This window comes from Halichoeres trimaculatus, unplaced genomic scaffold (assembly GCF_033239565.1).
Source record: "Halichoeres trimaculatus isolate MK-OKI-2021-1 unplaced genomic scaffold, fHalTri1.1 fHalTri1_scaffold_13, whole genome shotgun sequence".
NCBI classification, from domain to species: Eukaryota; Metazoa; Chordata; class Actinopteri; order Labriformes; family Labridae; genus Halichoeres; species Halichoeres trimaculatus.
Window position 1 is genome coordinate 6,133,409 of NW_027437191.1, and position 131,694 is coordinate 6,265,102.

Here is a 131,694-nt window from a genome sequence, read left to right on the forward strand (position 1 = left end):
TGGCATGAAGGTAAGTGTCTGGAGTGTGTTGGGAGCAGTGGGTGCAAGTGTCAGATTGTGCTAACCCCATTTTAAACATCCTGTGCCCTTTAAAGTGAACCCTGTGGATGATTTTGTACTGGATTTGTTGGATATTACTGTTGGTGGTCATAGAAAAGGTGTTTTCACAGATTTGGTTCCAGAAGTCAGCATTGGGGGTGAGGGCCAGGTCATGTTCCCACTTTATTGATGGTAGTGATATTGATTTGTCTAAGTTAGCAATTATCTTATATATTTTGGACAATGTTTTTTTCTTTATAGGGTTGATTTTAATTAGGTCCAAAGTTGAGGTGGGTAAGTTTAAGTTCGTACAAGTGATTTGGAATTTAGAGGTAATGGCAGATTTAAGTTGTAGGTATTCAAGAAAATGGTTTCCCCCAATGCTGAATTCCTAGACCAGATCAGAGAATGGCAGCATAGTGTTATTTGTGAAAATGTGTCTAATATGAGTGATTCCCTTTCTGGCCCATGCATGGAAGTTAATTGATTTTGTGTTGATTTTGATGTCCGGATTGTTCCAAATTGGTGTGTAGTCTGACAGAGCAAAAGAGGTGTTTGTGATTTTGTGGAATTTCCACCAAGCTTTCAGAGCTGTCGATATGGTTAGACTTTTAAAACATGGGTGGAGTTTAACTGATTGATTTAAGAACGGTAGGTCTGAAATTTTTATTTCTTTACAAAATGTTTTTTCTATGTCTAGCCAAGTGTCGCACTGTTGACTATTGTGGATCCATTTTGTGATATACTGCAGTTGGTTTGCTAAGAAGTAGTGGAAGAATTGTGGGGATTCTAAGCCTCCTAGATGTTTGGGTTTCTGTAGTGTGGATAATTTAACCCTTGCTGGTTTATTTTTCCAGTAGTAATCTAAAATGATGGAATCTAGAGATTTAAACCAAGTGAGTGTAGGTTGAATTGGAATCAATGAAAATAAGTAATTTATTTTTGGTAATATTGACATGATGATATTGACTATTCTGCCTGTGAGAGATATTGGTAAATTTATCGATCGTTCAAGGTCATCCGTAATTTTTTTAACAGTGGTGTAAAATTTAGGTTAAACAGCTCTGACAACCTGGAGGGGATGTGAATACCCAAGTATGTCAGGTGACTGGTGCATATAGGGATAGGTGATGGATGGGCTGCCACATCCCAACCGCTGGTTTTAATGGGAAGAATACTTGATATAGACCAGTTTATTAAGTAGTCTGATATATGGGAGAATGATCTAATTAAATTAATTGTTTCTTTTAGTGACCTAGATTGGGATTTCTGATATAACAATATGTCATCTGCATATAAACTGATTTTGTGATGAGATGTTGGAGTCTTGATACCTATAATGTTACTATTCTGGCGAATGGCTGCTGCTAGGGGTTCAATAAATATAGTAAATAGTGAGGTGGAGAGTGGGCACCCTTGCATAGTTCCCCTGTGCAATGTAAAGTTTTGGTATATTTGCCCATTAGTGATGACTGTGACTGAGGGTGAGGTGGAGAGAGTCCTAATCCAGTGAATAAATAATGGTCCAAAACAAAATCTCTCCAATGCAGGAAACAGGAAGTCCCAGCTTACCCTGTCAAAAGCTTTCTCTGCATCTAATGAGACATGCACATACAAATACATGTGAGGTAAAAAGTCGTGGTGCACATGGAAAAAAACAGAGCTCCCCCAGAGGCCACTGGGTAATTCCAACCCTGGGAAAAGGTGACACCATGACTCATCAGGAACACCTGGTTTATCTCAGAATAAATAAACTCAGAGTCATCTGACGTCTACAGAAGAATGACATATTTGCATTCAAGTGTGTTGTTGATGTTGGACTCATGTTGGAGTCATATGGATCACTGAAGTCTAACAAAGAGCTGGTTGTCTTTTGGTTCAGCTCATCCACTGGATCACGTGGTCCATCATGAGAAAAATATAAATCTATTTTTCTTTGTCTTTAAGAATCTTGTAATTTGACCGTGGATTAGATCTTTGCTTTTGATTAACTGAACGAGGGATTTTATGGTCGTATCGTTTCTCAGATGTATCAGATATTTATATATTAATGGTTTTTTTAATGATTTTTCTGTCATTTTATCACCTTTTTCATTGCAATGAGTCAAAAACAATGAGAGAGACCTGTCCTTGCATTGTACTAACATCATCCACCTACGTTTGTGAAAAAGTAATGACCCATAAGCTGCTTCTTTGGTTTCTGTAGTTTTCTGTAGTCTACCCAACTCCCCTATTAAGAATTTAACTACTTAAAGTTGGCCATTTGCCTCCTGGCAAGGACTAAAAGTCCATCTGATGTTCTGACGAATGGGTCTTTTGATTTTGTAACTCAAAGATCTAATGATTTCCTGAATAATAGGCCTTTTTACGTAAGTCAGCCCTTAATATCTGACTGAAGGTCCTTCTGCTTTTCTGACAAAGGGTCTTGTGGTTTTCTGACTTCAGGGCCTTTTGGTTTTATCACTAATGGGCTTTATGAGTTGCAGTCCTCTTGAGTTTATGACTGAGAGCCTACTGATTTTCTGACTGACAGGCTTTCTGATCTTCGGACTGACAGGGCCTTCTGAGTAATAGGCCTTCTGATTTCCTGTCTCAAGAGACTTCTGATAATATGACTAAGGGCCTTCTGATTTTCTGATTAATATGACTCCTGACTAAAGGTCCTTCTGATTATTTGACTGATGCATCTTCTGATCCTCTGACAAATAGGCCTCCTGATTTTCAGACTGATAGGCCTTGTGATTTTCTGACGAACAGATCATTGGATTTTTGAACCAACAGGCCTTAATTTTACACACTTACATGCCTTCTGATTCTTAAACCAATGGGCTTTCTGTTTTTTGGACTAATTGGCCTTATGAATTTCTGACTAATGGGCCTTGTGATTTCCTGACTAATGGGCCTTATGACTAAAAGGCCCTCAGATCTACAGACTGATTAGGCTTATGGTTTCCTGGCTAAAGGGCCAATGAATAAAGTCTAAGTTGGGCGTACCCTGAAACTGAGATGAGTGCTTGGGTCAGAGTCTCTTTGAATGAGCTGATTCAAACAACAGACTGGACCCCGTCTGCAGAGAACTGCAGCCAGACCTGCTCACTGTTCCTCCATCAGTTTCTCCTTTAAGGCCTGAAGTGATCACCTGAAATGAGCATCAGTGGTTTTTAGAGAGGAACAGGTGACACCATGACTCATCAGGAACACCTGGTTTATCTCAGAATAAATAAACTCAGAGTCATCTGACGTCTACAGAAGGATGGCATATTTCAATCAGGTGTGTTGCTGTTGTTGGACATGAGTCCAACAACAGCAACACACCTGGAGTTGTATGGATCACTGAAGTCTAACAAAGAGCTGCTTGTCTTTTGGTTCAGCTCGTCACCTGGATCACGTGGTCCATCATGAGAAAAATATAAATCTATTTTTCTTTGTTTTTACAAATCTTGTAATTGGACCCTGGATTAGATATTTGCTTTTGATCAACTGAACGAGTGATTTTATGGTCTTATCATTTCTCAGATCTCAGTTCTATTAAATATGTATCCACTAATATATGTTTTATGTATTTTCTGTCATTTTATCACCTTTTTTTATTGCAATAAGTGAAAAACAATGAAAAAGAATCTGCGCTGGGATTGTCGTAGCGATATCCACATAGTTTGTGAAAAAGTAAAGACTCTTACCTGCTGCCTCTTTGGTTACTGTAGTTTTTTGCAATCTACATGCCTCTATTAAGATTTACAGCCCTCATTTATTTGATTATTTATCTTAACCATGGCACATGTTTATTTTTATTTGACCAAAACTTACCAAAATATGTACATATAAATAAGCTGTTTTTTCATGCAGACTCTTATTTTGTCCTGCTTCAGGTAAACTAGATTTAAAAGCTTTTTTTTTTTTTTTTTTTTTTGAAGTCTGATCGACTTTCTTTCTTTTCCTTTTTTTTTTTACATGAGTTAATATTTGATCAGAACAAAATCAATGCATAAACAGAAAAAAAAAACAAACAAAAAAAACACCAACAATAACCATGGAGCCAAATAAAATTGTTATATGCATGGTCAAAAAGGATTAAGAGGAGGTCCTTTTGATTTTCTGAAGAAGAGCCTCCTGATTTTCTGATTGAAAGGTCTTTGACTAACTGGCCTTCTGATTTTCTGAATAAAAGGCTTTCTAAATAACAGACCTTCTGATTTTCTGACTAAGGACCACCTGTTTTCCTGACTGACAGGTCTTCTACTAAGGAGCTTCTGATCATTTGACTGATCATTTTACTCTGATTGTTGGACTAACAGACCTTGTGATTTCCTGATTTCCAGGACCTTCTGCTTTTTAGACTAATATGCCTTCTGACTTAAGTATCTCTCTTATTTTCTCATTTTCTTAGCCACGGTTACATGAAGAGTTTTTCATCTTTCCGAATGGAATCTTTCTGAATGACTTTTTCGAAAACAATAGTAAACATGGAAAAGAATATTTCAATCTCTGGTCTACATGCACCGCTATAATCAAACATAATAGTCAATGGGGCATGCGCAGAAAAACTTGACCCTTGTGAAACCGACTGGCACTTTTCTTTTGGATTGAGGCGTATATAAAGGTTAAATTCTTTCCATTTGAGCAAATTAACCGAATGCAAGCGGAATATTTGGGTCCATATACACTTGGCTATTGAAGGGCCCTCTGACTAACTAGCCTTCTAGTTTTCTAAACAATAGGCTTTCTAACTAAAAGGACTCACGATTTTCTGACTAACAGGGCTACTGACTAACTGAACTCCTGGTTTCCTGACTAAAGGGAAAAGTTTTCCCTGCTACAACCCTCACCTGAGTGTGTCAGCATCTCTTACCGCTGTATTATCTAGAGCAGGGATCTCAAACTCGTGCCATGGAGGGCCAAGAGGCTGCAGGTTTTCCTTCCAACAAAGATCTCCACCAGCTGATTTCACTGATTAGTCCCTGCTCTCTGCTTGACGGTGAGGTAATCAGTGGAATCAGCTGGTGGAGTTCTTGGTTGAGAGGAAAACCTGCAGCCTCTTGGCCCTCCGTGGCACGAGTTTGAGATCTCTGATCTAGAGGGTTGTTATAGCCTCACCTCTGCCTGTCCCTTTGTGGTTGGCCATGGCTGGACAGGACGCTAGTGTCAAGAATTTAGCCACTGCTGAAGGCACTTAATAAAAGGATTTCTTACTAACAGACCTAATTTTCTGACTAAGGGCCTCCTGATTTCCTGACTGACCGGCCTTCTGTCTAAACGACCTTCTGATTACGTGACTGATAGTTACTCTGATTGTCAGACTAACAGACCTTGTGATTTCCTGACTGACGCAGGGCCTCCAGATTTATCTCAGAATAAATAAACTCAGAGTCATCTGACCTCTCCAGAAGAATGACATTTTTCACCTATAGGTGTGTTGTTTATGTTGGAGCCCTGTTGGAGTCATGTGGATCGCTGAAGTGTATAAAAGAACTGGGTTCCTTTGGTTCAGCACTTCACCTGGATCATGTGGTCCATCATGAAGCTGCTGACTGTCTCTCTGTTGATCTGTGCTCTGATGGTTGTTTCTCCAGCTGGTGGTGAGTGTTAATTCTGTGTGTGTGGAGGAAATGATGGGGATATGATTTGATTTCTTTCCCTGGTCTTGTTAGTGTTTGTTTCATGATGTGGTTCCATTGTTTGAATCAGCGATGAAAAGGTGAAAAGGGGATATTTAAGCAGCTAATCTGTCTGATTTTAATCTGTTCATGTAAAAGCTGAACACGTCCTCTTAATGTGACTTCTTCCTGCTCTGATTGTCCTTTCAGCTGCTCCAGATGGAGAAAACAAAGAAGATGAGCTGGCTCCTAACTTTGGTGAGTGTCTTATTAGATTGTCTGATTTAAGTAAATCTCATATAGAAATTTAAATCAGAAAAAAAGATGTACAGTTAAAGAAAGATTTTTTGCAGCATCTCAAACCTCAAATATCACATTTCACATTTGATCTCTTATCTCTTATCTTTTTTACATGTTTTCTCACATCTCCTTTTTACATCTGTAATTTCCTATCTTATCCTTAAACTTTGCAGTATCTTGCATCTCACATCTTGTCTCACATCTAATCTCTTATATATCATCTTACCCCCCATCTCTTATTTCCCATCTCATTTATTACATTCCTTATCTCAACTATGATCTTTTTTACATGTTGTCTCAAATCTTATCGTACATTTCCTAAACTATCCCATCACCCATATTTCATCTCATAATCTCATATCATTAGGCATTGTGAAACATGTTTATTCCCTCATGCTTAAGTGGGATAAGGAGCAAAGCTGAGTGAGATGTGAAATTGGACATATCACATCAAAGCCAAACTCCAGTACCAATTTCTGTATGAGTTCACTTTTTTTTTTTTAATCAGCTGTGAAATGGGGAAAAGGGGATATTTAAGTAGCTACCTTGTCTGGTTTTAATCTGTTCATGTTAAAGCTGAACACTTCCTCTTAATGTGACTTCTTCCTGCTCTGATTGTCCTTTCAGATGCTCCAGATGGAGAAAACGAAGAAGATGAGCTGGCTCCTAACTTTGGTGAGTGTCTTTTTTAATTGTCTGATTTAAGTAAATGTCATTAAGAAATTTAAATCAGCAAAAAAAGATGAACAGTAAAAAAAAAAAGAATTATTTGCAGCATCTTTCCATCAGTGCTGCAAGTCTGCCTTAAAGGCTCTGTTAAAGTCAAATGTTTGGTCTGTCTTTGTTCTGTAGTATTTTTTATAGTGGAGATCAATAAACACTCATTTCTCATCTCTAGTCTCTCATATCACCCTACATCTCCTTTTTGATCTCAAATATCACATTTCTAATCTTATCTCTTATCTTTTTTTACTTGTTGTCTCACATCTCCTTTTCACATCTCAAATTTCCTATCTCATCTCTAAACTTTGTAATATCATCTTGCATTTCACAAATTGTCTCACATCTAATCTCTTTTGTCTCATCTCATCCCACATCTCTTATTTCCCATCTCATATATCACATTTCTTATCTCAACTATTATCTTTTTTACATGTTGTCTCAAATCTTATCATACATTCCCAAACTATCCCATCACCCATATTTCATCCCATAATCTCATATCATTAGGCATTGTGAAACATGTTTATTCCCTCATGCTTTAGTTGAATAAGGAGCAAAGCTGAGTGAGATGTGAAATTGGACATATCACTCCAAAGCCAAGCTCCAGTACCAATTTGTGTATGAGTTCACTTTTTTGAATCAGCTGTGAAATGAGGAAAAGGGGATATCTAGGCAGTTAATCTGTCTGATTTTAATCTGTTCATGTTAAAGCTGAACACATCCTCTTAATGTGACTTCTTCCTGCTCTGATTGTCCTTTCAGATGCTCCAGATGAAGAAAACAAAGATGATGAGCTGGCTACTAACTTTGGTGAGTGTCTTTTAGATTTTCTGATTTAATTAAATTCCATTGCCTTAAAGGCTCTGTTGAAGTGAAATGTTTGGTCTGTCTTTGATCTGTAGTATTTTTTATAGTGGAGATCAATAAACTCTCATTTCTCATCTCTAGTCTCTCATATCACCCAACATCTCCTTTTTGATCTCAAATATTACATTTCTCATCTTATCTCTCATCTCTTTTTACATGTTGTCTCATATCTCCTTTTTGCATCTCAAATTTCCTATCCTATCTCAAATTTCCTATCTTATCTCTAAACTTTGTAATATCATCTTGCATCTAACATCTTGTCTCACATCTTATCCTTTCAGATGCTCCAGATGGAGAAAATGAAGAAGATGAGCTGGCTCCTACCTCTGGTGAGTGTCTTTTTAGATTGTCTGATTTAAATAAACTAGAGAGGCACCCATTGCTCTATTTCTTCTCAGGGGACTTTTAGATGCACTGAACTTTAATGAATAGGGGAAAAGAAAGACCTCTCTCAGCTGACCATGGGTCTTGAAGTAAATAAAATACCTGAGCATGAGATCTTTCTATGAATGTAATGCTTCATCACAACGTAATGTTTTGTTGACTGAATTTGATCTAATAAAAGTTCAAAGAAAGAAATAAAGAAAGAAAGTGTTAATAAAAGTGTAATTGATTCTTTAATTGAGACTTCTGACTGAGCTCTCTCTGTCTGTCCAGGTGTCCACCAACCTGAAACCAGAGGCCCTCCAGATGATGTCCGCCCATGTGAGTTATATGGGCCAGCTCTTTTTTTCTTTCATCCTCGCAGCGTTTCAGCGCTTTAACACAGTCATACGCTGGGCGCCTTCTGACTTCAGCAGGGAAGTATAGAGTGGGTTGTTCCACTGTGGAAACTTGACGGTCATTGGATAAACGCTGGGCTTTGTCCCGCCCATCAGCCGCTTAGCGTCTCTGGGGGTCTATGAGGCAGTAGGCTGGCCTAGACGCTGGGCTTCTGCATGATGATTGGATGATCTGTCTGAGGCCGAATCCCTTTTTGATTGACAGTGAAATGAGCCAGTCAGCGATCTTGAAGTATAATCCTCCACCAGAGCATCTTCTGAGTTGTTCTGGACTGATCCAGAGGCTTTATAGATCCCCAGCGAGTTTACCTTTCTTAAAAATGACGAGCGCTGTGTTTAAAGATTCTCTCTCTTTTCACCAATAAGCAGCTACAGCTCCAGCTGTGGAGCTTCTCCCCCTGTCACTCACACTTACAGCCTGTCATAGTCTCACGTAGCAGCTCCAGCTGCTAACAAGCTGACAGAGGGTAGAATTTATCTTTCAATAAATAAACAAATTAATGATGGAGGCCGGAAAAAAATGAGCTTCCCCATGTATATGTGTATGTGTATGTATGTGTGTGTGTGTGTGTGTGTGTGTGTGTGTGTATACATATATACATTTATAGTTTGTTTATATGTGTATATCATGCTGAAAAAGCATGAAATGCTTATATGTCAGTGTTTGAGAAGTAACCAGAAGTGATGATGACGTCCTTAAAGAAACAAAGTGTTAAATAGGAGTTTCTGGTGTAACTGGTAGGTTCATGGTAGGAGGCATCAGTTTTTCTTGGTGCTTAAAAAGAAAGAAAGAAAGAAAGAAAGAAAGAAAGAAAGAAAGAAAGAAAGAAAGAAAGAAAGAAAGAAAGAAAGAAAGAAAGAGAGAAAAAAAAGAAGAGAGAAAAAAGTGAAATTGTTCCTTTAATTGAGACTGCTTACTGAGTTCTTTCTGTCTCTCCAGGTGGCCAAGGAGTTGAAAAGAAAGGTAAGTCATATAAGCTTGTTCTTTTTTCTTTCTTTCCTCTTTGGCACAGATCTTTAGTTCTTTCAACAACTTGACCACAAGGGGGTGACTACCCCCCCTATCCCCCCTCTGTGCACACCACTGCTTCAGAGGTAACACTTCCTCAAAGTTTAAGAATGAATTACTTGATAAGTATAAATGTAGCTTAATGTCATAAACTACAAAGTACATTTAAAAAAAAAAAAAGTTTTAATATTAACCTAATAGTTGTAACGATGACGAGGAGGTGCCTGGAAAAATGTCTAACCTGAAAGTGGTCCATGATCTAAAAGGACTGAGAAACCCTGCTGTAAAGACAGAAAGTTTTAAAAAGGAGTTGCTGGTGAAATTGGGTGGTTAATAATAGGTTTGTGTAACTTCTTTACCCTGGTTAGAAAAAAAGAAGAAGAAAGCAGCTGGAAAGAGAGGCCCTCCAGGATTCCTCCTCCGTCGACGTGAGTCATATGAGCACTTTTTTTTCCTTTACTTAAAAACCATTGGTACTCATTATATATATATATATATATATAAATTTATATATATATATATATATATATATATATATATATATATATATATATATATATATATATATATATATATATATATATATAATTGTCATTATTTTTGGGGGGATGTGTACCTTTCACATTTAAAAAATACAGTACCTGCACCTGGCAATCAGTACCAGTACTCAATGGTACCAATTTTTGGTACCTTTTTGTGATTATATGGCAAAAAAAATAATTTGTTTAGGGAATAAAGAATACATGACTTTCTATTAAACATATTTGTCTCAATATATAACCTTGTAATGCTTTGTTCATGTCTGGCATGGAAAATCACCTCCTCTTACACTCTTGATTCTTATTAGAAAGAAAGGAGGGAACAATGCATTTTAACTGAGACTGTTGACTGAGCTCTCTTTGCCTTTCCAGGTTTCCAACGAGTTGGAAAGAGAGTTCTTCCAGGGTTCTTCCGTCGACGTGAGTTATATGAGCCTGTTTTTTTTTTCTTTACCTTAAGGCCCTCACTTCTTTTTTAAGTGCACACACACACACACACACACACACACACACACACACACACACACACACACACACACACACACACACACACACACAAAAAACAATAAGCAAACGGGACTTTTGTCATTACTCACGCTGTCATGTCAGAATCGTCCACTTTTACCTGTGACATGATATCAGGAGTAAAGCTATAATACAAACAGTACATGTAGGCCTACATTTTCTCTAGGACTTACCAAATATCACAGTTTTTTTTGCTTGTCAGAGCCCCTGTGGTGAGAGTTTATTAGACTCTGATCCAGACTACAACCCAGAGCCAAGTACCCCATCAGGTCAGAGGGGACACGCTCGAGGTGGAGCGAGAGGGGCAGTAGTTAGAGGCAGGAGAACAGAGCAAGAAAAGAAAGCCTCCATCTTTCTTTTCTTGCTCTGTTTAGCTGGAGGAGCGGCAACGGGCAGTGTGTAGGTAGCTTCTCCGCCGTTCTGCAGCACTGGTCCTTCCTTCTCAGCTCGGCCACGTGCACTAAATCATGTGCACGCCAGTGAAATGTACGCGCAGGAGGGGGGCAGAACGTCGACAGGATTTTATTGGTTTACAAAAAAGGTGTCCCTGGATGACGATTGGTTGGTGTTTCCCCTGTTTTACTCCTGCTGTAGATAGCGGATATTTTCCGCTCTACTTTAAGAACACATAGTGTATTTCTTGCCATCGGTACATATAGATCATTTTAACCAGCATAACAAAAAGAGTATCTAAATCAAACTACCAATTATACCTTTAAACGATACAGTGCTGATGCCCTGTACCTAGCATTAGGTACTGGCACTCAACTTAGTTTTGGTGTTTTTTTGTGTTTATGTGGTTAGAAATATCAATTTTGATTTATTATATAGTAAAAAATGTTTTAATTTCCACATATTTATTCTTCAATACATTACCTTGCAATGTTGTGTTCATGTCCAGTATGGGAAATCCCCTACTCTTTCACTCCCTTACAGTCACAAGGATGCATTAAGGTACCTAAACATGGTACTTTTGATTTTACATGAATCGGTTTTCAGTACTTTTGATAGAAATCAGTAAGTACCCAAAGTATTACCTAATTCAGTACCCATCCCTATTTTTCATGCTGAAAAAGACATTAAATGCATATTTGTCGGTGTATGAGATCAGAGCTGTGGAAATAAGCAGAATTGATGATATTGTCCTTCAGAGAAAGAAAGTGTTGAATAAGAGTTTCTGGTGTAATCATGTGACTTCCTGGTTAATGGTAGGAGGCATCAGTTGTTCTCATAGCTAATTAGAAAGAAAGAAGAAAAAAGTGTAATTGTTCCTTTAAGTCAGACTACTGACTGAGCTCTTTGTCTGTCCAGGTGTCTATCGAGTTGTGAGGAAAGGCCTTCGAGGATTCCTCCGTCCACGTAAGTTATATAATCCTGCTTTTTTTCAAGTCTGAGTGTTGACAGCCCTGCACAATCCCTCAATGACAGGCAGCTTGTTGATTGCCAAAACTGCAGCCTGCGTCTTCCAAAGTTCGCAATGAATCAGGAAACTGCCAGCTGCAGACAGCAGAATGCCTGTTATTATAAATCCAGATATGTAGACATCTTAGACAGTCATACAGTCCTCCAAGTCTCCCAGGAGTTCATCGTATACCCTGCTGCAAACGTTCCGCCTAGGCAGGCGGGCTCTCCTTTGCCCAGTTTCCTCGTGAAAAAATTTGATCAATTTAACTGAAAGACCATACGATGAATCCATGGTTTAGGTTTTGGATAGGATACAAAAAGAGGCTCTGATAGTTCAGACAGAGACAGACCAAGAGCAAGCAGGACAGTTAGGGAGGAGGGAGCTACAAAAAAAAGTGTCCGTCTTCATTGAAAGCAGAAAAGAAATGATAACATCCTTCAGAGAAACAAAGTGTTAAATAGGAGTTTCTGGTGAAACTGGTTGGTTCATGGTAGGAGGCGTCAGTTGTTCTTAAAGCTTATTAAAAAAAAAAAGAAAGAAAGGCAAGGCTAGCCAAGTTTATTTATATAGCACATTTCAGCAAGGCAATTCAAAGTGCTTTGCAGGCAGAACAAATTAAAAGAAAAAAATCAAACTCAATTAAAAAGCAGATTACAAATGAATAAGACAGGCTTAAAAAAATAAGAATTAAAGAGAGAAAAAGAAGTTAAAGAAAAGTTTTAAAACAGATTTCAAGATAAGAATTGCAGTACAGTTGCAAGATTGTGTTTTTTTTTTTTTTTTGTTTGTTTTTTTATCTAAAAGGGAAGTTGGGCTGCACTGTGGCGCAACGGTTAGCGCTGCAGCCTCACAGCAATAAGGTCATCGGTTCAAATTCCCACCTCGGCCAGTGGGCCTTTCTGTGTGGAGTTTGCATATTCTCCCCGTGCATGCGTGGGTTCTCTCTGGGTACTTCGGCTTCCTCCTACAGTCTAAAAACATGCTCGGGAGGTTAATTGGTAACTCTAAATTGTCCCAAGGTGTGAGTGTGTGAGTGAATAGTTGTCTGTCTCTGTGTCAGCCCTGAGATTGACTGGCGACCAGTCCAGGGTGTACCCCGCCTCTCGCCCAGTAGGATAGGCTCCAGCAACCAGGGACCCTGAATAGGACAAGTGGTTAAAAATTGAATGAATGAATGAATGAAAGAAAGGAAAGTTATTAAAAAGAAAGTTATTAAATGAACCGTTAAAACGGTCTGATAAAAGGCAGCTGTAAAAAGGTGAGACAAAAGAAGAAGAAAGAGGAGAGAAAAAAGTGTAATTGTTCCTTTAATTGAGACTGCTGACTGAGCTCTCTCTGTTTGTCTAGGTGTCCAACGAGTTTGGAAGAGAGGCCCTCGAGGATCCCGTGAGTTTTATGTGCTCCTGCTTTTTTTGCCTTAACTGTACAGACAATATATATATATATATATATATATATATATATATATATATATATATATATATATATATATATATATATATATATATATATATATATATATATATATATATATATATATATATTTATATATATATATATATATATTTATTTATTTATGGTAGAAGGCATCGGTTGTTCTTGATGCTTATTAGAAAGAAGTAGAAGAAGGGAGAGAGAAAAAGTGTAAATGTTCCTTCACATCAGACTGGAGACTGAGTTTCCTCTGTCTGTCCAGGTGGTCGTAGATCTGGACGCAGACACACTTCATGAGCGTCCAGCAGCAAAGGAGGTGAGTTTTTGAGCCTGCTGTCTTTTCTTTGTTTTACCATACAGATCTTCCGTTATTATTAAAAAAAAAAAAAAATCATGCTGAAACACATTAAATGCATATTAGTCAGTGTATGAGATCAGAGCTGTAGAAATAACCAGGACTGATGATGACGTCCTTTAAAGAAAGAAAGTGTTAAATAGGAGTTTCTGGTGTAACTGGATGGTTCATGGTAGGAGGCGTCAGTTGTTTTTCACACTGGTTCCAGCCCGACAAAGAATGAAGGACTGACATAGAGATAGCAGCAGGAGCCAGTTCTGATCATGTACCAGCCCTGGATCAGATATTATCCTCATCCGTGTTTGTCTCCACAGCTGGCTGAGCTGGACGTAGATTTTACCACACCCTGAATGTTGGAGTGTCTCAGTCTTGATGTTCTCAAACGGAGAGGAAATTCAGGAGAAAGAAATATCACATCCAGCGCTCCACCATCCAGAAGACCACAAACCTTCAAATGAAAAACACTGTGCAGACAGGTTTCTAATAAAAGAGATGCTGAAAGCCGTCTGAACATTGTTGTCAGCATCTGTTCTCTTCTTTATCTACTATCTACTTGGTGTTTATTCATTTCCAGAACATTTGTGGGTAAGTCCACATACACTGAAAAAAAAAAAAACTCAGTCCAACTTACACCAAAAATAGCTCAATTTTTTTTAAAAAATGTTTTAAGCTGGACTAATAAAAATAAATAAAAGTCATCTGTACTTAAAATTTGATTCATTTCAAATATTACCTTGTACAAACCCAACTCAAAATAGTCAAACAAACCTAAAGTTTTTATACTTTTCATTGAATTATTCTTTGTAATTAAACTTAAAAACCTGCTCCTTTACATTGTAAGAAAATGGTTTAAGGAAAGCAATTTGTTCCTATGACTGCATTTTGTAACCGTTAGTGAAGAGGGGACACAAGGGACCGTTTGTCTGTGCTTCACAGCATGGACCGCATGTCTATGCTCCACATGGTTTGGACTGGCTGGATGTGCATAAAATATTATTATTATCTTAGTGATAATTAAAAGTTAACTGAAGGAAAAAAAAAAATCATTTTACACTAAATTTAAAAACCGCTTGACCAGCATAGCCCAGTCAGACATTTCATTTATTAATATACAAATCATTCAATCAAATCAAACTTTATTTATGACACGCTTTTCATGCAAAAGACGTAACTCAAAGTGCTCTACAGTGCAATTAAAAAAAATCAAACATTCCACCCACACACACGCACACACGTTGATGAAGCTGATGAAGCTGAGTATAGATGAACCAAAGGAGGAAGCACCTTTAGAGGAGCTGTCTGCACAAGGAGCCACAGGAGCCTGAGCACAGGCCTCAGAGGAGGGGTGTAGTTGACACCACCCTCCACCAGGGACCAGTATGACAGGCCCCTGTAACCACAGTTTTCATTAAACTGTAATGAATAGAAAACAGAGGTTATGGTGTTTGGACCAAGTGGCCCCTGTAAGTCCACCTCTGTTGATCTGAGGCACCTGACAGTGTATTCTAAAACAACCGGTACCAATCTGGGTTTTAAGTTGGACATGATTTTAAATTGGACAGCCAAATTTAGGTCAAATAGGCAAAGGTCAAATCGTCTCTGTCATATTTGTCCGTTGTAATAAAAAGGATTTAAACAGGTTGACAATGTTAAGGAGAGTCACAATTAAATCAAACTTTAGAAGAAAGGAAGTGAAATAAGCGGAAATTAAAATTAAAGGACTGATCTAGACTGATAGTCCTTCTGATTTTCTGAGTAATGGGCCGTCTGATTTTACGACTAACAGGCCTTTTGATTTTCTGACAAATGCTCCTTATGATTTCCTGAATAATAGGCCTTTAAACTTAACTCTCCTCTATTGTTCTGACGTAAGGTCCTTCTGATTTTCTGACTGGCAGGACCTCAAACTAAGGGTCTTCTAATTTTCTGAATATCAGGCCTTCTGGTTTTGTCACTAATGGGCTTTCCAAGTAAAAGGCCTTTAGATTTTCTGGCTAATGAGATTTCTGATTTTCTGACATACATGCCTTTTGATTTTCAAAACCAACAGGCCTTCAGATTTTCTGACTAAAAAGCCTTTCTCATTTTCAAATAGACAGACCTTCTGATTTCTTGACCAATGAGCCTTATGATTTCCTGGCTAAAGGGCCTACTGATTTACTGACTAACAGTCCTTCTGAGAACAGGGCGACTCACTCAAACTGAGAGCATGTCTTCCTGTAGCAGAGCACAGTGGGGTTGTGTCCACAGTCAGTGGTAAAAAAGTCTTTGTAAGGACAAAGTAAAGTGCTGAATAAAGTCTCAGTAGAGCGTACCCTGAAACTGAGATGAGTGCTTGGGTCAGAGTCTCTTTGCATGAGCTGATTCAAACAACAGACCGGACCCCGTCTGCAGAGAACTGCAGCCAGACCTGCTCACTGTTCCTCCATCAGTTTCTCCTTTAAGGCCTGAAGTGATCACCTGAAATGAGCATCAGTGGTTTTTAGAGAGGAACAGGTGACACCATGACTCATCAAACACCTGGTGTATCTCAGAATAAATAAACTCAGAGTCATCTGACCTCTCCAGAAGAATGACATATTTGGATCAGGTGTGTTGTTGATGTTGGACTCATGTTGGAGTCATATGGATCACTGAAGTCTAACAAAGAGCTGGTTGTCTTTTGGCTCAGCTCATCACCTGGATCACATGGTCCATCATGAGAAAAGCATAAATCTATTTTTCTTCATCTTTAAAAACCTTGTAATTTGACCCTGGATTAGATATTTGCTTTTGATCAACTGAAGGAGTGATTTTTATGGTTGTATCATTTCTCAGACCTCAGATCAGAAATATGTATCCATTAATAAATATTGTACGTATTTTCTATCATTTTATCACCTTTTTTTATTGCAATAAGTGAAAAACAATGAAAAAGAACCTGTGCTAGCATTGTCGTAACATCATCCACCTACTTTTGTGAAAAAGTAGACTCTCACCAGCTGCCTCGATTTGGTTTCTGTAGTTTTCTGCAGTCTACACAACTCCACTATTAAGATTTTCAGTCCTCCTTTAGTTGATTATTTATCTAAACAATGGCACATGTTTATTTTTGTTTGACCAAAACTTACCAAAATAAAAAAGCACATAAATAAGCTGTTTTTTCCATGCAGACTCTAATTAAGTCCTGCTTCAGTTAAACTAGATTCAAAGGCTATCTTTAAGTCTTTGTTTTCTTTTTTTTCTTTTTCATTTCAACATGAGTTAATATTTACACAGAACAAAAACAATGCAAAAACAAAAGTACACAAACAAAATAAAACCGTCATATCCATGTTCAAAAAGGAGCAACCCTCTACCATACATGTTTAATTAATGATTTAACAGAGACATTTCCAAATAGTAAATCAATAATAAAAATAATAACTAAATTAGAAAAATATATCAAATACTAAAAGAATAAAAGAACAAATAGTAATAAATAGAAGACTCGATAAATAAATAAATTAAAAAAAAGAAAAAGAAAGAAAGAAACTGTATCACCCTTTGGTAACCTTTGTACGGTCATATCATATCTTTAAAGAATTATGTTTGTATAGTTTTTCAATTCCTCTTTGAACTAAAACTTTACTTGACAATCATATTTTTTCTGTAATTATAATAATAATAATAATAATAATTATTATTATTATTATTATTATTATTATTATTATTATCATTATTATTATTATTATTATTATTATTATTATTATTATTTTTATTTTATTTTTTTTCTGACTAAGGACCCTCTGATTATTTGACTGATCGTTACTCTGATTGTCAGACTAACAGACTTAAGATTTATCCCAGATTAAATAAACTCAGAGTCATCTGACGTCTCCAGAAGAATGACATATTTGCACATGTAGGTGTGTTGTTGATGTTGGACTCATGTTGGAGCCCTGTTGGAGTCATGCCGATTACTGAAGTGTATAAAAGAGCTGGTTTTCCTTTGGTTCAGCACTTCACCTGGATCATGTGGTCCATCATGAAGCTGTTGACTGTCTCTCTGTTGATCTGTGCTCTGATGGTTGTTTCTCCAGCTGATGGTAAGTGTTAACTCTGTGGGTGTCTGCATCATAATGTTGTGTTGGCTGAATTTTAATAAATATAACTTTGAAGAAAGAAAGAAAGAAAGAAAGAAAGAAAGAAAGAAAGAAAGAAAGAAAGAAAGCAAGAAAGAAAGAAAGAAAGAAAGAAAGAAAGAAAGAAAGAAAGAAAAAGAGAAAAAGTGTAATTGTTCCTTTAATTGAGACTGCTGACTGAGCTCTCTCTGTCTGTCCAGGTGTCCAACAACCTGAAAACAGACGCCCTCCAAGCGCATTCAGTCTACGTGAGTAATATGAGCCTCCCCTTTTTTTTTTTAACATAGAGATCTTCAGTTTTTACTAAACGAACTATTTTTCGTGCTGAAAGATCATTAAATGCATATTTGTCAGAGTATGAGATCAGAGCTGTGGAAATAACCAGAAGCGATGATGACGTCCTTAAAGAAACTAAGTGTTAAATAGGAGTTTCTGGTATAACTGGTTGGTGCATGGCAGTAGGCGCCAGTTGTTCTTCACACTGGTTAGAAAGAAAGAAAGAAAGAGAGAAAGAAAGAAATAAATAAAGAAAGAAAGAAAGAAAGAAACAGTGTAATTAATCCTATTAGTAAGACTGCTGACTGAGCTCTTTCTGTCTGTCCAGATGGTGATAGATCTGGACATGGAGACCAACACACTGGAGTAGCCGTCAAGGACGAAAGTGGTAAGTTATATGAGCCAGCTTTCTTCTCTTCGTTTTCGAGTTCAGATCTTCAGTTCTTATTCATATATATATATATATATATATATGTAACTGAAAAAGCACTTCATGCCTATTTGTCAGTGTATGACAGTGAACCAGAACTGATAAAAACATCCTTAAAGAAACAAAGTGTTGAAGAAATTTCTGGTGACTGCTGACCGAGCTCTCTTTGTCCGTCCAGGTGTCCGACAACCTAAAAACAGACGCCGTCCAGGATTCATCCCTCCATGTGAGTTATATGAGCCTACTTTTCTTTTTTTCACTGTGATTGTTCAGTTCACTTCAGTTCAGTCCAGTTGTTACATACATACATACATACATATATATATATATATATGTATATATATATATATATATATATATATATATATATATATATATACATACATATATATATATATATATATATATATATATATATATATATATATATATATATATATATGAAAAAAATCATTTCATTCATATTAGTCAGTGTATGAGATCAGAGCTGTGGAAATCACCAGAACTGATGATGATGTCCTTTAAAGAAACTAAGTGTTAAATAGGAGTTTCTGGTGTAACTGGTTAGTTCATGGTAGGAGGCGTCAGTTGTTCTTCACCCTGGTTCTAGCCCGACAAAGAAAGATGGACTGATAGAAAGAAAGCAGCAGGAGCCAGTTGTGATCATGTGACAGCCCTGGATCAGATATTATCCTCTTGTCTGTGTTTGTCTCCACAGCTGGCTGAGCTGGACGTTAGATTTCACCACACCCTGAATGTTGGAGAGTTTCTCAGTCTTGATGCTCTCAAACAGAGAGGAGATTCAGGAGAAAGAAATATCACATCCAGCGCTCCACCATCCAGAAGACCACAAACCTTCAAATGAAAAACACTGTGCAGACAGGTTTCTAATAAAAGAGATGCTGAAAGCCGTCTGAACATTGTTGTCAGCATCTGTTCCTTAAATATAAACCTTATATAAGTTAAGTCATGTTAGTGTGAAGAGGGGGGAGCACAGAACAACACAAAACAGACTTCTACCTCCACCTGAAGGTAACAAACCAAGAGATTAGTTCAGCCAGTTTGTACAGTGCAGGGTGAACTCTGACCTCTGCTGGTTAAGGAGCACAAAATACTGACACTAAGTCAGACACAGTGAGGTCAGACACAGTGAGGTCAGATAGCTGTTTCCAAAATGGCATACTAAAGTACTACATACTGCATGGTCGTTGTGTATATACTGTATACTACATTCTTTAATTATTATTAGAGTGCCATTTGTTTACACTGTAGTATACTACTAAGTCTCCCATGATGCATTTCAAAACCTCCGAAGACAAAAATTGGAAGCACACACAAGTCTATGGAAGCACACCAGGCTATCAAATAGTTGATTCGCCACATTTGAAAGTTCAGGGAGCATTTTAGGCGAGAAATTCACCACGTAGAATACCAAAATGTGGTCATTTGAGCCACAAAGGGCACGGATAAAAATTTAATTTTGGCATTTCGGATATTCCATTATCTGTGCCATTATGCTTCCGGTCGACTCCAAAACAAGAGTCCAAAACAAGAGTCCAAAACATCTGCATTTACATGTAAACGCAGAGGGACTGAAAACGCTGTAGTAAGCATCCCAGGCCTGTAGTCGGCGCTATAACTGTCTTGTCCAGAAGCAGCTTTTGGTAGATCTCCACTGAAGTAGATTTGGGCTGATCATATGGGGTGCGTCTCAAAGCTCCAAAGTTCCATCCTTCCTTCCTCCACATGCGTCTTAGTCCCTCCCACCAGAGATGATGGAGAGACACGAGGAAATGAAGAGAGGATGGAAGAGATTGGTTTTTAGAGCAATGGGACATCCTCTCCTTAGCAGCGTCACATGAAGCAACATCACCTCTGGATCATCTGTTGGTCAGCTCTAACAGCTGTTAGTGTGTCTGTGCGCTGTAATAACTCTGATCAAACATAAACAGTAACAGAGATTTATCTGTTCCTTTAACCAGTTAAACACGTTAACATGAAGAAAACCTGCTCTCTGTTTATTCTGTGTGCAGTTTAGAAGCTCGAGGATCACTTTTACGGTGAAATGCGTAATTGTGACATTATTTATGAATTATTTAGCCTTTATCTAGAGCCCATCTGATCATGAACTCTGAAGCTTATTAATATAACCCGGTTTATTGTGTCTCAGGAAGATATTATTTATCAGTCAGTTTTCTGTATTAATCCTCTGTTGTATTGATTTGATGATGGTTGTGTTCAGTGTTTTGTGCTTTAAACTTACAACAAACACTTTATTACCAGATTTATGATCAGTTTCTGAACGATCCTCTGTGCCTGTTTTCAGCTCGTCTTTTCCCTCATTAAACTTCGTTGTGTTTTTGTGAAGTTTCATGTAAAGTCTGAGCCGCTGCAGCGTCCAATCAGAGAGTGATATTCCATATGGGGGCGTGTCGGTCAGTGAAAAGACTTCTGCAAAGCCGGCTCTCGTGTCTCCTCGATCATCACTCTTCCGATCAGTCTCCTCCATCCTCTCTCCTCTCTCCTCTGAGCGCAATTATCACTTTGGGACAGTCTTCAAAATGGCGACTGGGAAAGTACTTCCGATGTCGTGGAGGAGATAGGAAAGAGGAAGCACTAAGTTAACGCATTGAGACGCACCCCTGGTGTATTGGTGAATACTAAGATCAGAAGAGGATCAACAGATGCGCATTTTGTTGAAAGACAGTCAGCAGATTCAGCAGATTGAGCAGCACAAGCCCAACACGGTAGTTTGCGACAGCTGAAACAACAGTACTCTTGTCCTGTCATATGTGCTCATGAGGAGGAGAGTGTGACATCAGTGTTTCCACTGAAAACGCCGGCTTACTGTTTACACGGCAACGGTTTCGGCAGCGTTTCAGAAAAATTCCACTCCAATAAAGCTTGCATTTTAGGTAAATGTAGTTTCCATGTTAACGCAAGGCTGAAACGCAACAAAACTTCTGCCCCTAAAACCGTTGTTGTGTAAATGGCCCCTCAGAAAAATCCCACTCTGGAGGCTGTTTTCAAAAGTTTGCGCTTTAGGTCAGCTGAAACGTCGTTTCCATGTATACGCGAGGCTAAAATGCATCAAAACTTTTGCTTTTCACCTGCAAGATTTTTCTAGAGGGATAAGTGGTCCTTGGTCTGAAAAAAATCGAGAAACACCGTCCTGAACCATTGTTTTCACAGAAGTTGGGATTGCTTTTAAAATAGAAATATAAAACTTAAAGTACATGTCAGTTGAAATTTTCTTGCAAAATTTAAACTCCAAAACTTAATAAACTCCCTTCATCATCCATACAATGAGCAATCGCCTAAACTCCTTTGTAACACCACCCTTCTAAATATATTGACTTTTTTTAGAAGCATATATTTGTTATTCCATATAGGGGTGTTGTGTAAAGTGAAATTATGCTTATAAATCAACCTCCAGTAGAGCAGGACCTGTTGATGGAAGGCAGAAAGTTTAATATGAAGCCTGTTGCAATCAAAATCACAACGTAATAAAAAGTCTACTCCTCCCACTTTATGGAAAATTAGATTGGGAATGATTTACCATTTAGAGTGTTTGTTTTGAGTGTTGGGATTTTAACCATTTCAATTTTAAAACACCATTCATAGTTTAGAGAAAAAAAATCAATTTCATTTCAGCCACCATCCTCATAATTTTTGACCATGTCATCTTTCCTTATAAACTGATATTTGTTTCTCCAACTTGAAATTGATACTATAAATATGTTTTATCATTTTCTCTTGTAGAGGTAAAGAAAATGCTTGGTTAGTAGACAGGAAGTGTTTTAGCCTTATTGCAGAAACAGAAATAACCCTTGAGGTGCATTAATTTCAGCAGCTGATCAACTAACAATGGCAACCGGCCTTTCTTCCTCCAGCTGGTCCAAAATTTGTACAAGGTCTCATCCAGTGGTGTTGGAGGAAAAAATCAGGAACAGTGTTAGCCGTCAGAATAAAAATGTTTGAGATGCGTTTTTTTATCGATCAGCAGAGTTATTTACAACAAAGAAAACTTAAAAGTGGAAAAAGAAACAGTTTTTGCCGTAAAAAATGAAAAACTTTACCGGCTTGATTAATGAAATAATGGATTCAACACACATAATGGTAAAAGTAGCTAAATTGTAAGACTAATATATTGAAAACACCTGTCAAATCCACAAATGCATCCGGGCATTTTTTTGTTTGTGTGTTTGCTTTTCTTTGAAAAAAAAAAAATATATATATTTTTTATTCTAATTTTAATTTACCTCTTTATTGAGGGGGCTGTCACTGTTAGTTGGTCAGCTGCTTGGGTGTGTGTGGGTGTGTGTGTGTGAGACACACACACACACACACACACACACACACACACACACACACACACACACACACACACACCCACTCACTTGAACACACACACACACAGAAACACACAGTCCGTAGTTCGGCGCCGTGGCGATGGTCAAGGTGAAACTTATGGGTCCAAGACAGCAGGCGGTCCACAGCAACAATCCAAAGCCGTGGCAGCTGGAGTCTGACAGGTCCACAGCAGCAGGCCGTCCACATCACTGATCCAGAGGAACCTACAGGACAAACTCAGAGCCTCCCAGAGAGGTGTATGGTCAGTAACTATAACAGGACATTAAGACTAGAAGTTAAACCAACAGATAAAGGAGGGAGGGTAACAGGAGCCCTGTGGGTTAGTTTCCCTTAGACGGTCTAAACCTATAGCAGCAGAACTCAGAGCTGGTTCTGACCTGATCCAGCTCTAACTAAAAGCTTTATCAAAAAGGGAAGTTCTAAGTCTACTCTAAAAGTAGGGACTGTGTGCCCCCGGACCTCAACTGGTAGCTGATTCAAAAGAAAAGGAGCCTGATAACTAAAGGCTCCACCTCCCAGACTACTTTTTATGTTTAAGACCCGAGGTATGACGAGCAGACCTGTGTGCTGAGAACGCAGTGACCTAGACAGATAATACGGAACAATGAGCTCTTTAAGATAGGTTGACCCGATGCCATTAAGCGCTTTGTAAGTCAGAAGAAGAATTTCAAACTCTTTTCTAGATTTTAAAGGTAACCAGTGTAGAGACGCATACACTGGAGAGATGTGCTCTCTCCTCCTGGTCCCTGTCAGTACCCGAGCTTCAGCGTTCTGAACCAGCTGTAGAGTCTGAATAGACTTATTAGGACGGCCGGTATAAAGAGAGTGCAGTAGTCCAGCCTGGAAGAAACCAAAGCATGGGCTAGTTTCCCAGCATCGCTCTCAGACAAAATGTGTCTAATTTTCCTGATATTATAAAGATGAAACAATGATGTCCTTGAAACCTGTTGGATGTGTAGAGGAAAAAGTGCAATTTTTTCCTTTATATAAAAATAAAAAAACAACCCTCCTCCTTTATCCGGGCTTGGGACCGGCAAAGTGACCAATTAGGCACGATGGCGGAGTTATTGTTTTTTTTGTTTTGTTTTTGTTTTGTTTGTTTTTTTTTTTTTGTTTTTGTTTTTTTTTAATTTTTTTAATTTTTTTAATTTTTTAATTTTTTTTTTTTTTTTTTTTTGGGGGGGGGGGGACTCAAGTATTTTTTACATCAAACTTGTCTTTGTCTCTTTATTACCGTCTTTGTCCCCCCCCTCCTCCCTCTTTTTGTCCTCTTTTTTTTCTCTTGCTCCTTTTTTAGGCCCCCTTTCTCTTCGTTCTACGTTTTTGTCTTCCTCAGATGTGCATGCCCTCTCAGTCTACTCTCATTCCTTCTACTCATCTTCTCAATGAAAAGTTGTCAGTGTTTCTCCTCCTGCTCTTTCTCTCAGTCTTCTCTTCCTCCTGTCTCAGTTTTTTTTCATTTCTTCCTGTCCTTGTCTCTCTTCTTCCTCCTGTCTTTGTCTCTCTTCTTCCTCCTGTCTTTGTCTCTCCTCTTCTCTCTCTCTTTTTGTCTCCTTTCTTCCTGTCTTTGTCTTTTCTCTTCCTCTCATCTTTGTCTTTGTCTCTTCTCCTCCTGTCTCTGTCTCTCTACTTCCTCCCGCCTTTTTCCCCTCCTCTTCCAACTCCTCATTTCTTTGTCTTTTCTTCTCCTTTCTCTCCTGATTTTTCCTCTCCTCTTCTTCCTGTCTCTTTTTCTTCTCCTCCTCCTGTTTTTGAATTCTTTTTCTTCTCCTCCTTCTCCCATCCATGGTTTCTGGTCTCTGTCTCTCATCTTCGTACTATCTCCTTCTCCTTTCCACATTTTCCTGTCTTTGTCTCTCCTTTTTCTCCTGATTTTGTCTCTCCCTCTTGTGTTGGATCCTTTCCTCCAAGTCCTGCTGCTTCTTCTCCAGTTTATTCCTGTTCCTCTGTTGCTTCCATATCAGTCTTTCCTTCCACTCTGGAGTATCCTCTGAAAGAAAGAGAATATTCAAGGTAAGTTTGGAGTGCAGTTGAAAAAGTCTCTCTTCTTTGACTTGACTTGGGCAGATTTTTGCTGAAATTGTGTCAGTGTTTGATAAAAGACTTAGAAAATCTTCTCTACCATCTCAGTAAGACATTAAAAATCACAAAGTGATCACAGAATGTGGAAATCCTTTTTCATGACAGAGACAAAGAGTTTAAGCTGGTTTCTTACCTCCAGCCTTGATCTTGGCCTCCTTCCAGTTTATGTCTCTCCTCTTCTCCCTGTCTCTCCTCTTCCTCCTGTCCTTGTCTTTCCTCTTCTTCCTGTCTTTGTCTCTCCTCTTCTTTCTCTCTTCCTATCTGCTCTGCCTCCACTAAAAGTCTCGCCAAGTCCTCATCCTCCTCTCTGAGTCTCTCTATCTCCTCCTGTCTTCTCTCTTTTCTGATTCTTTCTTCCTCTTTCATCTCCTGTCTTTCTGCTTCTAATCTTTCCTGTCTTTGTCCCTCCTCTCCCTCCTGTCTTTGTCTTCCTTCCCTTCTCCCTAATCTCCTCTCTGTGTTTTCCTGTCTCTGTCTCTCCTCCTCATCCTGTCTCTGTCTCTCCTCTTTATCCTGTCTCTGTCTCTCCTCCTCATCCTATCTCTGTCTCTCCTCTTTATCCTGTCTCTGTCTCTCCTCTTTATCCTGTCTCTGTCTCTCCTCTTTCTCCTGTCTCAGTCTCTCCTCCTCATCCTGTCTCTGTCTCTCCTCTTTATCCTGTCTCTGTCTCTCCTCCTCATCTTGTCTCTGTCTCTCCTCTTTATCCTGTCTCTGTCTCTCCTCTTTATCCTGTCTCTGTCTCTCCTCTTTATCCTGTCTCTGTCTCTCCTCTTTTTCCTGTCTCTGTCTCTCCTCTTTATCCTGTCTCTGTCTCTCCTCTTTTTCCTGTCTCTGTCTCTCCTCTTTTTCCTGTCTCTGTCCCTCCTCTTTATCCTGTCTCTGTCTCTCCTCTTTTTCCTGTCTCTGTCTCTCCTCTTTATCCTGTCTCTGTCTCTCCTCTTTATCCTGTCTCTGTCTCTCCTCCTCATCCTGTCTCTGTCTCCTCCTTGTCCTGTCTTTGTCTCTTCTCCTCATCCTGTCTCTGTCTCTACTCTTCTTCCTGTCTTTGCCTTTCATCTTCCTCCTGTCTCTGTCTCTCCTCTTCCTCCTGTCTTTGTGTTCCCTTTTGCTCCTGTCTCAATTTTTTCTCCATCTCTCACCTCTCTCTTTTTTTTCTTACTCCTGTCTTTGTCTCTTCTTCCTCCATCTTATCCTTGCTAAATCTGCTGGGTTCTTCATCTCTAGTCCTGTTGTCTTCTCCTCTTCCTGTCTTTGTCTCTTCTTTATTTTTTCCTCCTTCTCCTCTCCTCCTTCTCCTGTCTTTCTTTCTCTCCTCTGCCCTGTCTTAGCCCCACTTCTTCGTCTTGTCTTTTTCTGTCCTCTACTTCTTTTTGTCCTCATTTTTCTTGTTCTGTCTCTGTCTCTCCTCAGGCTCCTGCCTTTGTCTTTTCTTTTCCTTCTCCTCCTGTCCCTGTCTCTCCATTTCTATCTGTCTTTGTCTATCCTCCTCCTCCTCCTGTCTTTGTCTTTTCTACTTCTCCTCCTGTCCTTGCATCTACTCTTCCACTTGTCTTTGTCTCTTCTCCTCATCCTGTCTTTGTCTCTTCTTTATCTCCTCCTTCTCCTGTCTTTCTTTCTCTCCTCTGCCCTATCTCAGCCCCTCTTCTTCGTCCTGTCTTTGTCTGTACTCTTCTTCTTTTTGTCCTTGTTTTTTTCTCTTCCTCCTTTTTCAGGCTCTCCTTTCTCTCCTGTCTACATCTTTTGTCTTCCTCCTGCTGTTAGTCCCTTCTTTAGCTCCTGTATCATTGTCTCCTCCATCTCCTGTCTATCTCTGTCCTCCTCCTCCTCCAGTCTCAGATGTTCATGTCCTCCAGTCTCTTATTTGTTGAGGAGACTGGTCGTAAAGTCCTGTCTGGTAATCTACAGAGACCTTGGAGGAAGCTTCTCTTGCTGGGGACTTCCTGTCTGTGTCTCATCCTCATGCGAAATAACATCTGAATCTTTTTCCAGCATCACAATCGTTTGCTGACTAACATTGTCCTGATGTGTCAAACAGGTCTGAACCTGGCTCTGTTCAAACCACCTACATCGGAGGTGCCCAGATTAAAAGTTCCCTATGCTGGATAGCATATTGTCTTCTTTCTTCTTCCTTTCTTTCTTTTCTCCTCAGTCTTTTCTCCCTCTTGTGTTGGATCCTTTTCTCCAAGTCCTGCTGCTTCTTCTCCAGTTTATTCCTGTTCCTCTGTTGCTTCCATATCAGCCTTTGCTTCCACTCTGGAGTGTCCTCTGAAAGAAAGAGAATATTCAAGGTAAGTTTGGAGTGCAGTTGAAAAAGTCTCTCTTCTTTGACTTGACTTGGGCAGATTTTTTCTGAAATTGTGTCAGTGTTTGATAAAAGACTTAGAAAATCTTCTCTACCATGTCAGTAAGACATGAGAAATCACCAAGTGATCACAGAATGTGGAAATCCTTTTTCATGACAAAGACAAAGAGTTTAAGTTGGTTTCTTACCTCCAGCCTTGATCTTGGCCTCCTTCTTGTGGGTCTTGGAGATGGCTTTGACCGTCTTGTCCCTCCGGTATTCCAGGAAGCGCAGTTTGAGGTTAGATAATAAGCCTTTATTTTGAGAAGTTGGATCTCTTCCCCTTTCCTCTTCCTTCTCTCCTTCAGCCTCCAGCTCCTCAACTTCTTGCTCCTGTTTCTCATCCTGCTCCTCCTGTTCTTGTCTCAGCCTCTCCTCTTCTCCCTGTCTTTTTCTCTCCTCTTCCTCCTGTCTTTTTTTCTCCTCTTCTCGCTTTCTTTGTCTCTCCTTTTCCTCCTGTCTTTTTCTCTCCTCTTCCTCCTGTCTTTTTCTCTCCTCTTCTTCCTGTCTTTTTCTCTCCTCTTCCTCCTTTCTTTTTCTCTCCTCTTCCTCCTGTCTTTTTCTCTCCTCTTCTTCCTGTCTTTTTCTCTCCTCTTCGTCCTTTCTTTTTCTCTCCTCTTCCACCTGTCTTTTTCTCTCCTCTTCCTCCTGTCTTTTTCTCTCCTCTTCTTCTTGTCTTTTTCTCTCCTCTTCTCTTTTTCTATGTCTCTCCTTTTCCTCCTGCCTCTGTCTCTCCTCTTCTTCCTGTCTTTGTTTCCCCTTGTCCTTCTTATTTACTATCTGCTCTGCCTCCACTAGAAGTCTTGCTAACTCCTCATCCTCCTCTCTAAGTCTGTCCAACTCCTCCTGTCTTCTCTGTTGTCTTATTCTTCTCTTTTCTATCATCTCCTGTCTTTCTGCTTTTTCCCTCTCCCGTCTTTGTTTCTCCTCTTCCTCCTGTCTTTGTCTTTTCTTTTCCTCCTCCTCCTGTCTTTGTTTCTCCTCTACATCCTGTCTCAATGTCCCCTCCTTCTCCTGTCTTTGACTTCTTTCCCCTCTTCTTCTTCTCCCATCAATGTTTTTCTGTCTCTGTCTCTCCTCTTCCTCCTGTCTCAGTCTGTCCTCTTCCTCCTGTCTCTGTCTCTCCTCTTCCTCTTGTCTTTGTCTCTTTTCTCTTCTCCTTCTTCTCCTTTCCATTTTTTCCTGTCTCTGTCTCTCCTCTTCCTCCTGTCTTTGTCTCTCCTCCTCTTCTTTCTGTCTTTGTTTCTCCTCTTCCTCCTGTCTCTGTCTCTCCTCTTCCTCTTGTCTTTGTCTCTTTTCTCTTCTCCTTCTTCTCCTTTCCATTTTTTCCTGTCTCTGTCTCTCCTCTTCCTCCTGTCTTTGTCTCTCCTCCTCTTCTTTCTGTCTTTGTTTCTCCTCTTCCTCCTGTCTCTGTCTCTCCTCTTCCTCTTGTCTTTGTCTCTTTTCTCTTCTCCTTCTTCTCCTTTCCATTTTTTCCTGTCTCTGTCTCTCCTCTTCCTCCTGTCTTTGTCTCTCCTCCTCTTCTTCCTGTCTCTGTTTCTCCTCTGCCTCCTGTCTCAGTCTCTCCTCTTCCTCCTGTCTTTGTTTTCTTTTCCTTCTCCTTTTTCTCATCTCAATGTTTTCCTGTCTTTGTCTCTCCTCCTCTTCCACTTGTCTTAATCTCTTCTCCTCTTCTTTCTGTCTTCTTCTCTCCTCTTCCTCCTGTCTTTTTCTCTCCTCTTCTTCCTGTCTTTGTTTCCCCTTGTCCTTCTTTTTTACTATCTGCTCTGCCTCCACTAGAAGTCTCGCTAACTCCTCATCCTCCTCTCTAAGTCTGTCCATCTCCTCCTGTCTTCTCTGTTGTCTTATTCTTCTTTTTTCTATCATCTCCTGTCTTTCTGCTTTTTCCCTCTCCTGTCTTTGTTTCTCCTCTTCCTCCTGTCTTTGTCTTTTCTTTTCCTCCTCCTCCTGTCTTTGTTTCACCTCTTCCTCCTGTCTCTGTTTCTCCTCTTCCTCCTGTCTCTGTCTCTCCTCTTCCTCTTGTCTCAGCCTGTCCTCTTCCTCCCGTCTCTGTCTCTCCTCCTCCTCCCGTCTTTGTCTCTCCTCTTCCTCCTGTCTTTGTCTCTCCTCTTCCTCCTGTCTTTGTCTCTCCTCTTCCTCCTGTCTTTGTCTCTCCTCTTCTTTCTGTCTTTGTCTCTCCTCTTCTTTCTGTCTTTGTCTCTCCTCTTCTTTCTGTCTTTGTCTCTCCTCTTCTTTCTGTCTTTGTCTCTCCTCTTCTTTCTCTCTTCCTATCTGCTCTGCCTTCTCTAAAAGTCTTGCCAAGTCCTCATCATCCTCTCTGAGTCTCTCTATCTCATCCTGTCTTCTCTCATTTCTGATCCTTTCTTTCTCCATCATCTCCTGTCTTTCTGCCTCTTCCCTCTGCTGTCTCTGTCTCTCCTCTTCCTCCTGTCTTTGTCTTTCCTCTTCCTCTTGTCTCAGTCTCTCCTCTTCCTCCTGTCTCTGTCTCTCCTCTTCCTCCTGTCTCATTCTTTTCTTTTGCTTCTGTCTCAATTTTTCCTCTGTCTCTCGTCCCTCTCTTTCTTCTTGCTCCCGTCTTTGTCTCTTCTCCCTCCATCTTATCCTTGCTAAACTGACTGGTCTCTCCATCTCTAGTCTCATTGCCTCCTCCTCCTCCTTCTTTCTTTGTCTTCTCTCCTGTCTCATTCTTCGTCTCCCCATCTTCTCCTGTCTAAGTCTCTCCTCTTCCTCCTGTCTTCTTCTCTCCTCATCCTCTTGTCTTTGTCTCATCTCCCTTCTCCTTCTTCTCCTCTCCATCTTTTGCTGTCTTTGTCTGTCCTCATCCTCCTGTCTTTGTCTCTCCTCTTCCTGTCTTTCTTTCTTCTCTTCCTCCTGTCTCTGTCTCTCCTCTTCCCCCTGTCTTTGTCTCTCCTCTTTCTCCTGTCTTTGTCTCTCCTCTTCCTGTCTCTGTCTCTCCTCTTCCTCCTGTCTTTCTTTCTCCTCTTCCTCCTGTCTCTGTCTGTCCTCTTCCTGTCTTTGTCTCCCCTCTTCCTCCTGTCTCATTCTTTTTTTTTGGTCCTGTCTCAATTTTTCCTCTGTCTCTCGTCCCTCTCTTTCTTCTTGCTCCCGTCTTTGTCTCTTCTCCCTCCATCTTATCCTTGCTAAACTGACTGGTCTCTCCATCTCTAGTCTCATTGCCTCCTCCTCCTCCTTCTTTCTTTGTCTTCTCTCCTGTCTCATTCTTCGTCTCTCCATCTTCTCCTGTCTAAGTCTCTCCTCTTCCTCCTGTCTTCTTCTCTCCTCATCCTCCTGTCTTTGTCTTATGTCCCTTCTCCTTCTTCTCCTCTCCATCTTTTCCTGTCTATTTTCTTCCTCCCTGTCCTGTCTAAGCCCTTTGTCTTTCTCCTGTTTTGGTTTTTCGTCTGTCTCCTGTGTTAGTCCCTTCTTTTGCTCCTCTATCAGTGTCTCCTTTATCTCCTGTCCCTCTCTGTCCTCCTCCTCCAGTTTCAGTTGTCTATCCTCTACTCCTTTCATCTGCCTGTCCTCCTCTTCCCTGTCCTGTGTCAGTCCTTTCTCTTGTTCCTGTCTCTGTCTTTTCACACCCCCCTGCCTGTCCTTTTGATCCTGTCTCAATGTCTCCTCCATCCCCAGTCTGTCCTTCTCCTCTTGCTCTAATCTCTGTCCCCTGACCCCTCTCCTTGTCTCCTCCATACTTACCTGTCTTTCCTCCGTCCCCCGCTCCTGTCTTGGTCTCTCCATACTTCTAGTGTCTCTCTTAAAGTCTCTCCTGCCTCTCTCCTCTCCTCTTTCTGTCCTTTTCTCTCCTTCCATACTTACCTGTCTTTCTTCTGTCCCCTGCTCCTGTCTTGGTCTCTCCATACTTCTAGTGTCTCTCCTAAAGTCTCTCCTGCCTCTCTCCTCTCCTCTTTCTGTCCTTTTCTCTCCTTCCATACTTACCTGTCTTTCTTCTGTCTTTTGCTCCTGAATTGGTCTCTCCTTCCCCTTTTCCTCCAGTATCCAGACATATTTCCTTGTGTCCTCCATACTTCCTGGTCCTTCTTCTGTCCTCTGCTCCCAGCCGGGTTTCTCTTTCTCCTCTTGCTCTAGTCTCATGTCTTCTCTCCTTGTCTTCTCCATACTTGCCTGTCGTTCTTCTGTCCCCTGCTCCTGTTGTGGACTCTCCATACTTTCAATTTCTCTCCTCAAGCCCTTCCTGCCTCTCTCCTCTCCTCCTTCTTTCCTTTCCTCTCCTTTTACACTCACCTGTCTTTCTATTGTCACCTGCTCCTGTCCTGGTTTCTTCTTCTCCTCTTGGTCGAGTCTCATGTCTTCTCTCCTTGTCTCCTCCATACATACCTGTCTTTCTTCTGTCCCCTGCTCCTGTCTTGGTGTCTCCTTCTCCTCTTGGCCTTGTCTCCGTCTCATGTCTTCTCTCCTAGACTCCTCCATACTTACCTGTCTTACTTCTGTCCCCTGCTCCTGTCTAGATGTCTCCTTACTTTCAATGTCTCTCCTCAAGCCTCTCCTGCCTCTCTCCTCTCCTCTTTCTGTCCTCCTCTCTCCTTCCGGTGGTGTTTTTGAATCAGTTAGGTTTTGAGTTTTGCTCGCTTGCTCAGTGTTCTGAAAAATGAATCAACATAACATTTGTTTTATTGAAATGAAAAAAATTTAACTTTCCAATATAGCACGTCTCCATCTAGTTTCATTCATCTCTTCAAACTTATTTACAGTTTACTAAAGGACACTTTGTCCTGACATTAATCATTATGAAGAAGGTTCAACTTAAGGACTGTGTATTTTAAGTTCTGGCTGATTAACACAAAGTTGTGATGAATTAAAATGGTAGTTAGAGTCATAATAATAACACCAAAATTCACTTCACTTTGACACCTCTGTAAAACGTGATACTTTAATCTCTTGGCAAACGACAAGAAAAAAAAGTAATTTTATTCAAGTGTTACAGAAACAGTCCCTGAAGACATGTCAACACGTTGGTATCAGTCATGAAGGCTTAACAAGGAGGCTGTAGACCAACTGTAGTCATCACAAGAATAGAAATTCACTTTTCATAAAATGAAGTCAGCATTTTTAAATCACCATCACTGTCATATGTCAAATTTATCCACGGAATTGCTGTAACACATTTTAAGTAGGAGTTTAAAAAGCAGGATGTTTGAATGTGAAGAAAATTAATCCTGTATCCATCGTGTTGTTTTTAGAGTTATTCTGCTTTCATGGTTATCTAGTTAGTCTGTCAACAGTAAAACAGAATCTATGCTAGCTAGCCCCTGGCATTAATTAAGAGCCGTGTGTGAGCTTTTGTGGTATGAGACAATCTCGGCTGACAATATTAACTGGTCAGACTTATTTAACTCTCTGGCCTGTAAAATAACACCACACTTTCTTCATGATTGTCCAAAAAAGGCTCACCTACAGAGTGATCCAGATTTTTTTTATTATTATTATTATTATGTATGTTTTTTGCTACTTTTACTGCATAAAGTTATCAAACATCTGTGCTTGTCATTAAGTATGAAATATTCACAACTTTTTGTTTTTAACCCTTCAAATGCCAATTTGTTTACACAATGCACCTGTTGGAAAAAGAAACCCTCAAAGTTTACATTTTTTTTAATTCTCAGTGCAATCAACAATTCTTGCGTAATAATAATACAGTCTAGGATTTTAAATAGATTAACAGCAACACTGATTAAAATTCATTTCTATTTTTTTGTGCAGTGATTGATTTAGAATTTTAACCATTGAAATCCCCGCTAGATGTGTATGAGTGTGCGTTTTGCATGTGTGTGTATGTGTGTGTGCGCTCAGGAGCAGCAGGTATTGCAGACCACTTCATAGTGGGCCTTGCAGGCAGGCTTTTTACATTTGGAGCAAATTATTTACATTTGTCTTTTTGAGGTGCACACCTCACACCTTCTCCTTATTTTATTGGCAGGTTAAGGTTAGGGTTAGTGCCTGATACAGTGAATACAACCTTCTTTCCATCTCAGGAGAGAAAAATGACCTGGGAGCAGCCAGGCCTCTTTATAACCTAAGCCCTGGCTGCACCTGAATAAGCATGTTTATAAACAGTGCCAGAGATGTTTTCTCTTTCCTCAGTTGCTTTATCTTTGACAAAAGAACATGTTCTTTTAACATGTACATCAAAGCCAATTTGTCTCAGAAACTGAAAAACAATCAAAAGACCTGCACGTTTTAAAAGATACAAGTCACTCTGCATTATAATACACATCTGTGCTGTAATTTCACATAAAAAAAAAATCATGCACAAACACATATCATTTCTTGGCATCCATCAGATCACACCTGGGTCAAAATTGTGTCATTGATTTTCTCCAGTAAGTGCAGCAAGCCACTAACACCCCCTACTGGAAGCTAACAATATTACATGAACTTGCTCCTTCGACCAAAAATGAATTAATGAAATTAACTGATATAAAATACATTAGAAAGTACAATTTTCAAATGTTGAGTTTAACATAAAAGCTAGTTCATCTTAATTTTATGATTTTGTACTGCAAATAACAAGGAATGAAAACATGTGGTTTGAATGGGCGAAGATGGAGCTATTCATGAAGGAAGGTGGTGTTTGAAATAAACAGTTTATTTTCGATAAATTTGGGCGCTGAAGCTGAAGAATTTAAATTAGGGCGATAACACGAATCCTGGGAAAGTTTCAGCTCAGCAGCATTAACTCAGCTAAAATGGTGGCTGAAAAATAAAGTGTCGTAAGCACAAAATGCCAGGTTCAGTGCCAGAGGGGAAACTGTTGTAAATGTATCTCCGAGGTCCATAACTGTACACACCACTCACACGTTGTCCTCCATCTCTGTTTAGGACTGTAGTGCAGCAAAGTATAGCTAATAAACGTGCAAATATATCGGAAACTATCTTTTGTTGCCGTGCCAACGGTTTTGCGACAGCCAAGTTTGTGTTGGAGAAGTTGTTTGTGTGTGAAATGTCGTATGACATGCTGCGGACGTCTCGGCTGACAATATTACCCGGGCAGACTTCATTAACTGTTGTAAATGTATCACCGAGGTCCATATTTATACACACCACTCACACGTTGTCCTTAATCTATGTATAGCATTGAAGTGCAGCGAGTTATTGCTAAAATATTAGCCAAAAACACTTCCAAATATATCAATAAGTAGCTTGTGTTGCCGCAGCAACGGTTTTGCGACAACCAAGTTTATGTTGTGAAGTTGTTTTTCCTTAAAAGTCCCGTTTTCAAATAATTTCGTATTAACATATTATTTTATTATTAATAATATAACAAATACCTCCCTGAATTTATTAATTTTAGCACAAAAAGCGTCTTTATTTCAACACAAATCTGTACGATTTAAGCTGTATCTTGTTATGTTGACACTTCAACACGATCAGAAACACGGCCTTCTCACAAAACCTTACCAACACTGTCATTTGTCAAATTTATCCACACAATTGCTGAAACACATCAACTAAGAGTTCAAGAAGCACGATGCTCAAGAGGGAAGAAAGTGATCCTGTCGTGTTGTTGTAAGAGTAACACTACTTAAGTGTTTTTAATTAATTCGCCAATAGTTAAACAGAATCAATGCTAGCTAGCACTTGGCATTAATTACAAAAACATGCAGCTGTGTGTGAGCTCTTGTGGTATGAAATGCTGCGGACGCCTCGGCTGACAATATTTCTCGGGAAGACTTATCAAACTGTTGTGAATGTCTCTCCGAGGTTCATAATTGTACACACCACTCACACGTTGTCCTTAATCTATGTATAACACCGACGTGCAGCGAGTTAAAGCTAAAATATTAGCCAAAAACGTGCAAATATATCAGAAACTAGCTTGAGTTGCCGCGGCAACAGTTTTGCGACAACTGAGTTAATGCTGCAAAAGTTGTCCTTTTCCGATTAAATTCATGTTAAAGGGAGAAAATATAACAACACCTTATTGATTTTATTAAATTCATTGATTTTTTTCTTCAAATCTGTAGACTTTAGAAGCTGTATCTTACTTTGTTCATATGTCCCAATATGATCTGAGACAAATCAGTGTGGAAAATGTCAAAAACTGAAACTATCACAGCTAAAACACTCAAAACTGCATTTTAATACTAAATGTTCACTCATTTTCACATTATGTAGTTAAACTAAGCACCCATTTCATAAAAATCATGGATTGACTAAGGTCCGTATCATCGCTGATAACTAAAACTCCGTCAAACCTTGAAAACGAACCACAATCCACAACAAGATACACAGAAAAACATTTATTTGACACCCAACAACAAGATTATTACGACTAAAACAATGCATATTTTAAGACAGTGCATTAGCCTAGCTTGACTCTCAAAAAGTGCGACATACCTCTCCAATTGCATTGGTGAAAAAGGCGGAAGGAACGCTCGGCGTGCATTTATACCCCGATGGAATTACCAGATTCTAGAATTGATTTGCACCAATCAAATTCAAACGCAACCTGTGCGTGTTCTGTGCGTCCATGGCGTAGCCGAATTAAAAGAAAAATAATTATTAAAAATGCAAAAACAAGTCAAAATCATCAAATTAATACATAAAAACACGTCTAAATCATGGGGCATAAATTCTATTACAGTAAGAGGGCAGAAGTGACAACGAGCCGTTTCTTGCTATGTGCGGACTACGCGAAAGCACAGGGCACCCCGGGCCACTAGGGGGCCCCAGAGCTGCATGTTCAGCCTCATCTAAAGAACCACGAATTAAAACGACTTATCTTATTATCTTTAGCGGCTATCTCATGTGTTTATTATTTCCATAAATGCTAAAATTCTTAAAAGTTAAATATAGGATACGGATAAAAATATCTGTGACTGTGTGACAGTTTGTGTTAGTGCGTAGTGTTCTTGTGGCATAAATTGAGTCACCTTCGTCGGATGCACTGTCGCACTGTGAGTAACATGCAATCCTGGACATCATTCCAGTCAGTGACAGCGAACAGCGTTTATTTCAACGGAGGAAGAAAAACGGTTTCAGGACAAAGGTAAGCCATTGTCCGCGATTATTTGTGTAACGTGTTTTTAGCAAGTTTGCGCACTATTTGTCCTGCTCGGTGGCTCAGCTAGCCCTAAGTAAAGTTGGTTGGTAAGGATTTGCATGCATTAGCTGCAGTGTTTATGGACTGATTGACTGACTGACTGAAATGAGTGAGACCAGACCCGTTTGACAGATAACAGAAGCAGCGTGATGTTGTTATCATGCTTGTCATATCCAGTGACAGCTGTTTGGCAGATATTTGCCACTAAATTTGACTTAATAATTACTCAGTATTGCTTAATTAAATTGAATTTACAGTGTATTTTACAGGCCCGTAACTACAAGTAATGATGCTTTATAAATAATTCTAAGTATTGGTTATTATCTAAGTGACTTATGTATGTTAAAGGTTTTGGACTTTTGCGACTGGTTGAATTATCTTTTTTATTACTTTGACTACATGATGTGAATAAATGCCAAAACCTTGACAACTTTGCAACTAGGTATATGCTTTAAAGGTACACTGTAAACTTCAATATTTAATCAGTATTTGATATAAAGCAGACTACTTCTATAAAGTGCAACATCACTAAAATTAATGTAATAGGAATGTCTTCATATAATCTAGTTTGCCTGGTAACCTCAGGAGCTTTGTCTTTGCAGGAGCAATTTTAAAATACTTTGGAGGTATAGAAGCAGAGGAGTCTTCAAAGCATCCTGACCAGGAAACTCCAGGAACTTCATATTCTTCAGGAGCTCCGCCTGACCAGGAAGAAGCAGGGCTGCCTTCATCTGCAGACTTGCATGTTCAGCTGCCTATTTTTTTATTTTGGCCCAACCAGTGTGATGAGCTCTGTAGGACATTTACCTCTGCAGATGAAAGTGACATTGATGGAAAAGAGCTGGCTGTGGAGATAAAACAAAAATCCTGCCAACCCTGCTCTCTGATGACATGACTGCTCTAGAGCTTCACACTTTCATCCACAAAAACATTTGAAGGAACTGTATCCCAATCTGTGGATTGTCCTGAGAATCACCTGTGTTCTGTCTGTGGCCTCAGCAAAGAGGAGTTTTCTCAAAGCTGAAGCTCATCAAGAAGACCCACCTTAGGTCACCCATGGGACAGGATCCCCTCACTGGTCTTGCCACTATGGTCTCTCTGTGGCTTTTTGTGATAAACATTGTTAACACAAAGTACATTAATAAGTGTAATAGCATCTGTTTGTTTCTCTTAAATACAAATAGACCTAGCTTTATTATATTGTTAGATTAGTTGGAAATGCATATCACATTAACCATTCATACAGCCAACACTACATAAAAAAATATAAAACAAAGTAAAATCTAAAAAAAAAAAAACATACATGTATGTATATAGTTGCCATGTACAGTTTGTGTGTAGAGGGGCAGTAAGTTAGTGGATTTTACCATTTTATAAACATTTTTAAATATTTATTTCAACAGATGATGAATATGAACCACTACAGCCCTCTAGCTCTGCTGGGGTGATGATGGTTTTGAAGGAGAACAGTGGCTCAATGGAGAGTTTCAAGTTTTTATGCCCTTTGTTGTCCTTGTTCATTACTGTTTATCAGTTAATTGAAATATTAACAATTGCTGAAAATAAATTTGCCTCCATTGGAGTCAAACAGAATCCCTTTGTATGGATTTCTATGAACTGGGTAATGTCAACATCTTGGAGTATTATTTATTTCTTTAATCTTTTCACTACTTTTAGACGTATCTTTTCTCAAACCTCTGTTTACCCTGCTTTACTCAAGCCCCATTTCCACCAAGTGGTTTGGTTTGGATCAAACAGTTTGGTACGGGTTGGATCAGTAAAGCCTGATCCTGTTTGCGTCTCCACAGCCAACCATGCCCCCTTCTTGGTAGGCGGCGTGTAAGCTGGATGCCAATAGCTGAGTCAGCTGCATAATAGCATGACGCAATAGAAGTGTGACACAGTGTACCATGCTAATAAATCCAAGGAAGAAGAGAAACATGACACGGTAAACAAAGAGCAACAATGAAGACATCCAGCAATTCATCTTCTTTGTGATCAGCATGTGACTCTTTGTTACAAAGCGCAACCAAGCTTTGTTTCACAGAAGGCTGTGGGATGCCAGGAGAAATACAGAAGCTGTTGTTACACGCTAAATGACGATTCTTTCAACCAATCAACAAACACTGCGGTCTTTCTAGTTTTAGAAACAGAGCTAGAAAGTTTCAGGCTCCACCTTCTGGGGTTGGATCGGTTTGTCTCGCACCCAAACAGAAGGGTCCCAAAAAGTGGAACGGTACGGGTACCGGTAATGTGGTTCATTTGTCATGGTCTTAGTCAAAAGATCAGTTTCCATTGACAAAAATCAGAGCCGGGATCACAAAAAGGCAAATTGCTGGATATCTTCTATTGTTGCTCTTTGTTTACTGTGTCGTGTTTTTCTTATTTGTTGGATTTATTAGCAAGGTACACTGTGTCTTGCTGCTAATGGTGTCATGCTACGTACCGAGACGAAGCAAACTGTGCAGCTTGGTGGAAATGGGGCTTTTAACAGCCTTACACTTGTCACAAGTGACATCTGGGTGTTGTTCCACGGTTTGATTGAATCTTTAGGCTTCTGTTGTATATTTTAAAAGGGAACATTTACAATAAAGTGATTTTTTTTTTAGCAAGAATAAAAATTCTTAATTTCTGCTGTGTTTCATCAGCATTAACTCCAACATACCTTCTTTCGTTACCTTTATTGTGATACCAAGATGATGCACACAGAGCTTATCATATCTGAGATACCTGATTTCTTTATAGAACGTCATTTGTGCCTCAAAGAAGGGCTCTGGAAAGAAAAGGCAAGGGAAGCAACATAGAGGCAATGTAGGTGAACTTCTTTGAAGAAAGTGATTAAAAATAATCTCTTGAATTTTCTGTTGTTATTCAATGAGATAAGTTTTGTCTAATTCAATGTCAGACGATGAGTTTTATACAGCATTAGTAAACTTCTGGTGTCCTCTCTGCACACAGAACAGCTGATGACCACAAGGTGGCACAACAGCTCAACTTTCTACAACCAGAGCCAAAGAGCACCATTTCTCAAACCTCCTTTTACTTTTCTGTTATTTATGTCACAACATGCTCTTTCTTACTGTGATACATACAGTTTATTAAAATTTCAAATAAAAATATGACGCTTTAAAATGAGAGAAAGGTGGAGACCATATTTTGGAGACCACTGAAGATTCATAAGCAGATCTATGAACATGACTTCTCGCCATCTGAAAACTAGTTTGGGGTTTACACAGACATGGGCAGAGTGAAACCGTTAGGTTGTCAGCCCCTTTTTATGGATACAAACAACTGCTCCATGCCCAATAGTCTGGCTGAAGCAGACAGGAAACTTCAAACGTCTGTGATTTATGAGGAGAGATGATGGAGACAGTCTTTGGATGGGCTTGTCCTTTGACAGTAGTCATGCTTGATGAAGACCCCAGAGGAAGCAGACTCAGGGCATTGGGAGTTACAGATCATTTTAATCCTCTTTCCAAAGCCGAAGTAACACCACCAGAAAGTTTCTGTAGTGGCCCCAGCCTGCTGTTTTATTTTAAACAGAAGTAAATCTATTTTAGGGGGTTGTCAGTAGTGTTGAGTGTGTGTCAGAGTGAAAGTGCTGAATAAAACAGGAGAAGACAGTCGTCAGGGCATACACACTATGCCAGGAAGAGCCACAACCAGAGTCAGAGTCAGAGAGGGAGGGAGACATGAAGAGAAGCAGGGGAGCTCCTGCAGTCAGAGCGTCACATCCAGGTGCAGCTGAGGACCCCAAGCCAGGACACGCCCCCTGCAACACACACACACACACACACACACACACACACACACACACACACACACACACACACACACACACACACACACACACAGAGGCTGGTTTTGAAATCCCCTCTGCACCAGCAGTGGCGTGCACAGACTTTTTCAAGGGCAGGGGCAACAAGAATAAGAAAACGCACAAACAATGTGTTCTCGCCACTGAAGAGGGCTCCAAGTTCAGCGAGGACACTTAATATCATCCGTTGCTAGGCGCTGCCCAAGTAGCTGCCTGTTGCAGCTCTCTCTCTCTCTCGTCTTTGTCCGTTTCTCGTAATTTTTTTCGTCTTTTTTTCGTCATCTTTGTATTTGGAGTGGATCATCACTTTGTATGGTTCATTGTTGGTCACGGACACCAAACTTATTGTGGCTTCAGTGATATTTTTACTACTTTTCTCCTGTGTTTGTCTGGAGATCCTACATGTAACCATGGCTGCATTGTTTACATGCGAAATTAGCTGTTAGCAGCCTGTAGCATGTCAATGCTAACTAATGTAGGGCTTGATGATTTCCCTCGAGCTGAGGAGGAGGAGGTGAGGACGACGTGCTGGTTCTCAGATGTGAGCTGGGAGGTGACGACGTGGACCTGTCCTTCCATCCATCGTTGTTGGGATCGTGGGATCTCGCTCCGGGGGATGGACGAGCTAGCTGTGCTAACCCAGCGGCATCGTGCTGTTCGTGGATGTGGCTGACGGAGCTGACATCGGACGCCGGCGCCACATTGGAGGAGCTTCGCCTGCTGTGGGCAGACAGGATCCAGGAGACAGAGACTGAACAGACTGCTGAAGAAGCTCAGTCCTGGACCCTGTGGAGGTGGAGACTGGCTGGGCTGGAGAGTGGTGGACGAGTGGTGGACGGGATGTCGTCATCTATTTTCTTGTGGACCTTTTTACACTTTCTATACTCTTTCTTACTTTTGTTTTCTTAAATGCTGCTGTGACTCCTGAATTTCCCCTCTGTGATAAATAAAGTATTTTCTATTCTATTCTATTCTATTCTATTCTAATATATGATATGGCAACAGACAGCGTCAAAAAGTCTTATAAAAAATGTCTTGAACAACAGGAACTGTGTGGAGTAAAAACTACTGGAATTCTGTTGCTTTCCACCTGTTCAGATCAGATAGAATTTGTGGCTGTCGGGCAAATTCCCATGGCAGCTTTCCATGCTTTCCAGCCTTCACTCTCTAGGTCCCTGCTTTAGAAAGTTTAGCAATTGTCTGACAACTCCAAGGTAGACAACTTGCATATAGTCCAGCACAAACGGTTTTATGCACTGCAACCCTGCGCTGATGAGGGGTGAGCATCCAGTTTGGTGGCTGGGATATGCCTGTTGGCTGAACTCCTCTTCTGTTCCAGCACTGACCTCTTCTTGAGACTAGTTGTAGACCACTCTGTCACTTACATACTGTCCTTCAGTGCTGCACCTCTTGCTGCTGTTGTATACATTGTGGGTCTTGATGCATTCTAGGAATGCTCTAGCTGGGGCATCACAAGTAAAAGCATTTACTTTTACATTTAATGTTTCATTTTGGAACTCCAACTCATGTTATCCGAGTGCCTTCAGTTCTGTTAGAAAGCTTCTTGTGTAATCAGCAACACTGTTTGGTTTTGCAGTTCCACAAAATGGCACTACAATAAATGGATCAAGCTTTTTTTTACCCCACAAAGTACAGGCCAAATTTTAACGTTTGAAGATTTAAACAATGGCACACCATCCATGTTGAAATTAAGCAGTATCTTAGAGTCCGTTGGAAAAAAAAAAAAGGCCAGAATGCTCAGAGCACTATTTCAGAAATCCTGTCGCCACACTAAAATAGAGGAAGTCATGGGACCATAGATCCATGACTTCAGCTTGAGGTGGAGTTCCCAGAACCTTTTGGCAGTAGATGCCCATGTTTCCGCAAAACAGATAGCAGCTCATCAATGGATGTGCACGTTTCCCTACTTTTACAACTCAATTTGCCAAATCAGTTTTAAGGTTACTCGATTCTTCCTCAGACAAATGTCCCATTTCATAGTCACTTTCACCATCACTGTCAGGTGGGTGATGATCATCTTGATAGTCAGTGGCGTAGCAAGGGTCCCCTGAGGCCTCAAACAAGATTGGATTGGGGGCCCATTAAAAAAAAGTTACTACCTATATTTTTTTAACATAATATACACCCGCATCAAAAACAATCAACACTAATTGTGCAAAACAATAAAATCTCTTTTATTAAAACAAAACACTGTAATAAAATTGCAGACAGATTACTTGGAAATATATAAGTAAAATAAATATCTCAAATTGTAATCAAAATTGCACAACTGAAAAGTATAAAAAGTTATGAAAACTGAAAAATAGTGACCTTTGAAGGTTTGTGTCCGTTGTAGGCAAATCAAAAGTGCACATCTACATTTCTTAAAACAAATAAATCCAATATTAAAGCTCTACTAACCAATAAAATTGCTTATAAAAACGTATATAAAAAAAAGTGCTATGACTACAGCTGTCCTTAATTCTTTGCAAAAGTCAAAACTTTGGGTCCCATACAGTCTATGGGTTTTACTAACATCTTCTTAATAAAAACAACAAGGTAAAAATGTTCTTGACAAAGTCCATCTTTGGTGCTGATACAGGGTCTATAAACAACAACAATATAAATACAAATCTGTGTATACATCGTGAAAGTCTTATTCCAATAACAATTCTACTAAGACGTTGAGCATTATTCTCCTGAATGCATTAGAGTGATTTTACAAACAATTATAGTTCATTTTTTCCATTCATCAGTATGAGGTTTGATCTTTATATATTTGCACCTGTAAATAAAATGATATCCAAACAACATAAAGTTATTTACCAAAAATTCTACATTTTAATTCTTCTGAAACACTCCTGCTTTAATTGACGTGACTGTTAAATGTTGCAAAACAACATCTCTAGAGCTAAGCCACTCCTGAAATGCAAACCAGAAAGGTACAATTTTAAACTGAAAGAAAAGATGCTCAACAGTTTCAAAAGTTAGAGAAATTATTGTTTTAATAGAAGCTTGTATCATTTTTTCGTATTCTTTCATTGCAGATTGTATTTGTTGCTAAATTCCCTATGGTTTAGAAATTCACCTGTTTCATTTATTAGATGTGTAATGGTCCATTTTCCATCCAAGTTTCCTAACATAATGACTTGCAATTGACCAAAACCTGTCTGTTATTCCACAGCGGAGTACTATGAGTTGTGAATTGTGCTTTTACAACAAGTTCCAGTAAAGAAGTGTTTGCTGGTGAAAATCTGAGAGTTTTAGGAAATTCGTTTAAGTCATGGTCACATCTAAATAAGAATTCTTCAAAAAATATACATCTTTTCTTTGTCTATATCTGTATCCATCTATCTATCAATTTTATATATATATATATACATACATATATATATATATATATATATATATATATATATATATATATATATATATATATATATATATATATATATATATATATATATATATATATATATATATCCAGCTCTACCTGCATGTGTCCTGCTCACAACTTCACTATGCATGAGCCTGCTGATGGCTTGGTCAACAGCCTCTTCTGCCTTCCATTTGCATCCTGTTCGCACTGGTGCCTTGGTGTTTCTCACAAAGGGGTCAGTCGCCTTCTCCTGTCTGTAGCCCAGGTTGATGGACTTTAGTGGCAACTGTAGTGTGGTCTTCCCAATCAGGCCTATGTTGGAAAGGCGATTGAGTTGAGGTGATTTCGCACAGCTTTAGGGGCCACATGAGGCGCTGATAGAGGGTGAATTGACAGCACCACACTTTAAGCTTCCCTGGGGTGGCACGTGTCAATCCTCCCCAGCCCGTCTGTAAGCTGCTGCATGATGGTGGTCGGCATGTGAGTGTCAGACCGCCCAGCTGTATACAGCCTTCCCAAACTTCGGACAGGTTGTTCTGCCAGCAGTGGAATTTTTTCTCCGCTCACTGTGAACGAGATGAGGTAATTTCTGTCTCCCTTCCGGATCGACAGACTGCGGGACTGTGATGGTTTGATCCTCCTTCTAGCCCAACTGAGGAGTTCCTCAAACCTGTTCAAGAGCCTGGCAGTACATGGCGCTGTTTGTAGCAGGCTTGTTACATCATCCATGTAACTCCGCAGGGCTGGTAGTCGCTGGCCTGCCTGTGTCCTTACTCCTCGCCCTATCTGCCTAGTGTCTATCAGGGTTACCTCGAAGGCTGCCGTGAAGATGATGGGAGAGACTGAGCAGCCCATTGCAATGCCTTTCTCCAGTTGGTACCAGTTAGTGGTGGTATCCTGAGTGGTGTAGCAGACTTGAAGGCTGTTGAAGTAGTTGGAAACCAGAGTCTGGATGCAGGTTGGGATGTGGAGGAATTCCAAGGCAAAGGTTATGAGCTGTTGAGGGACAGAACCATAGGCATTTTCCAAATCCAGCCAGACAACATGCAGATCGGACTTCTCACGCTTAGCTACCTGAATTTGCTCCCAAATCATGGCTGAATGTTCCACACAACCTGGGAATCCTGGGGTGCCTGCCTTTTGGCAGCTGGTATCGATGTAATTATTTACCAGGTCGTAGATGGTAAGCCTCTTTGCCACCACTGAGAAGAAAATCTTCCCTTCCACATTCAGTAAGGCGATTCCTCTGAACTGATTGATGTTTCGGGATTAAGTTGATTAAGTGATTAAGTTAAGTGCTGTTTAAATTTCATTTCAGTTTTAAAAATAATGTTGGCGAATTAACTTATTAGAATTTTGGGTCTCATTTTGTTGTATTTGCTGCAATGACAAATAAAGTTCTATCTATCTTTAATGTTAATACCAACTACTTCACTGCTTTTTTTTTTCTTTCTAAATGGATAGTATTTATACTGGTTGCAAAAATACAATATCCATTTAGGAAACAACAAACAGTGAAGTAGATGGTACCAATGCCTCTTCTGACTGTGAATCTTGGACAGGTACCATGTTCCAAAGCTACACAACCATTGGTATCCTTGTGTAAAATTTGAATTAAATCAATTTTTGACCAAATCCAAAGTTCTTTAAAGTTTCTACAATGAAAGGATGCTCCACTGAATCAAACACTTTCTAAAAACCCAGGAATGCAATAAACCCAGTGTATGGATGGATGAGTGTAATCTATCAAATCCAATAATAGTCTTATGTTGTTGTGTATAGCTCTTCCACCCAGGAAACCAGATTGCACATCATCAATCATTTGAGGTAAGCCTATTTTCATTCTTGCTGCGATGCACTCAAATAATATTTCAAAGTCACTACTCAGTAAAGTTATTGGTCTTAAATTGTCAAGTATATGTTTGTCTTTAAATTGTTTATGAGTTAAAGTTATAACACCTAGCTTCATGCTTGACATCGACTCTTTCTTTCTTTACATTCTTGTGTTGCTTTAAATAGAAAACTTCTTCTACCTTTCCAGAAGTATTTGTAAAAATTATCTGTGAGCCCATCAGAGCCAGAAGATTTGTTGGATGCCAGTTTTGAGATGATGGTATCCAATTCTTTGATTGTTATAAATCTGTCTCACAGATTTATCTGAAAGCGTGTATCATTTTTTAAATTATTTTTAAAAAGTTATCTGATTCAGCAGTAGAATATTCAGAGTAAAAAGCTTATGGTAAAACATATAAACTCCCTTCTCAATTATCTTTTGGTTACTGGATTCTGTTTCATTTATCAATAAACTTGCCTTGTTTTCTTACCTTCTTTTTTTCAAATAATTGAAGTATGAGGTATTTTTTTCTCCAGTCTCTATGCACTTAGCTTTTGATCTTATAAATGCACCATGGACCTTTTTGAGATGCCAGCCATCTGGCTTGTTTTGCAATTCCATTAATTTTTCTTTTTCTTCATTGTTCAACTCCATTTTACAGTACTGACTTGTTACCTGAAATAGGTTGGTTTCTCCCTTTTGTTTGCCTTTTAATATCCCTTTGCTAGATTAAATAAACATTTCTCTTATCTTGAACTTTTCAAACTCAAATTTCTTGAGGAAAGAGTCTTTTGTGTTGGTGTTTCCATCTCTTTTAAAATTCCTTTTATCTTTGACCAATGTTTTTTTATTTTTCAAGATGCAATTAAACTTCCAATAACCTTTATTTTTCCTTTTCTTTTCTTGTGGTGCCTGGGATAGTGTTCTTTGCAAGATTGAAACAGTGGGGAGCCAGTTATTCTAGATCTAGATGTGCTATTAGATTTGAACCAGGAGTACTGTTTTTCTTTTGGGTTTAAGTATCTCCATACTTCTGTTCAACTGTTATCCCTACTGAAATCTTTAATTGCTGAATTACAGTGATGACAATCAAATGTAGACGGCTAACTATCTGGAGCCATCAGTGTCCTCCCATTTGAACCAGATCAGAAGGGTGAAGCTTGTGTTTTATGTTGCTTTGGACTAAAGCATCTGCTAAGTTAAATAGTAGAATTTTAGAATTGTAGAATATGCTTGTTTTGGGAAGCAGTTGTCGTTCTATGACATTAGACATAACCAATAGGTGACAACTTCCCACTGTCAACACTGCTATCAACCTGTGGCCTTCAGTGTCTGAGCTGTATGTTATAATATCTCCAGGGAACTTGTTGAAACGTGATGACCAGCAGATCTATTGGATTCATTACTATATTGTATTCATGGACTGAATAGATATGATGACTCTATTTCCAAAAGTTAGTATTTAACTCTGACGAGTTCACTATTGGCAGAAACAGAATCCGGTGCTGTGAAGTTAAGGGAGGTCTGAGCCTCTGCATCGTCCAATCAGAGAGTGAAATTCCAAAAGGGGGCGTATCTGTCAGTCTGCTCTCATGTCTCCTTCCGACCCTTACAAGACGCTGAAGGGCGGCGGTGACTTGTGACCGTTAGGATGAGTTAGTTTGGATTAATGTTCACGTCAATGTGAAGAAATCCACACCTGGACTAGTTCCTGTCGTTTTCCTGGATTGTGAAAGTTTGACCACTCAGATATTATCTGTAGTGAAGCGGCAGGGTGGGTGACAGAGGGTTCATGTTTGTTGGGGAAAAAGTTACAGAGGTAAGTGAAAATGAAACTACATGTCGATAACTTTAGTTTGTTGAACAGCTTTTAGGTCTCAGTAAACATCTTAATCTCCGATGGTATGTTCTGAACGGTTAAATTTATTGTACAGCATGGTTTGTGTTAAACTAACGGTACTCTGGGGCAGGATGGCTGAATTTTAAGTGCGTAGATCGATCCCGGAAGTGTTCGTCAGGCAAATAAATGCTTGAGTCACGTGGCCTACTATTTATACGTAGACGGCGTCTTAAGCGACCTTTAACGGAAACTTTTGCAAACCGCCTCCAGAGTGGAGTTTTTCTCGCAATACCGAAGGCTGTAGTTTCAGGACCGCACCTCTGGGACCGCATTTCCTGGACCCTAGATTTTCGCAACAGCGCTCAGACGGCGCCACCTACCGAATTGGATAACCGTTGGCTGCAGTTTCAGGAATACATTTCTGGAACCATTGTTAAAAAAATTTTATTTAACCCAAATACATTTTTTTCTTAAATAGTATTAAAGGATTAATATAACTCCAGGATTGCTTCAAATATACATTAACATTGACAGTTTCACAATTTCTCAACCAAACACATCAGCCCTAATTCAGGTGAATACACTACTCACATTTAACTGTCTGTTGAACAAATGCATGGACACTTCCCCTGAATCACCCCCACTTCACAGAGTAAAGGGAAAGTGTGTGCAATCCAGTGGAGAGATGGGATAGCAGTTCGGTACTGTAATGAACCATTCTTAGTTGTTACAAGTCACATAAAACACAAACACAACTGTGTTATGACTTTTTGTTCCCCTTCTGCCTTGAATATTCTGACCCCTGATTAAATCTCCTTCCTTTATTAGTTCTTTTTTGTACTCCTCAGCCATGAAATAGTGAACAGAACATAATCAATACTGGGTTAACAGAAGTATTGCTAACACTAGAAAAAAACCCCTGATACATTAAATAAAATAACCAGTTCTTAGTTAAGGTACAAATTTGGATTGTTACATGCATCTTTAAAAAGATGAAGCCATGATTAGTCAAAAATGTATTATTTAAATATTTTCCACAAATGATGCTATAGTGGAGGACGCAAGACATTTTGAATCCTCTGTCCTGGATCAAGCTAAAAATGCATTTAGCACAAAGTTGACAGACTTGTTTTGTTTTCATTGTATTTTCACTGTTTCAACTACAACCGTGTTTCGATCGATAAAAACTTTTAATAAACCTTTCAATTTTAACACATGCAATTGAGTTTGGTGTTTTTTACAAGCACAATACATAGGGATGGGTACCTTTCACATTTGAAACGATACGGTACCTATACCCGGTACCTGTCAATCAGTACCGGTACTCAACGGTACCAATTTTCGGTACTTTCTGTGTTATAGTGGTAAAAAAATATCAATTTATTGAAGAATAAAATACATTTTTTTTTCAATTTAACATATTTATTCTCCAATATATAACCTTGCAATGCTGTGTTCATGTCCAGCATGGAAAATCACCTACTCTTCCACTCCCTCACAGTCACAAGGATGCATTTAGGTACCTAAATATGGTACCTTTTGATTTTATGTGAATTGGTACTCTGTACTTTTGACAGAATTCGGTCGGTACCTATAAAAGTACATAGGGGATTTTTGTCCAGCCCTCATCAAAAAGTCCCCCATTCTTTAATTACACTGATGACTCCTCAGTCCAAAAGGGCAACCTATTCGTATCCAGATTAAACGAATAACAGGCGCAGTATAGTAGTAACAGGATGAAATAAAATGTTTCCCCATTTTCCAGGTCAGAAAAATCTTGCTGTTTAAAAAATATCTACTCACACCTCAGCTAGCAAACAATAACTTTGAAATTGTAACAACAAACAAAACAATACTAAATTCACATTAAGTATTCATACACGCCAGTATTCTGGATCTGCTGACTACCTTCAACCAAATATGCATCTGTAGCGCCACTTTTTAAACTAGAAAAGCACTCAGAGCCTGCAGACCTCCTTCAAGCATATTGTGATTGTCACCAACACTTCAATCTTACTTGAATGTTATACTCCTTTTCAGCAGACTGTCTGCTACAATTTGGTGTTAGTTGCAGGTTTGTACAATAATTTATTTCCTGACAGTGTTGAAAATGATGATGACCTAGTACATGTTTCATACTCCAGATCTTAGTATCCAGAATTTTGCCAGGATCTGGATCATACATTTACATCTGTCAGAAATTATTGTGACCTTGTCTTGAATATTTTGTAAAACAGTCCGACCATTTATGGTGGAGTTATAAACTGTTTCTATCAGGATCCAACAGCAGTAAACAGCACTGGAGACAGAACCTGCATGTAAAACTGCTGAGTGTGTTAGAGAGCAGTGTGTGTCCTGTGGTGTAAATCCTGAAGTAATGAATGAACATGTTGTGTTTATGTGTAGGTGGAGGTAGGGCTGCACGATAATCGCAATCGCAATGTCAGCACACGCAATTACGTAATCGCAAAAGAGGATATCGCAATCGCAATCCCTATGTCAGCACATGCAATTCAGATTTTTCTCCATGATAACCAAGCAAGTCTGTAGACTCATCATGACACAACTTTTTTTATTAAATCGCAAGCACAATCGCAATCGCAATATTGTCCACCTAATCGCAAATCGCACCTTTTCCCCAAATCGTGCAGCTCTAGGTGGAGGCTCTGCTATGAATCAGTGTGAGGACAGAGAGGAGGGAGCCCCTCCCGCTAAAAGCGCTCTGTGTGGGGACCAGGAGAGCCAGACCAGAGCTCAGAGGTGAGACCAGGATCTCGAGCTCTCCATGACTCTTCTCCATGTCAGAGCTCAGCACTCACATCACTGAATTATCATTATTCACACTCGCTGTGTTTGTGTGTTAAAGACCAGAGGAGCAGCGTAGACCAGACTCTTCTGGATCTGGACCCAGCTGTGTGTCCTTGCAGAGTGATCATTCTAGATTTGAACCCATTAATTTTGAAGATGGCCATCTCCAGTCTGAACATTCAAAGTAAGTATCTGTGACTTCATTTTTAAAAAAATCTGAATTCAGACTTGAGCAAAGTTTTGAGTAAAGTTCAGCAGCCCTAAAAGATTTTAACTCTTCATATTTATTTATCAGTGTTTGTGATTCTGTCAGAGTCAAACATCAGAGACCAGTCTCTCCTGGATCTGGACCCAGCTGTGTTTCCTTAAAGAGTGACAATTCTAGATTCGAACCCATTAATTTTGAGGATGGCAGTCTTCAGTCTGAACATTCAAAGTAAGAATCTGTCACTTCGTTTTTTTTTTATCAGAATTCAAACTTAAGCAAAGTTTTGAGTAAAGTTCAGCAGCCCTCAAACCTTGAAGATTTTAACACTTCATGTTAATTATCAGTGTTTGTGGTTCTGTCAGAGTCAAACATCAGCAACCAGACTCTCCTGGATCTGGACCCAGCTGTGTGTCCTTACAGAGTGATCATTCTAGATTTGAACCCATTAATTTTGAGGATGGCAGTCTTCAGTCTGAACATTCAAAGTAAGTATCTGTGACTTAATTTAAAAAAAAATCAGAATTCAAACTTAAGAAAAGTTTTGAGTATAATTCAGCAGCCCTAAAAGATTTAAACTCTTCATGTTAATTCATCAGTGTTTGTGCTTTTGTCAGAGTCAAACATCAGAGACCAGTCTCTCCTGGATCTGGACCCAGCTGTGTATCCTTAAAGAGTGACAATTCTAGATTTGAACCCATTAATTTTGAAGATAGCCATCTCCAGTCTGAACATTCAAAGTAAGAATCTGTCACTTTGTTTTTTTTTTTATCAGAATTCAAACTTAAGCAAAGTTTTGAGTAAAGTTCAGCAGCCCTCAAACCTTTAAGATTTTGACTTGTCATGTTAATTCATCAGTGTTTGTGCTTTTGTCAGAGTCAAACATCAGAGACCAGACTCTCCTGGATCTGGACCCAGCTGTGTGTCCTTAAAGAGTGACAATTCTAGATTCGAACCCATTAATTTTGAAGATGGCTGTCTTCAGTCTGAACATTCAAAGTAAGAATCCGTCACTTATTTTTTTTTTAAATCAGAATTCAAACCTAAGAAAAGTTCAGCAGCCCTTGAAGATTTTAACTCGTCATGTTTATTCATCAGCGTGTGTCCTCCTGTCAGAATCAAACATCAGAGATCAGACTCTCCTGGATCTGGACCCAGCTGTGATCAGTCGATGGACAAACCCATTGAGCTCAAGTCTGGAGATATCAGTGCCGATGAAAGGTGAGACTTTCAAAGTCATCTTCTGTTCTTGTGTGTCAAACATTTGATTCTATCCAGAGCTTCATGATATGTTGTTTCAATATCACCATCAGGATATGTGCATGCAGAATATTCATATTGCAAAGTCATGTGATATGGAAAAAAAAACAAAGATGTCTAAAAATATTTGAGCCTTTCACTGAAGTTTATGTAGCCTGTCTTCCCCCAATCACTAAACTAATAAATCTAAAGGAGCATCATTTATTTATTTATCTGACCACATTTCATGCAATGACTCGCACGGGCAGAGCACCTTCCTAGCGCTCTGAGTGACTGAAAGAATCTGAGCAGAGCATAGCAGAGATTTTGACAGTCTGACAGTTTGATTATGGTTAACATCACATAAGGTGATATACTTAACCCTTTTTGGGTTAAAAACAGCAACTTCCAGATTCTGTGTATTTTTTTTACAGTTATTTATATCAACATAATTAACACTCTTTGCCAAAGTAAACACCATTCATGGAGGCAGAGAGTGACAGAGGCAACTGGTTGAGGGTTTGTTCTCATCATTTCAAGGAGAGTCAGGGAGAATTCAGCTGAACAGAGTGAAGCAGCAAACTTTAAATAATATTGCAGTATACACCAGTGACTTTATTAGGCACACCTTCCCAACTGCTCGTAAACCCCAATTTCTAATTAGCCAATCACATGGCAGCAACTCAAAGCATTTAGGGTCAAAACTGGTGAAACTGAGCATCAGAATGAGGAAGAAAGGTGATTCAAGAGACTTTGAATGTGGCATGGTTGTTGGTCTGAGTATCTGACAAACTGCTGATCTACTGGGATTTTAACCAACAACCATCTCTAGGGTTTACAGAGAATGGTCCAAAAAGAGAAAATATCCAGTGAGCAGCAGTTCTGTGGGACAAAATGTCTTGTTGATGCCAGAGGTCAGAGGAGAATGGACAGACTGGTTGGAGCTGATAGAAAGACAACAGTAACTCAAATAACCACTGGTTACAACCGAGGTCTGCAGAAGAGCATCTCTGAACACACAACACGTCCAACCTTGAGGCAGATGGGCTACAGCAGCAGAAGACCACACCGGGTGACCCTCCTGTCAGCTAAGAACAGGAAACTGAGGCTACAATTCACACAGCAACACCAAAACTGGACAATAAAAGATTGGAAAAACGTTGCCTGGTCTGATGAGTCTGGATTTCTGCTCCACATTTGGATGGTAGGGTCAGAATTTGGCGTCAACAACATGAAAGCATGGATCCATCCTGCCTTGTATCAACGGTTCAGGCTGCTGCTGCTGCTGGTGTAATGGTGTGGGGGATATTTTCTTGGCTCACTTTGGGCCCCTTAGTACCAACTGAGCATGGTTTAAAGTCCACAGTCTACCTGAGTATTGTTGCTGACCATGTCCATCCCTTTATGAGCACAGTGTACCCATCTTCTGATGGCTACTTCCAGCAGGATAACGCTCCATGTCATAAAGCTGGAATCATCTCAGACTGCTTTCTTCAACATGACAATGAGTTCCCTGTACTCAAATGTCCTCCACAGTCCCCAGATCTCAATCCAATAGAGCACCTTTGGGATGTGGTGGAACAGGAGATTCTCATCATGGATGTTCAGCCGACAAATCTGCAGCAACTGTGTGATGCTGTCATGTCAATATGGACCAAACTCTCTGAGGAATGTTTCCAGTACCTTGTTGAATCTATGCCATGAAAGATCAAGGTAGTTCTGAAGGCAAAAAGGGGCCCAACCCCGTACTAGTAAGGTGTACCTAATAAAGTGGCCTAAGAGTGTAACACATGAAACAGAATTATCCAAATTTTGTGTTGTCGAATATCGTGTAGCCCTCATCCTAACTGTAGTTGGTGTTTTCTCTGTGAAGGTGAACATGTGTGTCATTCTGTTATTAACACTCTATGATCTTCTGTTTGTTCCACAGAGTTCAGCAGCTGAAATCAGAGGCTCCCATTGGTCAATCTGACCAGCAACAGCAGCAAACACAGCTGGAATCCATAATGATGGTGTGTAAATGTACAAACACTCCTCCTGAGAATCAGAACACACACTCATTCTGTTTGGAGCTTTTTGACACACTGCAAACAACATCTCTCTAAGATCTGTAGCATCATTGTGATCCAGTCTCCATGCTGGACTCTTCAGACCAGCAGGCTTTCTGTCTGTCACGCATTACCTGGTCTGACCTTCTACAAGTTCAACCTGACATTTTCTCCTGTTTCAGCTGCTCCAGGAGAACATCATCAGCTTTGTAAAGAGCCAGCTGATAGAGATACAGAAAGTTCTGAGTCCAGATTACCCAGAATGCTTTGAGAGTCAGAGGGAGGATGAGGATGACGAACAGAGGAGGAGCAGAGAGGCGTTCCTGAAGATCTGTCTGAACTTCCTGAAGAGAATGAAGCAGGAGGAGCTGGCTGACTGTCTGCAGAACAGTAAGACGATTTGAACACGTTTAACATGATGGAAAGAGGAAATAGAGACAACATGAGAAAGATTTACATTTCACACTCTGCTCCTAATATGATGCACACATCTGTTTCACATCTATGAGCTGTGACAAACTGTTCACAAAAGATGAGCTGAAGGGATTTCCTGGAGGAGCCGAATCAAATCCATCCTGACGTCAGAAATAGGACTCAGGGTTGTGGCATTTTATTGACATCTTGAAATTTTAGGCCATATCACAGAATACGATATACAGGGGTTCAAACTCATCACCTTTTGGCTAGGGATGGGTAATTCAAGACCATCTGACCGACTCTCCTTTCCGGGCTAAATCCATGTGTTTTTGCTGCACTAAGTATAGGTGAGGGGAAGGGGAGGAGTGGTTGTCATGTCGGAGAGTTAGGGAGGCGCAGCAAAGAGGCTGTTTGTATTTGACATGGACACAGGGTGAGGAGAAACAGGCGCAAACTTACATAAGGACATAAGTGCAGTGCTGCTCACAGTCAATACATTATTCTTACCAATTTTTAACAGCGTGCCTGTTGTAAAATAATAGATTAATAAATGAATAGGAGCTGTGTCACTGTGGCATTCCAATGACACAACAAAATACCAATTAATACAATAATGCAAGAGTGGGACAGCCCTCATAATCATACTGTAGCACTATGCTAGTGCAGATTGTTTTTTTGAGTAGAGTGATGGAGGAAGGAGAGCTTGGTGCTTAAACTTTTATATCTGCTAGCTCTAGGCCTGTCACGATAATCAATGAATCAATTAACCGAATGATAAATAAAAACGTCCTCGGTAAGTTTGCCAGCCTCGATAAACTGACACATGCATGCATGTTTGTTTTCCTCCTCTCTTTCGACCAAAGAGGCTGAATGAGAAGATGGCTCACTGCGTCTATCTTTCCTAACATCAGGGTGCATAGGTTCTATAGCGGAGTTAGTGGATTTATAGCGGAGTGAGCATCTGTCAAAAATGCGATCTGCGGTACACACGGAGAGAGCACGCTAATATGCAGATGCTAATAGAGAATTTTGTGAGTCGAAGTGTAATAAGTAAGGCTGGGACTTAAACGAGTTAATTAGATTAATTAATTACACCGCACATTAACGCAAGATTAACTCATTAGCTGCCAGACATTTTCAGAGCATCTTGAATGATCTTTTAAGACCCAAATAATCTTCTCTGACCATGTAAACACCAAAGTTACTTAAGAAGAGTGGACTCTCTTCTTTTATGTCTCTCTTCCTGTTTTTGGTCCAAAAAACAGAAATATCAAACTTTTTTGATCGTTTTCATCTCAGGTGCTCCATCCTTTGATCCTCTCGATGATCTCCGTCGTCTTTTCTCACGATGGCGCTGCTCTTTCTCTCTGAACTACCGTGACACATCTTCGTGTCAGCGTGAGCTGCCTGAACTTTTCTGACTTGCAGCGTCTCTCTGTGTCTCTGTCATCTCACATTTCTCCTAATATCCATGCTGAGCTCACATCCAAAGAGTGCACCACGTGTATTTTATTACTAAACAAATTGTTATTTTTTAACACAGAAACACAAAAAAAGTACCGAAAATTGGTACCACTGAGTACCGGTATTGATTGCCAGGTACCAGGCATCGGTACCGTATCGTTTCAAATGTGAAAGGTACCCATCCTTACTCATGAGGAAGAAAAGGACTGAAGAACTCATCGAAAACACGTGTAAAAATGACAATTAAACACATCCGCTTGAACAGATAAAAACACAATTAGGACAGTTTAACAAAGGTAAAACAAAACAAAGTACAGCAGCCATAACAGAGTCCATGTCACCAGCAGGGCAGTGCCATTGAAGAAATATATCAATGTGGTTTAAATCTCAGTATATCATCCAGCCTTATTTATTACATTTCTTTTTTCTTCATCCAGAATCTGTTGCTGGGCCAGAGTGCAGACGCAAACTGAAGTCTGACTTGAAGAAAAGGTTCCAGTGTGTGTTTGAGGGGATCTCTAAAGCAGGAACCCGAACCCTTCTAAATGAGATCTACACAGAGCTCTATATTACAGAGGGAGGGTCTGGAGAGGTCAATGCGGAACATGAGGTCAGACAAATTGAAGCAGTATCTAGGACATCAGACAAAGCAGAAACAACAATCGGACAAGAAGACATCTTTAAAGGCTCTCATGGAAGACAGGAACCAATCAGAAGAGTGCTGACAAAGGGCGTGGCTGGCATCGGGAAAACAGTCTTAACACAGAAGTTCACTCTGGACTGGGCTGAAGATAAAACCAACCAGGACATCCAGTTCACATTTCCATTCACTTTCAGAGAGCTGAATGTGCTGAAGGAGAGAAAGTTCAGCTTGGTGGAACTGGTTCATCACTTCTTCCCTCAAACCAAAGGAGCAGGACTCTGCAGGTTTGAAGAGTTCCAGGTCGTCTTCATCTTTGACGGTCTGGATGAGTGTCGACTTCCTCTGGACTTCCACAACAACCAGATCCTGACTGATGTTACAGAGTCCACCTCAGTGGATGTGCTGCTGACAAACCTCATCAAGGGGAAACTTTTTCCATCTGCTCACCTCTGGATAACCACACGACCTGCAGCAGCCAATCAGATCCCTCCTGAGTGTGTTGACATGGTGACAGAGGTCAGAGGGTTCAGTGATCCTCAGAAGGAGGAGTACTTCAGGAAGAGGTTCAGAAAGAAGGAGCAGGCCAGCACCATCATCTCCCACATCAAGACCTCCAGAAGCCTCCACATCATGTGCCACATCCCGGTCTTCTGCTGGATCACTGCTACAGTTCTGGAGGACATGCTGAAGACCAGAGACAGAGGACAGCTGCCCAGGACCCTGACTCAGATGTACATCCACTTCCTGGTGGTTCAGTCCAAACTGAAGAGCATCAAGTATGATGGAGGAGCTGAGACTGATCCTCTCTGGAGTCCAGAGAACAGGAAGATGATTGAGTCACTGGGGAAACTGGCTTTTGAGCAGCTGCAGAAAGGAAACCTGATCTTCTATGAACCAGACCTGATCCAGAGTGGTGTCGACATCAAAACAGCCTCTTGGTACTCAGGAGTGTTCACACAGATCTTCAGAGAGGAGAGGGGACTGTACCAGGAAAAGGTGTTCTGCTTCATCCATCTGAGCGTTCAGGAGTTTCTGGCTGCTCTTCACGTCCATCTGACCTTCACCAGGTCTGGACTCAACCTGATGGAGGAAGAACAACAAACAACATCCGGAGACAAACCTGAACCATCAAGCCTCTACCAGAGTACCGTGGATAAGGCCCTACAGAGTCCAAAAGGACACCTGGACTTGTTCCTGCGGTTCCTCCTTGGTCTCTCTCTGCAGACCAATCAGAGTCTCCTGAAAGGTCTGCTGACACAAACAGGAAGTGACTCACAGACCAATCAGAAGACAGTGGAGTACATCAAGAAGAAGCTCAATGAGGATGTGTCTGCAGAGAAAAGCATCAACCTGTTCCACTGTCTGAATGAACTGAATGATCGTTCTCTAGTGGAGCAGATCCAACAAACCCTGAAATCTGGACGTCTGTCCTCAGATCAACTGTCTCCTGCTCAGTGGTCAGCTCTGGTCTTCATCTTACTGTCCTCAGACAAGGATCTGGACCTGTTTGACCTGAAGGAATACTCTGCTTCAGAAGAGGCTCTTCGGAGGCTGCTGCCAGTGATCAGAGCTGCAAACAAAGCTGTGTGAGTGAACTAATGAAACAGAAATAGATTTCACTCTGCTCGTGGCAACCATGTAAGCATTTGTTTGGTCTTTTTCATTTTCTTCTTCAGGCTGAGTGGATGTAACCTGACAGAGAAAAGCTGTGAAGCTCTGTCCTCAGTCCTCAGCTCACAGTCCTCCAGTCTGAGAGAGCTGGACCTGAGTAACAACAACTTGAACGATTCTGGAGTTGAGCAGCTTTCTGCTGGACTGAAGAGTTCAAACTGTAAACTGGAAACTCTCAGGTCAGATTTTCTGTTGATCCTGCTGAAAACATTTATATACGACTATAGTCATAATCTGCTGACTTTTGATTAGTGTTATTCTTTTTTCTTCTCACTCCAGTCTGTCAGGATGTCTGATCACGGACAAAGGCTGTGCTTCTCTGGCCTCGGCTCTGAGCTCCAACCCCTCCCACCTGAGAGAGCTGGACCTGAGCTACAATCATCTAGGAGACTCAGGAGTCAAACTGCTGTCTGAACTGAAGGAACCACTGGGCACACTAAGGTATAAAAAAATATTTAATATTGAATGTGAAAAAGGAACATCTTTCTTTAGCTATAGGAGCTTCTTGTTTTCCTAATGTTTTCATATTTCAAAGTGGAAATTAGTGGCTCGGGCTTACAACAAGCCCCTTTCCTCCGTAGCTTTGCTACAGAGGATAGGGGCTCTTTTTTCATGTTCCGCACAAATTTTTGATTTGCTTCTCCTCCTAGGATTTTGAGAAACCCCCCACAAATTATACATCAGAATGTGCCGATTGATCAGGAATGGTGTGCTGTGACTCTTTTTGTTATTTAGCAAAACTTTGGCTGAGTTATCCTCGAAAAACAGCAAAAAATGTCCCATAGAGAATGAATTGGAATCTTCGACACCCCCCTCCAATTTTCTCTAAACGTTGCTAAAACTTCAGCATACTTCCACCTACAGACTTTATTTTTGCTGTAAAACGTTCACAAATCTTTTGTTAATTTATGTGTGACCCAACTTTTAGACATCTTTTACAGTTTTGGAGATTTTACTGTTCAAGCAACATAAACTTTTCAGATTTTGACTGGAAACCTTGTCTTTGCAAAAATTTGTACTGTTTGGCCAAAAAATGCCCAAATGTGAGAGAAAACCTAGTTTTCCCGTAATCTGCAATAATGTTATTTCGTAACTACATTTGTAGATCGCCGTCCTGCCCTCATTTCTGGCTCTACCAACTTATGAAACACACCACTGTGTTCATCTCTCTCTCTCACACACACACACACACACACACACACACACACACACACACACACACACACACACACACACCCTTGGGCTTTGCAAAAAGCAACTCTCCCCCGTGTATTATGTCCTGGTACCTGGTAAAGCCTGTACCATGTACATGACATATTGTTTTGTAGCTCGAATAGTGATAGTGTGTGTGAAGTGTGCATGACTGTGCATACGGTAATTTAAACAAAAAATGAAAGAAATCTACGCTTACACAGAAACACTGAGAGACTGAAAAAACTGTAGTATGCATGCCAGGCCTGTAGTCAGCAGTATAACTCCTCTCCCATATAACACCCCTCCACCGCCCAGAAGAAGTCCAGCCAGCTGCTAATAAACAAAACAGGAGAAGTGCAACGGTGGTGCAACAGATGGACATTTTTTTGAAAGGCAGTCAGCAGATTCAGCAGCACAAAAACAACACACTAGACTGCCATTGTTACAGCTGGTGTTGTCCGGTTCGCCCATGGCAATTCAAGATACCAAAATGAAAGTGTAATAAGCAAAGCGGCAGCATTTCAGAAAAATTTTACTCTGGAGGCTATTTCTAAAACTTTCGATTTTAGGTCGGCTACAGTGCCATTTCCATGTAAACAAGAGGACGAAACTCAACATCAGAGCTGCAGAGAAACTCCTCTTTCATATATTCAGCCTCAGTGAACATCCACTCATGGTTTGTAGTGAGTGATTCTGTGGCTGGCTTTGGCAGGCTGAGGCTAGTCTGTCTGCTTCATCCTCAGAGGATTTTTTCTGTTTGGTCTCAGAGTGGTGTTTAGCAGCAGACGTTCATCCAACCACATTTTAAGACATAAAGTACACACAGCATGGTCCTTCTGTTGTCTTGGTTGAGTTTGAGCCCACAGGGACAAACTGAGGATCACTGCTTCATGGTGAGCAGTTTAGGACTCATGTTGGACAGAAAATCATTCTAACTGTGTTTCTTCCTCCAGGGTGGACCATGCTGGACAGCAGTGGTTAAAACCTGGTCTGAAGAAGTGTAAGTATGGAGCCAATTTGACTCTTGATGACATGGCCATGGGAAGTTAGGGTGCTGAGGGTGCTGCAGCACCCCTTAGCAGCTATAGGTCGTATTGCAGTGCCCTGTCATGGCAGTTCTGTGCGTTTCCTTCCTTTGGTTAATAAAGTGATTGCTGGTCTGGAATTGGTAGAAGTATTTAAAGGTTTAAGTTTTACTTTTGTTTGTATTGTGGACAGTCCCCTTTGATTCAATATACAGTCAGAGAGGAAGCTTTGGCCTTTACGGCTCATTTCCAGGTGCAGTCCCCGGCCAGCTGTCAAATAGGCAGCCTAAAATGTAATCATTAAGTTTTTAAGAAACAATGACATACGTTACACTTACGGTTAAATAAGGTCTGAAACAAAAAGAAAAGACATACAACATCACACAATAAGAACAGACACAAAGAAAGTAGATCAAAGCACTTCATGCATTAAAGACAAGACTTAGACAAAGGGTGAAAGACAATCCTCAAGGCTACATTTAAAGCACAAATGAGACATAGCAATGGAGGCAGGCAGCAGCAGTGACTATGTCACATCCAATGCATTCTGACTATAAAATGGTCACAAAACAAAAAGGTATCAGACCCTTGTGTTTGCATGTTGTCGTTCCAGCTTGACATGAACTTTAGTGAAAATCAGATATTGAAGCGCTCAGAACTGTCTATTTGAATTTCCACTGGATTTTTTTAAATGCACCTATTTAGCTTTGCAATTTCCACTTTCCAAAAACATAAACGGGTCTGGACCTTTTGATGTTTATGTCTGATTTCATCTTAACCCACCATGAGTAAAGCACATTGCAACATTTAGCAAGTTATATTAGCAAGAAAAAACGTTCCTTTTTACGGGCAGAAACCTCGGACAGAACCAGACTCATGTTAGACAAACATCTGAGGAGACTTTGTTGTAGTTATCTTCCCGTGGCCATGCATGATGAGCAAACAGACTGTCAGCTAACAAAGAATAAAGCCTTCAGGTGTGTCTGATGATTAACTGCTGCTGTGTTTTGTCTTTTTATCTCCATCAGATTTCTGTGACCTCACTCTGGACCCAAACACAGCAAACAGATACATCAGACTGTCTGACAACAACAGAGAGGCGACGTTTGAAGGAGAAGATCAGTCATATCCCGATCATCCAGAAAGATTTGACTTCTGGGAACAGGTGCTGTGCAGAGATGGTCTGACTGGTCGAGGTTACTGGGAGGTCGATTCAAAGGGATGGGTTCTTATTTCAGTGAGTTACAGAGGAGTTAGAAGGAAAGGAGGCAGTTATGATGGTGGGTTTGGATATAACGATCAGTCCTGGAGTCTGTTCTGCTCTGATGAAGGTTTTTCTGTCTGGCACAATAGCAGTAGAACAGTCCTCTCTCGCTCCGCGTCCTCTGACCATGGCAGAGTAGCCGTGTATGTGGACTGTCCTGCTGGCACTCTGTCCTTCTACAGAGTCTCCTCTGACACACTGATCCACCTCCACACCTTCAGAACCACCTTCACTGAACCTCTCTATCCTGGGTTTGGGTTGTGGTCTTCTGATTCCTATGTGAGTCTGTGTTCTGTGTAGGGATGGGTTTCAAAAACCAGTTCCTGTTCACAACAGTTAATAATAATAAAACATTTTTCGATTGAAGTTTTACTGAAGAACTGAAACACAAATAAAAGTACATTACTCTCTCACAGGAGATTCCTCTTTCATACACTTAACATGATATACATCTAGTAATGTACCAAAAACAATGTAGAAAAAAAGCGCTAGCTTGATGCTAATTCATATAGGAAATTGCATTGATATGGTAGTGGTTAGCATACATCAGTAAAACTTTGGTTTTGTAACAGAATTTCAACTTTCATCGAAGACTTACATCACAGTTACTCTTAGTAAACAACACTGAAACCTCTAAATATCAAATTACTAACACGCAGATGTTTTCCAAAGAGGAAGCACAACTCAGCACAACTGTGACAAGCTCAATGTTCTCACCAATTCAAAGTATTCCTATAACCACTTCGAGACACTACATTGCCTATTTCAGTCAATAATATATAACAAAACACTACATCAATGTCACAGGAGGTGTCAATTCTTATGTATTTTAACTTACATCCAAAGACATCCAAATCCAGTATTTACTTATAAATCAACGAAATGTTGTTGACACAGAAAAGTATAAAGCCTACTTTTTTACAGAGTAAATTCTCAGGAGGAGGAATAGATAGATAGATAGATAGATAGATAGATAGATAGATAGATAGATAGATAGATAGATAGATAGATAGATAGATAGATAGATAGAGGAATAGCGGGGCACTGGTATCGATAAAACCTGATTACTACTCATCCCTAGCTCTGTGTCTGAGGGAGAGTCTCCTCCTCTCTACACAAACACTACAGAAACAAACAGCTGCTGAGGAACAGTCCACCCTCTGCACTGACTGCACCTTTAAGGGACAATCCCTAAAACAAACCCTGAACTGTTCAGCAAAAAGCCTCACAGGAAAACATGAGGTGTCTGAAGTATTCACAAACACTGCCATCTAGTGTATGAACGGAAGAACTGCACAGAAACCTGAACAAAGCTCAAATACTGAATAGTATAAAAAAACACTACACCACACATTACTGTAGCAACATGTACATTTATTATTGATTTAAAAAGTAGTATGTTAGTCAAATAATGAATTTATCAAAATATTCTGGTTCACGCCTCATAAGATTTCATATTTTTTGCTTTTTTCTGTCTGATGTTGCTATGAAGTGTAAAACATTTTGTCAGTCGGGTTTTAGAGAAAGAGTTTTTATTTATTTTTTTTGCCAAATATTTTCATTAGATTTTCTGTTATTGATGTGTGTACAGGAAAGTAAAAGACATTTTAGATACATAAAACAGAACAATTTTGAAACAATAACATTGTATTCATTCACACTCATTCACACTACAAAAACTAAAAGACAAGACAAAACACTCAATCAACATGGGGTATCAACAAGAGTTTCTATTTTCACTCTTATTTTCTGCAAAATGTAGTGAGCTACTAGTCCGTTCACTTTTTTGTTTCATTTTACTCTTTATTGGCACTAAGTGTATCAGATTTTCCTTCAGGATGGGAATGCAATATGGTGGTTGCATCAGGAAATACCCAAACTGAATGTAACATAATCTCAAAATATATAACTGGTGTGGATAGGACCAGCACACCAAAGTCAATAAAATTATCCCTCAATCAATGTTTTCTGTCAACTTGTTGGGCTTTTATTGTTGTTGTTTTCAGGGACCTGTTCACCCTTTTATGATGCTTATTTAAAAATGTGTTAACTGCATTATCTCTTACTTTCAATAAAAACAGGTTTTTCAATTAAAAGGCTATTTCTAAAAAAGAATCATCCATCCATCCATCTTCTTCCGCTTATCCGGGGTCGGGTCGCGGGGGCAGCAGCCTAAGCAGGGAGGCCCAGACTTCCCTCTCCCTAGCCACTTCATCTAGCTCTTCCGGGGGGATCCCAAGACGGTTAGAACAGCCCAATTTATCCAGATTTTTATGAAATTCAAGCAGCTTAAATCCAATAAATAGCTTGAAACAGTACAAAGGTAGGTGTTGAACTGGCAGAGGTTAAGAAAAAGATAAGGTTTCCCAAAACTGAAAAATATTTAACACTTGATAATTGTACAGAACGGCCCTTTAACAGCTTAAGGCTGTCAGCTGGTGATGGATATAGAGGTTTCAAGTTTCCAAAAAAGGGCCATCGAAGGTGTTTTTAAAGCAATTTTCACAAGTTTGTTTTCCACTAGAAAGATTTGCAGCAGCTGGTGTCAGAGTTTAAAGCAAAAAGGGAGCACGTACGTGTACGTCTGCGTGTTTGTGTGCGTCTTAAATCAAAATTATTTTTCCTTAAATTAATTTATTCAATGAATGCATGTGTATTTTTAGAACTTTTTTCCTTATTTATTAATAAATCAATTAATTGTGACCAACTGTTTTATTTCTCTGATCATAATTTTGTTGAACAGGAAGTGTTTTAACCTTAAAGCAGAAACAGAAATGACCCCTGAGGTGAATTAATTCCAGCAGCTGACCAACTAACAGTGACAGCAGGCCTTTCTTCCTCTCAGTAACCAGCTGGTTTATAAGTTGTGCTGGGTCTGATTCAATGGTGTTGGAGAAAAAAGTCAGGAACAGTTTTCACCATCAAAATAAAAATGTTTCTCATGTGATTTTTTTCTTGATCAAAATTGTTTACATAAAGAAAAACTTAATGGTGGAAAAAGGAACATTTTTGCTGTAAACAATGGCAAACTTGACTGACTTGATTTATGAAATGATCGATTCAAAACACATTTCTTAAAAGCAGCTAAATTATAAGACCAATATTTACCAAACACCTATCAAATTCCCAGATGTGTCCTGGCACATATTTCTTCCTTTCTTTTTTTTTTTGTAAGAAAAACTTAATGGTGGAAAAAGAAACAATGTTTGTTGTAAACAAAAGAAAGCTTTAATTTTAAAACCCACTCTTTATTTTTCTTTCTTTCTTGCTTTAACCTTAAATAGTTGATGGTATGTAAACCATGTTGTTTTTACAGTTTTCCCCTTTCTTTTATTTTTTTCTTTCTTTTGATTCTTAAATAGTAATACTGAAGCTTGTCCCCTAAACAAACAAACAAAAGACATATGTGCCCAGACACATTTGTGAATTTGACAAGTGTATTTCAATATATTAATTTTATAATGAAGGGTTAGGGTTGCTACTTTGAAAAAAAGTTTTCATTATATACCTCATCTGATTAAACTCATGAGAATTCAGACAGAAGACAGACCCTTCAGCTGCTCTCAGCGCATGAGAGGCGAGGAGGAGAGAAACCCTTCAGCTGCTTGGAGAGTGGAAAGAGATATAACCAGGACTTGACATTAACACCGGCCAACCGGCCAAATGCTGGTGGATTTCAGCAGTGGCTGGTAACACCGCTGCTCCCACTGGCCACTTTGGCGGGTTGAATTTTATCTCAAACATGGAGCATAGAGACAAGCAAAAAGATGACTCTGATGATGAAAGCTCTGAGGAAATTTAATTTACCTCTCCTTCATTGTCATTCTCATGAAAAAAGAAATGATTTTCTGATTACAATGGTTAATAAATATTTAAGCAGACAGTGTCTCTTGCTGAGTTTTTATCAGTTTAATTAATCCCCTTTACCATTTTATTATAAGCAATAACAAACTACTATTTTAATTACTTTGTCTTAATAGACTGCATATTTTCATATGAAAGGAGCACAATGTTACACACAACTTTATCAGAGCTGAATACCTGATTAAGGACCTGTGGATTTTAACATTGATGTAGTCTTGTTTTGAGTGTGCATAGGGGTCATTTACATTTAAAGAGGTTGTAAATATTTTTTAAGTAAACTTTAGCATGTCATCATCAGCTTTAGTCATATTGAACATAATTATCCAACAACAAATTGTGGCCAGTGAAAATACTGAGTGGCTAGTAACTCAGGGATACCACTAGCCACAGTGGCTGGTGAGCAAAAAAGTTAATGTCAAGCCCTGGATATAACCATGAGTGTCTGAAACGCCACATGGCTCCCCGCAGAGCAGAGAAACACATGAGCTCAAAGTGTGTTGGAGGTCCAGCTTCACAGCTTCATCAAAACCGAACAGATACAAAAGGAGAGACAGAGACAGGAGCTCATGGAGAGGACTGTGGAGTACAGGAACCACCCAGGGGGTTTGATCCAGACCCTGACGCCAAGACCTGCACCTCTTCTGAACCTGAGACTGAATACAGTAAAAAGGAATAGGATAAGTAGAAACAGTCAAAGTCTTGTCAAAATTTTGTATTTTTTATTGGTATTATTTCTGATTTAATAACATTAATGGAATCACAAATATATTCAGGTCTTGTCAAGTTTTATTTCACAGTCTCTTTTGAAGAGAAGAAGACTATTAAAGAGGGGTTATTCTGCCTTCCCATGTTTTATTTGTGGATATAAAGTAACAATGCTGGATGGCTGGATGTTCATACTAAATGTGTGCAGAATGGGGGTTACCATTGACATTGATTTGTTAACTTTTACTTTACTGGGCAGAATGAGGGCAAAAATCAAACACTGCACCACTGAATAACTCCTATACATGTCTGTAGAAAGTAACAGGGATGAGGAGGGTGTCATTGATTTGTATGTTCACCTGCTCTCCTTCACTATTTCCCTTCCTTGCACTTTTGTCCCTCCATTTCCGACATTGATAACTGCCAGACAAATGCTGTATAAATAATTATGCAAAGCCTACCCTCGTGTTTCCTTGCCTATCACTCCTGTGATCAGTCTCCGCTCAATGTAAGGGCTTAGAAAGAACTTCCAGTGCCACGGAGGAAAGAGGAGACTGAGGCTGTTTCCCATAGCCCAGGTACCTTGCCTTGCCTTGGTCTGATGTGGGCGTGGGCAGGCATCCACATCATCAGTCGCTGCCCAAGTGCTGTTCCAATGTTCATGTCCTCTGGAGGCATATGTCCTCCTTTTGGTTAGCATGTGGCTAATTGACCGAGGATACACAGGTGTATCCTTCGCTGCCTTGCCATGGCTATAAATACCCAACATACAACGCGTGAATCTACAAAAAAAGGAAAAAAATGGAAGGAAAAGACGCACCAGCGGAGGCGCGTGGTAAATTCCAATTTAAATTTAAGTAACAAAACACACCTCTGAAAATAACAACTTATACCATGTCCACCACTTAACTCTTTTGTGTGTCACTCACGTAACTATAATTACTGAGAAGCTGCACCTTCAGAGTGTCAATGATGTGACAATAAAAAAGCAAAAAGGTGTAGAAAAGTGGCAAGCCATGACAATATTTGAAGCCGTCTGAGCTCCTCCCAAAATATGCCTTTGTAGGCTGTTCCATTAGCATCTTCTTTGGAGCAGAGGCAGGACACTTGCCTTGGATTGGAAGGAAGTGGCTTCGGAGGCACTGCCTTCCAAGCTTCCAAGGCAAGGCAAGGTACCTGGGCTTTAGGAAACAGCCCCAGATTTGACCATAGGATTCACTTGTTAACTCATTCTTTCTGAGTTGAACCAAATGGCCCGATCATTTCACGGAGTCGAACTGCCCTTCAGCGGCGCTGCGTAGGAGGAGTCTGCTGACGTCACTCCCCACACTCAGAGGACGTTTATCCTGGGACTAGCGGAGCTGGCTTTATCTGGAGCAGCGAAAACCGTTACTTACCCCGAGAATAAATCAGAGACTGGACCCAGTTCAGATATGTTTTTCGACCCTCGGAGTAAACCCAGGACTAACTCGGTGCCCGTGTCTCCAGCCTGTGGCCTTGTTTTTCTCTCTCCGGTGCTCCGCTCCAGCTGCCCTTTTCTTCCTACTTAAAGCCCTCCATCAGACACAATGTGGTACAGAAGTGACGCTGAAGATGGAAACGAGTCCAATAAAACAGGTAAGATCGGTTTGGATCGAAGTTATGAAGAGTAGAGGATGATAATAAAGACGTGAGCTGGAAGCAGTGATTCCGATTTAAAGGCCAGCTACAGCAGCTGATGGGACATAATGTGATACTGTGCTACAATGCGACATCATCGAGTCCTGGCAACAATACAGTACAGGAAGAAGAAGAAGTGTCTTTTTATTAGCGGATTTTCTTACTTTAGGTACTAAGACACAAATTTATGATCATAACAATAAATAGTTATGAAAAAAATCCCCACAAGGTATGCTTAGTAACGATTTGTAACAAAATTCTTATTATATAATATAGTACAGCACAAATCTATATGATGTTGTACAATCTCACATAAAACGACAGTTTTAAATACTAGGTATGAAATATTCTCTGATGCTCAGATCTGACTTTTGGATCCCCGATACCAATAACTGGGATTTAGTATTGGCTAAAACTGAGCTGATGCCAGCAGGGGCGTATTTAGTCGTTTGGGGGGCCAAGGCAAACCCAGTCAATGGGGCCCTCCATGTCCTTGTAACTCATCTTCCTCAGAGCTAGACTGGCCTTCCCTGGGTCCACTGTCTCTTTCCCAGAATCAAGGCATGAGACAGTGCTAATCTTGTACATGGTAACTTAACACAACTAAGTGCATTTCCTCAAGTTCTGTACTTTAGTTTGATTTTGAAAAAAGTGAACACATAATTTAGTCCACTTTGTCCTGGATTTGAAATCTTTTATGGTCAATTGACAGCTTATTTGTCCCACAGTGGGGAATTTACAGAGTGACAGTAACAAACAAGAAAGTATGAAGTGGAAAACATTACAAGAGGTAAATGAAAAAAAAAAAATTAGTAAAGAAAAATATGTAAATATCAAGCACAACATAAAACTGGAAAAAAAATCGACTGAAATAGGTGATATTTACAGTCACCATACTTTTCGGTACTATTATTTTAAAGTTAATGTATTTTTATTTGACCCCCTGTCCAGTGAGTTATGCATCCAAAAAAGAGATTTGATTATTGTGTGGGTTAAACTGACTGACCTGAGTAACACCTTACCCTCTAATAAAACCCTCTCATACAGGCTCTCCAGGATGGCTCCTTGGTCATGAATCGGGCTGTCACAAAGACCCTCACGGCCCTGGGAACGTTACCCTGGGTGGGCGCAGACACAGCACAGTGTCGGACAGCGGGGACACCGGCATCGGCACCTACTGCTCCGACAGCATGGAAGGCAAGGCGTCCTTTTTAATCTTATTGTTTGTTATTTCTGACAAGTGCAATATCAGCAGACGGAGATCCAATCAGAACTGAGCTTTGATTTTGTGGACAAGAGTCTTTAATTCAGCACCCAGAACACAAAAGTCACATGTCCTTTTGTTGTCAAGGGGAGTGGCTGGATGTTTTGACGTCACATGCAAAACATCTTTTGTTACTGGAACTTAGTCCTCAGTTTGTTCTGGACTTACATCAGTAGCCTGCATGGTCTTTAGGCTTACGCTGCAATTCAAGGTCGTCACTGTAACATGAACAAAAGAATGGAAACAATTAATGCTGATGGAGTTATAAAGTCGTGTTTTTTAGTGTCATGTACCTTTAAATGATGTATGATAGGGTGTGACAGGAGAGAGTGGGGTTTAAAGTTTCTCTCTGCTCTGTTTGTCTTCCCACAGATGACTCCAGCTCCAGCACAACACCCCTGTCTTTTCAGCCGCTGTCCCACAGTCATGTGGCTCTGGATGAAGACGGCGTCCCCACTGTGCACGTCCTGCCCTCCCCCTCTTCTGCCTCCCCCTGCAGGGCGGGTTGCTGGAGCAGATCATGTCAGCTGCACACACCAGGAGTGTCTCCTCGGAGTGCACCGAGCTGCCTCGACATGAAGGACCAGAGACCGATTCGGAAATGGTCCTCCCTCACCAAACTACCCTCTGGAGCTGATAAGCCCTCCACCAGGACACCAGGGGACCTTCAAAGCTCTGATTCACGGGGTTCCCTTGACAGAGGTCTGCAGTACGGGTACAGAAAGGAAACGCGGGGTCCAAACATGGATCTTTATCTTCCTCTATCCTCCTCCTCACTAAGTCGTACCCTGCTGCTGCGCTCACCAGGTGCAGCGCCTGGATACCGCTACCTCCACAGCAGCAGGTCCTCAGGTCTGGAAACAGAGCGCTCCATTTCCTCCGCTCTGACCTCACCGGCCAAACACACCAGTCTGGACATGAGCTACAGCGCTTTACCAGAAACCAAACTATCCCGAGGAGGAGGAGGAGGGTTGTATGGCCTCAGTTTACCCACACAGGGAGACTCTCTGCTCGGCCCTCAGGCGGACAGAAGCTCCCCGATTCAGCCGGCAGTCCGCACGCAGATGTGGCTGACCGAGCAGATGGAGTACAGACCCAAAGTGGAGCGTGGCGGGATCCCTGGAGGGGAGGGAGGCAGTGGAGACGGTCTGTCATGGCAGCAGGAACCAGGGCTGAACCAGGTAAGAGGGGCGACAGAAACCAGGGTAAAAGAGGAAGAGACCAGGAGACGACATTCAAACTGACCTGATGTGACCTCTGCACATGCTCATAACTCAGTAATGATGAAACTGATTCATTCTCCATCCAATCAAGGATTTGTGCATGAATCAGTGGATCAATTGTGTTGCTGCGATAGTAGCTCCATGCAGGTGTGTGTGACTGAAGTGTGTGTGTTTTTACAGGTGCTGAAGCAGAGCTCTCTCCCTGTCAATGCTCTGGTGAAGGTTAAAGAGGGGCTGCTGAGACAGAGGGAGCTGGAGATAGACAGGTACTGCAAGACACTCAGAAACACACATTGTCCTCTTCACTACATGACTGTGTATTTTCTTGCTCTCTCGTTTCGTTAGATTGAAATTGCTAGGAAGGATCATGCTTGATCTGCACAATATGTTTTTATGATTTATATATCGTCAGCCTTTTAAAGCAATGGCCTAAATCATTTTTTCAAGTTTTTGGGAACGCACAAAAATCTTGACCAAATACAGAGGATATGATATTAAGTGATCATCTCAGTCAAAAAGGCTCTCACAGTAGATGACTGTTGACATGCAGAGAACATTGTGGGCTCTAATTTCGTGGCGCAGCGCAGGGGGTGCAAGCCTGGCGCACCCTGCGCAGTAATTTTGTGCGGCGCACCACCGTGCGCTGTCAATTTGCCAATTTGGTAGACCGTCTGCGCAGAGATGGGTGTGACGGCGTGCCAGGGGGAGTTGACGGCGCACCAGGGGGAGGTGTCAGCAGATTCATGTTGGGGCAGTGACAATTTCGTGCCAAAAAAGTGCGCTGAAAGCTCGCCAGCTCCAACCTGGTCTATCCTCCGCGCAAGCGGAGTGCACCCCACGCAGCTGTAATTTGGTGACAGGCGCACATGTGCGCACATGTCATCAAAGCCTCAGAGGCAGGTTTCCAGAGTGTCAGGCACATTTTAATGCAGTAAACAATCACAGCAATCACTATTTAATGTAACTGTCTGAACCAGCATATACATTTATATCTATATTAACTGTCCCATCACATCTGATGTCAGATTAAAGCCGTTTGTCATAATGGAAAGTTAACCTGACGGCAGCTGGAAGTTTGATGCGCATCTTACAATTAAACAATAAACACCCTAAACATCTGATACTGAGTATATATCTGGCTTCTCTCATTTCATTCAATTCAAAGAAAAGAGGGAGAGAAAAGACGAAGAAAAAAGAGACGAAATAAATGTTTGTCTCTCAGGATTTACCCGTGATTTCCCATATTTCTCTGTTTTAGTCTTTATTTTTAACGTGATCTAAAAAGATGGAGTACATTATTGTAAGGAGGATCTAACATTCTAGTCTGACTTAGGCAACTTTAAACCTGGCTTAAACTGCTTTTGCATTCAATAGAGCGAACTCAGAACTGAAATTACCCTGAGTTAAATTAAATAAATGTCAGGTATATGAAATTGGTCAGGAGGCACTCACTTCTCCAGGTCTTCTTTCCTGATTTTTATTGAACTTAACCCATTTTCCAACATCCAGTTCTGACAACTTTATGAAACCTGACCAATATCTATGTTTTAATTCCATAAAGCAAACTCAAAACGTTAATAACTCCAACCTAAACTGACCAAATGTCATGTTTGTAATATGCTGAGTAGGGATACTCATACATCTCCTACCAAAAAGCAAAAACATTTCTGTAATTTTACAACTTTGAGGGGTATTATTGCCTTGTGCACATTGGGCTAGCCAGGAATAGCGAGCTAGCAAAAAGCAGCTAAATTTGTAGTTAAACTATTGCTTGTGAAATTTACAGTAAATTACTACAAATTATACCCTGGCCTTTATGATAGTGGACCTAATCACTCACCAGTAGAAACTGATTCAAGAATCATGTTTACAGCTTCTTCTGCACTTAAGTTTCGATTTCTTCTGGAAGCAGCCACCATCATGAAAGCTTGTTAAATTGCCCAAGTCACACATTTTATCCTGAGTAATTCAAAATTTTGACTTAGACTAGAAATAGAATGGCCTAAGTCACGCCCTTCACTTTTAGCTAAAGCTTTAAGTGATTTTACCAGAGATGGTCAGTGTTATCAAGAGGTGATTTGAGCCAAAAACTCATTTTAGTCAAAAAATGACTTAGGCCATTATTGTGATAGAATGATGATGTACTTTTATTGGAGATGATGGGATGGTGGACAGAGCCATTTTCACACAGATGTTGGTTTTCTGTTCCAGACAGAAGCAGCAGATCCTTCAGCTCCACGCTCGGATCAGAGAGAACGAGCTCCGAGCGCAGCAGGTCCTGCACAACCAGAGAGGATGGTTTGATAATACCTACATCCTGAACACCAAGGTGCCACTTCACACACTTCACACACTTTGTATCTTCACACAAAAGGCTCAGAGATGAAACTTGTTGATTAAAGTCACACAGCAAGCACTTTTCTCCCAACAGGAGACAGCAATGAGAGTGCAGTCTGATAAGCTGTGCTGTGACGAGGAGCTGGGCAGGAAGCTGGCCGTGGCTGAACTGGAGGTTCTTCATTTGAGCGATTTTTTCAAGCAGGTCACTCAGAAATACTCCGAGGACATCAGGAAACTGGAGGAGAAGGTATCAGTGAAGGGTGATGCCTAGAATGATAAACAAAATGACAGAGGGCCTGACTCACTGAAGGATCCTGCAACTTCAGCACCTGTTAACGCAGATTAATTACAAAGTTAAAAGTTGAATCCACACACAAGTTAAATTTTTCTCTAACTGAGGTACTGAGCAAACAGGACTTGTTTTAGCCAAAATGTGTCTTTTATGTTTTATTTTCTCAGTTCATCAGACATAGAGCAACCCAGTGCTGTGAATGTTTCACCTGTACTTCTAGCTTAGAGCAGCAGGTGGAGCTTTGGCTTGGTGTGCATAAAGTCATGACAGTCCAGGTAATTTGATCTGGATCTATGAACTGAAGACACATGAGTTCTTGGACATGTTGGTGTCCAGAGTTTGTTGATCAATCAACGGGCTCATGTTTTAAGCCACAACACTGATATCTGCCATCTGCCATCTGCCATCTTCATGTTCTGTACAGATGAGCTGTTTGGTGTTCTGCCAATTGAAGCTGTCTTTTGAAACAGCCTCAACCTGCGACAGCTTTGCCACACCATTTGTCTCCTCTCAGGTGTCAACAAATCCATCTGGAGTGCAATAAATCACTATCAAAACCAGCACAGGCAGAATATCCTCTATGCTAACAGGGTAACTGCTGTGCTACACATAAAGGTGGCCACCTGTCCTTGCCTTTGATGGTGTTAATTTTGCTGAATGGTCTTTGTCGTTGTCTTACTGCCCTCTACTGGTATGGTGGTGTGTTGCAGTAACCTTTATTTTTTTCTGTATATGTCAGTGGTCTAATTAACCTAACTGACCTGAGGCCTATATCACGAAGCGCGGTCAACTTATCCGCGGTAACTCACACCTATCCAGGATTGAGTAACCCTAACAATGGCAATCAGGATAATTGATAGCACGACGCGAGTTATCAACACGGTAACTCAACGCAGGATTGACTCATCAAGAGCCGTGAACGCGCACGTAAAAGAGGAGGGCTTAGAGGCAGCTGACCAATCACAATCACCGTACGTCACCACTGAAGAGCAGCGGCTGATAATGCAGCAATACAAGGAGGATAGAAGCAATAACTTAACATACTTAACATTAACTGGTAAGGAGGAACACGGTAGCAGCGGGCAACCGCAGGCAAGATGCATAGCAATGCATAGCGGACTGTGTAAATGTTACTCATCATGGCTCAGTATGATAGTGATCACACTTCTAAATCTCATAAAATAATAAATGCTACTGTGCAAATGACTTGCGTGTATTCCAATTATCATGTAATTCTCCCAGATGTAATCCTTCTGGAGTCAGAAGAACATGGGAGCAGATAAAAAACAAATACAAGAACATCATCACGTCTGATAAGTCTGTTTCAAGCAGTGGTGATTGCTCTAAGACTACAAGGGAAGCTCAGCTCCCCCTAAAATGTTCCCAAAAAAGTGGTGATATGTTCTGCTGTGTGTACATTTCATTGATAAAATCTGAGCTAGAATTTCTTCATCTTCTGTTCAGAATCAGCTACCTATCACAGGTAACTGGCTCCACCTCCTTCTCATTCATCCTGGGAACGCTATGAAATCGTCCCTAAATTACGTGAGGGCAGCAGCCAACACGTGGGATGCCGTAAACTTGCTCAGCCGCTCCTCATCCCCGACAGAGTACATGTAGCTGCCTGTGGCAAAGAATCGCAGGGCGATGCATAATGTCTGTGGGACAGTCAGTGCACCGCTCCTGCGGGTTGCACGGGCAATGTACGGCTCTAATATCTCACAGAGGTAGAGTAGTCCGGGCCGTGAGAACCTATAACTCTCATACAGGGAATCGTCGCTTTGATCGAGTGGATCTGATCGATCTTTGAACAAACTTTCTCTTCCTAAAGCTCTTCTTACAACTTGTGCGCCTCTGTCCACCGGGTTTGGGAGAAAAGGGCAGGTCATCGTTTCTGAGAAGCCGATTGGTCAGTGGGAGGGGCTTTTGTATAGGATCAGATTCAACCTCCAACTTATCCTGCTCCAGAGCAGGATAGCCGTTCAGAGTAGGTCACCATGGTGATCTACTCGGATAAAAAAGGAACCGGCTTCGTGCTTTCGGTAATCAAGAGTTAACCCTGAAGTTATCTCGCTAAGACACTAATCTTGCTTCGTGATATAGGCCTCTGGGTCTGCAGCCTGTGGTTGAAACACAAACAATGGGGCCCCAGGAGCCATATGGTTCCTGGGAATGTTCTACCAGGAACTAAAAGTTCCTTTACCTTCTGGTGAAAAAGCACCTCTTTATTTTTGATGCAGTATGTGTTGTGAATTGGATCCTAAAACAGAAGAAAATGTTTCACAAAGCTTTTAGAAACCTAACCCAGTCAAACAAAACAACACATTTTCTGTGGTAATAAAAAAATAACTAATGATTTTTTATTACATTGTGGTATTGAATCTGTTTTGTTATAAAGAAAGATATTTTTGCCAGGTTAAGACGAGGGATCGCTACATCAGCAGTCTGAAGAAGAAGTGTCAGAGAGAAAGTGAGCAGAACCAGGAGAAGCAGCAGCGCATTGAGACCCTGGAGAGATACCTGTCAGACCTGCCCACGCTGGACGAGGTGCAGGTGCAGGCTAAACAGGTACGCACTCACATAAACAAACACAAACAAACACAAACAAACATGAAATTAATACAAATTTAGTGAAACTCTGAGGTGTTTGCCAGGGAACAGTTAGCACAGTGTTTAGTGAGCAATGTATGTGTGTGTGTGTGTGTGTGTGTGTGTGTGTGTGTGTGTGTGTGTGTGTGTGTGTGTGTATGCCTGTGTGTGTGTGTGCTCAGCAGGAGGAGGTCCAACAGAAAGCCAAACAGCTGGAGAGAACCATGAGTCGGCTGGAGAGCAGCCTGCAGGAGGGAGTTGCTCTGCTGGAGGACAAAAACACAAAGATCGAGCTGCAGGGGAGGAGAGAAAAGGAGCTGATCGCATCTGTGCACAGGTACATCATCACCTGATCTGACTGTTACAGACATGACGAAAGTGCTGGAGGTTTTTTTTTTTTAAATCTCATTTAGACTTTTTGTTAGACATGTCCTCTTTGTTTGGAAAGTGAAGTAAATGTTTGTGTCCAACACCTTCACTGTTTCCAATATCCTGATGGTATGAATCAGAAACCGTAAAAAAAAAAAAATAAAAAAAAAATAAAAAAAAGGACCTAATCTTTCTCGTTCAAACTGCTCCCTCTGGTGGCTGGCTGCAGTATTGGTGAAAAACTCCACCTCTCCAGTCATTCCAGATGGGCTGGGGTCAAACTTTTAAAAAAATGAATACACCTGGTAGGAATGTTTCTCACATTCTTATGCTGTGGCGATATAGAGATACTATTGAGCTGCAAAATGTTCAAGTCCTCTTTTTTTGTGAAAAGTTTTTCATTACTTATTAGAGGTTAAAAATGAGGCTTTACAGTTAAGCAATGACTCACAGCTTTTATTGTCTTGTTTTTCCAGGATTAGTAAAATACATTTGAAGGGAGAGCCAAGATGAAATTAGACTCAAGATGAAAGAGGAAATATATATATGTCTTTGTCACCTGGCCTCTCTGAGTTCCTCATAATCTCTACTGCACAGATTCTGGCTGCACAATGGCTGCACCTATGACAGCGGTATTTTGGCTTCAAAACTTTACAATGGTAAAAGGTGAAGCCACGCTCTGACTCTTAAACCATTATAAGGATAAAAACTGATTTGGGAAATGGATATGCATTAATTTGGACAAATTAGTGTTTTCTGGCTGTTTACTAAAGTCTGATGGGATCACAACCAATATAGAGCAACTGGTGCTTTTATTAATTATTCATTAATGTGCTCAGCCGTTACCAAGTGATGCCACATGTGACTTCACAGTTACTGCAACAGTAACATGAAAAGTATCCACTCTCTGAGGACGTTGTGCATTTTTTTTTAAGTACACTTATGTTTCAAGTTTAGATCAGCAACAATTGAAGAGTTCTCCTCCCTCCCCCCTCTCAGCCTGCAGCAGAAGGTGCAGCAGTGTTTGGATGATGGGGTCCGGCTCCATGTTCAGGATCTGAAGTGGCTGGAGGTGGAAAACTCTGAACTTCTGGAACAGCAGGACCACAGCAGCAGGGTAGGTCCACACCTCAATCCCTCCTCGTTTGGGGACGTTACAGAGGGTTTCTGGTCACGAGTCGACTATAAATCATCAAGATGAGAGAACTGAGTGTTTGTCGAATTAGTTTGTCTCTACAGGGGCCTCTGTAAAGGTGCAGTTCAGCCCTTTTCAGTGTGACACACAGGTGTGGATAGTTACACAAACATTTGAAGAGTAGGAAAGTTTGAGTATCTGTGGCGTCCAAAGGAATCATGACTTTTTTCATGCTCTGAAGTAAAGATAATAATACACACTCTTCACCTCAGTGAACAAGTTTTAAAAGAGAAGATATTTTTAAAAGTTATGACAGAAATGTGAAAACTCTTTTTTGATAAATATTTGATTTAAGCTACAAAAAGAAAAAAAATGGAGTGTGACTGAAACAGATGAGCACGTCAGTCATTAGACTAAGACTGGGAGTGGGTATTGTTTTGGGTTTGTGTTCATTAGTTTCAAGAGGAACTAATGAACCTAAACACACACACACACATACACACACACACACCCTGCACAAGTGGAGATGTGAAACCAAATAAAATGTGGAAGTCTTTGACCTCTGACCTGTGCTCTGTTCTTTTCTCCAGCTGATCAAACATCAGAAAGAGCAGATCGAGAGACTGACATCCAGACTGACGGTACCACACACACACACACACACACACACACACACACACACACACACACACACACACACACACACACATATAATATATATTGATATTAAATAATTAACAGTAGTAATAATAGTAATATATTGTGAATAATTTCAATAAATCTATTTTTTTCTATTTTTATCTTGTGTAATTTAAATTTTGATAGCTTCCATACACCTCTACACTCACATGAAGGAAACAAAAGAGATAGGACAAGCAGAGCCTTTCAGGTTTATGTGGATAAATAAGGATATGATAGAAAACTGAATTAATCTCAGTAGGTCACTTTAAAAGAGAAACTCATATTATGTACAGATGTAGCACAGACTGAGAGAAATATTTTAAACTTCTATTTTTTAATTGTGAAGATGAAAAACATTTTTTCTACATAGTGGAACCAAAGAGCCCTGTCCTGTTTTCATGTTGATGGAAACCAGAAACAGAAAGAGTCTTCACTGGATGACAAATCTGCTTCTGTGCTCCAGGCCACCAGCAGCAGACTGCAGGAGAAAAGAGGCATGTCTCTCCCTCAGCACACTCCTCCATCTGATGAGCCTGAAGACAGCCCGGACCCCTCATCCAGAGCCCCCACACAGGTACCAGGAACAACCATGTGTCTGACACTCTGACACTCTGTGATGAGATATATTGACCTGTAAGATGAAGTCAGGGATGAAGCTCTTTAATCACTAGGGCACATGTCTGTTGCGCTCACTGGAAACTGACGCTCATGTTTTTTTGTCTGAGCAGCAGCAGGTGGAAGAGGAGGAGAGCCCATCAGAGCACCCAGTGCCCAGCGTGGAGCCTCCTGAAGTCAGCCGTCTGCTGAAGGAGATGTCCCTGTGTCTGCTGGACCTGCAGGCGCTCTGCAGCATCCTGAGCCAGAGAGCCCAGGGGAAGGAGCCCAACCTGAGCCTGCTGCTGGGCATGAAATGTACACACACACACACACACACACACACACACACACACACACACACACACACACACACACACACACACACACACACACACACACACACACACACCAAAGACTGAGAGGTTGCAAAGAGGGATTCTGGGAGAATCTGAGTGGAGCTGGGTGACAAAAATGATAATTATATTTTTTTTGAGAGTCTAATCACTTCTTGACTCTACCTCCTGACATATTTTACAATCCCCCCAAAAAATACACGAGAACAGCAGCTATCAATCATCGTTAAACGTTACATAAAGCCTCGTTTTTAACCTCGCATCGCTAATGAAAACAAAACTTTTCAGAAAAAAGAGGATTTGGATACAAGACAGCCAAATAATATCTTCAAATCACCACAACAATCGGACGTGAGAAACATTTCTACAAGGTGTAATAATTTTTTAAAGATTGACCACAGCCCATCTGGAATGACTGGAGAGACAGATTTTTAAACCTATACTGCAGCCAGCCAACAGGGGGAGCAGTTTTTGTAGAGACCTCACTTCGAGCGGAGGACGTGGACGTCCATTTTTTTCACAGTCTATGACACACACCCACATGCACACAACTGAGCACAAACCAGGCAGCACTGAACTAGCTCGCACAAAAAGCTCAAAGTTCACAGTTCAGTTGACACCAATTTAGATGAACTAGTTCACGATCATTTTTCCTGCTACAAGTTCTTTTTTTTCAGTAGCCTTTCAGGCTTTAATTTATATCCCTCAAGCTCATTCCCCGAATAAATGCATCTCTGTATGCTGTTATAGCGCCATGGTCAAGGCCCATTTGATCAGCTTGACATTAGCCTCATAAACCTTTAAGTTCTGTTTAAACTCCAAGAAATTCTGTGGCCAATACAAGGGACACAAAAAGCATCAGATATGTGTGAAATGTTAAAAGAGTGAAAAATAAGAATCTGAAGTGTTTTAGTGTCAGATAAATGAAACAGTACCTCAAATTGCTGTGTGTATAATCCAAGTAAGTTTATTTTTTCCTTTCTTAAGACATGGAAAAAAAATAGTTTTTTCTTTCAAATATATATATATTTTTTCTGAAAGTCACAGACTAGCATCATCTATGAAATATACACATTTAAAATGTGTGTTAAAATATTTTTGAAGCATTAAAGGGGACATATCATGCTGATGCCTGATTTATTACTTACATATAAAATAATAAATTTGAAAACAAGACCTTACTCCCCCTGAATTTTCAAAAAATGAGATACTTTTTTTTTTTCTGATATCCTAGAACGAGATTCGATGCCTCTGAAATTAAGTCATTGACATTTGGCTTCGAGATTTCGACCTTTATGACAACAGGAGGATCCTTTCTTTTATTGGAGTAATCTGATAAAGCAGCTCCTCCTCTGTGATGTCAGTTAGTCACACAACCACCACTGAGGGATACACCCACCAAGAGCTGAGTATAAACGTATAAACTCTACAAGATACAGTACCGGTTTGACTCACCACACTGAAGCGTCCTGAGATGATCTGTGTCCAGGTGGATTTTCTTCCTCCTGAGCTGCAGAACCGTTTGGGTCTGACTCAGGGTCCAATACAAAAGGACGTATCCTACACTCTGACATTTTATTAATGCTATCAATGCCTTACGGTGAAGTTTTGGCAAACAGCAAACTCGCTCGGTCTGCTCCATCCAATATGGTGATTTAGTAAATACTGCCATGCTGCAAAAACCGCCCCCTGGCTCTACCCCCTCCGCCCCTCTGATAGAACTGACCAATCAGAGCACAAAGGGCTGTGACGTTGCGAGGTTACTGGAGGTCATTCTGGAAACGGAGCGTTTCAACAAGATCTTCAGAATGGCCTAAAATGAGGATATTGAGAACACTATTGTGGGGCAATGAAGGAACTAAATGACTTGTACTGAGGGCAGAAATGCTTTACAGGCATCCTAGTCTGGCATAGTGACAGAGAGAAACAAGCATGATATGTCCCCTTTAAAAGAAAATATTCACAAATTTGCTAAATGTGAAATGTGACTTATTGAAATAACCCTGACACAGGCTCATGCCATAATTCATATATCACAGTGTCAAGAAAAGTAGGGTAAGCAGAGAAGTCTGAGTTTTTAAATTTTTATCTTAATATTAGACAAAAATCCTCTTCAGTTTGAGTTTTCACAGGGCAATTCAACAGTCCAGACTAAAACTGCAAAGAACGAGAGCACTACATCATCTACAGCTCATAATATCATGAAGTTCTGTGGCGCTGTGTGGTTTGCTTTTGTTTTGTATCTCATTCAAAAAAAAGAGCTGTCAGTTCTGTCAGGCTCAGAACGAAGGATTCACTATGTGGGGACAGCAGATAGTTCTCAAGAGTCTTCAATACAAAAATGGGTTCGGTACACTGGAGGTCAGTGAGTGAGGCAGAAGTACAAGTCCAGTAGGTAAAAAATCAGAATACAGAATCTGGCGGAAAGGTCGGAAAAACAAAGTAGCAAAAATAGTAAGCGGCTGGATGTATTGACTCGGGTAAAGTGATAATCTGGCAGGGAAGTGAGGGAACACCAAGGTATAAGAAGGAAAAGGGGAGTGAGTTTAACAAGACACAGGTGCAACACATTAGGGAGGGACCCGGTGATCAGCAGTGAGGGCGGCAGCTTGACAGGAACTGTAAGAGACAAGAGACAGGAGTTAACAAAATAAAACAGGAACCTCCAAAATAATTGACAGATATTGACAAGTATCTCCATGATGTGCTGCACTGAGCTCTTTTGTGCACACTTGCTCCAACATATGGTAATAAAAAGGCTCAGATAAAGGAAAGGAATATTGGATGTGATAATGAAAACGTGTAAAAACATGGATGTGTTGTCTATAAAAGAAAAATAAAGTTCCAGGAGAGAAAATTAGGACACAAAGATTAAATACAAATATCTTGGGTGTCTGACATATATGATCAATGTAACAGTACTTTTTCTTTCGATAAAAGTGTCACTTTGAGCATTTCTCTCTTTACTTGAATCAGCAGTAACATCTTCCTCTTCATTCTGTCTCTTGTTTCTCCACAGCTCTGAGTGTGTCTGCGGAGGAGAGCGACAGCAGGCGGGTGGAGGAGGACGAGCTCCGCTTCAAGCTGCTGGAGGTCAGCCAGCTGAGGAGGGACATCGACGAGCTGAGGAGGAGCATCTCAGACCGCTACGCCCAGAGTAAGGGGGACAGCCGTGTCTCTCAATGACACCCAGAGACACAGGAAGAGACCCAGAGACCCAGAGCAGGTGGTATCTGGACTTCTAGAGATACTCAGAGAAAGTCACCCAGAGACACCAAAATATAACAGAGACACCAAGAGACACACAGAGGAGTCCAGAGATCCCTTATACACCAAGAGAACAAGAGAAAACTGGATTAAACATGTCCAGAAAGACACAGACACCTGGAAAATCCTGGGTTAAAAAGAGAAACACAAAGACTGCTAAAAGACAAAAATGATGTCTGAACTGCTTGTGAAGAGTAAAATAATCTGTCAAAGCAGGAAGAAAAATGTTTTTGTTAGTTTTCCTGAAATAAGACTAATGTCTCAGTTCAAGAAACTAAATTCAGGTGTCATTCGGTCTTTGAAATCTTGAAATAAGACGTTCTTCTGGACTTTTGAGTGTACGTGAACCGAGTCTTGGAGTTTCCACACCAGAAAAACTGAAATCCTATCAAGTGTTTTTGTCTTATTTCCAGTAGAAAATGTCTTTTTAGACCCAATATGAGCCACAATCACCTGAACAGGCTAGAAAAAAGTCTTATTTAGAGTTATTTAAGGACAGAAAGGAGGTCTGAATTGCTTGTTAGAAATAAAAAAAAATCTGCCAATTAAACAAGAGAAAAGTTACTCGTATTAACACATTATTCTATTTGTGAGCAAATTTTTCTTATTTTATTTGCAGATTTTTTTTTACTTGTGACAAGAAATTCATTTTTGTCTTTATATAATTTGAAACAAGACATTTTTCTGGACCGACCAGTTAAATGTGGCTCATATCAAGTATAACAAGACATTTTTCACTTAAAATGAGACAAAAACCTTGATAAGATTCCTGACGTGACTCTTGTCCAAACAAAAACCATGAATAACTTTTTTTAACGTATAACTTGTTCATTAATCTGAACTTATTCTGTATATTTACCCACCTGATGAAGGAATCAAGAGGACTTAGTTTTATTTGTGAGGATGTTTCAGCAGCCAAAGAAGCTGTGCGAGGAACTTTAACAGCACACGCACTTTAAAAATGAAGTCTGTCCTCTGTACAGGCAGCTTTAAGAACAAACAAATACTAAAACTCTTACTTTACTGCATGTTTTAACATATTTATAACATCTAAATGACAAACTGAAGAAAGGGACTTTGTCGAAGCTTGTGTTTGAAGCATGGGTGGCAGATCTAGCGGTGCACTGATAGCTTTGGATATCTTTTCCAGTCATGTTTTAGTTTCCTGTTTTAATGCTTAAAGCAATAAATACCAAAGATGTGTTGAGTTTTTTGAATAAGACTTTAAACATGCTCCAGTTTTACTCAGAGATCATTTACAGAGATTAAAACATACAGCTTCAGTTAAACATGCACTGAAAATGGCTCCACAGATGATCTGTTTTGATAAAGTTAAAATAATATGAAACTTGTAGGTATTGTTTATTAAAGCATGTTTATTGTATCTACATCATGTTTCGCAGCTATTTAGTGTGCATACAACTCACTACTTCATGACCTCTGACCTCTTTCTTTAACATTGTAATGACATCTTCTATCTGCTGCAGATAATGTAGGTCAGACATTTAGCAGAATAAGCAGAACTTTTTTGTTGCTTTTGGAAAACCATTGGAAGGGTTGTACAGAAAGTAGACTGTGTTATATTTCATGAATTAGTGATGGATGAGTTGGGTTAAACTGTCTGACCGCGATGGCGCCTTTCCTTGTCAGCACTTAATGAGGAAATTAAATGTTCCACAGAACATATATACAGCACTCATAACATTGGCTTTACTTTGTACATTTTACTTGGCTTTATTATTTCAGATAAGAGGAAAAAAAACCCTAACATCTTAACTTCTCTTTTACTCTAGGATGTTTTGTCTGGTCTTAAGAAACAGTTGTTTGTATAACAATTATATTTGAAGTGTACATTTGTTTTTGTAAGTTGTTGAGATGACAAAGCTTATTTTACTAAAAATACAAATAAACCTTTCTTACAAGCCTCGTGTTCATTGTTGTAGATGGTGAAATCTGTATGCACTGCTACAATACAGAGAGTCATTATTGTAAACCTGTAATCCACACAGCACACTCACAGGGTCAAATGTAGAGCAAACAAAGTGTGTGTCTGTGCAGATACACTCCTAAGGAAAGTCTTAAGATGAGAGATAAAATGACAAGAAGCCACATTTCTCACTGTTGGATCCAAAGACGGTTGTAAGAAGAGCTTCAAAATGCAAAGAGTAGAAACAGGAGAAGAGACATATTCACACTCAAACAGGATGTTCATCAGCATCAGCTGATCAAAAGTTTAGGACCAGAGCTTTAAAAAGTCTAGATCTAGGCAGAAATCCGTCTCTTGTGTCATTTTTACAAAGGCAAAAAGACAAATAGTGCGTCCCAAATCGCATACTTCCATACTCAAATACTCAAAATTTTGAGTATACTGCGTCAAAATGAAAAACAGTATGCATAGTATGCGAAAAATAAGTATGCAAAAGTACCAGGATGATGTACTCAAATCGGCCCGGATTTTGAGTATGCAGCTGTGGACACTTAACGCACTCATTTCCTCCTCTGGCAGCATGTATAAATGTAACTTATTGATGTTGTTTTTTACACGTGTTGTTTCCACCAAGCACCATCAGCTGTTGACGTTGTGTATGTGGTGTAACTTGTTTTTGTTTGTTTTGTTCTGCGAATGATAGGCTATGCCAGTGTTTCTCAAATCTGGTCCTGGGGACCCCCTGCCCTGCATGTTTTAGATGTTACCCGACTCCAACACACCTGATTCAAATGATCAGCTCGTCATCAAGCTCTGCTCGAGCCTTATAACGAGCCATTCATTTGAATCAGGTGTGTTGGAGTGAGGTAACATCTAAAACGTGTAGGGGTCCCCAGGACCAGGATTGAGAAACACTGGGCTATGCTAATGCTAGTTGAGCTAACAGCTCTCTCAAATGCCAAAGCTCATTGGGCTAACAGTTACCGGGGCCCTAGCATTACCTGGTGAACCAGGCAAATATAATAACAAGCGGGTTAGACCCTGCACAGTGAATACATGACCAGAAGCACCACTCAGACATTTAATTTGTGGATGTATTTTAACTGCCACAGCGCCCCGGTAGCTCTCTTGGTAGCTTCAGTCAGCTGCACCGACCCCCATTAATAAACTCTACACCGCTGATCATGTTATTCGCTGTGTTTAATATACTACTGAAAAGGCTTTGAAATTTTGCGGGCAAATAGTGGCGGTATTTGGTGGAAACGCGCTGGAAGCCGGTCACAATTAGACGTAGAAGAAGAAGAGGTCGACATCATGTCATCATTCCCGGTAAGTATGGCGCTCGGCAGTATGCGATTTGGGACAGCACTACACCCTCAAAATTTGCGCACTAAGCCAGTGAGTATGTAGTATGCTTAGTACACTCAATTTGAAAAGTTTGAGTACACAGTATGGAAGTAAGCGATTTGGGCGAGGTGGGGTTGTTGAGGAATCAGCTCACTCTTTGGACCATCCTGATGTTCCCCTGATCTCAATCACTCTGACAACATTTGGGGATGGATGAAGAGGGACGTTTACAGAAATGGACATCAAGTCCAGACAGTGGATGATCCTCCATGAGCATGAAGAGATCAACAAGAACGGTGGGGCTTCTCCTTACCGAGTCCTTTTTTCTTTTTCTTTTTTTTTCTTTTTTGTTTTTTTGGGTAGCTCTGGTCTTGAACTTTTGATTAGTCAGTGAACACCCTGATGAGTATAAAAGCAGTTTTTAATGGTTTACTGACTCTTTATCTTTTGTCTCCTGCTCCTGTTTCTTATTTTGTGCTTGGGGCTGTACTTACAACTTGCTGCAACAACCTGATCCTGAGCCTTGCAACTATAACCCCTGAGGTTGTCACCTTTTTTTATTATTTCCCCACTCTGATATTAGGCCGAGCAACACTAACCTTTTTACTACTGACCAAATACAAAACACAGCTTGGTAGTAACAATGTCAAAGCAAGACAACAGTAGTATGATTAACATTATAAACACTTTTATTGCAAATTCTTTTTGAAGTCTTACTCGTCCTATCGTTGCAGTGCCAGCCATAGACCGTATAAATAATGGGCGTAGTCTTCATGAAGTCACCCCTCTGTTTCTGAAACAGCTTTTTGAAGCAAATTGGTTGGTGCAGCCCTATTGGGAGTAGGACAGACTTTGAGTCTTCACATTAACAGCTATAGGGCACCCGACTGTCATGTGACCTGAGCTTTGCCACCCCCCCTACAGTGTGTGCTGAAAGTGAAATTAGCGATTTAGACAGGAGATAATTTTTTGTTCCCGGCTGTAAATGGGTTAATTTCTGCTTTGGCTTGGTGTGTATGTGACTTTTGGTACATTCGGAGCCAGCCTCAAGCAGACACTTAAGAAACAGCAGATTTTAGCACTTCAGCATTGTCTCATATTTTTAAACTGGAGGTTGTTGTTTAAGTGTCACTGAGAGTTTTAACATGTTCTGAGCCAGCCATGCTCCAAACATCTTGGATAACTTGTTTAGTCCCTTAACTTTGAGGTAAATCTTGAAGCACTGAGGCTTTTATTTTCAAGAAGAAAGAAGAAAAAAAGTCCACAGGTGTTACGGATAAACCAAACTGGAACCAAACTTTATTTAAAGGCTAAATAAATTCTTTACATGAATACATAACTGGACACACATCGTATGTGTGAAGAGACACAAAGTGCCGAGGAAACAGAACACTACAAAAAGCAAGAGAGGAAACGGTCATGTGACGCTAAAGGTTTCAGTAACTTGAGTTCCTTTGGGTTGGAGCGCTCACACACTTACTCACACAAACACACACACACTCACACTCACACACACATCATAAACCAAAGGGATTAGTCTGTCCAATCAGAGCAGAGGAAACCGTTACTGCATTTCACAGCGAGGAGTAGATACAGGATACAACAGGATGTCACAGAATAAAAAAAAAGAGAAACGCAGCAAAACGGCCCGTCCTTAACAATGATTGTTTCTTTACAGTTTTCATACAGGTGTTACTGTGCTGTGCATCACACACACCAGAGAACATGTTAGTGAGGGAGCATGTTTGAGGAGAGGCAGGAGGGGGTAGGGGTCAAAGGTCAGGTACAAGATTGTCCTCGTCCAGGGATACTAAGATTGTGTTTGAAGACAACGGAGGAATTCAAGAGAGTTCATGAAAATCAACTACAAGTCAGGATTCAAACAGCTGCGAGTCAAACATTTATAATCTATGATGGCTTAAAACGCAGACTTCAAACCTCAGATTTTAGTAGTAGACAGACTGAAGTTACACAGTTGATTTCTGAACCCTTACACTTGATAGTACATGTGTATGCTGTGTCCCACCTGCTTTTGCTCTCCGTACAGACTGTTTTTCCTGCTGACACCAAAGCCCGATGATACCTTTCAGACCACACAACTTTAACTTCAAACAGAAACAGAAGCTACACTTTCGTTGTAAGACAGGCTAGATAACATTTTACCTTTTAAACAGATTTTAGAGGCCCATTGAAAAAAAATATCACACTAAGATTTCTTTTTAAGGTCAAGTGTCTCAGCATTTGATGCTTAATTTCAGAAGCGACCAAAACTTTAAAAAGAGGAGTAACAATTCAAACTGATTTCACACAAACATCAAAAGATATGTGGCCCATCCTTTCTTTGACTGTTCATCCTGAGCAAGTATTTCACTAACTGGTTTGTGTTTTCCGAGCTGCAGAATCACCTGAGGACTAACCTCTGTCACGTCCTGGTTCATAACCTCACCTGGATTCTTACACAGCTGGATTAATCTCCCCTGCTTCTTCCTGAAATGTGTCTGGATGAATGTTCCTGCTGCTTGCGGAGAGTTGAGGCTGAGCAGAGCCCGGTTTATATGCTCTGTCTCAGCTGTGGAGCATCTGTCTCTCCTGAGTCCCACCTGTCTTACTACAGCTCTACAGACCCAAAATAAAAATGTGTGTCTGTGATTTTATCACACTGAAAAGGCTGACAGAAGCTGAAACAATAACATGCTGATGCCGGTTTGTAAAGGGACTGAATGCAGGACCTCTCGTGCTCTTAAGGCTGCTATGCTAACTCTAAGTGATGCCAGAGAGCAAACTTACACATTTGCGTGATAATTCATCGTAGCTCCTGTGTGACTTTGTGTTCACTGCACATTTCATACTGCATAAAACATCTGTGTCCATTGTGGTCTGAACACATCTTTAGCTTTTAGCGCTCGGTTGATTCAGAACCCTGGGAGAACCCAGCTCTTCTCAACACTTCAAACTTCTCTGATGCTAAAACTGTGCATCACTTGCTATACTGAGAGGATCTGAGTTGATTTATTTTCAGTTCAGGTCAATAAATACATTTTTTCCTATGAATAAGGAGGATATAGTGTTTTAGTGTTGCTGATCAGATGAGAAACTGAATCTAAATCTTAAAAATGCAACCTGAAGATATTTTAAGCAACGACTCACCTCTCGCTCTGTTCCTGACAAACATGTAACAGCGGGTTAATATCTCATTAAAAGACCCCAGAAAGTCCCCGTTTGTTCGGCACCGCTTACTCCTATAAGTATTTTACACCTCTTCAAAGCCCCATCTCTAAAACCTGAATCATTGCCATGAGCCCCAGACTTAACAACCCCACCCACCCCCCCCACAGCCACACCACCAGGAGGAGGAAGAGAAAACAGACGCTTCCATTCGCTCTCCCTCATCCCTGCATTTCTCATTTCAATCATTGATTCAGTCCTTTGAAAGTGATTTTCCCACAATCCTCCTCTGATGTCTGCAGTGACCCGGCTGTGCCTCTAAGACGAGCCGTCGCTCTCAGGAGGCTTTGATGGAGTTTCCTCTGAGGGCGTCTCACTGGAGATTCCCGTGTCCCCTCCGCCGTTCTCGGCTCCGTTACTCAGAGTCATCTTCTCCAGAGCTACAGAGGAAACACAGACGAAAACCAAACCGTCAGTGCTGACGAAGGTACAGGAGGAGTGAGTAGGTGAGCAGCTAGAAGAGTTGTTATCTAAACTGCCAGTTACCACAGTAACTAGTTACCACTAGACTCAAGGTCTTCAATGTCATAAATGCCACTGACTCCAGGGAACACTCTGTGGCTCTTCTTAGATTTATCTGAAACTTTGGACACAGTGGTTCAGTGGATTCTTTCACAGAGGTTATCTAATTTGGTATATTTATTAAAAACTGTTCAGAGGTTTTAAAGCTAGCAGTATGGAGCCAGGTTGGATGGCTAATACTCTGCCTTTTGTACATAAAAATGGTGTCCCACAAGGGTCTATGTTTGGACTTTTTTTTTTGTTATTCATGTTGATAATTTGTGTGAAAGTGTCAAAGATGCAAAGTTTTGTTTCTATGTGGATGACACCTCTCTAAACGCTGTGGTTTGAAACGTAACAAAAAGTAAACTTTGTCAGTTTGTACCGTAGTTTAGTAGCCGGCTATATTTAGCACCACTGGCTCACTGATGCTCTGAGACATGTCTGTAATGTGTAACATTAGTGAATCCTGGTCATGTCCTGCCAGTCATCTACCAATCAGAGCTAACGTAACCTCACTCTTCATTTTATTGATAGACTCTCAAGTTTGAACAGACCACTGCAGAATAACTGCTGACTGTGGGTCGGAATGAACATGAGCACAAACAGTTTAGCTCTTGTGTTAGCCTTTAACTCGTGCTCTATCACTCTCCTATTTATCTTTCTTCTGCTCTTCAGTCCTTTTTCTGTCTGACAGTTAGGCTCCAGTGTCCACCATCACTACAAAATTAATCACAGAAATCATTATCAGCAGAGAAAGTGCTAAACTCTATCAGCCGGGGTGGTGCTGTCTAGAGACTTTGACATGCTGTAAATCATTGATCTTGCTGGACCTGATCAGGAAGCTAAGAAGGAGTAACCTATATTGGTGCTGATGATCTCACTTTAAAGTGTGGATTACTATCGGGCATACATCTAGAAGGGAGACTTTTTCAAGATCACTTAGAAACTCCTCACAGCCCCTTTAACTAAAAAGCTGATTTAATGTGTCCCAACTTTAGAATACCTCTTTTCTTTTATTCCTGGGTGAAAATCTGTCTTTTAGTCATCACATCTAGAGTCTGACCAGAAAAATCTGAGGGTGAAGTTGGGTTCCTTTAAGAAAAAAAAAAAAAAAGAAGCCTTTTTTACAGCTATATTTTTTATATGCATGCTGCCTCAGCCTCTCTAAAAAAAATACTGGACTCAATGTCCCATGCTGCTTTGCGTTTTGTCTCTCGTACAAATCACTGTTGAATAAAAATGTAGGTTTTTCGTCTTAACATGACATAAGAGTGGAGCATTAGGTCGAACTAAATGACCAGCTGTCTTATGGATGCCCTTAACTGACTCCTCAATGTAACTTTCAGTCCCATGGACAGATTCTGTTTCTGACCCGCTCTGTCTTTGGTCAAAGAGCTCCATCTCTTCCCCATCTAAACATGGATAATTTTTTTAGTCTGAATTATTTTTATTCTTGGATTGAGGATCATCTGATAATCTTGTACACTTGTTTTACTGCTGAACGCTGCTAATTTATTAGTTGGTGTAACATTTTCTTGTTGTTGTCTTTTGTTCTGTCTTGCTGTTTTTTGCAATGAGAATTTTCCTGTTAAAGTATGGGTTAAATCAAAATAAAATAAGACAAGACAAAGAAAAAAATATTAACATGACTTATAGCCTGCATCTACGACATTTTAAAGTCATCCTTGCTGTTGGACATCCAAAGGATCTAGTGAGTTGACCCTGATGCTTTGTTTGGATCTTAAAGCTCACAGAGAGTTAGTGGAGAGTGCAGCTCTGTCAGTGAAGGAGTCCCACCCACAGCTGAATATGGAGCTGATAAGACAAGTTGGATTCATTTCACCACTCATTCCTGATTCTGAACCCCAAACACCTGCTCAGACCATCTAAACTCACCCTGCAGTGACGCTGAGCTGTTACTAGGGGGCGCTGTGCTGCTGTCATCCAGTTCATCCAGGTACAGTCTGTAGTGATGGCCGCTGTCATCTTCATACTCCACGTTCTCATCATCACTGTCCACTTCTGGTGCCACGTACACCACCTCGAATTCTATCTGTCCCCGCTGACACACACAAACACACACACATAACACACACACAGATACAGGCACAGTGAGAACTGAGGAGAAGAGTGTGTGCTTCAGGTGTGTGTTACTCTGGCAGGTGTTACCTGTTGGGACAGGATGGTCACAGCCTCCTTGTGTTTGGCGTCTCGCAGGTTGATGCTGTTTACGGCGAGGATGGCGTCGCCTACATGCAGACCGCCACATCTGTCCGCAGGCTGACTGGGGTGGATCTCTGAGATCAGGATGGGGACTCCGTGCTCTTTCCCTCCCTGGTGAGAGGAAGTGAGATTTAGTTGTAATTTTATGACCCCTTTCAGAACAAACAGGCTCTAAGAGGCTGTGAGCTCTTACCGTGATGGAGATCCCCAGCCCCTCGTGGTCCTCTTTGACCAGCACCACCTTCCTGATGGGGCCAACACCCTGCGTCTTCTTCAGCATGTCAGGGTCCTGTAAAGACGTATCAACACATTCAGACAAACTGAACAGAATCAATCCAAACGGTTTTACCCGCTGTGTAGCTGAACACTCACATGTCCCACAGGGGAGGGCAGCGGTTTCTTTGGGTCATTGCGTCCTCGACACGCCCTGATGACGGTCTTGTGGCGGTGCAGGTGGATCTCAGCCTCCAGCTGGTTCCACAGTTTGTCGTGAGCTGGGCCCTTCATGTCGCGACCCAACAACTGGATCTGCTGCACCCTGAAACACACAGGACACAATCTGCTGTCAGAGCAGGTCCAAACAGTCTCCTCTGGTTTGACCGAGATCAATCAGATCACTACAAGGAAATAAAAATCTAAGGTACGCTGATGTGACAAATCATTATTTTAGACCTAAAATCAGTCATATCTGATGAGTTATATAAATACAACCAAACATATGCAATGCACAGATGCTGCATTAGGACGCACAAAGGATACCCCTTTGCAGCATATTGATTATTAAAACTGTGACACAAACATGGTCTCTATGGATTTCTTTATGAGCTGACTTGAAAAATCTAAAGAGCAAATCTTGATTCCTGAAGACATCAGGAAATTTATCTTGCTATCTCAAGAAAAATATGCTTGTTTTTACTGAGATAATATTCGATCCGGCTTAAATTTGAATTAGTGGGTTGATCACAGTTAGGATTGTTAAGAGTAAGAAAAGTTTAAAAATATTAAAGCCTTAAATGGCATAGCTGGATGTATCTTTAGATGAATCTGGGGTAATTGTACCTGCTTTTTTTTTGTTATATATAGATCAGGGGTGGCCAACTGGTGGCTTGCAAGCCACATGTGGCTCTTTGCCTTTCAGTGTGCGACTCTTTGATCCATTCATAACAAATATATATGGATCTTTATATTGTTATGAGTAGTTGTGTGCTGATCAATCTAAAATATTGATATATTGATGCCTACGTTGGGATCAGTATTGATCAATACCTGGGTGATGAGATTTATACTTAAGTTTCAGTTTCTCTTCGCTACATGTACTCCTCTCAATTGCTCATGTGCTCATAATAGCTATCTATCTAGATAGATAGATAGATAGATAGATAGATAGATAGATAGATAGATAGATAGATAGATAGATAGATAGATAGATAGATAGATAGATAGATGGAAATGTATTGATTTTCATTTTATGTCATTTCGTTTATGTTTGAGAGGTCTCTAAGACCACGTGTGTGATGTGGCTCTTTGTAGTACCACAGTAATTTTTGTGAGTCTAGTGAGTCTCTGACTGGTTGGCCACCCCTGATATAGATATTTTGATATTCCCATGGGTTGCCTGCTCAGTTTGTTTTTCAAAATTAATTTGGATTGAAAATGGCTCTATCTAAAAAAAACAAAAACAAAAAATCAACTACAACAACAAAAAGAAAAAACAGACAAAAAAAACTTTAGGCACATTCATGACACAAGATGTGAAAAATAACAGAGGACAGGAAAAAAATGAAAAGAGTACCAGGGAAGCAAAGAAATTCGTTTTTTTTTCCATTTCTTGAAAAATCTGTTGTTTTTATTTACAAATTGCAAAAAAAAATTTAAACATATATCATATGATAAAAATCTTGAACATATTATACATATGCATAGGGCTGGGTTCTGAACTCTGGCTCTTTTATGGCACCAAAATGCTTCTGAGAAAATCCTTTTAAAAATATCCCTCATCTTTTGGTACTTTGCCAATTTTTGGTACCAAAAGGATTAATCATCTGATCAAGATCTAATAATGCTACCTGTGGTTGGCTGTCATGCTTTCATGCAGCATGCAAGACAGTGTTGCCAATTTAGTGACTTTGTCGCTTTAATTATCAACCTTGCAAACCCCTTTGGTACCTTTTTTTTTTTTAAGTGACTGGCAACAAATCAAGTGAGTGTTTTTGGAGTATGGGGAATGATGTGAAAAAATGTGTTGATACCCAGCCATAGAAATGCATTATATCATCCTATAAACGTAATTAACAGTCTTAACCTCCCAGAGAGGTATCAGGTCTTTAACTCAATACTGGCTTTGGATCAGACTGGATCAATAACTGCAACAGCCCATGTATGAGTTTAATATTAGAAGTGGAACCAAAAAAAACCCCAAAAAACAAAAATCATTTGTAAGTGTCTGCAGTCCCTTTGAACCCCACCAGGGGGCGTGGACATGTCTTATCCAAAACACTTTTGAACCACAAAACAATCTTGTCTTTGGAATCAGCCAAACAGAGCATGGATAAGCTGTGCTCAGTGTTCATGACAGTTTTTTTTTTTTTATTATTTCTGTGGTTTATTTGCAGGTTTAAATAAAGACAGAGCTGTGTAAAATGTTTGTGTTTTAGACCAGGTTATACATTAATGTTTGTCTGTAAACATTTCTTCATCCTGGACCTCTCAGCTGTTTTGAGTTCTGCCTCCTCACCTTCCAGCCAGCTCCTTGTCCAGGTATTTGGCAGCCAGTCTGGCCCCGTACACCTCAGCCTGCAGTACCGCCATGTGCCTGCGGAGGGCCTCGTTTTCTTTCCTGTACAGTCTCACTTCTGCCTCCAGACGAGCCTCGGCCAATTTCTTCTTCTTACCGGCCTCCAGCTCCTGTTCCTGGAAGGACCACAACACGTGTGAACACAGACTTCCAACACAGTCTAACCAAACTGGCTACCTCCATCACAAACATCTGTGTTTGACTACATTTAAAGAAAAAAGTTTTCTTTCTATAACACCTAAGTGAAGTGTTCTTTAACAGAAAATAGATGACAATTTTGCCCCCCTTGAAAACACCCTTTTTGTAGATTGTTATGAAGTTGTTGGGGATGAGCTTTATACTAAACAATTCATGTAGATGCAGAAAACATTACAAAACTAAGTCTTGAAACTCCTTTTTTGTGTTTTTCTTTTCTTCAGAGATGGAACCAGAGAGCTTTTTTAATTAAATGATAGTTTGCAGTCAGTGCACATGTACTACTTTAGCTGAAATGACCCTTTTTGTTTCCAAAGCTATGAATTCAAAGCTATTTCATGCTCTATAGTATCAGTTTTACTCTGTAATGATGGTTAAAGCTGACACCAAACACACTCCGGCCATAAAAATCTGATCATTAGTGGCTTGAATTAAACTGCTGTTGCTGCTCTTGTCTGTCACAAAGTAAGGTTTGATTAATAACAGGGAGGGGATAACGTTTCCTAATACTGTGGAAATGAGCAAAGCTAACCTAAAATCCAAACCATGATTTGTTAATACTTTTCACATGTAGAGTATTATAAACCTAAAACCCTTTAATGACATAGTTTAAAAGCTGTTTGGGATTCAGGTTTATTGAGGATTTATTGGAAAATATGAGAAGTAAAACTGTGATTCCCAAAGAGTTTAGAAACATTTTCAAATTTAGAAGAAAACAGATTTTTTTGGTTTGCAAACCATTTAGAGATGAAAATATTTCAACATAACAAAAACTGAAATTGAACTTTTAATCTGATTATGAAACATTCAAGCTCATGTTAAATCTGATACCAGCAAAATGTTCCAAAAGCTGCGACAGGGAAAACACTACACTGAAAAAGTACCTCAAAAGTAAGTTTTGCACAGATTTACCCCCATGTGAGAGACTGCGTGAGCAAATAGTTCAACAGATAAAAAATGATGGTCCACAAAGTGAATGGGGGTAAAATTGGTGGGTTTCATTATCTACAGAACATTCAGAGAATCTGGAGGGATCTCTTAACAAAAGGGACAAGGACCAAACCAAGACTGGGTGGACCAGATCTTCAGGTCTTCAGGTTGCATCAAAAACAGACATGACTCTGTAGTGGAGATCACTGCATGGGCTCAAAATCACTACAGTCCTGATGCTGAAATCTTTTATTGAATATAAAATGAGACAACATCTCCATTTGTGAACTCCAGAGACTGGTCTCCTGTTTAAAATGTTTACAGAGTGCTGATCAAAGAAGAGCTGATGTAACACAACAGTAAACATGCCCCAGTCCCAACTGTTTGAAACATGCTACTGGCATCAAATCTAATTCAGTTTTCATTAACAATGTCCAAACATTTCTATTTTGGATAAAAGTTGTGAGTATGGACAAAAATTCCTCATATCTGTCGGCCCAGCTGACGAGTGCCAGAATAAGCCGTTCACTAAATGAATAGATATTGTCTAATTTGAAAAATGAACACAACGTTTAGAGTTACTGAACAGAGCAGGATTATTCCTGAAGGCTCTTCATGCTCTTTACTCTCTGTTCCTGTCTGGATGTCTGAAGCATCACCAAAGTGATGAGCCGTCCTGTTTCTTTGGACATGTCTTAATCTGTGGTATATATTTTTATCTGATCCTTAGGAGCATATAGTTTTCTGCTCCACCTGCTTAATGACCTACTTCAGAAGAGCAGCTCCGTCACCACCATCACCACCACCCGGGAACAAGCTCAGCTCCTCAGGATTTGAGCTTATAGGCTTTTTATGCAGATTTTTCCTTCCTCAGCTGAGCCAGTTCTAATGAGCTGAAGCTTTTTACTCATTTGTAAATCATTAATTATCAAAACGATAATAATAAATTATGAGTATATCCTATTTTTGTGGTAAACCGAGTCATTAAATAAGACACAATGTTGTACACACTCTTTGTGATTACAGCAATCCCATGTCCCCTCCTCTGTTTGAGGTACTGAAGTAAACATAGTTTCCTGCATGCAGGGATTACAGTTTAAGGCGTTTATAAGGTGTGAAGTAGCCTTGGAAGTCTTCAGGGGGTACGGGTCCCTTTTTCCTGACTTCATGTTAAGACTTTCAGGGTCAGCAGTAGGGATGGGTACCAAATTAGGTACTTTTATAGGTACCAACCGAATTCTGTCAAAAGTACTGGGTACTGATTGACGTAAAATTAAAAGGTACCATGTTTAGGTACCTCAATGCATCCTTGTGACTGTGAGGGAGTGGAAGAGTAGATGATTTTCCATACTGGACATGAACACAGCATTGCAAGGATAAATATTGAAGAATATGTTAAAATTGAAAAAAATATATAAATATTTTACTACTAAACAAATCAATTTTTTTTTTTTACCACATCAACACAAAAAGTACTGAAAATTGGTACCGTTGAGTACTAATACCCATTTCCAGGTATCGGGCATTGGTACCATATTGTTTCAAATGTGGTACCCATCCCTAGCAGCAGATTGTTTTTAATAATGTTACTGAATAAAGAACCAACTTGTGCTTTATAAAAAGGTGACAGCTGCATGTCTGGTGTTAGTGAGCAGACAGGTATGCAAGTGTCCGCGGGTGCAACTTTTCAGCCCACGACCCCTGAATCAAATAAAAAGTGTAGAAAAAACAGACCTAAAGTCACCTGGGGCGGCGGGGGGGGCTTCAACCAAAAACAGGTGATGTGGAAAACCAATCAAAAATGTTCTATATTCACAATTTCATATAAGCTTTAACTCATATTTTGTCCATATTTTTACTGTAATTATTATATATTTAGAAAAGTCAAACAGTTTTTAAACTTTGAAAGGCATTTCAGGACCCCTCAGCGAACCACTGTGTTAGTACACTAGCTGTGTTAGGTGCAGCTACACAAACTTACGGTGCACACATACACAAACACTCTCACACTTACCATCTGATCCATTGTTGGTGCAGGCTTAGAGGAAGAACAGAAAGAAGTCACAGATTAAAGAGTTAGTGGGTAAAATCATCAGTGTGTGTAAGAAGCAGCAGACACCATGTAGAGCAGAATGAACATCAGGGCTGAAGGAAAAGAGGCGCCAGAAGCAGAGGAGCCAATCAGAGAGCAGGAGGTATCAAAGAAGTTTATAAGTTAAACAGTTTATCCTTGACACTTATGACTCAATTATTTGAGTATTTTTGTTTGGTTGGATGAGCTCTGATTCATTTTTCTTTATTCATTTTTAATCATTTTTGTTCACTAAATAAAAGAAGAACAAACATGAAATCATCCTTAAAGCTGTGTTGTCCAATTTAGAGCTCATGTTTTATGGATTTGTTTATGTTAAGATGGGGTCAGTATTTAATCCAGGGTTACTTGTTAAAATGTTGGCATACATATTAAAAAATAAAAAATAGCAGAATTGGTCCTGGAGGAAAATTGGTCTCAGTCTGGATCCAAACTGTTCATCTGCATTGCTTCAGCATCCTGTATCTCTATAATCTCCATCAAATTAATCTTCAGATGTTTCCAGCTAAATCTCATGGACAGAGCCCTTCCCCTTACCAGTTTGTCTTTAATGGAGTCTGAGTCCTCGTCCTGGCCCTGCTTGGCGTGGAGCTGCAGCTGCAGAGCGTGAAGCTGTAGGAGCTGGTCGTGCACTTCCCGCTCCAGCACCGCCCGCTCAGCCTTTGCATCGGTTAACTCTGAGCGCAGGTCCACCAGCTGAGCCTGTAGGGAAGAGGAGGACAGGGGGACAGGGAGAGGACACCAGAAACATTAGGTCAGAGAGAACACAGAGCAACGAATCCAGCTGCAGCTGTATTAGGCGATGACTGGCTCAGATACACAGCAAATTAAATGATAACCTCTGCAGATTTCAGTCCGTGTGATTGACATTTTGGCGTTCCAACCAATTCCTTTTTACTGTTTAACCTGATGTCAGAGTCACATTTAGATCCTGGTTGTATTTGACTGTAAACCTGTAAACTTAAACCATGTTAACCATCAGAAATCAGGAAGCAATGGAAGAAACATTTCTTTGGCAGAGCTCTGCTCACAGCACAAGAAACCAAAAAGTCTCAGAGCAACAATTACAATTGAAAAAAGAGCGTCTTTATTTAGCTTTATTCTCTGGATGGGTTTGTTCTGAGGAAAAGAAAACTCCAGAGGGAAATCAGCTCCTGTCAACCTCATTTGTCCTTTTTAAGAAATCCTTCATGGTGAAAACATAAAGACAAACAGCCAGATTTATAAAATGGTTTTCCAATTAAAGGTTTTAGTACAACTGATTCCACAAAGTTCTTGTTGTTAAACTCACAAATTGTCCAAAATATTTATGAATGTTTATATAAGGGCTTCTTGTAAGGAATGCTGTGTGCTCACTTGTAAAAACTGAATCGGCCAAAGAGTAAAAGTATAAACCACCCTAAATCAGAGCCACACTTCAACAAACGTGTATTAACTATCCATCACTCCTTTTTACGATCAGGGGAATCTTCTCTGCTGAACTGTAAATGTGTTCGCCAAAGAAAAACCTTTAACTGGTGTATGTGAGAGGGAGTTTGATATCATTTGATTCAGAAACAGCAGAGTGGGAGCGGTGTTGTGAAGTGTCTTAAAGCTTGAAATGAGGTCTCTATCATGCTAATGTAACACTATCATGTTACTCTGCAGGGAAAATGTTGTCACACTGGTATCTTTAGGGAGGCAGGAAGATAAACCTGTTCTGTTGGACTGAAGCTGCAGGCGGCGGTGCAGCCCCTATTTTTGACTTGATAATCAGAGGTCAGGCTCATTTCAGCCAGATTTAGCTGTGGCACTGCTCACAGAGCTGCAGCGAACACATACAGCCATGGTTATGACTCACAGATTGTAAGGATTGTATTTTAGGTTGTACTAGGGCTGAATGATTTTGGAAAATAATCAAATTGCAATTTTTTTAAATTAATTAATTAATTGATTGATTGATTTATTTTTATTTTTTAATTAATTAATTAATTAATTATTTTTTTTTTTGGGGGGGGGGGGGGTTATCTATCGATCTTCTTCTGCATTATTCACCAAACACAAGCAATAAACCGTCCTGTAGTATGACCAACATGACAAAGGATAGTGTCAACATATAAACAAGTCTTTCCTGTAGGCCAGGCCTACATGTTATGATGAAACAAGATAAATTAATGCATGGATCAATACAAATATACATATCTTTATTTAACTATTGCAATCACAGTAGAATATTGACTGATTGATTTAACTTCAAACCTTATAGACATGTAATAAAATTGTTAATTGTTAAAATTTTTGATTTATTCTACAGCTCAACATTTCACAACAAAACAAGAAGGTAACCCTGATAATGTCACACGTCCTGACCAGTTTTCGGTATACACATGGTTATCCGTCCCATAACCCTTTTTTAATACATTTTTTTAAATAGTCAAAGCTGTGTTTTTTTCCCAGTCTCTCGTGCCAAGAGGACAGGACATAGAGCACAGGAAATAGGGCCAGACTGCAGAGTGACATGCAGGAAAAGGACAGTAAGTTCCTCCACCTGGCTGCTAGGCCGTACTGGCACCAAATAACTTTGTCCTAAATCAAACAAATCAATCAAATTAAACTTAAACTTATTTATTTCAAACATCTCACACCTGGTCATTAAAGCATTTCACTCAAAAGCCCAAGAGTGCACAGAAAGAAGAGAATCCGATAATAAACAGATAAAAACTACTTTTTCAACTCCATACACCTACAGTCCGAACTCCTTTAGCCACGACAACAGCTGCACATTTTAAGACTTTACCAAAGCCTGGGACAGTGTTGACAAGATGTGTGTCAATATTTGACCAACTACCTCATACAGCCATGTTGAATTTATACACAGGCCAGGACTTGATGAGTTACTGATATCGTGATCACCTGATAAGTAATCAAACAAAGCCACGGTGCTTGAACTCTTGCTGGATATTGTCACCAAGCACCAACATGACAGACTGCTGGAGAGCGGACAGACCCTGCATGTTGAAAACAGATGGAGCAGGAAGCAGCTACACAGCTGCACAGAAACTTCACATTGCTGAATGACTGAGTAGGAAGACAACCCCAAAAAGAAACCACATCTTATAACAGTGATATTCTGGGGTTTAGAGTATAAATATAGTGTAACTATTTAATTTATTTTTTAATTATGAATAATAAAAAAATGTAGCTCCCTAATCTGTGAAAACACTGACACAATGCAGTTTTGTCAAAGGTGAAAGTTTCATAAAGATGAACTGACGATTAAACTATAGAGTAGGCCTGTCACGATAATCACTAAATCAATTAACCGAACGATAAATAAAAACGTCCTCGGTAAGTTTGCCAGCCTCGATAAACTGACACGTGCATGCATGTTTGTTTTCCTCCTCTCTTTTGACCAAAGAGGCTGAATGAGAAGATGGCTCACTACGTCTATCTTTCCTAACATCGGGGTGCATAGGTTCTATAGCGGCTTTAGCAGATTTATAGCGGAGTGAGCATCTGTCAAAAATGCGATCTTTGGGGTGAAGACAGTGCTGCTCTCGCGTACACAGGAGAGAGCTGAAGCGAGCGTCCTGAGGGGTAAGGAGGAAACACGCTAATATGAGTGATGACACGAAAGATACGGTTCTTAAGCCGCCTGCCACAGTCCCAGTGTGGGAATATTTTGTTTTTTTATCAGAATGAACAAAGTGTGAGCTCATGAACACCAACGAGCTGATATGTCGCATTTGTTTGAAAATAGTGGCGACGAAGAAGAAGAAGGGGAGGTGCAGCGGAGCCTTGTTCTTTGACAATTCGCTCTTACTGAGGCTTTTGGTCTGCAAAGTAAATAGAAATAAAAGCACAAAATGGTGGCCGCTCAAAGACAGCTACATTGCCAAAGAAATGCAGCCCTTCAATACGGTTGAAAGCCAGAAATGTTAAAAATGTTTGACAGACAGTACGGATTGACTGGGAAAAAGTACATGTTACAAACAATTCAGGAACTGTATAAACTCCCTTTTATTTAGGCTATAGTTTTTATTGTTGTTGTTTTTTTTTTTTGAGTTTTGTTTTTCCTTTAGAGACAAGGTCTATGTTTTATTGTTTTTGATTAGTATTAATTATTTTCATTAACGTGTATTTTTTTCTAAAAGAGGGTCCATTTCATTTTTCATTTCGTTTTTTTTCTCTTTCTTGTTTGTTAAATTTATTTTATTTTTTGTTAAATTTATTTTATTTAAAAGATCCTGACCTTTTAATTACAGTTAAATACTCTTAAGAAATTTAAGTTTCTTACTTTTGATATGGTGTACTCACTTTATTATCCCATTTATCATAATTACATCAATTAAAAAATGGAAAAAAAAATCAAATTACTATTGACAATAATATTGTTTATTGGCAATAATATTTTGGAAAATTATCGTCTAGCAAAATTTGTTATCGTGACAGGCCTACTATAGAGTGAAGGAAACCCTGCAAAATGTTCAAACTTGTGCAAGTGGCTGGGTATGTAAGCTTATGTTAATGCCAAATTTAATTATAGCTTTCTAGATCCTCCCAACCTCGTTAATAGATACTAAACAATTACTGTGCCATCTCCTGTGTTTAGCGTATTTGCCCATTTGTGGTGCATCCTTTCCTTCCTTTCCTTCCTTTCTTCCTTCCTTCACAGCTGACTGCGGGCCTTGCCCCTGCTCCCCAAAGCCCCAAGAGCTCAGATCAACATGCAGCAGAAATGGGGAAGGCAAAGAAATCTGAATGCTTCACAATTTGTGATGACATGTTGTGTAACATCAGCACAAACCAGGATGGAGAAGAAAAGAGAGATGTGTAAGAACTGCTAGGAAATGAGTAAGAGAAGCAGCTGTGTGTGTGTGTGTGTGTGTGTGTGTGTGTGTGTGTGTGTGTGTGTGTGTGTGTGTGTGTGTGTGTGTGTGTGTGTGTGTGTGTGTGTAAAGCAGAGGTACAGTGTACGTTGTGTTGAAAATGAAGACTTCAGAAGGCAGAAGCTTTACCATGATCAAACAGCTCAAGATTATTACGATTAACTGGAGCATGAAAAAAAAAGCACCGGATGTGGAAAATCAACGGTTTGTGCTGAATACACACACAAACACAAACACAGGGATGTGATTAGCAGGTGCCATTTACAGAGGGAGGGGGAGAATTGTAGGTTACCTGCCAACCTGGCAGATAGGTGTTGTTTACTCTGGGTTAAGACGATTCATCATAGAAATCCTGATACTGGGATTAGTCGGTGGTATGGGTTATCTGATATTAAGTTATGGTGTTTTTAGGCCACACAGCCCACAACTCCTAGATTTCAGAGTCTAAAGAAAAAAGAACCAACTAAAGAAATATTTACATAAATCGTTCAGGTAAAGGAGCAAACGGAAAAAAAATGAACTCCAGTTTGTGGAATGATTCCATAATTCGTGCAGAATACGGTTCAATTAGTTCAGGCTAACTTCCGGATGAAGCTTGGGCTATAACAGTGTTTATGACCCTGTTTGGATAATAATCAATATGTTGGTATCAACCTTACCTCCAGTTTGTGGTTGAGCTGGAAGACCGTCTGAGCTTTGTGGCACAGCTGAGCGAAGCAGGAGCTCAGGTTGGTCATCTTCTGTCGGCCCTCGTACGTGATGTCCACCTGGTCCGGGTCTATCTCCCCTAGCAGCAGGTCCACGTCCACGAAGGCCTTGTCAAATTCCTTCTCCAGCACTTCCAGCCAGCGGAACATGGACATCCCGGGACCCAGGCCTGAGCCCGGGCCCACCGGGGAGCATCCAGCCGAGGCGGACATCACCAGAGCACCACTGCTAACGTTAGCCTGAAGCTAACGGCTGTTAAACGTCTTTGAAGGAAACACAGCGACGTCAAACAGTGGAAATATCCTCTCACCAGGTGACTATAACACGAAGTGTTGGAGCGCAGAGAAATCTGACCACTGTTGTTGTCTGATTCTTCTCCAGGAACCAGGAAGTCCCACATCAGACTTCCGATCGGCTCTGACAGCGACTACCAGGGTCTGACTGCCCGCTGCAGGGAGAAGCAGCAGATCGCAGAGTCACAGATTCACCCCCGAATTGTTGTACAGGCCTACTGAAATCATTATTTTAGTAACAAACAAACAAATAAAAATCATGTCCCACAGTCAGTTTATGGCATTGTAAGATAGTAGTTAGTGAGATGATGAATTGTACCTGATAATTTCAGTTAGAAAGTGCAAGATCTCTTTCTTCTCTAAATAAAGATTAGAAAACGCCAAAGGCCGATAATGCGGGAGTGTGGTTTGTTCACTTTCAGTGTGACAATATTTGGCTGAAGGAAATAACTTGGTGTCGCATCTCATCGTTATTCTGGATTTTTGTATTAAAAAATGTTAAAAAACAGGAATTACTGGGAAAATTTACAATATCCCGGAAAATCTCCCTATTTTATACACTCTGATGTTGTCCGGTATGAAACAAAGAACAGATTCCTCTCATTCAATTTAGCACAAATAGTGTTATTTCAAACTCAATGTACAAATCTAAAAAATGGAAAAATTCACAAGGAGACACTTCGAGTTCCCATAGGCCTACAATGTGGAATTGACTCAATATTGTATTTTGATATTTATATATTTATTTGTTTATTTATTTTTCATTTATTCTCCCATTTATTTATTTATTTATTTTTTTATTTTTTTATTTATTTACGTTAAACCATATATTGACAATATATGATTTTCCTGGCTCATTTTTCACAGGGATACTAACATGCCAATAATTCTGCTTTTGTGTTCACCTGATAACACAACAGCTAAAGTGAAGGCCACTGTATTTTATTTCTTAGGAGAAGATGAATCCTCTGAATGCAGGATAGCTGGCAACACAATACCAGAGGGTTAATAATCGTAATGACATCTCTCCTCTCCTCATCTTAAACAAGAGAGCAGAAAGGACAAAAAGCTGTTTCTGCTTGATGGAGAAAAGTTTAAGGGTAGTTTCTTGGAAATATTATGAAAAAGGTGATTAAACTACAACAAGAAATCTGGGACCAAAGCACACACAATAGATGAGTTCCTTCACACACTCAGTGTGTTATTAACTCAGCAGAATATTAGGGTCAAAAACAAGCTGCCGCTGCTCGTACTGTGCTTCATTTAGATGCTGTGTCCTGGAACTCTACATTTAAGACTGCATGAGCTCATATTTAAAAAACACAAAAAAACCTGATTAGAAATATTTTCCATCTCTGAACAAAAAAATTCACTGTCTCCCTCACAGCTCCTCTCTCCACTGGATGGCGCTCAAATGTAACAGCCACATTTATCTGAACATGCTCTCCTTAAACACTTTGATCATCAGAGTGACTCCAGTTTTATCATCGTTTATTAAAAAAAGCAGAATGCAGACATACAGAGTCTCTCTGCCACATCATCCCAGGTAATTATCCATGAACATGTACAATACTCAATTTAAAGTTGCCCTTGACAGGTTGGTGATCTGTGGGGAGTTCATTCACACCTGGTCTCTGTGGTGTTTCTATCTCAGCTAATATTCAGAACCTCTTTACCCAGTCCTTTCAAAGCTGTAAGTAGTTTTTTTGAGGTGTCAAAGCTGGGAGTCACATCGTCCCAGGATGTTAAATGCAACAAAGATTATGAAAGCTGTCATTCATCAGAGGAGCAATCAAACTCTGCTCTGCTGCTGCTGATTTCCCCAGACAAGAGCAGCTGTCTCAGTCGGGTCACTTTAACCTTGCTTTGTGCATCATAATGTGTGTTACAGCTGCATTCAGGGCTCATCGTCTACAGTTATATCGACCATTTCATAAAGTCTGACAATCTGTCAGGCCTGTGGTTCTGGTCCATTCTGTGTGATGAGTAAGATTCTTCAATTCCCTTTTTTAAGTCTTCAGAGTCCCTCAGGTGTTTTTCTTCCTCTTCTTCTTCTTCTTTTTTTTTTTACTTTTTATTATTTTACTTATGTCACTTGTCCTTTTCTGCTTTTGAGGTGATCCAGAGGGTTTTGTGGGGACATTTAAAAAAAAATAATAATAATTTGTAAACCTGCATCCTTAAACAGATAAGTGATGTAACATTAGATGAATAAATTCTCACTGCATTCTGCATGTAAAACATATTCTTGTAAGTTGGATAAGTCTGATGTAATTAAAGGTCCCATATTATGCAAAAATCACTTTATTAAGTCTTTTAGTGAAATTTGTGGGTCTTTGGCTTTCCTCCCAGCCCACAAAATGTAACATTTAATGACAAAACCTGTACTTAGTAGCGCTTGTGAATGTAAAATCCTTATCTAAAACGAGCTGTTTGGATTTTGGGGATTGGCCGACATCAGCAATTCCCTTTTTTGACCAATCAGGAGCAAGTCTGACCTGATTGGTCCACAGGAGCAGATACCCCTGCACCACCTCCCCGCCCACTCCCCTCTCAGCGGAAAGGGGAATGCCAAAGCTCAAGAGCCATCACTGCTCTGTTTTTTGGCTGTAAACAGCCACATAGTTCCATGCACAAGCTTCCCATTTCGGAAGAAGACAGACTAAGTGGCTAGAGTTCATTTATCAAGGAAATGTTCCAGCTACACTCAGTAAAACTGTGCATGTGTGTGCTAGTCACCTCACGGCCGGCTGCTTTTCCAACTTTGAACAGTACAACAGAGGGCTAGCAAATAGACTGGTCCTGAATCCAGGCGCATTACCAACCATCCACCAACTAACCTCACCCTGGAAATGTGAGTATGTTAAATGCTGTGTGCTGTGGAGCAGATGTAAGAGCTTTTCCTCAGTGTCCCCCCTGTCTCTATGTTAGCTTCAGGATGCTAACTTTAGCTGCAGTTAGCCTGTTGTTTTAGCCTGTAATGTTACGGTAAACGAGCTTCGCTGTTTTCTAAACATTGTGCACTCGGAGCTTGTGGCGCCGCGCTCAGTGACGCTGAGGAGCAGGGCGGTATCAGCGATGGCTCATTTACATATGAAGGCCACGCCCACTAAATCAGAGCGTTCTGAACAGAGGGGCTCTGAGAGCCTGGAAACAATGCTGCTGTGCTTGATTTATTTACTTTTTGGACCAAAACATGTTACTACCATTTCATGAAGACATCAATGATCCATATTAAACTGCAGGAAAGGAGCAGAATATGGGACCTTCAAACATTTATTATATGCGGTATAAAATTTTGATATTTTATAGATTAAAAGTTTGATGAGTAGGACTCAACCTGGCCTGTTTTGAAAAATATTGGTTAGACCAATTCACATTTAGTAGTTTCACCAACTGACCACATCTTTCTCTCAGCTTCATTTATAAAACAAAGCTGTTTGTTGTCCAGAAATCATCCTCTGAGTCTGAACACAAAGCCTGGTAAAGGAAGAAAAAGAGTGATAATCTTGACCCAATAGTTTTTAGAAAAATTATTTTATTTCAATTCCAGTACACGCCTGAAAATGTTACCTTATCAGCTTCATACCAGCTGCAAACTCCTACAGTCCAACATAAACAACAGACAGTGATACACTTAATACCTGAGGCTGTCAGTGCAAGGTACATGGAAGATTTAGCTGCCTTTTTCATTGTCATCTCACTCAAACACAGAATCAATTACACATAAAATATTAGGTTAAACTCAACACAGTTGAAAGATGCTTCCTATACTTTCTAATGCGTACATTAAACCAAAGTATTCAAACCACTGAGAGGGAAGTCAACAGGTGGATTTTAGTGCAAACTTTGAACCAACCACAGTTCATGCTGTAAATAAAAACAGTTCATAAATAAGAGTCCCCACAGTCCCATGTCATAAATCAATTTGTCGTAGCACAGATTTGTCAATTGTTTCAACACTGATCCGCTGTTTTTCATTGAGTCTGTTCACTGAGGTGAAGCTCACAGTCAGATACGTCGTTCCTCTTGACCAGGGGTTTAAAGTTTTACCAAACACCTCCCTCGCTCGTCTCCTGAAATGCCTCCCCACGATGACAAACAAGAAGGGATTTGCGGCGCTGTTGCTATACGCCAGATAAGTGGAGAGCTGTGTACCAATGTCCAGCACCTGCTCCCATAGGCACCCGGGTGTGAGCTGGAAGTAATCCATCGTGTCAAGAAACAGCATCACCTGGTGAGGTGTCCAGCAGAAGAGGAAGACAGCCCACACAGCCAGGACCAGGTCTGTGGCCTTCCTCTCAGTCCTGACCCCAGGGAGTCCACCGTCTGCACGGTCCTTCAGCGCTGACACAATGTGACGAGTGCAGCACGTCACCACCGTGACGGGGATTAAGAAGCCCAGCACGTTCTTGGTGATGTTGTGTTGCAGCCTCCATGCAGGATGAGGGTAGTCCAGGATGCAGGCGTGGACGTCAACATCAGCGATGTACTTCACTTTGCGAAACAGCAGGGTGGGCAAAGTAGAGAGGAAGCCCAGACCCCAGACTCCAACACAGATACGTTTAGCCCAGGAGACTCTTCTCAGGTGGCTGGAGCTCATCGGCTTCACCAGAGCCAGGTACCGGTCCACAGAGACCAGCATGAGGAACACGACGCTGCAGATGTAGTTCATAGAGATCGCCACATTGATGAGTTTACAGAGCGCCTCTCCAAACTCCCACTGGTATCCTCCAGCTATGGTCACAGCCCAGAAAGGGAGGCAGGTCATCATGACCAGGTCAGCAGCCGCCAGGTTCCCCAGGTACACGTCAGCCACGGTGCAGGGCTTCCTCTGTAGGCAGAGCACGCAGAGAACCAGGCCGTTTCCCACCAAACCCACCGCACTGAGCACACCCAGGTAGGTGGGCTGCAGGGAGGAGAGCCACAGCCAGGCCTCGGTGTAGTTACTGCAGGGGTCCCAGTCTGGGTCCACGGTCGGGACAGACCAGTCTGATACATTTACAGTCATTTTAACCTGGAAATGAGATCCATTTGTAATTATTTACAAATACAACATTAACAATAGTTGTAACTATGTTGATCCAGAAAGATTTGTTTTCTTTGATTCTCATTCTTCAAACTTTATCTGAGAACATATTAAGTGAATTTGCTAGGTCTGTATAAAATGATGACTTTCCCTCTGTGAATAAGTCACTGCAGCTTTGCCCCTATGTTCACAGTGACTGCGTATGAAACTATTCATAATAGGTTTTTGAATAAAAAGTCAGAAACTAAACACACTTTTCTCTAGGTCTCTGAAGCACTCACCTTATCTGTGCTGCTCGGCTCGTTTCCTCCAGATGTTCCTCGTGTTTACTCGCCACAGACGATCATCCCGCTGATCTCCCGTCCTCTGCTGCCTGCACTGAGAGAGCGCTCACTTTTATGCAGCCAGGCCCAGAGATCATCACTGTGTCGTCACTCATACCTTCCATCTGATTCCTCCCGCAGATACTGAGCACGCTCACAAAAATGGTATACACTGTCCAGCAGTCTCACCATTAATCCCTGACTCAGGGACTAAACAGAACTCTGGATTTAGCTTCAGAAATAATGAATGTCTTTAAAGGCTAAACTAAAGAACTACAGCTTTTATTGCTGAGCGACCAGATGTGTCCAGATGTTAGAAACAGAGCTGTGCTTGAAGCAGATAATGTGTACTGGCCTGAAGCGTTTCCTGGCAAAGAAACACGTTGAGAGAAATCCAGTAAAAGCAGATGTGTGGTGAGGGACAAAATGAAATTCTGGGATGAATTTATTTCATTTTCCTTCTCTGAATCACATTTCCCAACCTGATACTAAACCTGCGAACCGCCTCCTTGCTGATCTTTGGAGTAACACATGAGTGGCCTGATCAGGTGATTAGTAAGGCTGGTTTTCAGCCAAATTATCGAGCTATTGTACAAAGATTAAGTATCATGCTTAGCCCAAAATATTTTCTTCTTGATACAGTGTCTATTGTGCTTTTTTTCATTTGATTAAAAAAAATGATAAAAAAGAGAAAAAAGACTGAAGAGTTTTCTTTCTGTTGTAAAACCAAAAAGACGAAACACAATGATTTTTTTTCTTCTCATGTGACCAAAAACAGCTGATATTCATGAAAAAAAAAAGTGGCCTTAAGAAATAAATTCTGATTGTCAAACAACCATTTCCTCATCCAGAGTCTGTTTTGTTACTTTGAACTGTCATTTGGACCAGTGTTTCCCAAACACGGCGACCCAATCCAGAATATGTCCAATCTGTAAATCGATTCACAGGATAAATGTGCAAAGATAAAAAAAAAAAGGTTCTTCAATTATGTTTCTGTATCATTTTACATCTTTTGTACCAGCTAACAGGCCTAAGAGACATATTTGACAAATGAATTACAACTTTGCTGGGCTTACACTGTGAAAATACTTACATTTTTACTGTGAAGAGTTAGCCTGCTTGCTTTTCAGAATTGTATGGCAGTCATGTGTATAAGATGAGAGAGCAACACATGTACTGAGCACAGCATCCACTCTGTTTCTGTATTTTGTCTTCATTTTTGTGAGAGCTCAGTTTTGTATTTGTTTTAACGAACCTGTCAATGTCAAGTTTCTGTCAGTCATGACAGACAAGAAAAAAAAACTTGTCTTCTATTCTTTTGTATTTAATGTGGTTGTGAAAGAGATAAGAAGCAAAATACTAGACTCAGAACTAGATAAGATGCAATGCTGATTCAGAATGAAGCAAAGGCATCTGTTCATGTTGTTTTTCAGAGTGACGTCACTGCACAACTGTAACAAGCTCCATTTCTGCAGCTGGTGCCCATCCAAGATCCAACAGTGACTTTGGACTTTCAAACTCAAATGGGTTTTGAATCTGACTTCAAATCTTTCTTTTGGAAACTAACAATCGAAGTTATCAATTGAGGTCTTTATTTATTATTAAAAAAAAAAAGAAGAAAAAAAAAACCCAATTGGCTCCAATCATGTGCAGCTTAAAAAACAAAATTACATTAAGATCCTAAAAATCTCTCCACACTGATTTAAGCCTACAGCAGACCTGCAAATGAAGCTGTATTCTTCTACTCAGCTACTTCCACAGAAAAATGTTATTTTATAGATATGAGCCTTCAAAACACCAGGAAACAAACCAACAGGTGTCTGTATAGAAACCCTCACCTCAGACTGCAGCGGGGTCTGTAAAACACTGTCAGGCCATAGATGGCCTTAGGTTGGCTGAAACTCCTGATCCAAAGTTGTTAGAAGACACTCGCTCAGATATAAACTCCTTCACAAAATATGCTCCCATGATGACACACACAGTTGAGATCCAGCAGAACAATAAACATGTGAGAGCCAGGCTGTCCGTGCTGGAGCCAGAGAGTCCAGATCCTGACATTTGTTTCTTTCCACACTTCAGTTTGGGTTTTTACCCAACTGTTTCACGTCCACAGGACACGAGATGAGCTGTGAAGACAAACTGACTCACACATGCACCAGGGCCTGGATCTTTAAGACACCTTGGTTGTACAGGGCAGGTTTAAACAGTGGGAAACAAAAACCATCACTTCACCATCTTACAGATAAGACTTAGTCTGATCCCATCTGAACCCATCATGAGCACAGACCTTTGCCGCGTTTGGTAAGTTACAGTCAGTATGTTAACATGCAATTTAAGAAATCAGACTATGAGCTTGGTCAGTGTGAGGTCGGACTTTTAAAATGCATGTAAACAGCTTAGTCAGACTGCGAACCAACAACCTTTCCTTTAATGCAGCTCAACGCACTGAGCATTCTTAAATTCATGGATGGGAGTAAAACACTAAACGGTAATCTGTATAAACTAGTTTGATAAAACATGCAGCTTAATTTCTGAAAAAAAGGGCACAGTGCAGTTGCAGAGTGTGACGCTCTCAGCTCTTGTTCACAAGGTCTGTTCGGCTTCATGCAGACGGGTGACGACACTTTAGTAGCCTCTTTTCAAGTGGATAATTTCAACGTCACGCACCTGTAAAAGTTTATAATCGCGGTGGAACATGGACGAGCTGGAGCCCCCCTTGTCTTAAGTACAAAAAACACTAGCATTTACATGAGTCATGATTGTGTGATGAACAATTCCTGGTGTGAAATTGCTGTGCTCCAAAGGGGCGGACCGGTTGTCTGTGCTCCAGGGGGCAGACCGGTTGTCTGTGCTCCGGGGGGGCAAACCGGTTGTCAATGCTCCAGGGGGCGGACCGGTTGTCTGTGCTCCAGGGGGCAGACTGGCTGTCTGTGCTCCAGGGGGCGAACCGGTTGTCTGTGCTCCAGGGGGCAGACCGGTTGTCTGTGCTCCAGGGGGCGGACCGGTTGTCTGTGCTTCAGGGGGCGGACCGGTTGTCTGTGCTCCAGGGGGCGAACCGGTTGTCTGCGCTCCAGGTGGCAGACTGGCTGTCCATGCTCCAGGGGGGGACTGGCTGTCTGTGATCCATTGTGTAGACCCCAGTGTTTCCCATTCATTAATGAGACTGTGGCGGCCCGCCACAGTCTCATTTGGCCCCGCCACAGTCTCATATGGAGACAAAAATACGATCCGTCACTCTGTCAGACCATTACACAGCTGTACTTTCCTACCGCATGTAAACAAGCGAGAACAAGAGTGCGCGCGCACTGGTCATGCTCATACACGTCGCTCTCTACTTGAGACTTTTGGCGCGAAGATTCCAGCGACGCTGGAGCGGGGCGTCTGACTCTGAGGTACGTGTAACTTCTTTTTTGGGCATTAGCGGCCATGCTAACTGCGGCCGTGGACACAGTATCTCACTGCGCTGTCTGCCTCCCTTCTCGGGATGAGGAACGGCTGCATCGCGCACGTCTCGGTTCCAGAGTTTCATTATCACCGCGCATTCAGAGTCAGAGCAATCACACAGTACAATTACCTGTACAATAGCAACGAGCTGACGCGACTTATTATTTCATATTCTCCTCTCCTGGGGCCTAATTTATTACAGCGTGTAAGAGTCCTCTTAAGTTTCACTTACGACGAAAAGGCAAAACGTGGATACGACCAACACTCTTTTCAGATCTATCAAACTCTGCGTACACACGGCTGCACGCTATTCTCCGTGATGAATCACACCGCACCGAGAAAAGCGTGAATGTGGTGAGCACGCCTCCTTTCCCGCCTTCAGCGCGCCCAAACTTTACCATATATGGTCAATGCAAATCAGTGCGTGCATATTAAGTAGCCATGTGCGCTCTGCGATTTTGTAGTGACGTCAGCGTAAGACGGTGAACACAACAGACGGAGAGAGCATGGAAGAAGCTGAATTTCTCTCAAAGTCAGATACACAGCAATATCAGGAAATATCAGTCAGAAAATCTTGCATTGATTTAGGCTACATTTTGTGATGAAGTGGGCCGCAGCGAATTCAGGAATCTTTATTTATTTAGACTATTTTCAGCAGTAACTGTAGAAAAAAAAACCAGAATGAAAACACAACAGTCCTAAATCCAAATAAGGGAGCAGAGAGAAGAAGAATCGTAATCTGACCCTTAATCCCAAAAAATATTTTTTTAAGATGTTCAAACAATATAAAGGGTTTCCACTTTGCTTCCCTTCCACCTACTCACATCCTGGTGCTCTCTTTTCTTCATCAGCTTCAAACACACACCTCGTTAACTCAGGTGAGAGAATAACGGTAGGCTACAGTCTCAGTAGCCTGATAACGGATCACAGATCACGGGAAATAGTGTAAATAACCTGTTGTTGAAATGCTGTTCAGTAAATTTTTCAAAATATTGTGAGTAAGTGAGTTGTTGGTCTTGTTTCTGAATCAAATTTAAAATATTTCTGATATGCCTTTGTAAGTTCTTATTTATCAGCGTATGTTCATGTCCATGGTCCCAAACTGCACTTACTGTAAGGGCGATACATCGCGCTTAAAAATGTACACACACATTAAAACCGCAGCGGGTCAGAGACTCCCCCACCACAGTCTCCTAAAATCCTGTGGGAAACACTGGACCCTGTACCCAGTGATTTTTACGTTGTGTTTTGTTTTTAATAAACAAGATGTGTTGATGGTGTTTGCTATGTTGGTCAATCTTTAATCACAATGTTATCTGAAGTACACAGCCGGTCCATGCAGTGTTGCACAGGCAGCTTGTTCCCCCCATGCAATGCTTTAATGTTCAGCAGAATCTTATATCCTCTGTGTGCCCTCCTCACTCATGGTTATAAAACACCATCACAACAAAGTATTTTGTTGTAAAATAACAGTATTTTTCTGCAGAACTCTTAGCATTGTCACTATATTGAAGGAGTTTGATAGACATTTATAAACTACGAAATTCTGTGTTTTAATATATTGTGATCATAAAATCTAGTCCTGTATTTTTACAGTTATTTCATGTAGTTCCATGGTTTTTCACGTTTGACTGTAATTTTATGGTAGTTGTCTGGAAACTTTGCTGACGGTGCTTTTACTGTTTTTTTTTTTTACAGATTTTTTTTCTCAATACAGTGTAGGGCTGCTTTTATAAAGCTAAAGCTTTTCTGCATAGCCATACGGACATTAAATCAGTCACTTGACTAACTGTAACTGTATTTATGTGTGTATGTCTGTAATGTGTTGTAATGCAATGTGTCTGTAACGTTCTGCTGTTCCTGCAATGTGACTGACACTGAAGAATGTTGAGCATGAAGTGCTGTACCGAAAAAAAATTCCACCAATTCTGTTGTGTGGCCATTAATGAATGATTCTGATTCTAAAGCTCTGTACATTCTGCAGAAACTCAACAACTCTTACAGCTGACGTCGTTGAATAATGTATTTATCATGATCTTAGGATATGCTTCATAAACACTCAGAGACAATAAAAAAAAAGAAAAAACAAACAAAATAAAGAAAAATCAGAGGACTCAAAAATTGATTAAAGTCATGAAATAGTGCAGATAAGACAAACTAATGTTCAGAATGCAGGATCACAAACATGTGGGTCTAAACATGTTGTTTTTAGGTCAAATAGTCTATATATGATAAAAATCCTGGTAAAATCCAGATCCTGATCCTGACATAAAAACATGCTGACATATTTTTCCCATATCGCCCCCTAACGGAGAACACGTTCCTTGGTCAGAGGCAGAGTTTGCTGGTGTTTACCCAGCACGTAACACCGCAGAAAACTGACCACTAATCATCTGGGATCATCAGTCTGTAATGGTGGGACAAGGAGGTTTTAACACACTCAGGGACCGATTTTCACAGAATCACAAAAAAATAAATCATTATCAAATGGAACATTCATCTGTTACTTTCAGGGTCGATAAAACTGTAAAAAGGAACAAATATTATGCTTGAAGTCTGATTCATTAATTCATTACTGAAGGTTTTTTCATTCATTTCATTTTTTTTTCATTCCGTTGCTAGGCGCTACCCAAGTAGCTGCCTGTTGCAGCAGCTCTCTCGTTTTTGTCCGTTTCTTGTAATTTTTTTCGTCTCTTTTTCGTAATCTTTGTATTTGGAGTGGATCATCACTATGTATGGTTCATTGACGGTCACGGACACCAAACTTTTTGTGGCTTCGGCGATATTTTTTACTATTTTTCTCCTGTGTTTGTCTGGGGATCCTACATGTAACCATGGCTGCATTGTTTACATGCAAAATTAGCTGTTAGCAGCCTGTAGCATGTCAATGCTAACTAGTGTAGGGCTTGATGATTTCCCTCGAGCTGAGGAGGAGGAGGTGAGGACGACGTGCTGGTTCTCGGATGTGAGCTGGGAGGTGACGATGTGGACCTGTCCTTCCATCCATTGTTGTTGGGAACGTGGGATCTAGCCCCGGGGGATGGACGAGCTAGCTGTGCTAACCCAGCGGCATCGTGCTGTTCACGGACGTGGCTAACGGAGCTGACATCGGACGCCGACGCCACATTGGAGGAGCTTCGCCTGCTGTGAGCAGACAGGATCCAGGAGACAGAGACTGAACACACTGCTGGGGAGGCTCAGTCCTGGACCCTGTGGAGGTGGAGACTGGCTGGGCTGGAGAGTGGTGGACGAGTGGTGGACGGGATGTCATCTTCTAATTTCTTATGGACTGTTTTGCACTTTCTATACACTTTCTTACTTTTGTTTTCTTAAATGCTGCGGTGACTCCTGAATTTTCCCCTCGGGGATAAATAAAGTATTTTCTATTCTATTCTATTCTATTTTAAAGGCTTCATATTTCTCAACTTTACTTTTATTGTGAAGATTTTCAAAGTGCGCGTTGGTTTGTTTAATCTTATCTGGCATCTGAAAATAAGCAGGCCTGTCTGAGAGCATCACAGGAGGAGCGAGGCTGATTAGCAGCAGCTAATGATCCACAGTCATTTCCTGTAGCAGTGTTACACAACTCAGCCCAGGGGAGTCTCCCATGAAAACACACCGCAGCAATCCTGAACTCCTGACATTCCTTTTACCGGCTCTCTAACAAAATAAACCACGTTCCACACATGGTCTGTAGTATCTCAAGAAGAATTTTTAATCTAAACAAGAAAAAACTGTTATCTTCAGCAGTTACAGCTGTTACTTCAAAGCTTTCAAACTCTGACAAAACAATATCAGACCACATCAGTTCATTAAAGAGCAGACTGTGCTGCTGCTTGGCCATTTCTAGCACTGAGAGAAAGGTGAAATTATTTTATTATGGTTGGATTTGTAAAAAAAACAAAAATGGTCAAAATGTGCCTGAAAATCAAGAATTATTCAGAAGCTGTTTTACTTTTTTTGGAAATTACTCAATGTCTGCTCCAGTAGCTACTCATCATTTATTCCCTCTGTCTCTTTACAAATCCTGCTTTTACTGTTAGCTCTGATTTATGTAATAAGAGACCTCTGCATGGATAGTAATTCTCCATCATCTCCGTCATCTACAAAAAAATTCCTAAATTTGGACGTCATTTTTCCGTGATCTTCAGATTTACACTTTTGTCAAAGTTGGATTCCCCCAGTTTTATAACCTAGCCTCTGATTCACCTCTGGACTCACCGTTTCAGAAAATACCGTCCTACAGGAGGGATTTCACATATCTTTGAATGGATTCATTTCCTTTATCTAGATTTGATTTATTTATTACAGGTTATTGAAGGTTATTTTATTTTTTCCCCTTTTTTGTTAAATGGACTTGAGTGACTTTTATTTTCAATTTCATTTTAGTTGTAATTAGTTTTTTAAGGCAGCTTTTCTGGTTTAATTTAGTTTTTATCTTTTGAAAAAGCTTAGTTTCAGTTAAGTTTAGTTTTCATTAGTTCCAGTATCAGTTTTGGACTTTTTGCCTCTGGGGATTAGCTTCAGTGAAGGGTGCTGGGAGCTCTCCTGTACCTTGACCAGGTAAGCTGCATCAGCCCAGTTGTTCTCAAACTTTTTTCAGTGATGTATCTCCTGTAAAATGTTTTCTTATGCCAAGTAGCCCCTAACAAGTACAAAGCTGTTTTGGTTGGAAAAAAAATAAATAAACACAGCACTGTAATATTTGTGTCTTATGGATACATTATTCATTTTATGAACTCAGACTGGTATTGGATTCAAACATTGACAGTGTTCAAGGAATTTTGCTTGGTTGCTATTTTTTGATTATACATTGTTGAATCTTGTGACCCCCCTGGAGTGCCCTCGCGTACCCCCAGGGGTCCACGTTCCCCACTCTCCTATTTGAGAACCACTGGGTTAGCCTCCCTGTGTGAGCTTTTCAAATGGACTTTGAGGTGAATGAGATTTTTACCCTTGAGAAATGCTTCACATACTTCATCACCTTCCACTGTGAGGTTCCTGCTCCTATCAGACACAAGCCCTGTTTACACAACAACACTTCACCCGAAAACGCTAGAATGCAGTGAAAGAATCTGCATTTACACAGAAACGCTGAGGGACTGAAAACACTGTAGTAAGCATTCCAGGCCTGTAGGTGGCGCTATAACTGTCTTGTCCAGAAGCAGCTTTTGGTAGATCTCCACCGAAGTAGAGTTGGTGTATCCGTGAATTCTAAGAACAGAAGTGAAGCTACAGATGCTCATTTTGTTAAAGACAGTCAGCAGATCGAGCAGCACAAGTTCAACACAGTAGTTTGCGGTGATCTTGACATGGTACTGTTGTCCTGCTGGATGCGCTCCTGCAAAGGGGAGTGTGACGTCATCGTTTCCCCTGAAAACACTGGCTCACTGTTTACACAGCAACGGTGGGGGCAGCGTTTCAGAAATATCCCACCCTGGAGGCTGTTTTTAAAAGTTTGCCTTTTAGATTGGCTGAAACGCTGTTTCCCTGTAAACACGAGGCCCTCAGTCATAACCAACATTAGCACTCTGCCGCTCTTCACAGTTTTCACTGCCATTAACGCTCCACTAACAAAGTGTTGTAGCATTTTCTGGTGCTCCAACTGAAGAACAAAAACACAACCCTATGGAAATAGTGAGTTTATGTATGCGACAAATTGCCAAGGTCGGAAACTACAGACTTTATCTTTAATTTTTATTTTTTAACTTATATATATAAATATATATATATATATATATATATATATATATATATATATATATATATATATATATATATATATATATATATATATATATATATATATATATATATTTTTTTTTTTTTTTTCAACTCAGTTCGAGTTAGAAATCATTTCTTTGTAAAGCCTCATTTTTATTTTTATTTTTATTTCAGATAATTTTTTTTTTCACCTCTTGTCTTCATTGTTTTGTTAGTTTTCGTTACTTTTAGTTTTTGTCAACTATAATAACCTTGCTCTGTGGTTGTTGTCTTACCAGATATGAAGGAAAACAAAGGGCTGCAGAAAACAACCATGTAGTTCCTTTTTTTTTTTTTTTTTTTTTTTTTACCAGGAACAAAAGTTCCTGGTTCTAAAAGCTCATTTGCTACTACTACTGGATGTCAGGAAGATTACCTGATAACATGAAGAGCTGAGAACAAACCTCATCAGCTCATTAACAGGAAATCAAAGAAATGTTAAAACGGAGAAAATACAGAACAAAAAAGAGAATATCATTACACTTGCAGACATCTTTTCATCAGTGGGTCTGTTTTACACTGATAACATGATAAATAACTGATAAAAAGATCAAAAAAGAAGTGAGCACAGACTGTGGAGAAACTGTTTCTCTCCATTCACAGATGAAAGATTTCTGCTTCATGTGTCTGAACTCTGTAAGTGATCTGAACGTGTCTCTTCTCTCTGACTCACCAATGACAACATATGACCGAGCAGAGGAGCAGGAGCAGAAAGTGAACATCTGTGTCCCCTCTGATCATTACCGGGGGAATGTTTTCATCTGCTCCCCTGACAGAAAGTAAATCTGATTACACGGCCTGAGTCAGGCAGACCTCCTCTGTTTTACAGAGGCGTATCATTCCTGCTCTGTGATCAGCAAGACACAAACTCACTCTACACACGGTGAAAACATGTGAAATAAACACACATCTATCACTTTTATGGGATTCAGACACAAAATATCAGCCTGACATACACCACAGGAGTTTAAAAGGGCCAGAGCTGACAGCTTATCACGTCTGAGGACGACTGAGTCTGGGTACCTCACAGTCACATTGTTTGACACACTGCAGCTGAATCTCCTCTTGATTACTTTTCTAACCATGCTGCTGATGAAATTTACAGGATAAACTAATAATAAAGCAGAAACAGAAGCAGCTGCTCTGTCTGCAGACTGTTTGCCCTGATTTAGGATGTATGGACGCTTGGGTTGACGTCACGAACCATCCGGCTGCATTTCCTTCCTCATGCAAACATTAACTTGGGAAACAGCTGTTAGGGCGATATCTGTGCTGTCCCCAGACTCTGGTGACAAAAGCAGTAACTTCACAGAGCACAGGTCAGATGGTAGCTTTTAGTTATTGTGTAGGCTCGATTTTCAAAACAGCTCACTTGAGGAGAGAAAAAGGGAGCAGGCCAAGGAGGGGAGGATGTTTTTTCACATTAGGGTGTGTTGTTTATAAGCCAGGGACAAATTTGTTAGTAAACCATGTTAGAATGGATTTTACGTAATATTGGACCCTCAACCCAAAAAGTTAGGAAATTTGAGTTTTGTTAATTATTTCTTTGTTGTAACATGGCTACTGGGCAGTAAATAAAACCTGTTTATCTCTCTTTTAAATGATCCCACATTTGTAAGGGATTAGCAGCAGAGCCGAGTCTGTGTGGAGAACCCATGAAAAGTTTGCCACATCCTTTCTGCCAATGCCAGCCTGTCAAATTCCTTCTGACGACACAACACTGGTCAGCAAATTTTAGCAGTAAGTGAGATGAGAGGTCTGTGTTTTCCTCTGATGAAAAGACTTCATTGAAGAAAGTTAAACAGGAGAGTGATAGAGCTGAAACACAGGTTAAGCTGTTTGTGATAATATTCATCACAATTCATTCCAGTGGCGTGCAAAGAATGAGGGGGCAGGGGGGCGGCCACCCTCCATGGCCCCATGGCCGAACTATTGAAAAATATACTTAAAGGGCAACTCCAGTTTTTTGACACCTGGACCTTATTTATAGGTGTGTGCATGCTCATATACTCACTCAGACAAACATCATGCAGCTCGGAGTCCTTCAGAAGTTATTTAGATCCAGCTGATTTTAGCCGCACTTAGCGGGGGCCACGGCAAGGGAGCTTCAGCACGGGACATAATCTCTGCAAAATCGCTCATTTCGGCTATATTTTCTCATCCATCGCTATCCATTGTTATCACAAACACACTCCTCTTCTGTTGCCATAGGCGAACACTGTCCACAAGCGCACCACCAGTTCGCATTGAGTCGTGGACGTGCTCCTGTTTGTTGTTCTTGAGCCAGCTCTTTGTCTCTCTCCCTCTGCATCCTTCTTTCATGGAGCTCCTCGTCTGTGTACTCAGGCTCAAACCGGTAAGGACAACCGTCAAACTCGAAGTTGTAGTCTGAAGATGGTCGACGAGCTGACTTTATGATAACACTGGCGATGGATGAAAAAATATAGCTGAAATGAGCGATTTTGCAGAGATTATGTCCCACGCTGAAGCTCCCTTGCCGTGGCCCCCGCTAAGTGCGGCTAAAATCGGTTAGATCTAAATAACTTCTGAAGGACTCCGAGCTGCACGATGTTTGTCTGAGTGAGTATATGAGCATGCACACACCTATAAATAAGGTCCAGGTGTCCAAAAACCGGAGTTGCCCTTTAAGTGTCCACTTAGAAACCTAAACATGCATGAAGTTCCCTCTTGATTAAAAACACACAGTGAAGTGCCCTCTTGAGTCAAAATGCCCAATTGGAATTTAGACCATGTGAATAAAACCCTGTTTCCACCTAGTGGTTCAGTTAAGTTCGTCTTGGCACAGCACGCATTATACCGCACTTCCTCTGACTCATCCCGGGACAGATCTCCAAATAACCGAAATGAGCTGTCCCAGTTTTGGGGACCCTTCTGTATGGGTGCCAGACTTAACAGATCCGATCTCAGAAGGTGGAGCTACAACACTGCAGACTGTTGATTGGCCGAAAGAATCGTCACCTACCCTGACAGCGGCTGTATTTCTCCTGTAGACACACAGACATCTCTGAAACAAAACTTGATTGCACTTTGTAACAAAGGGCCACATGGAAATCACAAAGAAGACAAACTGCTGGATGTCTTCCATCTGTGCTCTTTGTTTACTGTGTTGTGTTTTATGATACTGTTATGATCGTTGCGAACTATGGTGTTGTGCTTGTGCTGCTCAATCTGCTGATTGTCTTTAAACAAAATGTGCATCTATTACTCCACTTTTGAACTTAGTATTCCCTATACCAGATGATCGGCCCAACTCTTCTTCAGTGGAGATCTACCAAAAGCTGCTTCTGGGCAAGACAGGCCTGGCATTCTTACTACAGCGTTTTTCAGTCCCTCAGCGTTTCTGTTTAAACGCAGATTTTTTTCACTGTGTTTTAGCATTTTCAGATGAAACATTGTCGTATAAACGGGGCCTAAGTGTATACTAAAATGCCCTCTTGAGTGAAAATATGCACTTAAAGTCCTGTTTTGAGAGCAACAACGCACACTAAGGTTCCCTCTTGAGCCAAAATTCCCACTAGATTGTCTTCTTGGGAACACAAAATGTGCGTTAAGTGCCCTTCACAGAGCAAAAACAAGCTGAAGTGCCCTCATGAGTCAAAAGGCACCCTAAAATGCTCTCTTGAAAGGCCAAAAAACTGGCTTAAGTGCCCTCTTGGGTGTCAAACTACACATAAAACACATGCTAAGGTGCCCACCTGGTTAGAAAAACACACTTAACTCCCTTCTCGGGTGGCAGAAATGTGTCCTAATGTGCCCAAGAAAACATGCAGGTTTTAGAGCCAGTGGTAAGAATGCACTGTTTTTCTTTCTTTTTGCCCCTGCTTTTTAAGAAGTGCATCAAAAATATAAGAAAGTCACTTTAACTGTTTTTTCTAAAAGGAGTAAGATCTCCTTTTCTGACCTGTTTTTATTGTCATGGATCATACTATGATATGTGTTGACATCAGATCCACTCCTCCTCCTTCTCTTTGTTTCTGCGTCATCATGCTACAAGCTGCATTCACACATTCCCTCAGACCATATAAAGACTTCCTGCTGTCTGCTCACCAGGAACACCTCCTCCTGTAGTCACAGCTGCACAGCACAGTCAACACTTTCACTGTTTCTGGGAACCATGGATCCTCCTCTCTGCACTCCTCTGACAGGAAGTACACAACCTCTGTTACTAGGTTATCTCAATATTTTCACTCTATTCTGGTCACTCGTGCAGACAAGAATAAAACTGTGACTATCATATTTCAAACTGTGTTATTTTTGGTTTGACAGAAAGTTACTCTCTAAATTTCTTTATGATGGTCTCAAGAAATGAGCATCAGTTCAGTCATATATACTTCACAAACAGTATTTGTAAATTCAGGTTGGCTTGTCTCAACCTTAAAACTTTTTCACAACCTTAAGTTTGTAAAAAAAAAAAAAAAAATCATTAATTAAGAGACTGGTGCAAACTGGATTATGACTCATGGTATTAATATATTTTTCACAGACAGAAGATGTGTAACTCTTTAAATTCCCACAACATGCTTAAAAAGTTTCCAATGTCAGGGGAATGAATGTCAAAACCAGTTTACTGCACTGCTCACCTGTGTAACCATGTTACCTATCTATGTTCTGATTGGTCAAACTCCCTTCAACAGTGATACACTTTCAACGACGAAATCTGCACCAGTAAAAACCTGTTTACAAGTCTTTTCCCTGTTGACTCTGTGGTTAAAAAGGTTAGTGTCATCTTAGGGGCTGTTTGCACAACAACAGTTTTAGGGTGACACGCAAAAAATTGTTGCATTTCAGCTTCGCATTTACACGGTAACTGTGTTTCAGCCGACCTAAAGTGCAATCTTTTAAAAACGGCCTCCAGAGTGGGATTTTTCTGAAACACTGCCGACACCGTTGCCTGTAAAAAGCAGGCCGGCGTTTTCAGTGGAAACGCTGACGTCACACTCGGCTTCTCACGAGCGCATACAAAAAGGACAACAGTACCGTTGTTACGATTGTCTAGATCTACCGTGTTGTGCTTGTGCTGCTCAATCTGCTGAATCTGTTGACTGTCTTTCACAAAATGTCCATCTGTTGCTCCACTTTCTTGACTTAGTATTCACCAATACACCATGGCTGTTTCCCAAAGCCCAGGTACCTTGCCTTGCCTTGCCTTTGAAGGCAGTGCCTCCGAAGCCACTTCCTCCCAATCCAAGGCAAGTGTCCAGCCTCTGCTCAAAAGGAGATGCTAATGGAACAGCCTACAAAGGCATATTTTTACCATCAGATTCCTGTCACAAATGTTTATGTAACTGGAGTTACATTGTCTCATATAACGTGTTGCACTGTGGACAGTGCTTGGAAAGTTAAATACAAACGTGGGGGGAGCTGAAGGGGCAACAAATATTGTCATAACTTGCCACTTTTTCATGCTTTTTGCTTTTTTATTGCCACATCATTGACACTCTGAAGGTGCAGCTTCTCAGTAATTATAGTTACGTGAGTGACACACAAAAGAGTCAAGTGGTGGACATGGTATATAAGTTGTTATTTTTTTAGTGGTGTATTTTGTTGCTTACATTTGAATTGGAATTTACCACGCGCCTCCACTGAAGCGTCTCTCTCTGGTGCGTCTTTGCCTTCCATTTTTTCCTTTTCAGTAGATTCATGTGTTGCATGTTGGGTATTTATAGTCATGGCAAGGCAGTGAAGGATACACCTGTGTATCCTTGGTGAGTTAGCCACATGCTAATCAAACAGAGGACATATGCTTCCGGAGGACATGAACATTGGAACAGCACTTGGGCAGCGACTGATGTGGATGCCTGCCCACGCCCACCCCACGCCCACATCAGACCAAGGCAAGGCAAGGTACCTGGGCTTTGGGAAATAGCCAGATGATCGGTCCAACTCTACTTCAGTGGAGATCTCCCAATGTGGCTTCTGGACAGGACAGTTATAGCGCCGACTACAGGCCTGGCGTGCTTAGTATAGTCTTTTCAGTCCCTCTGCGTTACCATGTAAACACAGGTTTTTTTCACTGGGTTTTAGCGTTTTCAGATGAAACGTTGTCGCGCAAACAGGGCCTCAGGCTGGTCTCAAAGTGGAGAAGTAATGACAGTTAGCGGTTAGCTCAGATGTGAGAGGAGCCTGAGGAGCTGCTTGACCCCAAGCATCTCTTATAGAAAGAAGAGGAGCAATATCCTTGTCCTGCAATCCAGACACCAACGCTAAAACTGAGAAGCAATGGTTTTAAAGAGGGGTATTGTGCTTTTTAGAAAGGTTCCTGTGTTTCTGTTGTACCCCTGTAGCAGCTTCAAATGTTTCACAGCTAAATTAAATCAATTAGTAAATAAATTAATAAAATCCCTGTTTTCCCTCACACTGGTGTTTGAGAAAAACCTTATTTCAGCTTTGCCTTTGCTCCCTGTTCCACCGACCTCCTCCCCTCTGATTGGCCAGCACTCTGGAGGCCTGCAGACCTTGGTGTTTGAGGAACTGCTACCCTAGTGTGTTATGAACCAGTTAGGAAATCCTCATGTGATGACCTCATTATTTCAGCAAGTCTAGAGCATTGTTACTTTATATTCAAGTTTGAAATATGAGAAAGCAGTTTCTGGGGCATATTATTTTAATTTAAAACCAGAATCACATGATATATTTTAGTCTATAGGTAATTCCAAAGAATATTAAAGTTTTACCCAAAACTTTAATATAGCAAGAAAAAATTTCTTGCTAACCAAGAAATTTTTTCTTGCTTTATTGGCAGAAAGTTGTACTGAATACAAACCTGTGCATTCATGAGGGGAGCAGAATGTATTTGTTATTTATATTTGCTTTAATAGAAGACAAAAAATAAACAATTAAAAAAGAGATCTAAAATATTTGGGGTTTGTTTTGTGAAAACTTAAGACTGAAATATTAACATTTGTGTTCAGCACTCATGAAGTGGAACAACCACTGAGACTGCAGCTCCCCCCTGTGGCTGCATGGGGAAGTACATGTCAAAAAGTGCAGGTTAAAGTCAATGTTAACAGCAAATCCCAAACTGGACTCTGACAAATTAAGACCAAAAACTTAAAATTCCAAGACAACATCTGTGAGCACATATTTTATATTAGTGTGACATTTAGAGGCTTTAAATAAAAGTTTGTCATTCGACTCGTCCATTACTTTAAATTAAATAAAAATCCCGCACATTTTTCTGAAGCACTTTAGGAATTCATTTTGATGAAACACCCACCTGAAGGTTTGACACTCTGATTGTATTAACGCTGTCCGTGACCTCCAGGCTGCTGCCCGGCTGGGTCGTATCAGGAAACACTGACGTTTCATTAGCCTCTCTGCTCAGCAGCTCACCTAATGGACTGTCTGCCTCTGTCTGTGAGCTGAGCGGCTGTCAGACTCTGCAGGGGGAATATTTATCAAACCTATCAGACTGTCTGGAGGATCCTCACTGCTCATATGAATCATGAGACCCAAAAGTGTGATAGCCATTGCTGCAAAGGGACAGCTAGTTTCAGTGATTGATGGAGACACATGGAAACAGGTCAAAAGTGTGATTCAATGCTGCGAGTACTCATCTCTCTAACCCCTACTTTCTCTTTATGAGCTGATGCAGCTTCATGTGAAGCACAGAGATAGCATGTCCTAAGTTTTTCTTAAACACATGTAATATTATTTCTCTCCTCTTTTCACTTTCTTGCCTCTTTTCATGCATCTCTGGTGGGAGTGTTTAAAATGAGAGAGAAGAACACATGTGGAGGACTCATGGATGCACCAAGCTGAAATCCATCCACGCCAAGCAAAGCGTGTCACATCTCAATCATATGATGTTGGAATTTAAGGAAAGTATCCCGACCTTACATGTCAAGTTTGAGGAAGGTTGGACCTTGATATTTGACATCCAGCTCAGCCACACTCACTGAGTTTTGTACACAACCCACAGAACAATACATGGTTGGATTTACAGCTAAGAGAAATGAATCTAAGTTTTACCACAGAAAAAGCCTATGACAGACCTGAAGTTCAGCTCTGTGCATCACTTAGATGAGAGCCCTGTTAGTTTCATCTTGGTGTAACTTTATGCCAAGGAGGGAGACAGTCTGTCTGTTTAAGGTAATAAAAACCAATTTATAGTCGACGTCATCAGAAATACATGTGTGTATTTTGGTGACGGTAGTGGCTTTTAGCTCCAATCATTCAGATGAGTTAGCATTCTTTCAACATTAAAATAAAGCTGAAATCAGCATAAAAATGTCTGGTTGTTCTGTAGTCAGTTGTCAGAAACTATACTACACCATAGATTCAACTTCTATCCAGTTCTGACTGTTATAGCCTCTTAAGACCCGAGCTTTTGTCTGGTCTGCATTTTTTAATTTACCTTGCTATTTTGGATAAGTAAGACCTCATAAGTACAATAACTAAACTTTGTATGAGAGGTTTGATTATTTGTGTTATAAGTTCTCTATAAGGTGTTTGTTAGTGTTGTTATTGTACTTAAATATATTGTTTTCTTCACTAAAATTGGTGTAATGTTGTGATTTCCTCAAAAGATGATGTGGGCAGTGTCCCTAAATGTGGCTAATAGGTCAAAGTTTTAAAAAATGAAGTATCATGAGTCTGACAGGCAGGAATGTAATGTCCACATATGTGGACACTGGGTCTTAAGAGGTTAAAGCAACAGGTGTTTTGGAGCAAAGAGTGACCGTACTAAATGTTGACTTTCAGCTGAACGTGTCAGTGATTATTGGCTGACAGTCACCAGTTTACAGGGTCACACTTCACACTGAAACACCAGCAACGTCCACGGCTGTTACTAATTTTTCTTCTTTATCCAACCTCAGGTAACCAGGTTTGATAATTTTAACTACTGGTATTCTAAATCCAGTTTTTACTCTGTGTATTTACTGAAAAAGTTGTTTTTGGGTCGAGGTTATGACCAAACATGGACTCACTATGGAGGGTAAACATAAGTGAACCTATAACAGAAACTCATTTTATGTTGGAAGTGAAACTACAGTATTTTTATCAAACTATTAACCAGTCCTTTTAGAAATATTAAAATACAAACCATTTATGTTCTGATTTGGTGCAGTTCTCCACCTGGACGTAGTTTTCCCGCCTCCTTTATTATAACCCAGGTCTCATGAGACCTGGTTTGCATAGGCAGACTCAGCTGTCTGTGGGCTCTTTTTTATTTAGGAGAGTTTCTGGTTTATTGTCACATGTTCATTTCATTATAATTCACAGTCTGATAAGTGTCCATAGATAATGCAGTTAAACTCTTCTCTTGGGTATATGATGTACTTCTCCACTAAATGTAGTCCAATTGTTGATGTTTTCCATTTACTCACTGATCGCTCTTGAGCCTGAGTCGTTGACCATCCTTCAAATGGGTGGCAAAAAAAAAAAAAAAAAAAATTGGTGGTTAACACCCTCACATCACATTACCAACCATTTCCCCCTCAGCACTTCTGTTGCCAAAATGCGCGCAGCCGTAACTCTTCACAAACAGTAAATTGGACTGCAAGCAGAAAAATAACAGAAATGAGAAAGTGTTGATAGCAACGTGTCCTATTTATAGGAGGACTGATGAAAGTGGGTCACGATACACTGAAAATTACTCAGGACCTGCCAGAACTTCAGTTCTTACATTTAGGCACATAAGGTACAAAACCATGTTTCAAATATCTTTATTTACTCATTTATTTTGTATATTTTGGTTTGGGGTGTTATCTCAAATTAAGCATGAACATTTCATTTCTGTGTTAGCAAGAGGAGTCAACTTTTTGGAGTCTCAGTAACACCCTCAAAATGCTTGATTTAAGATTTAGACAAAATAAATCAGATGAAAACAGTTAAACCAACTAAATTGCTCAAACTTGTGTAGATCAATGTGGAGGACACCACAGGAACCAAACCACACCTCCTGATACAGTCACACATCCTATGGTCTGCAGTCCGTTACACGTTGACTGAGGCCTGAACCACACGTATATGGACATTTTTGTAATCGGATATCTTTGTCCTCGTTTTAAAAAAAAATCAGTGGCCAAACTGAAAACGATCACCTCTGAAGCCTGCAATGCCATGCCTGGCCAATAAGTGGCAGGTTAGCAAAATGTGAAAACCATAGAAGAAGAACAGGAGTAAGAGGATGGCGAAGAAAACAAATAAAATTCATTCATTTGTAGAGCTGTAATGAGGGAAAACAGTGCAAAGAACAGAGAAATAGCGTGGTAAATGTTGGCCATCGTTCTTGTCGTCGGCAACCGTTGCTACAGTGACTTGTAGCTAGGCGCTTGACGTCATCGCGTCAACACCAGCTCCGTTTAACACCACTACACGGATCCACTCAACTGGATATTTTTTTATTTCTTCACTTTTTTATCCATTTTTAGAAATCTCCTTTTATGTGGGTGAAGTCGCTGTGTTCGTGTGGTTGAGAGGCCAAATTGGACAGAAAAATGTGTGTTTAGGAAAATAGAATAGAATAGAATAGAATAGAAAATACTTTATTTATCCCCGAGGGGAAATTCAGGAGTCACAGCAGCAACAAAAAAAACAAAAGTAAGAAAGTGTATAGAAAGTGCAAAAATGTCCACAAGAAAATAGATGACGACAGCCCGTCCACCACTCTCCAGTCCAGCCAGTCTCCACCTCCACAGGGTCCAGGACTGAGCCTCCCCGGCAGTCTGTTCAGTCTCTGTCTCCTGGATCCTGTCTGCCCACAGCAGGTGAAGCTCCTCCAATGTGTCGCCGGCGTCCAATGTCAGCTCCGTCAGCCACGTCAGTGAACAGCACGATGCCACTCTGCCCTCCGGCAGCCCCTCTGCCGCTGGGCTAGCACGGCTAGCTCATCCATCCCACCGGAGATAGATCCCACGTTTTCAACAACAATGGATGGAAGGACAGGTCCACATCGTCACCTCCCAGCTCACACCTGAGAACCAGCACGTCGTCCTCACCTCCTCCTCCTCACCTCAAGGGAAATCATCAAGCCCTACTCTAGTTAGCATTGATATGCTACAGGCTGCTAACAGCTAATTTCACATGTAAACAATGCAGCCATGGTTACATGTAAGATCTCCAGACAAACACAGGAGAAAAATTAGTAAAAATATCACTGAAGACACAAAAAGTTTGGTGTCCACGACCAACAATGAACCATACAAAGTAATGATTCACTCCAAATACAAATATGATGAAAAAGAGACAAAAAGAATTACAAGAAACGGACAAAGAAGAGAGAGCTACTGCAACAGGCAGCTACTTGGGCAGCGCCTAGCAACGAGAAAATATCCATATACCTGTGGTTCAGGCCTGAGTGCTCTCTCATTCCTCAACTCAAAACGGCTGCTTGTTTAGTTCGACAGGTTGCAGGACCTCCAGATTGTTGCTGTCAGGAGACAGAGGAGTTCCCATGCTTCCCACTCCACTGATGATCCTCTCGTTATTCATGTTGGGCTGTAAAACCTCAAACCTATCAGCTCCTGGTCTGATCGGGCTCATTATGTTGGTGTGTCGTTATAGTTAGGTCAAATGTGATCTCGTTTTGACATAGTTTGTTGTATTTTAAAAGTCACTGCCCCTATTGGGTAGTTTCTGTGCATGACTTCCTGTCCTGCTGGACCTGTCCTATCCAGCATTAGGTCAAAATAGAACAGATGTGAATTTGCTGCAACCTGCTGGAGCAGGGATGCAGCAGAGTAGATCTGGTGTGAGTCCACATTGACTTGAATAGAAACCTATCTGATCTGGTGTATTTTGGTCTTTATGCCTAATCATATCGCGAAAACTGTGTAGTTTTGTCTCAAACAGCCATCACTGAAACAGAAAAAAACACCTTTCTCACACTCTGCAGACTGCTTGGTGGAAACAGGGCTTATGGGAGCTGTTATGTCATCTGTATTTATTCAGTCCATGTGTTTAGTTTTGCTATAACCAAATTAGACAGGCACTGACTCAAAGTCCACAGTCGTGCTTTTCTTTTTCTGAGTGTTATCTGAAATAAACTGACAACATGAAAAAGACACAAAATCTCAGGTGATTTCTGCAGGTGTTGCATCTGGAGACTTCACTGTGGGAGGGAGTCTGTGGAGTAATTTATTTTGATTGATTCACCTGATTTTTTCTTTACACTAAACTTTATTTATACATCATACTTTCTCCTGTTTTCTTAAGTGTTGAGCTTAATTTATATTTTCTCCTCGTTTGCCTCTAACTCAGTTTTCCTCTGGGCTTCTTTTCCCTAAAATCTGCTGTGTGTGTGTGTGTGTGTGTGTGTGTGTGTTGTGGTGTCATTATGCGAGGGCTGGTGTGTTGTGGTTTGCAGTAGGGGGATGAGACATAAAGCAGGTGTGGCGCTGTGGGAAAACGGGTATGAGAGCAGAGAGATGCATTGCTATGGCAACAGCAACCTTAAACCCACAGCTCATTACAGCTTATTCAGCTTGGAAAGCAGTTTGTCTTTTGCCAGAGAGCAAAGCAAGGACACAGAAGATAGGGTTTAATCAAGAGTTTCAGTTTCACTAACTGAATAAACAGACATTAAACTGTAGATGTATGGGCTTAAGGCGAAAGTACACCAGATGCATCCACAGTCCAGCTCCACTTCGTCACGGCCCTGGATCAGATAGGTTTCTGGTTCTGACTGCATCCCAGCTCCATCCTAGACATCCACAGCAAATACACAAGGATTCTGTTCTTGATGTTGGAGCTGTGACGGGTCAGTTTACAAAACTTAGATTGAGCAGGACAGCAAGTTGTTCACAGAAACCACCTAAAAGACACGCTGACTTTTAAAATAAAACAAACCATGTCAAAACCAGTTTGTATTTGGCGTGACTACAACAACAAACTGTCAAATTAAGCAAAGCCAGACCGGGAGTCAACAGGTTTGAGGTTTTACAGCCCAACATGAACGAGGAGAGGATCACCAATTTTTGGGACCCTGCCATTGGGATGACGGACTAAACCAATCCGATCTCAGAAGGTGGGACTGCACAACACTGCAGTCAATTGAATGGTTGAAAGAATCGTCACTTACCATGTTTAAGGGTGTATTCACACCTGTGGCTTGCTTGCTTTGTTCCAATTCAGGGGTAAAAACAATTTAATTGTAGTGGTTGACACTTTGTTTGTTTGTGTTCACAAGGCAAAAGTCTCTTACGGCCCCAAGTTGTAAACAAATGTCACGTGCAATCGATTTTTTCTCTCATCGGTCAGAAATCATACCCGGAAGGCGGGGAGCCTATTTTTGGCTATCTCGATCTTGACTCACTTGTCCCGCATTCAGATTGCTGCGATTGCTGTGTTCCTGTGCCCAAACGAACCGGACTTTCGGGGGGCTGCCCACTGTTTCAGAACAACTGCCCCAAACAATCCAGGTGTGAATACAGCCTAAGACTGACATGAACATGGATCTTGGGAAATTCATCCAACATAAGTACCACAGTGGAATGACAACACCACCTGTGATGAAATGGGTTTTGACTCAGGTTTGTGAATCTTATCTGAAAAGTGTTACTGCTAATATACACATAATGCATTTCTAGTCGGTCATTTAAATCAATTTGTTGGCATCCAGTGACATTCAAAATAAAAAAGACCGTGTCAAAATCAGTTCATATTTATCTTGACTACAACAACAAATGGACATGATGAGCGGAGCCAGACCAGGAGTCAACAGGTTTGAGGTTTTACAGCCCAACATGAATAAAGAGAGACTTATCAATGGAGTGTGAAGAGCAGGAACTTCTCGGTCTGTGACTCCAGCTGTCTGTCAGTCAGGCAGCTTGTTGAGTGCAACGGAGTCGCACTGCAGACACATCTGGTGTTTTTGAGGCATTTGACTTTACTCTGCTGGTTGGTTCAATGTTAGCTTACAATCAGTATTTTATTAATATATACATTAATTAATATATAATAAATATCTATTGATCATAGAGTCAAACCATAGACTGTATATAGAGTGGACAACGTGGCTCCGCCATTTATCATTGTACAGTTTTGAGGCCAAAATTCCCCCACCACAGGCGCAGCCATAGGCAGCAATTGCAGCCAGAGTCTGTGCAGTAGAGACAATGAGGGATTCTGGGAGAATCTCAGTGAAGCCAGGTGACAAAAATAATAATAATATTTTTCTTTCGAGAGTTTAATCACTTCCTGACTCTACCTCCCGACATATTTTACAATCCCCGAAAAAAATACACCAGAACAGCAGCTGTCAATCATCGTTAAACGTGACTTAAAACCTTGTTTTTAACCTTGTATAACTAATGAAAATGAAACTTTTCAGAAAAAAAGAGGACTTGAATACAAGACAGCCAAATGATATCTTCAAATCACCACAACAATCGGGCGTGAGAAACGTTTCCACGAGGAGTATTTTTTTTTTTAAGTTTGACCACAGCCCATCTGGAATGTCTGGAAAGCTGGATTTTGAAACCTATACTGCAGCCAGACACCAGGGGGAGCAGTTTTTGTGGAGACCTCACTTTGAGCCGAGTAAGCGGGCGTCCATTTAATTTACAGTCTATGATCCAAACTTGGTAGCTCTCTTGTTTCATATTTTCTGCTTTTAGAGAATGTGAGGTGTACCAGTGA

At 40.5% G+C, this 131,694-nt stretch overlaps 5 protein-coding genes and 2 long non-coding RNA genes across 10 annotated transcripts; 4 read left to right on the plus strand and 3 right to left on the minus strand.

The window, feature by feature from the left end:
* Positions 1 to 8,181: 8,181 nt before the first annotated feature.
* Positions 8,182 to 9,743, plus strand: LOC141801594 (uncharacterized). The gene is made up of 3 exons (XR_012599413.1): positions 8,182 to 8,228; positions 9,246 to 9,269; positions 9,683 to 9,743. It is a non-coding gene; the product is annotated as an uncharacterized LOC141801594 (long non-coding RNA).
* Positions 9,744 to 11,683: 1,940 nt separating this feature from the next.
* Positions 11,684 to 19,224, plus strand: LOC141802406 (uncharacterized). 2 transcript variants are annotated; one of them, XR_012599479.1, is made up of 4 exons: positions 11,684 to 11,737; positions 13,131 to 13,169; positions 13,480 to 13,533; positions 19,100 to 19,224. It is a non-coding gene; the product is annotated as an uncharacterized LOC141802406 (long non-coding RNA). The 2 variants fall into 2 exon arrangements; XR_012599480.1 differs by lacking the exon at positions 19,100 to 19,224 and adding an exon at positions 13,887 to 14,016.
* A 6,973-nt stretch (positions 19,225 to 26,197) lies between these two features.
* Positions 26,198 to 31,606, minus strand: LOC141802288 (uncharacterized). The gene is made up of 8 exons (XM_074685827.1): positions 31,115 to 31,606; positions 29,822 to 30,715; positions 29,570 to 29,761; positions 29,107 to 29,452; positions 28,252 to 28,902; positions 27,328 to 27,930; positions 26,904 to 27,102; positions 26,198 to 26,336 (listed from the first exon to the last, which is right to left on the minus strand). The coding sequence occupies exons 1-8, from the start codon at positions 31,604 to 31,606 to the stop codon at positions 26,198 to 26,200; spliced, it is 3,516 nt and encodes a 1,171-aa protein (XP_074541928.1).
* Positions 31,607 to 46,849: 15,243 nt separating this feature from the next.
* LOC141801941 (uncharacterized) lies at positions 46,850 to 63,700 on the plus strand. Of its 2 annotated transcripts, XM_074685283.1 has the most exons (15): positions 46,850 to 47,088; positions 49,761 to 49,869; positions 49,976 to 50,101; positions 50,213 to 50,353; positions 50,470 to 50,610; positions 50,740 to 50,862; positions 50,999 to 51,121; positions 51,221 to 51,343; positions 53,292 to 53,373; positions 53,592 to 53,799; positions 55,728 to 57,519; positions 57,610 to 57,783; positions 57,884 to 58,045; positions 59,752 to 59,798; positions 60,852 to 63,700. In XM_074685283.1, exons 2-15 carry the CDS (start codon positions 49,781 to 49,783, stop codon positions 61,385 to 61,387), a joined length of 3,867 nt encoding a protein of 1,288 aa, XP_074541384.1. In that variant the 5' UTR covers positions 46,850 to 47,088; positions 49,761 to 49,780; the 3' UTR covers positions 61,388 to 63,700. The 2 variants fall into 2 exon arrangements, with proteins under 2 accessions (XP_074541384.1, XP_074541385.1); XM_074685284.1 differs by lacking the exon at positions 50,740 to 50,862 and having other exon boundaries at positions 50,231 to 50,353; positions 50,488 to 50,610.
* Positions 63,701 to 66,977: 3,277 nt separating this feature from the next.
* cep85l (centrosomal protein 85L) lies at positions 66,978 to 81,483 on the plus strand. Its single transcript, XM_074685894.1, has 13 exons — positions 66,978 to 67,273; positions 68,363 to 68,512; positions 68,952 to 69,760; positions 69,983 to 70,068; positions 72,014 to 72,131; positions 72,234 to 72,389; positions 74,850 to 75,002; positions 75,206 to 75,360; positions 76,392 to 76,509; positions 77,118 to 77,168; positions 77,672 to 77,782; positions 77,970 to 78,120; positions 81,178 to 81,483. Exons 1-13 carry the CDS (start codon positions 67,225 to 67,227, stop codon positions 81,342 to 81,344), a joined length of 2,274 nt encoding a protein of 757 aa, XP_074541995.1. The 5' UTR covers positions 66,978 to 67,224; the 3' UTR covers positions 81,345 to 81,483.
* A 6,554-nt stretch (positions 81,484 to 88,037) lies between these two features.
* Positions 88,038 to 102,678, minus strand: gopc (golgi-associated PDZ and coiled-coil motif containing). Of its 2 annotated transcripts, XM_074685213.1 has the most exons (9): positions 102,190 to 102,678; positions 97,200 to 97,364; positions 96,585 to 96,608; positions 93,386 to 93,561; positions 91,024 to 91,189; positions 90,845 to 90,940; positions 90,598 to 90,762; positions 90,325 to 90,490; positions 88,038 to 88,304 (listed from the first exon to the last, which is right to left on the minus strand). In XM_074685213.1, the coding sequence occupies exons 1-9, from the start codon at positions 102,448 to 102,450 to the stop codon at positions 88,183 to 88,185; spliced, it is 1,341 nt and encodes a 446-aa protein (XP_074541314.1). In that variant the 5' UTR covers positions 102,451 to 102,678; the 3' UTR covers positions 88,038 to 88,182. The 2 variants fall into 2 exon arrangements, with proteins under 2 accessions (XP_074541314.1, XP_074541315.1); XM_074685214.1 differs by lacking the exon at positions 96,585 to 96,608.
* A 3,769-nt stretch (positions 102,679 to 106,447) lies between these two features.
* LOC141802259 (B2 bradykinin receptor) lies at positions 106,448 to 107,542 on the minus strand. Its single transcript, XM_074685787.1, has one exon. It carries the CDS (start codon positions 107,540 to 107,542, stop codon positions 106,448 to 106,450), a length of 1,095 nt encoding a protein of 364 aa, XP_074541888.1.
* Positions 107,543 to 131,694: the final 24,152 nt, after the last annotated feature.

Bases quoted from the DNA above. Each gene is read 5' to 3' on its own strand.
- LOC141802288 (XM_074685827.1), bottom strand. From the start codon at position 31,606: ATGGAGGAGTCTAGGAGAGAAGACATGAGACGGAGACAAGGCCAAGAG. The intron at 28,903-29,106 runs GACAAAGACAGG...AACAAAGACAGG, and splicing joins GGAGGAGGAGGAAAAGAAAA to AAGAAGAGGAGAGAAAAAGA. The intron at 27,931-28,251 runs GACAGAGACAGA...ACAAGGGGAAAC, and splicing joins GAGACAGGAGGAAGAGGAGA to AAAGACAGGAAGAAGAGGAG.
- LOC141801941 (XM_074685283.1), top strand. From the start codon at position 49,781: ATGAATCAGTGTGAGGACAGAGAGGAGGGAGCCCCTCCCGCTAAAAGC. The intron at 50,863-50,998 runs GTAAGAATCTGT...TGCTTTTGTCAG, and splicing joins CTCCAGTCTGAACATTCAAA to AGTCAAACATCAGAGACCAG. The intron at 51,122-51,220 runs GTAAGAATCCGT...TTTATTCATCAG, and splicing joins CTTCAGTCTGAACATTCAAA to CGTGTGTCCTCCTGTCAGAA.
- cep85l (XM_074685894.1), top strand. From the start codon at position 67,225: ATGTGGTACAGAAGTGACGCTGAAGATGGAAACGAGTCCAATAAAACA. The intron at 67,274-68,362 runs GTAAGATCGGTT...CCTCTCATACAG, and splicing joins AAACGAGTCCAATAAAACAG to GCTCTCCAGGATGGCTCCTT. The intron at 77,783-77,969 runs GTACCAGGAACA...AGCCCATCAGAG, and splicing joins CATCCAGAGCCCCCACACAG to CACCCAGTGCCCAGCGTGGA.
- gopc (XM_074685213.1), bottom strand. From the start codon at position 102,450: ATGTCCGCCTCGGCTGGATGCTCCCCGGTGGGCCCGGGCTCAGGCCTG. The intron at 90,763-90,844 runs GTAAGAGCTCAC...TCCTCTCACCAG, and splicing joins GGCTGGGGATCTCCATCACG to GGAGGGAAAGAGCACGGAGT. The intron at 90,491-90,597 runs GTAACACCTGCC...TGTGTGTGTCAG, and splicing joins TGACCATCCTGTCCCAACAG to CGGGGACAGATAGAATTCGA.
- LOC141802259 (XM_074685787.1), bottom strand. From the start codon at position 107,542: ATGACTGTAAATGTATCAGACTGGTCTGTCCCGACCGTGGACCCAGAC.